The sequence below is a fragment of the Prionailurus bengalensis genome, chromosome D3 (assembly GCF_016509475.1).
Source record: "Prionailurus bengalensis isolate Pbe53 chromosome D3, Fcat_Pben_1.1_paternal_pri, whole genome shotgun sequence".
In the NCBI taxonomy this organism is placed as follows: Eukaryota; Metazoa; Chordata; class Mammalia; order Carnivora; family Felidae; genus Prionailurus; species Prionailurus bengalensis.
This window is the reverse complement of record NC_057356.1, coordinates 45,713,183-45,838,910: the sequence shown is the minus strand read 5'-3', so window position 1 is coordinate 45,838,910 and position 125,728 is coordinate 45,713,183. Positions and strand designations below refer to the sequence as shown.

General features: G+C 47.9%; 1 protein-coding gene across 3 annotated transcripts; it reads right to left on the bottom strand.

Moving 5' to 3' along the window:
* Window positions 1–9,665: 9,665 nt before the first annotated feature.
* Window positions 9,666–124,164, bottom strand: CABLES1 (Cdk5 and Abl enzyme substrate 1). Of its 3 annotated transcripts, XM_043558448.1 has the most exons (10): window positions 122,638–124,163; window positions 75,601–75,672; window positions 70,096–70,188; window positions 51,560–51,637; window positions 32,721–32,817; window positions 31,271–31,427; window positions 30,025–30,128; window positions 15,635–15,741; window positions 14,229–14,436; window positions 9,666–11,020 (listed from the first exon to the last, which is right to left on the bottom strand). In XM_043558448.1, the coding sequence occupies exons 1-10, from the start codon at window positions 123,486–123,488 to the stop codon at window positions 10,880–10,882; spliced, it is 1,908 nt and encodes a 635-aa protein (XP_043414383.1). In that variant the 5' UTR covers window positions 123,489–124,163; the 3' UTR covers window positions 9,666–10,879. The 3 variants fall into 3 exon arrangements, with proteins under 3 accessions (XP_043414383.1, XP_043414384.1, XP_043414386.1); XM_043558449.1 differs by lacking the exon at window positions 51,560–51,637 and having other exon boundaries at window positions 122,638–124,164; XM_043558451.1 differs by lacking the exons at window positions 75,601–75,672; window positions 122,638–124,163 and adding an exon at window positions 74,568–74,793.
* Between the last annotated feature and the right edge of the window lie 1,564 nt (window positions 124,165–125,728).

The following is a 125,728-nucleotide window of genomic DNA, read 5'->3' as shown; positions in this document are numbered from 1 at the left end:
GTGTGCTGCCTCCCGAGTGACTGCCTGAGAGAGCAGTGATTGTTTAAATAAGGTTTAGAATCATTATTACAGCAATAGCCTCATTATATTTCACTAGGGGAGATAAAGCACGTGAAAGTGCTATGCTATTAATTACTACTGTAATACGTACATGTGCACACACACACACACATGCATGGAGATAATGGAAGGGAGACATGCTTTCCAGATCCTTGCTACTAAAAGTACTAAAAATATGGCTTGTGCCCGGAAACATTGGTTCCCCAGAATCTCGAGTGCCCTCCTAGATGTGCCGACTCCATATCTGCTCTTCAACAAACCCACATGCTTGGTAAAGTTTGAGAAGCCCTTTCAGGATCAGAATCTTTGCCTTCCACCTATGACCCCACACTAACAGCTATGACCTGCAAACTTCTGGAGGTAGAAAAATCACTGGGGAACTTGTTGCAAATATGGATTCCTGGGTCTCACTCTCGGAGATTCTAGAATTCCCGGGCCTTTTCATTTCCAAAAGACATGCCAGGTGATTCTGATGCATCTGATCCTACTAGGACTCCGTACTTTGACAAGCGCTCATCAAATATTTCTTTGTTTTCCAGCAGAAAATACGTCCTTAATAGTAACTTAATAGTAAAAGCTCTGGAAACTGCTTTTGGCAACAACAAAAGTCCAGATCTTGTCTTCATTGGAATCAAGAGAACTGTTTTAGTTTGGGAAAGTCTATACAATAAACCTCTAATTCTCCTCCTTCTCTGCCTCTCCCTTCGCATCTGATTTCTATTCACTTCTCAGCAGCTGGGACTCATGCTTTGATTTAGAACGGTGGTAGAGACTTCCTGAGAATCATTTTAATCATTCTGCAAAAAATGAAAAGCTTGCACTGTCTTTTTTGAGATAGTTGAGTTAGCACACCTTTTTGGACCACTTGGGGCATATGAGCTCTGCGAATCCCACAGAGCAAACTAAGGTCTCTCAAAAGTGAGAACCTGGGGGTTTCAATGACCAGACAGCTACGGAAAATACCCATCCCCAAAAGGTGACTGGGAATTAAAGGGACTTCCCAAACTTGGAATGGCCCAAGAGCTTTCAGCGAAATTGACACTGTGGGCTGTTCTGTGTGCTTAGAGAGGCCATCCACGTTCAGTGACTGTGTGGTGGAAATGTGTGCTGAGATGTGGGGAAGCCTGGAAAGGACAAGGGGACTGTGTGACAAGTCGAGAAGCAGGAGGCCCTTTGCTGGGCCCGGAGGACAGGTGGCGGCCAAGGACCAGAGGGAGCTTTGAGGTTTGGATGGGGCAGGAGACCCCAGACGTGAAGCAGAGGTGCAGAGAGAGGGATTTCAGATGGACAGGAAGGAGGAAATGCAGGCTATGGGTTGACTGCAGGGGGTGGGACAGCCAGGAAAGCTTGTGACGAAGGCAGCTGGGAGATGAGCCAGTGAGGAAAGTGGTTGCATTGCACAGATGGAGAAGCAAAGGAGTGTCCTGGTAGAGAAGAGGAAAGCAACTTCCATCCTTCTTCCCTTCCTTCCCCTCCTGTCCCGTCCCCTCTCCTCCTGTTAGTGTATGTGCTGCCCAGAGAGCAACGCTTTCTCTCTTTTTTTTAATGTTTATTTTTGAACGAGAGAGAGACAGAGGGGGAGTGGGGAAGGGCAGAGAGAGAGAGGGAGACACAGTATCTGAAGTAGGCTCCAGGCCCTGAGCTGTCAGTGCAGGGCCTGATGTGGGGCTCGAACTCACGAACGGTGAGATTATGACCTGAGCCGAAGTCAGAAGCTTAACCGACTGAGCCACCAAGGCACCCCACAACCCTTTTTCTGAGAGCAGAAGATTGGGGGCTGGAGGTGGGGGCGGGGGTAGAAAGAACACAACCATCTAGGTCCTCGGGGCTGGGTAGAGGACAGGAAGCATCCCATCCAGAGCAGCCTGTTTGGATTCTGATCTGACATGTCTGTAGAGCCTGAGTGGACACGTGAACGGCCTTGACTTGGTGGGTAATGGACACTGAGTATTATGGGCTGAACTGTGTGCCCCCTAAAGTCATGTGTTGAAGCCCTAACCCCCAGAGCTCAGAACGTGACCCTGTCTGGAGACTGGGCCTTTAAGAGGTAGTTAAGGTTAAATGAGGCCGGCATGGGTGAGATCTCATCCAGTCTGACTGTTGTCTTTAGAAGAAAAGGAAAAAGCTGGGCCCCCGAAGAGACACCAGGGATGTGCAGGCACAGAAAAAAGGAAGAAGAGGCCGCAGGAGAGACCCCAGAGGAAGCCAACCAACCCTGCCAGCACCTCCGTCTCAGACTGCGAGCCTCCAAAACTGTGAGAAACTGAATTTCTGTTGCTGCCGGGACTGCGGGGCTGTGGCTACGCGGGAATGCACCTGTGATACGCGGTGTGGCCTGGGGCGTCTGCTGGGCGGTGAGGGTGAGGAGGCAGCCTCGTCCCAGCCCGGGGTGTTGTTGTGAGTGCGGGCTGCACAGCAGCTGGCTAGGCGGGGTCCGTCTCCCTGCTCGACTGCCCTGGTTCTTCGGGGTGAGCTGTGAAACGGGTGGCATTTCCACCTGGGCTCTGATGGAGACGCGGTGCCAGCGCCTTTGGCTTCTGAGACTCTGGTGTCGGGCTCGGTGCAGACGCGGTTGCAGGGCCAAGGGTCAGGGCCCCCCCCCCAACTCTCTAGGCTGTTTGTCACCACTCCCTCCCCTGAGTGGGGGACCCAGGCTACCAGGCCCGGCTGCCAGGCCCACTCTGCCCAGGCTTCCTGGTTCTGGGCACGGGAAACCTTTGGAAGGGAGGAGATTAGGGGGAGAGAAGCCACCGGGCGGCTCCACCTGGCAGGGTGACACCTGGGGCTGTGGAGGGAGGGAGCTCTAGTGACACAAGGACTTGGGGTTGCTGCCGTCAGCAAGTGGCGGGTAAGGAGCTAAAGACAGCAGCAAGGCATCCAGGGCCCATTTGCTGGCCGACAGGTGTGGGAGCAGCCACCTTGTGGAGGCAGTCACTGCGCCTCACCCAGCTCGTGGGTCCCTGAGCCGCAGCCAGCACCCCTGTCCCCCCCAGCAGTGGGGACAAGAATGGAGAGGCGACTCTCGGGGGTGTGAGAACACGAGCGAAATACCGCTGTGCGCTGCCCGGCACCACGGCCCTCTGACTAGAAAGGTGGGATGTGGGATGGGGACATCCGAGTCCTCAGGGCCAGCTCTGGCTGACGGCTGGTGTAACCATGCTGTGAACGGGGCGGGGCATACACCGTCACCGACTCTGCTCCACGCCTCCACGCCTCCGTGCTCTGCCGCTGGTGACCTGGTGACCGTGCGGGAGGGGCTTGTTCCTGGGTCGTGAGAAAATGACATCCAATGCCCTGGGGGGCAGGGGGGCAGGTGTCTGTGAGTGTGTCCGTGTCTGAGTGTGTGGAGGCAGGAGGACCCGTCGGGCCTGGTTCACAGGATGAGCGGGCTCAGCTGTGGCCTTGGGTGGGCGCGCAGGTGGCTCAGGCTGGGCCCTGCAGCGCAGGCCACGCCCACAGGCCGTCCTCCGTGTCTCTCCCCCAAAGTGAGGGAGGTCGCTGAGGCTCCCGCTGGGCTGTGAGAGAGCTGGGTGCTCTTCAGCGTCAGCCAGGCAGCTGCACAGTGCTCGCCATCCCAGCCGTCCTAGTGCTCGGGGGCCTCGGGCTGCTCACCACCACTGTCTTTATACCTTTACACACCTGCCTGCCTCTTTGGCCTGCGGGAGTTCTCCTCTAAAAACTTAGGGCTAGAGGGGTCTCTGGGTGGCTCGGTAGGTTAAGTGTCTGACTTCAGCCCAGGTCGCGACCTGAAGATTTGTGGGTTCGAGCCCCATGCTGGGCTCTGTGCTGACAGCTCAGAGCCTGGAGCCTGCTTTGGATTCTGTGTCTCCTCTCTGCTCCTCCCCTGCTCACTTGCTCATGCGCGCGTGTGTGTGCGCGCGCGCGCTCTCTCTCTCTCTCTCAAAAATAAATACTAAAAAAAAAAAAAAAAATTAAGGCTGAAATCCCTAGCAGCCTGAATGCATCAATGTCCCATCAGGCCTGAGGGGTACCTTTTGGGAGGACTGACACAGTGACCCCCACCTCACCTACTGCACCCCAGTAGGACTAGGACTGAGCTGGTGGGTGGGGTCTGGAACTCAAGAGTTTGTTTGTTTTTTTTTTTAATTTTTTTTTTTTAACGTTTATTTATTTTTGAGACAGAGGCAGAGCATGAACAAGGGAGGGTCAGAGAGAGGGAGACACAGAATCTGAAACAGGCTCCAGGCTCTGAGCTGTCAACACAGAGCCCGACGCGGGGCTCGAACTCACGGACTGTGAGATCATGACCTGAGCCGAAGTCGGCCACTTAACCGACTGAGCCACCCAGGCGCCCCTCAAGAGTTTTTAAAAAATAATTGATAGTAGTTCTGCCAGAAGATGCCATCAGCCTCCCTCCTATGGACCCACTGATTTTTTTTTTTTTTTTTTTTTTGGTTTGGTTTGGTTTTATCATCTTTGATGATCAGCTCCTGTTCAAAGCCCCTCATGAAGGAATGACCAAGAACCCTGAGGTTTCAAAGGAAGGCCCATTTGGTGGAGAGGGGGCCTGGATACCACCCTGAGGAGGGCCGTTTTCAGAATCAGGTTCATTGTAGCCAAACTGTCTTTTTTTTTTTTTTTTTTAATGTTTATTTTGAGAGAGAGAACATGTGCAAGTAGGGGAGGGGCAGAGAAAGAGAGAGAGTGTCCCAAGCAGGCTCAGTGCTGTCAGCACAGAGCCTGATGTGGGGCTTGAACCCACCAACCCTGAGATCATGACCTGAGCCAAAACAGAGTCAGACGCTTAACTGACTGAGCCACCCAAGCGCCGCACCCCCCACCCCCCGCCGCCCTGCCTTTTTAAGGCACATGATTTTTTTGACTGTTCTCACTTCTTAATGGTTCAGTGGGACAGTTTTCACTGTTTCTTTCCAGAATGATTTGGAAGTATAGAATGCTTGTTTTCCCAATTGCTCCTGGTTGATGAAACACGGTGTCACTAGCCTGTCAACTGGGTGTGCCAGGTGGGGTTGGCACTTGCAATAGGGAGGCAAGTAAAGTGAGTTCAGTGAGCAAACTGTTTATGGACGTGTGGATGGGTTAAGGGACCATGAAGGCCAAGAGGCCCCAGGACTAGCAGGGCCCTTTGGGTGAGGTGGGGGTTGGGCTGTGGAGCCAGAGAGCTGGACCTCCTTCTCCTCCTTCTCTTTTTTTATCCTCGGCAGAGCCAAATCAGCAGCCAGAGGGCGAGGGCACTTGGGTGCTGTGGTCTGTGGGGTCAGAGCTGAGCAAGACCTGAGCAGAGAACCGACTGATAATTCGCCCGATGAAGGGATTGTTTTGTGACGATGGCTCGTTAGACTTGACCAACATTTATTTGGTGAATTCTGCGCACCACGCACTGCGCTGAGTGCTTGGGGATGTGGCAGCGAGTACTGTTCCTGTCCTCCTGAACCCTGTGGTCTAGAGTAACAGTTAATGACCGTGAAATGGTCTCTGTGCACATCTGACGAGGCCTGTGTTCTGCAAGTAACATTTGAGGGTGGAGGGGTGAAGTCTCAAGCAGCTCATAACCCCTAAGCCGTTCTCTGGACTCCACTGCAGTGTGGCCTTTCCTGCCAGCTGACTGCCTGCCCAGGTTGTACTTGGCCTCATCTTAGAGAAAAACAAATATGCGTTTCCTAGTCATCTACGGTACGGATAGGAGGGATAGCAGCCAGGGAACATGCAGAGTCAAGAGGCAAAGAGAATTTGTGATAATTATAACACACAGTGGAAAACCCATACATAAACAATGGGAAACTGGTCGGATGTTGGTGGCCACCGACGTTGGCACGTTACACTGTGATCTTCCACTTAGATGCAAAAGCCCCTTGGCTCACCTGTTGCAGAAGCATGTTTTCTACAAAGCCCCTGTTCTCCCAGGGCCCGGAAGCGTGTCCCACATCAGCCGCGAAGCCTGCTCGTATCCCAGAGGACAGTGCTCTGGACTTAGCAGCTCCAGATCCCTTCTTCTTTCTGCACAGAAAGGGCTGGTGGCTGCTGTGTGGGTGGGGGGAAGGCCCCCCTCCCCTGAGGGGCCATCAGGGCAGCAGTTCAAGGGGGACATCTGAGGGCAGCTGAGCAATGGCCTCCCGCTTTCTTAGCTTCTCTGTTTTGACCCAGCTTGAGGCAGGACAGCTGGTTGGGCTTTGGAATGAGACAGACCTGGATTTGAATCCTGCCTTTACCATTTCATAACCGTGTGCTCTTGGGAAAGTGACTTTCAGAGCCTGTCTCTCCATCTGTGAAACGGGAGCATGACCCCTAATTTTATAGTTTAAGGGTTGACTAAGAACATGTGCTCTAAGTGCCTAGCACAGGTCTGGCGTGTGGAATCTGCTTGGTGAGTATGAAGTCCTCCCCGGCTCTGCCCCACCAGCCATCAGTGCACAACGTCCAACCGCCTATCACAGTTCGTGACTCTGGCTTCTCATCAGCCCGCCCAGGCACCCTGGTAAGGAGTCCCCAGTTTCATCCTGCCTGTCTTTGTGGGCTCCACTCCTAGGACCAAACAATGGCTCTAACTTGGCCTGCCTTGTCACCCAGGTACCAGGCTGACCCCTGGGCAGCAATTATTACCAGCCTGCTGCCTTGGACTCCTCCACTCCAGGCCTGCCCTGGAGCTTGGCTTTTGAGCGTCTGCATTCAGGGGTCCCTCTGGAGATTAGAATCATGGCTCCTGGTAGAGGTGCCTTCTACCCACCCCCAGTAGTCCTTCCTTAACCTCTGGGAGCCCCTCGGGGGCAGGCTCTTGGGGTCCTCTTGTCACCCACAGAGCCCAATGTATTTAAAAATTGTAGGTGGACCCCAGTGAAAAAGCAAAATGGAGGTGTGCTCACCCGTGATGTCCCCAAGGTCATGACTATCCAGCCCCCACAGCAGCCCTGGGGAGTTGCGTTTAGTACCAAACTCTTCAGCCATAGGCCCAAGAGCCCGGGACACAGACCTTGTCTGAGCAGCAACACCAATCAACATTAGATGAGGCAATCTCCTGTGAGCCAGCTCCGATTTACAGTAAATAAGCTGTCGCTCTGTCCAGTTGAGATCTTTCTGGCCATGTGCATCCAGAGAATGTTAGAGGCAGTGGCTTAGGGAATCCAATGTCAAAAGTACCTTTCAGCGAGAGATTGGTGGTATGTTACTGTTGTTGAATTAACCATCTCCAGTGTCTGCCTCTTTTTCTAGCTTAGATAACTCTGTATGATAGGTGGTTATTTTTTTTTTTAGACAAAAAGGTTTTCTGTGCTTATTTGGAACAGTGACTCTAAGACATTAATGTCTGTGGATCTTCATGAAATCTCGGGAAGCTGCAGATTCTGCCTTTGGAACAAGCCCCCAGGTGATGCCGATGCTGTGGTCCTTGGACCACACTTTGAGTAGCCGGACAGTAGTGGCGATGGTATGTAGCCAAGCACCTTACTTGCCAGGGGCGTTTGCATGCTTCAGCCCTGTGTTGCAGACTTTCTGGAGTCTGTCCCTTTATGGGGTGGGGGCTCTGAGCTAGCACTCTAGCATTCTGCAGGGAGGTCCTTTGGCAGTAAGAAGATCATTTCTTTCACCGATTCTTGGTGTTAACGACATGTGACTCCGGATTTATAGCCTTGATGTTTCCTCTCTTCCCCGGCTGCCAGCGCTCTCCTACCTGGCCCTGTCGTGACGTGGCCGGTGTGGTCCTTAACAGCCCTGACAGCCTTCGGAAGAGAAACTCAAGACTACCCCTAGGATGCTCCCCTCATACACCCCATTCTTTGAAGGACTTCCCCCTCCACCCCATCACTGGACATGACTAACAGGTAACAAAACTACCTGGCTCAAATGTTCTCCAGCAGATTGCAAGGTGAGGGTGGGGGGCATGGCAGCTTCAGGCTCTGAGTTGTGGAGGTGGCCAGAGGGAGAGGCCTGCCGCCCTGAACCAGAGACGTCTGAAACAAGTCAGCAGCAGGGGCTGTAAGTTTTATTGTTTGCTGTTGGGGCAGGAAGGGGACAGGACAGAGTAACAAGGAGATGGGAAGGGATATCCAATGTCACCTGCTGCCACATCAGGAGGGTAGGTAGGGGCTGTGGTATGGAGTGGTTTATGTGCAGTAAGGGACCACCCCGAAACGGGCCTGCTGGGTGAAGACCATAGAAACGGGAGTAGGGGGGAGGTTTAAGTTAAAAACAAGGAAAAACCCACAAAACGATCAGCTTTGCATTTGGCGTGTTTCCTGTGTCCATCTAGGTTTGACTGGGGGAAATGGAGGGAAAGGAGTGACCTCTGCTGTCACTGGGCTGGCTCAGGCCCCCCTGGGGCAGCTGCTCTGGGAGGCGGGGGCCCCTCCTCCCCAGTGGCTGCCCTAGCCTGTCGGCTCGGTTGGGTTCCATCTCTTACCTAACAGTCCAGTCCGAGGAGAGGCCAGTCTGGGGGAACCATGTGAGGCAGAGCAGCTAGTGCTAGCCTGTGGGACATGTGGCCGGGTGTGGCTTCCCCACAGACATTTGTGCATGGGGAGAGCTGGAGAGGCATCGCAGCAAGTCTGAGGAAGCTGGGCTGGCAAGGGCTAAACCCGCCCCTTGTGGTGGAGGGTGAAAGGGCAGAAACTCACGGTCTTCTAGAACAGTCTGTGGAGTGGCCTCCTCTCCACACAGACTCAGGCTCCCTGACTCCTAGTCAAAGCCCTGGGATGTACCAGATTATGGGGGCTGCTCTGGCAATGACCATCCCTTACCTCGGTCTCATCCTCCTTTACCTTCAAAAAGCTCAGGTTAAGGACAAGCAAAAAGAAGCCTTTTGACAAAAATCTTTCCTTCTTAGCTCCCCTCCCAACTAAATTAAAACTCCCCACTCAACAAATCCACAGGCCAAAATAGTTTAAAACTGTCCTAAAAAAAACAGACCAAGTTCAGCTTGCTAACTTTGCTAAAAACTAAATGGCCCCCTATTCAAAAATACTAGCCTGATTTAAGACACAGGAAGGACCTCGGTGGCATGTGTTACCCTATCAGATGTACCTCTGAGCCTGGCAGGAGATTCAAGGCAGATGGACAGTGGGGAGCTCCGTGGGCAATTTTAGATGCTAGTGGCCTTGCTCCTCAGAAAGGCTTTCCATCTGCCAGGCACTCACCAGGGAGCCGAGCAGGTGGAGAGTCTGGGGTGGCTTATCAGAGAGCAAGTGACAGACACCAGGAGGCGAAGGTTAAGAGCATGTTTACTTCAGGTGACAGAGACGCTCCAAACACTATGCTTCCTTCCCAATTTGCTTCACGAACAGCGGGCGCCCCTTACATGTTGACTTAGAGATCACGTTCGTCTAGCCCCCACCTGTCTTACAACTGAATCCAGCCAAGGAAATTCGTTGGCAATTTAGTACGAAGTTCAGTTAACTCTAGGACCCTGGAGCAGGGGAGTATTCAATCTGTTCTCTCCCCAGCTGTTCCTTGAATTCCTGTCCTGTGTGGCGATTTTTTTTTTTTTTTTGGCTCCGCTAACCAAAGCTGTGCACGCTCAGCTTCCCTGTCACCCGTTCTCTGGGGTGACCGGAGAAGCTCCCACTCTGCAGATGGGGACAGGGGCAGGGCATGAGGTGACTGGTGACATATCTGCATCTACACATACACACATGTATATAGAAACAAAATATTTTAATTCTTTTTACATGGCCACAGGCTTTCTTGTCAGGTGAACTCCAGCAGGCACCTCTCGTGGCTGCGAGGGGATGGTGTGGTGACGTCATCCCAGCCAGTCCATATAAGCTACGGTCCCCATTCGGCACAGCCAGCCTTATGTGGCAGATATGTCGCTGCCTCTTCAGGTGACCGAACCGCAGCTCAAGAGCAGTTTATCCCAGAGGTCAGAAGCCTCGAAACACCCATCATGCGTCTTACCCCTATTCTGGAATCTTATAAAACATTTATATATATAGCACAATAAACGTGCTTATTACGCACTCTAACATAGAGTACAGGAACACACACCACGGAGCACAACCCCAGCCGTCTCCACGGTGGGAAAAGTGCGAAGGTCAAACGCATACACAAGGTGTGGCAGCAGAAAGGTATAGAGCACCACGCTCCATGCCTTTCCACACGACCTGACACCGCGAACTTGTCATCTTTGTCCCGTTGGTGGTAGGAGCATTAACAGAAACTACGTCACCTTCTAAGGGCAGGGGATGCCAGACAATCTGGGGTGGAGCGGAGAGTGATTACGATCCAGAGCTGATCTAGAACCAACTGCTGAAGGTCAGCCTGGCTCACGACCCCAGGTGGAGGTCTGCTCTCTGGCGGGCGGGACCGGCTTTGGGGGCCGAGGGCTGACGTGATATCTGTCAGACACACACATTCTCACACTCACACGCTCCGGGGAAAAGTGCATTTCCAAGAGCTGATACGAAAACAGATTGGCACACTCTTTTGACACAGGGTATGTTTTCAAAGCGTCCCCCCAGCTGCTGCAAATTCTCCTCCCCGCTCTGCTCTAGAACTTTGCACTGAGTTGGACCAGGTCTGGAGAGAAGGCCCTGCACCGCACTGGCGAGGTCTGTGCATGCCTGGGAAGAACAGCAGGGAGGGGACAGCTGCAGAGTGTCGCCAGGGGAAAGGCCCTGTGCCATCTTACGCACGGTTCTCCCCTTCCCCTGCTGAGTAATAAACTGCTCGTGGGTCATCCCAGCTAGCCAGACCAAGACTCCCTGAAAAGTTTCCGGTACTGCCCTACACGAAAACATGTGGAGAGGAAAAAAGGCTGGTATGTCGAGTTCTATTTTTGCATTTCCAGTAGTAAGTGCTGTTCTGCAAGCTCAGAGGAAGTGGTCCCTGGCCCTTCTTAGGGCCTGTGCTAGGAGCTCTGCACCAGGCGTCTGTAATGGGGCATGACCTCGTGCTCCGGCAGATGAAGAGCAAACTCCAAGGCCACTAACACTGGGAATTCAAAGGCAATCAGTTCTCGTCTATTCAGCCGGAACTTCTCTTCCAGTTTCTGCAACAGAATGAAAGGAAACCAAGAGCATATCAGCTCTGCAATCAAAGTCCTAGCCTTTCTCCACATGTAAGCTCCCTACCCACCAGCCCATGAGTGTTTCCAGAGAAACCCATTACAGGCAAGACTGTGGAGGAAGAAAGGGAGGCAGGCTTCAGCTGTACTTCCCGCTCTCAGTCCTGGTGAAAGAATCAAACGTCCCCGAGGACCCACGGTCCCACGACTTCATTTACTCTCTCAATAATCTTAGTACAAGATCAAGTACATCCCACAACTTCATTTACTCTCTCAATCTTATAAGTTCAATGTGACATTTATGCCCACTTTACAGAGGAGAGAAAACAGGGTCAAGAGGGTAAATAGTTGAGCCTAAGGTGAAATGGGACAGTAAATGGCTGAGATACCAACTCAATTGAGATTTCAACTCCACCTGTTACAAGTAGCTTATTCAGGCTTAGAGGGAAGACTAAAAAGATCGCACATCACCTACAACAGCAATGACTACCTGGGAAGTTCAGGATTGGGTGGGCGGACTCCATGTAGTTTGGTCCTTTCACACACGAAGACCCAAGACCTGTTGAGATCAGCTCCCTTCCAGGGTGTCATACAGCCTGAGTGTGTGCATGTGAACGGCCGGAGCACGCAGCTTTGTTTAGCTTGCACCCAGGGGCTCCCCGCTGGCACCAGAATACACACCATGAAGCACCTCAGCCATCTCCGTGGCTGGTGGGGGGGGGTGCGGGGGAGTGCGAAGGTCAAACACACACGGTTTGGCAGCAGAAAGCACCAAGCTCCATGCCTTTCCACACGACCCAACGCTGAGAATTGGTCATCTTTGTCCCATTGGTAGTAGGGGTAGAAACAAACTATGTCATCTAAGGGCAGAGGATGCCAGGCAATCTGGTGTGGGGCGGAGCTCAATCCACCCAGCTGTGGGCGCTGCTGGAGTAGAGATGAAGGAGAACGACCAGGGGAGGGTGGGCAGGGAAGGCCTTGTTTTTGCCAGGACACATTCTGCTCTGGCTTAGCTGGTTTGGGCTTAAAAAACAGAACAAAACTCCCCCGCAGAGCCATTGGTGGCCACTGATTATAACAGGGCTGGGACCCTGTGTCAAATTAACTGCTACTGCAAATGTGAAAACCACTGCCTGTATATCCTGCATGGACACACTGTCTGGTCTATTACTTGGCTACAACTAAATGTACACAACCTCACACTTGTCAAGATTATTAGTTCAGTTAGTATCTACGTAAACCTGTTGATTCTCAGATTTAGTAACCAAAGTTCCCCTCCATGTTCCTAAAAGTATATACTATACAAGCTAGAGGATTATGCACCATTTCTTAGAAGCAGCAAAGCACTGACCTAAAGAACATTCTTTCTTCCACTGATGGATGAACGGATAAACAAAATGGGCAATACACATACAGTGGAGTATTATTTAGTCTTAAAAAGGAAGGAAGTTCTAACACACGTTACAAAATGGATGAATCTTGAAGACCTAATGCAAGGAGATAAAGCCAGTCACAAAAGACAAACAGTGTGTGATTCCACTTCCGTGAGGTCCCTAGAACAGACTAGCTCAGAGAGGCAGAAAGCAGAATGCTGGTGGCCAGGGCCTGGGAGGCAGAGGGAGTGGAGAGTTATTGCTTAATGGGAAAAGAGTTTCAGTTTTGCAAGATGAAAAGGTTCTGGAGCTGGATGGTGGTGATGGCCACAACAATATGAGTGTACTTAATACCACTCAACTATAAACTTACGAATAATTAAAATGGTAAATTAAAGCAAAAAGAATGCTCTTTCTTATGTGGGGAATACCTACATTAGCTTCCTTTCTGCTCTCCTTTGCCACGGAGACAGCTGCACAACTAGACATAAAGGGCATCGTGTTAGGCATGTCTTGTGTTTTCTGTATTCTGAGGTTTGACATCTGGGGCCTTGTTGATCCTGGAGGCACGGCCACTTTCAGGGTCAGCCAATTCCTAGAGAGGGTGGACAACCTGCCTGGGGGCACACCTTTCATACCCAAAACAACCGATCCAAGGCCTGCACCCCAACCTTCTCTGGGCCTCTATCCACCCGCCCTAATGACGCAGGGCCAGGAGGTAAGTAGGGCGGCCCCCATGCCCTAAAGTCTACTGAAATTAGTCTAACTATCCAGTCCTAAGCCTAACTATCCAGTCCTTAGGCTGCCTTGCCTGTTCCTTCCTGTGGAAGCCAGAGTGAAGACTCCTGCCCCCAGTATCCCTTTCTCCCTCCGCCTCCTAACCAACCCTGGTACTTCCCCACATGCCCCCCCCCCAAGGTATGCTGCCTACCCCACCAAATGCATGTTGGCACCCTATCCTCTAGCATGATATTAACTGGGAGGCTTTAGGACATGGTCAGGTTGAGGAGCTGATACGTGGAGTCCTCACAATGTGATTGGTGCCCCTGTAAGAAGAGACCAGGGAGCCTGCTTGCTCTTTCTGTGCAAGGGGAGGACACTGCGAGGAAGAAGCCATCCACAAGCCAAGGAGATGACTCTCACCAGGAGATGAAGCAGCTGGCACCTTGGTTTTGAACTTCCCAGTCTCCAGAACTGGGAAAAACCAATATTTAAGCTGCCCTGTCCATGGTATTTTGTTATGGCAGATAGAGCTAAGAGACTTCTTTTGGGAACTGTGTAAGCTAACTTTTCAATGGCAACTGTCTCCTGATCTGTTGGCTTTACTATATCTCAAATTTTCTATGAATACACTGTATTTTAAAACGGGCATTCACATATCCATCTAAGATCAAGGTTGCTTTTCTTTGATGGGGCTATCCTTTAAAAGAAGCTACTACTGAATCAAACCCACACCTTTCCCCAAAGACGAGGCAACTAAGGCCACAGGAAGCCAAGGTCTGATGGACACGCTGTGGGTCACATTGCTCATAAGTCCACTTTCCATTACAGTGGCTTCTGTGGCTTTGAGAATAATTTCACCCCTCATGGTGTCCAAAAATTGATTTTTATGGCCAGACCCAATATGGGGGGGTGGATCTTGTCAAAGTGGATCATCCCTCTGTTCTAGGACAGCCTTAGATGTGGGGCCAGACATCTGCTGCAACATGACCTCACGGCCCTGGTCTCGCAGTGGCTACTAACAATCGGAATTCTGGGCAGGATCATCGACCAGGCTCTTCCCAGGTGCTCCCTCAGCCAACAGGACTCAGGTCACTTACGTCAATTAAATGCTTGACTTCGTGTTTTTTGAGGTCACTTCCGATTTTGGCTGCTAATAGTACACACGCTCCAGCACAAAGCTTCCGGTTCTGTTTGTTTAGCTTTCCCTTGAGGGCGAGCTTCTCAAAATAGACAAAGGCCATGGCTACCGTGGGCTCCTCAAAGCCGCAGTCCTCCTGGGCAAGCTTCCGCATCTCTCGCTTTAGACTAGAGAAAGACAGGAAGAAAGGAAGATTATTAGAACTTGGGAGTTTCAGAGGACCCCAAAGAAAAACATTAATCTATCCTGAAAGCATTTCCTTTTTCTCATTCCCAGAATGGTGACGTGGAATCGGACTAAATCCCTAGGAGTAAGAAAATTCCATTACATGTGGGCAACAGACTTAGACTGCTGGGGCTCTTCTCTGCTGGTGGAATTGTACAGACGATGTCAGTAAGGGACACAGAGGACCCCACTGAACCCAGGTGGCGTCTGAGAGTCTCTGGGAACTAGGAGTAGAGCTACCCAAAGGGAAAGAGGAAAACTATGATGGGGAACTATGATCATTCCAGAGAGGCACTTTCAGCAATAAATTAGGTGCTTGGTATCAACTCTGCTGAGTATCAGTCACGTTCAAGAACCATGACAGAAGAGGAGTTTAGGCTAACAGCACAACAGCCAGTGTGCTTAGGAACGCTGCCCAGCTAACGGACAAAGTGTGAAAACTTTTTTTTCTTACGTCTCTGGCTTGGAACATGCCAGAATCAAATCAGTATTGGGAGACACAGCATGTAAATATTGGCACATGCTCCAACACTGTGTTGGCGTATAGTCTAGCCCTCATCGCTACGCGCACTGAAAATCTGTCCTGGCACGCAGATACAACATCAGTCAGCTCCTCTCCAGCCTGGCAGATGGGGGTCACCACAAAGTCAATCCAATCAGCTGTAGGGGAAATACAGGCCTGATTTTACTTTAACTGCTTAAAGCTTAAAGGTAGGGCTTGGCTGTCAACTCTTGGGTGGACGACTGTGGGTGAAGCATTACCTCAAATGCTGTGATGCCTACTCTTTTCTGTTTTGTCTACATTGGAGAAAACAGGGAGTGGTAGGTTTCCTATTCTGAGTTTTCTGTAACATAACTCTTACTGAACTGATTGATTATTCTTTCACTTAAGGAAACCACTCTCAGATGCATGTCAAGAGCTCATGTCAAGAGCTCTGCCATCGGTCCTGCTTCCCTTGGCTCTCACTCATGGAGGCAGGGGTCAGCCAGCATCAGATGAGCTTCTTTTTGCTGAACATGCCTGTGTTTTATTTCCCCAGAACTACAGGAAGAACCATCATACAAAGCGTGAGCTTAACGCATGCCAAGTGAGAGTCGGAATGGAAAGGAAAGTTCAAGTGGATGTCGATCCTCACATACCTCCTTATTTTGCTGAGTGTTAGTTTAATGTGAGGAAATTTCTCCTTGAAGGTCTCATTCATGTCCTTCTTGAGATCTGAGGGCTTCACGTAGTCAATGACGGTGGTCTGTAACACATCAGACAACCCAGGTCACTCATTAAAATAAGGGTTCTGGGTGGCAGTTACGTATACGTTACAGCCACCTCACAACTTCTGACACCACCAAGCAATGGGGAAGCCAAGAGGAGAGCCACAGCATGGGCCCTGTTGAACCCGAGAGCCTGAATGGGACGTGGTCTCTGGAGATAGATGGAATCCCTGTGACAACAGGACCTGGTGACATCTGAAAACACCGGCCTTGAGCCAATCAGGAGTCAGTGTCTGGAAGGAGTGGAGCCCCTCCTTCAGTTCCTGTAGTTCAGCCTGTTATTCATACAGCATAGTGTTTACAGCATCGAGTGTGGACCCACACACGTGGGTTCAATCCACACTTAACTAGTCGTCTGGCTGTGGGGCACTTCCACAACCCCAAACATCAGGTTTCACATCTGTAAAATGAAAACAGTTAACAATGCCTACTTCATATGACTACAGGAGAAGTAAAGTGCTCTGTGCGGTGCATGGCATACAGCAAGCACTCGATAAATGTTAGCTATTATTTTTTTAACTGTGGCAAAATATACATCACGTAAAAGGTACCATCTTAAGCATTTAAAAGCATGCAGTTCAGTGGCATGAAGGACGCTCACATTGTTTTGCAGTCATCACTGCCATCCGTCTCTAGAAATTTCATCTTCTTGCAAAACCAAAATTGTGCACCCATTGAACAATGCCCTACCCCTCCACCCCCCACCCCAGCTCCTACTGGCAACCACCATTCTGCTTTGGACTGGATTTCTCCAGGCACCACATTCAAGTGCGATCACACAGCATTTGTCCTTTTGTGCCTGGCTTGTTTCACTCACTATCGTGTCCTCCAGGTTCAACTGCAGTGCAGGGGTCACAATCCCCTTCCTTTTTAAGGCTGAATCACATTCCATTGTGCGTACTTGGTGTCAGCTATAGTTAATAGTCCTTTAAACCTTGGGTTTCCTCCTCTCCCCCCACCCCACCCTTTTAGCAGGCTCCATGCCCAACGTGGGGATTGAACTTACAACCCCTAGATCAAGAGTGGCATGCTCTACCGACTGAGTCAGCCAGGTGCCCCTCCCCTCCCCCTTCCTCATCCTATCCGTCCTTAAGACAGGTTCCTCCAAGCCTCTTCTGAGTAGCCAGGTCTTCCCTGCTCATCTGTGCTCTACACTGTTAACTCTGAATCAGACACAGTCTCTGGCTCGGTCTCACCAGCGTAGCCTCATCCCCTCTCAGAAGCGTGCTTTCAAAGGGCAGCAACAACGCACGACGCCTCTTCTGGCTGGCCATAGCCAGAGGCAATAGCCCTCGCCAGGCAAAGCCAGAAAAAGAAGAAACAGATTCTGACAAGAAGGCCCGTTCCCATGGATGGCTGCTGCCAGCCTCTTCACGGGCAACAGCCTGGCCTTTTCCAGAAGATGCGTCAAAGGTTTCCTCAATGGTTCTAACAAAGGTTGGCAACTATCTGTAAACACCTCTATTCAGGAGATGCTTGGTTGGGCAGGATGTTCATTTTTATTTTCCTCAGGATTTTAATTTTTAAGCAATCTCTAAACTCAGTGTGGGGCTCAAACCCTCAACTCCAAGATCAAGAGCTGCACACTCTAGGACTGAGAGGGGCCAGCCAAGCACCCCTGGATGGACAGGATTTTAGCACGGGCACATGAAATGCCTCTGGTGTCAGTCAATAACCAAGAGGAAACAAAGAGCAAGCATGTCCAAATTCACACTGATCTGAATGGCACCTTCTGAACAGCAGCTTTGGGGACTAAAAGCAAACCAGAGCAACAGTAACTCAAACAGTTGCACTGAACTTGTTCGGAACTTTCTCAAATTCTGGGTGGAGGTAGACTTGGGGCAATGCCCGGAGTCCTTCCTTGGAGCCATGTCTTTCTGGCCCTATCAAGAAGGCTCTCCCTCAGCTGGCCCGGGACATGCCCGTCCTGGTAGCCACCGTGTGCACCTGCGACGTGCCAGCAAGGGGCAGGGGAGTGGTGATGCGGCAGCAGTGTGCAAACATACACATGCACACGCACTTGCATGTAGCGACGTTCTGCTGAGCAGCGAGGCAGAGTGCATGGGACTTCATGGAGGCCAATTACTGCCACGGTCTGGCAGAGAACGCTTCCCCTGTGGCAGCCCTCCAAGATGGCTTTGTCATCCCAAACAAACATCTCCTCTGGGCCGAACAGGATGTAAGAGTTCTCACTTAGGAAACAGGCAGAATGGGGAACTACGTCTGACATTCTTATCTCAAGCTGGACCCACCGGCCAATCAGCCAATCCTTCTGTTTCCTAAATACCCAGCCCCCCACCCCTCTCTTCTACCCCTCCCCAAGCATCCTGAACTCTGCGACAGCCTCTCCTACTCTTCCTTGGCGGATGAAAACTCAAGGTTTGCTGTGACATAAGCAGGCTCAAGCAAACACTCATGGGCCCTTGTTGGGGACTGAAGCCCTGTGAGCCCCAAGCAAGGATATCCTAGACTGGGAAGGGGTGGTCTGGATCTTTCTCTGTGGCAACCACAGCAGCCCTGCTTTCCTCGGTCTTCTATATAGATCACACAGCACTGCTTGCTTTCTCACCAGCAGAAAAGCAGCTTGTAGGTGCGTTCCAGCCACCTCATCTCACAGATGTGGAAGCAGAGGCTCAGAGGGGTGAAGGGGTGAAGGGGCAGGGCCAGCACTGGGAGCCGGGTCTCCCAGCTCGCCACAGGCACTGACTTCCTGTTTCCCTTCTCTATCGGGCCAAAATGAGAGCAGTGGACAGCCTGAGACTGCCAGCAGGTGGAAACGTCTGGGTGCTGGTCAATGGCTCTGCCTTCAGCAAGCTGGGCAACTCCGAGAAAGACGTTTGACCTCCTTGGGCCTCACCTTCCCTTCTCTGAAATGAGGGAAGAATACCTCCTGTGGCTGCTTCATAGGTTTGTTTACACTGAAGATCAAACAAAGAGAACAGAACGTACCTAAAGGACCCTGGAGAATTTTATCGAGAACACGGAAATGGGAGATGGCACAAAACAGGGTTCTGCTCCAGGCGCACAGAATCAGGGTGTGAGGGTGGGGCCCTGGATCCCCATCATGATGTCACCCAGGTGACTTTCCTACGCATCACAGTCTCCTCCCCTGGCTAGCATCCAGGCCACTGTCCCAGTGATTCATCTTCACATACGCTGTGGCCTAGATACCCAGCCCTCTCCTGGGAACACGCCTTTTGTCGTACTTTCTACCCCTTTACAGCTAGGATTCCAAATACAATTCTGGTGCTTCCTGTCCGGTGCTCCAGCACGAGGAGGCAGCACTGAAGCTGAGGCCATGCTTCTGTTGATTCTGCTGCCAAGAAAAGTCATGGCGGGAGTCCCGCTTTCCCACTCTACCGGTGTAGACCACAGCAGGGCAGCACGGATCTGAAGCCAGGGGCAGTGGCAGCTTCCTAGAGGTGGAAACACCACCATGCCTGAAACCAGCAGCTGGTGTAGCTTCCCAACCAGCAACTACGGGGTGTGTGTGGGGGTGCTGATCAAGGATGAGGCACAGCTCCCCTGCTGGCCTGGCTCTGCAGAGTGGGCTCAGGATCATTCCTGAAATCCCAGCTTAGGTTGTCTTGTCAGCCTCCACAGTGATTCTAGAAGCTGTTTAGTGTCCTGTGATAAATCCTTTTCTTTGTAAACTAGCTCACAAGGAGGCTCTTCTTCGTAGTTGAACCATAACTGATGCACACACTACATGGGGTAAGGGCAGAGCTGCTGAGTCCTCTAAAGGCCCCAATGTCCTCAGTTCCCTGGGGCACTGAGTCTTGCCCCGGGCCCTCACACACCACTTCCTGACCAGTCCTAACTTTAGAAGGACCCCATGAAGACCAAGAACCCCACTCAGCCTGCCTGGGCCCAGTCCTTTCAGGGGACACTCTTGTTTTCACAAGCAGCCCTGTCCTAGCTCTTAGGGTACAGAGCGGGGAACTACTTTTCCTGAGGGCAGGAGAAATAGACATGTGCATTTATTTCAAGGCTGGCCCTGGAGATGGGGGGGGGCAGGGGGAGGGCCAGTGAGCTGATGCTGTGAATCCCCCGACCAGTGCCTGTCCCCTAGTGAGGGCAGCACACGGCAGCCACAGGGATGGCCAAGCCCTCGAGTTCATCTCCTAGAGCTGTAGAAGCGGCACTCCGTCACCCTGGTGGAGTTTCCAGCCATATGGCTGTGCCCTTGCCACTGTTCCCCCAGCACGGAGTGGAAAGCCTACTGGCAGCCTGGTCCTCCGCTTATTATTTGGCTGTCACTGGGCTACTCTTTGGGTCTTTTCTAAAGTAGATATGGTGCATTTTGGGGTGGGGGATCTCTGCAAACCTCCACCTGTGTCATTTCCTGACCTCCAAGTGGTTGGCAGCCTCCAGGATAGTGTGGAGAGGGAAGGTACGGGATAGACATGAGAGAGCTGGGCCCAGCATTTCCAGGGTGGCTGCTCTGACAAGTCCAAGGGCATCTGGGGAAGGGGATGGGCATACGGACTCCTGGAGGCTTCCTGCTGCCACACCTGAAGCAGGTGCCCAATGACACCACCATTTCAGTTCACTTGCTTACATGGATGGCGGTGAGGCAGGCTGGCTTCAGGGGCGCTGAAATGCCTCCAAGACTCAAGACCGGTAGGATGGTGGTGGTAAATTGTGGACGTATCTGAGCACCTAGGAGGACTGAGAATGCAAAAGTGGTTGCATTAGTTTCCTGTGGCTGCTGTAACCAAGCACCATCAACTGCGAGGCTTAAATAACAGAAATTTATGGTCTCCGTTCTGGAGGCTAGAAATCTGACATTTAGGTGTCAGATGAGTTCTGTTCCTTCTAAGACTATGGCTAGAATCCTTCCTTGCTCCTTCCTAGCTTCTGGTAGTCCCAGGCATCCCCTGGCTTGTACATGCGTCACTGTAGTCTCTGCCGATCATCACATGGGGTCCTCCCCATGTGTCGGTGTTCACATGGCTGTCCTCTATCTCTGTTTATAAAGACACCAAGTCGTGTTGGATTAGGGCCCACCTTACTCCAGTACAACTTCATCTTAACTAGTTTATATCTGCAAACACTCGATTTCTAAATGAGGTCACAGTTTGAGGTACTAGGGGTTAGGACCTCAACCTGTTTTTCGGGGACACCATTCAAGCCAGCGCAGTGGCGCTTGCTCATAATGGTGCTGCTACACAGCCTCTCTGTTCTTCCCAGGCTGGACGTAGCTGCCCCCACTGGCCTTAGCTCTGACCCAGGCAGGAGGTGTTTGTTGGCCTTGGCCTCAGTCTGAGGGAGTACTTTCCATGGCTCTCTCTTCGGTCTTACTTTTGTCTCTTTTTCTGAGCTGTGTCTCTGTGGGAGAAGATTACAAACTCTGGAGCCAGAACCCCAGGATTCTGTGAAACTGCTAAGTGTTCTCTGCTTCAGTTTCTTCTTCTGGCTTCTCCATCATCTGCTTTATGTCAACAGCTGCAGGGCAACTGGCCATCTGTAGGGCTCAAATTCAACTGCTTGGGGTACACAATCAGGGCAGCTGAGTGGGAAGCCCCCAAAGCAACCATCTGCTTCCAGACCCTTACATACTGCACCCTTGAGCCCACTGCCCCATACTGGCCCCACATGGACCAGACTCTGTGTATTGGGCAAATCACCCTGAGCCCAGGGCCGCTATGTCAGGCAGTTTCCAGAGGAGATGACAGTCCTTGCTGTCTTCAGCTCCAGTTCCCACTGAGAACCACTCTCTGGAATACAGCAGCCACAGTTCCACTGCGTGGGCCTATCTGTCTTGGGGGGCCATAAGAGATTTTGATAGGCTGGACCTCCTGACCACCTGGAAAGCACCTCTCCTCCTTCCAGTGACAGAGGTGAGTGAAGGTGGCAGTACTGGAGGCTGAGATATGGACACGGGGTAGTTACTCATTCCTTCTGGCTTGAGAGACAATGAATTAAAAGTGAGGCCAGTGCTACGTACCAGCTCTCCTATGAGTCTAACTGTGTAAAGACTCCCAATGCCCAGGTTTTGCCAGCACACATCACTACAAATCAAAGTGCTAATAACCAGGCTGTGGTTCCTTCCTGGTCTGGGACAGACCAAGTGACCACTGTTTTCCATGCCACCTAATTCTAGACCATAGGATTTGCCAGACGTAGGGCTCCTTGTGGCCCACTGCAGAGGCTGACAGCTGGGACAGGCCGCATGGCAGGCAGACAGCTCCAGCCCTGTGGTGCCTGCAATTTTGCAGAGAGGGCCATTCCACTCTTGGGATAAGAGGTAGCTTCAGTGCACTTTCGTGCAGCTGCCTGGCTGCAAGGAAGCTGTGTGTGCACAGCCACATAAAAGGGAAGAGAGGAAGGTCAGCTGGGAGGAGACTATCCCAGACGCAGAATGTCCTGAGACGCAGTTTGGAAGGGGACTGGCCTGCTTGAGATAGGAGGCACAGTCAGGAAGGCTCAGTGGGGGGCTGACACCATGGCTCCCTTCTGAGATGACAAGAAAAGATGGTAAGACCAGAACTTAGTCATCTAGCTGGAAAAGTCTACCATATCTATTGTGGACATACTGAGACACCTTTTGCTTTTTAAAAAAAAAACAGAGATTGACTTATGTTAGGAGAGAGGGAAATGACCTTGACCCACACCTGGCCCATAGTACCAGTCACAGCGCTGTGCAGTGGGGGCCTCACAGTGGGGTTGGATGCAACGGGAGACAGTGGAGGCAGGCAAGGCAGGCAGGTGTGTGTGGGGGGTACATGTACCCCAGTGACAATGCCGGAGAACAAAGAGGGGCTCAGAGCTGGTCTGGTTTCAACAGAAACAATATAAAAGGTGCTTCCATTTTGAACCTGAGAACTTTCTCCTTCCTTCTCTATCCTCCTGCTGTGCACATCTCTCCAAGCATTCTTACAAGCAGCTCTGAACAGATGTGGGCTTGCTGTAGACTCTGCTAAGGTTCCCCTCTGGGTCACAGGATCCCCTGGGGGCAGAACATTCCAAAGGAAGGATGGGTATCGGGCAGTGATCTCTGCAAGCTCCTTCCAACACCAACAGCCACTGCACGGCCGGGGCTATCCTGCCTGACTGCACTTGTCCCCTGTCCATCGGCGCTCCGAGCTCAGCAGGGCACTGGGAAGCAGATGTTCTGTGCTCGCTAAGGTAATTAAGCAGAGTGGTGGCCCTCACCTAGATCAATCTAACCACGAACAGCTGTGCATTTCAGCTCTTCTACGCATTTTTCCTTTTCCCTAAGAGGACAGTAAATCACAAGGAAAACTATGGGAATGAGCAGAGGGCCTTCGCAGCCCCGGGCAGCATTTGTTGCTATTTCTACCCATCGGATTCCAAATACATAATCCCGGATTTACTCTCCCTCCCTTCCCCTTAGGGGAGCAGCTCTTCAATTTCCCTCGCCAAAATGAAACCGTTTGCAAATCAAGGAGAGAAACCACAGGAAAAACTGCTTTTGCTTCAGGGTTACACTCTTACATGGATTTACCAGGAAGGGCAAGGTAGGCACAGAGCTTCAGGTATTTGTCAAATACTTATATGGTCCTACAGAAACTTCTAGAGTCCACTCACCTGAGAGGACACTGGGTAGGTGTGGCTTTAAGTTCACACACATACATAATGTATTTGGATGCACTTTTACTATTTTTTAAAATGTTTTATTTATTTTGAGAGTGAGCGAGAGTGTCTGCGGGGCAGAAACATAGGGAGAGAGAACTCCCAGCAGGCTCCATGCTGGAGATTAGGATTCTCTCTCTCCCCCTTCCCTGCTCATACTCACTCTCTCAAAATAAATAAACCTTAGGAAAAAAGAGATCACAAAATGGGCACTAAACCTGAAATAAACACATAGAAAGGAAGCAGATGCTACAACATCTTGGTAAAATGTAAAGCTAGTATTTCATTTTGCATTATTTTTGTAAGAAAAAAAAAGATTAAAAGAAAACCACAATACTGATGCATGCTACAGCATGGATACATGCTGAAAACATTATCCAAGTAAAAGCCAGACATAAAAGGCCACATGGTATATGATTCCATTTTTATGAAATGTCCAGAATAGACAAGTGTCCAGAGACAGAAAGTAGATTAGTGGTTGCCCAGGGCTCAGGGGGTGGAGGGTTAAGGGTACAGGGGCTTCTTTTGAGGATGATGAAAATGTCCTGAAACTGATTATGGTGATGGCTACACAACTTTGTGAATATTCTAAAAACCACTTAATTGTACACTTTATTTAATTTTTATATTTTAGTAGGCTCTACGCCCAACATGGGGCTTGAATTTACCATCCCAAGGTCAAGAGTAGCATGTTCCACAGACTGAGCCAGACACCCCTGGACACTTAAAAAAAAGTGAATCGTAAGATATGTGAATTACATCCAATAAAGCTGTCACACACAACCCCTTCCTCCCAAAAAAAACCCTAAAACCAAAACACAAATGCACCACATAATGCAATAGGGCATTTAAAAAGGCATTTTATTTTGGGGCACCTGGGTGACTCAGTCGGGTGGAGCCTGCTTAAGATTCTCTCCAACCCCCCATTCTGCCCCTCTTCCCACCTCATGTGTGGGCTTTCTCAAAATAAAAAAAAAATAATTGTATTTTAACACTTGCATCAAAAGCTGTGGGACAAAGAGCCCACTGCTCAGCTTCTGTGCAGGTGCCTGACAGATTTTCCCTGGAGCTGGGGAAGCTCTAAAGCCCTTCCAAGTCTCCAGAAAGGACTAGCACTTTGGTTATTGTAATGACACATTACTTTTCCTAATGAGGGTCTCCTGAATTGAAGGAGCTTTTAAAGCACCTTGAAACCTGAGGGCCTTACAGGGAGGAGCCCCTGGGGCTCAAGCTACTTCATCTTCTCTATAAACCCACACTGCAGACAGGTAAGTAGGAAATCAAGACAGCTTGCGGTGAAGAAGACATACAGTGAGGGAAAGCTGGGCCAACTGCCGGCCACACAGAAGGCTGAATTCGTCTTCCTTTGGTTGAGTCTTTATTATCCACTGCTCAGCATTTCCTACTGTGTGGAAAAAGTTCTAGGACACATTCCCACAACACTGGGGAGGTCTGGGGGTAGGAAGGAGGGGTTTTTCTAGGAGTATTTAGACTGTAATATTAAGTAAATACAAGCATAGGCACTTTATCAAGAAGATCAATCCAAGAGGTGTCCTCTCAAGATTGATATAGATATCGTAAAGGTTATTAGTCGGTTTTTTTTTTCTGCTGTCAGAACAGGTCGAGAGGGACTTCTTCCTGAGAAAGGAAAAGGATCCAGAAATCCATTCAAATAACCTTAACTCTGTTGGCACTAGCTCAGTCAGCTCTTTTGCCTACTTTCTCCTCTTAATTGCTCTCCACACCCATAAAGGGAAGAAAAAACAAAACCACTACTGACTTCAGCTGCCAGGTTCTAATGATAAACAACCACTCTCTGGTGAAACTTTAATGACAGGCCAGGCGGCGCACAAGGCAGGAAGCCCCCGCTTCTGACTCGAGGCCTCACGGCTGCCCTCACCACACTGAGAAACACCATCATTAAGCTAAGGCCCTGTGAGAACCCACATGCAGCCAGGAGGCTCAACATACTTTCCTATTCTGTGGTCACCGTCTACAAACTTTAGGGCCAAAACCACAGGCCCTACTTGTAGCTGAGACTTGGTTTCCAGACCTGCCCTAGGAATCTTTTTTTCTTTACTTCAAAATTTTCCCTTTGCCCTTTCACGGTGGCTAATAGTGGAAGTGACTTGCGTACATCAAGGTTAAAAACCAACCTAAGTCTATGTGTAAGGCCAGTTTTAAAGAGGTGCCACTTAAACTTTATATGTAACAGGCTTCTTTCTAGGCCTCAGGGAATTGTTTGCCTCTGGAACGCTTCCACTTTAAGACATGTCCCAACTGTGGCAACACAAGCGGCCTTTTTATATCACACTTAGAACACACAGGAATGAAAATATATGTCCAACTACATCCCGGCTCGTTAACATCACCTACATAATGACTCAGAAAGCCTACTCTTAGGTATTTATCTGTCCAAGAGAAATGAAAATATATGTCCACCAAAGACCTGTAGAAGAATGCTCATAGCTGCAATATTCATAGTGCCTCCAAACTGGAAACTATGGTATACCTATACAATAGAATCCTACTCAGCAATTAAAAAAAAACAAACTACTGACACCTGCAACATGAATGAATCTCACCTATTAAATCGTATGAAAGAAGATGAGCCAAAAAAAAAAAAAAAGCACATAGTATATGATTCCACTTATTTAAAGTGCCAGAGTAGGCAAACTAGTTTATGGTGACAGAAGTCAAAAGAGCAGTTGCCTAGGGGCACTTGGGTGGCTCAGTCGGTTGAGCTTCCGACTTCAGCTCAGGTCATGGTCTCGCAGTTTGTGAGTTTGAGCCCCGTGTCAGGCTCTGTGCTAACCAACAGCTCAGAGCCTAGAGCCTGCTTTGGTTTCTGTATCTCTGTCTCTCTCTCTCTCCCCCCCTCCTCTGCTCATGCTCTGCCTCTCTGTGTCTCTCAAAAGTAAATAAACGTTTAAAAAAAAAAAAAAAAAGCAGCTGCCTTGCCAGGAACAGGTGGGAGGGAGAACAGGATGGACAGGAGGGAACTAAGGGGAAAGAAATGTTCTATCTCCATTAAAGTAGAGGTTACAAAAATCATGGAACTGTACATTTAAAATGTGTACATTTGATCACATGTAAATTACACCTCCATATGAAAAGAAAAAAAAAGTTAATGGATGCCACTGGATGTGATGGGGTGAAAGGTTTAGCTCATCACTTTCAAGGCTGCCTGATTCTGCAGAGGCCACACGAACATCTCAGACCCTGAATTTCCACAGAAACAGAACACTCCAAAACACTGGACAACAGTCCCTGGCTCTCCTGAGGCCTCTGCTGGGCTGGCCTCACCTGAGCTGCCCTGGGGACCTCAGGGAGATAAGCATAGGCAGCAGGACCCCACAGGCCTTGGGAGTATTAAGGGAGATGGGCATCTTCCAGCAAAGGCCACTACAGGAAGCCCCAGAGAGGGGAGAGAGGAGCCGGGGTGCACAGACTTTGTACAGGTCTGACGTCCACCCGCCGGGGGTGCCCTGCCAATGATGAGGGTTCACATCCCAAGAGGAAAGCTCCAAGGCTGGGTTTGTCTACACAGAGGGCCTCACACCCACCTACAGGCCAAGATGTGCCTCAGACCCTCAAAGAAGGTTTTCAACAGCCTGGGTCAAGTAACCCTATACCTCTGTCTACCCTGGTAGCCAGAGCCTATTACAAGCACAGTTCCCTGTGCCCGGGGTCGAGTAGGTATGGAACGTCTGTCAGGATCATCATTCTATGGGCCTGCCTTCTCCACCTGTGCGTGTGTGGGAGTGTACATGTATGTGCATGTGTGTAGAGGGAAGGACAGTGACTTTTACTGTTAAAAATCTTGATTTTATACACTCGCTCTCTTCCACCCCTTCACATGACAGTCTTGTGCATGGGCCCCTCCCACCAAGGCCTGGCAAGGCTGCTCCTTCTTACCCCTCACCCCTTCAATGCTATGTCCTCAGGGGAGCCTTCCTGCAGGCCATCCTCCAACCTCCACCCCCCCAACCCTGCCCCCATCATCTCCTAACCACTTTTCTTCACCCTCTTCCTGACTGCAATGACTTGTCTACTTGTTCACTGTCTGACTTCCCCACCTACTAGAAGGTTGACGAAAACACTATGTAAGGGAGCACCTGCCTGACACATAGTAGGGCCTCAGTCAGTATTGGCTGAATGGACAAATTCTATGAGTTCAAGCAAACCAACACGAATCAAAAACAAAACCCTCGCACTTACTCGTTCAAGTTCGCTGCATGTGAAACAGCTCTATTCCATGCCTGCTTCTAAACAGGAAGTTTCCTGGGAGCCAGTCTGAGGCTCTTTGTAACACATGACATGCATATCAGTGATAGAGGACTATGTTGGAAAGCAAATGCCCCACATTTTATCAAAGTACCAATATCTGTGGCCAGAGTAGGAGACGTACATCTTATGGAGCTGACTAGGAAATGCGGCTCACAAGCAATTTCGTTCTCTAAAACGTGTACTGTTACAGGAAGCACAGGCTGTAGATTCAACGTGGTGAAATGAAAAATGAGCCAGTTGGGAACATAAAACAAGGAGGATAGGACGTATATGCTGACTTGGCGAATCATCTGGCACACCGTCCGAGGACGAAAAATCATCTGTGTGCACAGGCACGCAAATGTAGACTGTGGCCCAGAACCTTAAAGCTCACAGTGAAATCATTTAAAGAAAAGAAGATGTAGTACCCAGCCTGACACCAGGCCTGTAGAAGGAAAGGTCAATGTTATCACCAGACAGAACATGATCTAGAGAAGAGCTTCCTACCAAACCCCAAGGTCAATCAAAAATAGCGCCCCCCCCCTCTTATTCTCTTGGTTACCTAGAAATCTGGTAACCTGTTGGCCCAAAGAACTATTTTCATGCCCTACCCCAAGGTCAGCAGTTCTGCCACTGACTGCTGAGGGACATGGGGGTCACGGGCCAAGTGAGAAGAGGACCAAGCCAGGAGTTCTAGCCTCGGCCCCCACTTCCTGTCTGGCAACTATGACAGCCTCACTCAAACTCCCCGAACCACAGTTTCCAGCCCCGTCACTTAGTGAATAAAAAGCAGTGAACATAAAGCATCTTAGTCTTACACAAGCCATGACGTTTCAGTTGCTCCCTCCTTAACATTAGGGCAGTGATTCTGATAATTTATTACACACTTGTGGGCTAGCTTACATGAATAAACTCTGGCTTTGTGAAAGAAGTAAATAATCTTTTTTTTTTTTTAAGTTTATTTTTAGAAAGAAAGAGTGTGAGCATGGGGGAGGAGCACAAATAGAGAAGAGAGAATCCCAAGGAGGCTCTGCGCTCTAAGCACAGAGCCAACATGGGGCTCTATCCCATGAACCGTGAGATCGTGATCTGGGCCGAAATCAAGAGTCAGATGCTCAACCAACTGAACATCCAGGTGCCCCAAGTAGTATATAATCTTAACAGGTCATAGAGTGGAATAAAAATTACACATGGCTCTGGTCTTGCTTTCTGTGTTTAGGAGGTGGGGGAAGAGGATGGGAGAGTAAGAAACGGGCAATTTTAAACTAAGTACCTCTGGTAATTCATTCAGACTCAGCACAGCGTATTAGAATAGGATATATGCTGGAAAGCCACCGGCAAGGTCCCGAGTTCTGCCTGCTGTTCCTCTGATGTCAGCCACTTGCCAAATGTTCAGGGGAGAAGGAGAGGCTGGAGCGTGGAATGCCACTGCTGAGAACTCTCAGCTCAGAGCGCGTGTGCAGGGGCTCGTTCAGTAAATGGGCTCCCGGCCCTTGCTTTTACAGACACATGAGCCCAAAACAGAAGGACCCTCTGCTTGCTCCCAAAGTTAAGGCCGTGGAGAGTGACAAGGGTGGTGGAGGAACAAGGGAACCAGAGCCAGGTGTTGTGAACTGTGCCCGCCCCATCTGGGCCCATCAGGGAGGCAGCAGGGGCATTCCGGGTCAGTGCTCTCCCACCCGATGTGTGTGGCAGGCCTGGCGTGGCAGGTTTCCCACAAGCTCAGCTCTCTCCTCCTCCCACAGCTGCCCAGGATCTGCCGGCCGCTGAGCTGGGGCAAGTCCGCCCCAAGAAAGGACACACGACCCCATCAGGCCCCACTGGTGTCTGGAGAAACGGCAGCCCAAGTGGTGGGAAATGGTGGTCAGCCAAAAGCAGAAACCGAAATTACACAAAGGGAAAAACAGGAAGAGTCCATGAAGTAAAAATGGCAAGGGAAGATTTTGCATTTAACGCCCACATCGTCCTACCTTCACTCTCCCAGGAGATAATTCTGTCATCGGGAGCCCAGTGCCAAACGCTTGCTCGGAGTGCACATGGAGGCCTCCAGTCACCATGGATCTCCAGACAAAGCTGAGCTTGATGGGCCCGGTCCTCCCCTAGCAGGGCCTACCAATGTATAAGCTCAGTTGTGTCCCCTCAGAGGTGAGGTCCCCAGCACCGAGCTGGGGGCCAAAGTGGTGTACACAGGCCAGGTGACCAGCCCGTGCTGGTCCTTCCATAAGCAGCTCACACTGGGGAGACCTCAAGAAGCTTCCCTGGCCAACCAGCGTTTGAACAAGCCCCCGTACCCGAGAGAGCAGCCATCTGTTAGGGTGAGAATACAACCTCCAAGCTACTCCTCAGAGGCAGAGGGGGTGAGCAAAACGGACTGTTTCTCCCCCGCTACTCACCATGTATGAAGGAAAGATCAGAACTCGCTTGTGCTTGCCACAAGGCCACTGGGGGTCATCCAGGAGATTTGGGTCATAGTCCGTGAAGTCTCCCAGGTCACTACCTAAGGATCACACACAAAATGATCAATAGGGGCCCCAGATTCTCAGAAGCAGAGGCGGGGTACAGGGGGAATGCAAACGCCCAGTACAAAGTTACACCGATGCAAGGCTGGCCTCAGGCCATTTAGCCCAGAGTCACATCGCACACTCTGACCCGCAGGAGACGTCTCTACATGCCAATGAACTGTATCCTCTGCAAAAGGGTTCACCAAATACTTAACATTCCATTGTGACAGGTTTTCCACCTTAGAAAATTATGTATGAATCTCCCTGACCTGGGAGAGCACAAAACCTCAATGGGCGTGAAAGATACAGCAAACAATGAGATCACAAAATGTGGCACTAAAAAAATGCATTTGCTAAACCTGCAGATCAAACTGGTAACTCCAGTGGTGCCATGTGAGCAGCACATTTGTGGTGTGAGCACCTCCAGGCAGGCCACCATGTCTGTACAAACACAGACAAGAGCAGGCGCCAGTGCAAACAGCCGTACGTGGCCAGAGTCGGTGGATACACCAGGACAGTATGGCCAAGCTCAGCACCTGGGCAGGCCTGAGGAACTTCTGGCTCACCTGGAGTTTCTCCAAGAGTGGAAATAATACTGCCTCATACAGTTTTCTCCCTTGTTCACTTCTTACGGAGGTATGGAGGCCAAGCTGGAAGCAAGCAAGCCTTCCTTCACAGGCCATGTTAGTTCACCCACCACGAGACTCACAAAGTTCTCACACCTGATCCTGTGTTTCTGGCCCATTAATTGAAAAAGCCAAATCTGAACACTGTGAAAATATAGGCAAGAACCAGGTTGGGATAAGTTGGTAGATTATCTCTGAGTGGTAGAGAGAAGCTGAAGGGAGCGGGGTGGGTCCAGCCATATCTGCACGATACAGCATATGGCATTTCTCCTTGTGGGAGCTTGAGAGTCAGTGGCTGAAATATCTCAATGGTGGGGTCCCCCTATGGCCTGGCTGCATGGCCACACGCATGGCCTAAAATCGGGCTTGCCCAAAAGTCATGTCACCCATGGGATGAGCTCACGCTCCAGAGGCATGCTTCCTCCAGTCTGCACACAGAGAGACCCACGCACACTGCGCACCGAGGCACCTTCCACCACGCGCTGCCCAGGGCCAGCCCGGCCCAAGGTTACCTGTGTCGAGGCTCCCCTGGGTGCTGCTTGCGCGTCCTATGGAGAGGCTGCGGTGGCTCAGGTTACGGAACTGGGAGAAGGAGGAGGTGGAGTCTATGGTATTTCTCCGGGCTCCGAAGGCATTTGTGGGTAACAGAAACTGGGTGTAAGAAACAGTCTAAAAGGTGAAGATAAAAATGGACAAAATGGATTATTTCCAGACAATGTTAGGTTTGCATCCTGACCAAGCTAAGTTATCACACCAAGTTCACATCCATATTCTTAGCTCTGCCCAAGGAGACCTGAAATCTGTTTTTGGCATTTATTGGTGCCAAAACCTAAACTCAACTGACTTAAGGCTAGGTAAAAGTCTAAATTTATTGTACTTTGGGTGAATGCTCATGTCCTATAACAGAAATATTAGTGTTTGGTAACCATCCCAGAAGCTGTTGGGATGTTGTGTAATACAGGAGGCACATACCACACATGGCTGTTTTTTTCTGAACAGCACACGAGTTTTAATGACCCACCAAGTACGGAATTCCAAAACACGTCAGGCTCCAAGAGTCTCTGATAAAAGGGCTGTGGCCTCCTGCATGTTCTTTTGGCAGACGCGATCTCTGATGCTTGTCTCTAGCTCACCTCTCTCATTCCCAGGTGAGCACTCAAACTTCAGGAATGGAGATGGAACAAGTGTTTTTTTGTTTCACCTGCTTGGAAAAGTGCACCTCATGCACGCCTACTTGTGGCTCGGGGCTGATGCCGTCTGGGCACAGTGGGGACCAGTTGTTCCGGGAGAGGGGCTGTGGGAGGTCATGTGCTGCCCCAGCAGCTTCAGCTACCCTGAGATAGCTTCCCCAAATACTTGCACTGTCTCCACAAACAGGCTTTTGAAGCGCTTACAAAGACCACCTGGATCGAGCACCAAAAGGTCAACTTCATCTTTCAACCTTCACTCCTCAGGCTTCCACCCAGCAGCTCACTCACTGGGTCGTGGACAGGGAGGAATGTGACAGCCTTCCTGTTAGGTGCTCACTATGGTTGACAGACTCAGCTTCTCAGGACCACAGGAAGCCCTCTTTCCACCCCCCCCCCCCCGCAAACTTTCTAGTAGCAAGAATGCTGCTGGCTGACAGCATCAGTTAATGCATGTTCAAACCACCCGTCACTCCATTCCAGAAGAGGCACAGGTGTGCTTGTCTGAGACAGTGGTCAGTATCATGGATTCCATCATAAACTGTGCTGGAGGAGAAATACATGTGCTATTTCATCACTGGCTCGGGGGTGGGGGGAGGCAGGGTTCCACATGCACACTAGGGGAACAGGGATGGGCTGGCATCACCCACCAGGAAGGGGCCCCAGACTCGGCTCCTCCACCACGAGCAAGGGTCCCGGTCTGTCACGCTGCCTCTGCTTCCCAACCCTGGGGGTGTCGGCACAAACCTGCTGGGTGGAAGCCAGAAAGCCTTACCTTCCCATCAGCTCCCAGCTCCACGCCTTCAAGGCCAATGATCTCTTTCAAGCTCACGGCACCTGTTGACTGTTTCCCTCCATCCAACTTCAAATCCCTGGGGAGGACAAGCCCAAGAAAAAATGCTTTGGTGTGTACCCAAAAGAGCCATGATGATGTTTACTATACACGACACCACAGTCACACTGACAAAAATGACCAAGCAGTCCCTGGCCAACAGCATGTCCCTTTGTCCTGCCTCTGAGGCCCATTAGCAATACTGAGGACAGTTCTACCTTGGTTCATCCACTTTGACATAAATGAAATCCAATCAAACAGAAAGCCTGAAGATAAAAGTCAGTTTCAGAAGCTGATGGACCACTGATGTCCCTCTCTGCTGCACAAGGCCCCTTTGCTGAGAGTCATCTTACCGGATGCTAGACAGCAATCTGGGTATGGTGGGACAATGGTTCTCTTGGGCTCCCGCTGCTGGATTCATTTTAAAGCTGGGGGAGACCTCCTCTCCTTGCCACCCCCTTTTTTAGATGGGAGTTAATAAATTCGTGTCTAAACAGTTCTCATTATTACTGCATTAATGAAGGAATTAATGCCACCATAGTCACCCTAGCTATCTCACCAAGGGACCTAGGAAGTGAGTATTTTTCTGTAAAAGAATAATCTCCAGTATTAACAACAAGCATTTATACAGCACTTCACAATTTACCAAGACTTCCACACACCATCTTTCATTCTTTAAAATGATATTATAAGGTATTGTTACGATCTTATTTTATAGATGAGAAAGACGAAGCCCACAGTAGGTTAAGTAGCTTGCCAAGACACAAGATAGTATGTTGTAGAGACTGGTTTTGCATCCAGTGTTGTTTCCAGTACATCACATTGCCTAAAAGATGTGAGACAAGCTGGCTGTGGTTATGCTCAGGCGTTAACTGCTCACATTGTCAAGGTCAGTCCCCCTCCTTACAGTAGTCCTCAGACTTGGCTGCAGATTAGAATCACCTGGAGTTCTCTGACCAACTACCACTGCCTGGCTCCCGTCCACAGACATTCTGTTTCAGTTGGAATGGGGTGCAACCTGGGTATCAGTTTTAAACACTTCCCACGGGATTCTAAAACACAGCCACATTTGGGAAGGACTTCCAGTTTCTGTGTCTATGGTGCTTGTTATACACAGCCACCTCAGGCTGGTAGTGTTCTTGCTGTGTGGCCTGGAGAGAAGCACCATATTCAGGGGCTGTCTTCTGCAAACTAAGCAAGAGAAAAATGTTAAAGGCAAGACTCTCCAGGCCAAAGATCAAGAAATCAAAGAAAAAGAGAGGGAGCCGGGTGAGTGAGGGGAAGAGAGACAAGTGACATCCCCTTCTGTGAAGGAAAACAGGCATTTTCTGATTTAGCTGAGCAATCACTAGCTCTAAAACCCTACCTTATAATGAAAGCGTGATTAACAGCTGTAAAAGAAAGAGCCCAAATTTGCATCAAATATTGCATTTTTTAAATATTGCGGGGTACCTGGGTGGCTCAGTCAGTTGGGTGTCTGACTTCGGCTCAGGTCGTGATCTCACGGTTCGTGCATTCGAGCCCCACATCGGTCTCTGTGCTGACAGCTCAGAGCGTGGAGCCTGCTTTGGATTCTCTCTGACCCTCCCCTGCTCGTGTTCTGTCTCTCTCTCTCTCAGAAATAAACACTGGGGGAAAAAATTAATATATATAGGAATAAAAGGTACTCTCCTTGGGATGCCATGGTATTGCCATGTTCAAAACTCTCTGGAGCCCCTTTGGAAATTGATAAAGTCTTACAAAAAAAAAAAAAGGCAAATAACCAACCTTCCCAATCTTCAAGCTTTATACTTATATATATATTTGCTCTGAACACTGTTACTTGAATCAGAATGCCCCCTCCACCCTCATACCCTACTAACCAGATTTGACTGTAAATCACTTCGGGTAATTTCAGACCTCAAACTCACCCCTTAGGGATGGTGCAGAATTAGGACATTAACATACAGAACTGTAAACACTTTGTCAGAAGGTGCACATCATCCCGTCCTGAGCTCCAAAAATATTCTGAGCAATGGGAGTCCTTTCGGGATGTGCCTGCCTTTTCCCAGGGGCACCTTCTCTGCGGGGGGGGGGGGGGGGGACATGCTCACTGAGGGCCAAGGCATCCAGGATGATTTAAGTCACATCACTTTATAAACATGCCGAGAGAACAGTGACCTGCATTCTAGTCTCTGACCTCAAATCGGCAGCTGGAAGGACCAAGCAAGCAGGTGGAAGCAGAGTGGGGCTCAGCGAGGCCACCAGGACCTTGGGATGGCACATGCCAGAGACCACCTGCCCTTCCGCCCTGCCTCCTACGTGAGCCATCCAGGCTCTCGGGCTTCCTGAAGCGATGGACAGAGATGATGCCTACACTAACAAAAGGAAACGCCTACAGAGCAAGAACCTGAACCAGGCAACAAGGCAAAAGTAGCCATGGTGGGCAAGGAGAAGGGATGGCTGCGGCAGCCCAGGAGGCAAGTGGGTACAAAGACAGCAGCGCCTTGTGTCTTATTAAAGGACCTACAGCTCGCTTCCGGGACTTCCTTCTTGCCCAAAGCACAACCCAGCAAGCACGTGCCTCAAATTCCCAACTCCCAAACAACTGTTTCCTTGTTTCTATTTTGCCAGACAGAGAATGTTATTTAGGGCTGAAACTAATTTAAAAGCAGGGCCTATCTTTATGGGGTGAGAAAACAGAAAGAAATGAGGATGACAAAACATGCCCATTTTAAGAGTGCTCTGGCTGCAGGCAGGGACAGAGGCTCATTCCATGATTGTATCCTGTCTACACCATGTCTGATGTGTAGTACTGACTTAAGAAGCCAGGCAGTCTGGCTCTTTGCTGTCTTACCAGTGCTCATTTATACAGATGGCATGGGACATGGGTGTCTATCATGTCCCTTAACATCAGTCTCAATTTGCTCACAGGCTCCTGATTCCCTGGACAGCCTTGCCTTTGCCAGCGGGCCCCCTCCTTGCTGTACGTACACATCCCAGTTCACAGAATCAAACCAGCCACACCCAAACCGCACTCCCCTTGCTGATGCCACCCCCAAGGGAAATGGAGCTATAACACACATTAAACTTGATGTGCTCACATAAAATCCAAGATTCCTCTTAGGAGATAAATCCCAAAACCCATTTAAAGATTTAAACAGGGGTTCTTAGACCCGGTGATTATTCCAATACCTCAGGACACTCTGGACAACATGGGAGAGAGAGGGCAACAGGCAAAGCCCCACCACACCTAACCACAGGAACCCATCTCTAGAGAGTGTGTGAGTCTGCTCACCATAGCCATCCCTGCCCACCACCCTTTGCTTGTTACCATTCTCCTTTGTCAATAACCAAAGCCAAGCAGAGTCGGAAAACAAGTCAGGAGAGTAGTAGATCCAACCTCAACTGTTCCTAGAAAAAACACACATTACTCACTGTAGACCAGCTCTGCCCAATAGCACTTCCCACAGTGAGGGAAACATCCTGTCTGCGTGGTCTGATGCGGTAGCCACTAGCTCTCTGTGGCAACTGGGTGCTTGAAGTGTGATGAGTTGACTGAGGAACTGAACTGTTTATTTTAGTTAATTTAAATTCAAATAGCTAGCTAGCAAGGGAACATGGCTAGCAGCTCCAGTACTGGACCAAGTAAGCCTTCCCACAAGTGGCCTGGCCACTGCCTCAGGATGTTTACTTCCCAGGCCCCAGCTCACTGAGGAGAGATGGTGTCAGGTGTCCCAGAAGGGGTGGGAAAGAGGCGGGACCCTGCAGATGGGAGCCAGCACAGGATTACCCTCAGTGGGGAGGGAAAGGATTATGGGACCCAAGTTCAAAGGGGACCCACACCCTGCACTCCAGCACCTTGGGAACTGGGCTCCTGGCTGTGATCAGATGCACATTATATGTGGGGCACACAGCAGCACATCCTTTTGCCTCGAAGGCCACGGGGATGGGGTGATAAGGGTTTCAGCAACACCAAGCACATTTGTGAACAATGAGCAGCGGTGCTCCCCAAATCCGAGGCATTACAAAAGACTCTAGGTCCTTTGCACATCCTGGTGGGGAGAAAGGAGGATGCCCAGTGATAATTATGTTTTAATTTCCTTTCAGCCTTGGGGTGTGGGGGATGGGCTAATTGTTCATATTAAGATTTTTTTTTTTTTTTTAAAGAAGAAATGAGGCATTTCCTGCACACCACATCTGGTACACTCCTATCTGCTCCATTTGAACTTCAAAACTTCACCCACATGGTAATAAATATCACAACCGCTCCAGAAAATTGATAGCTTCACGGCAGCGGTTGAGGGCATGCTTTCCCATTTTTTCTGGCTCAGGTTCAAGATGAGGTTGTCGCTAACTTCAGGACTGCCACTTTGGTGGAACTGAATTAGAAGCACACTTGTGCACACATCTGCTTGCATAGTGGCATGTCCATGGAACATGACATCCACATCTCGTGTAAGCGATTTCAATATGTTGGTTTCTTTTACTGGCTTTTGAATTTCTATATAGTAAGACTCGTGGCAACTGAAAAGACGGCTTTCACAAAGAGGCTGACAAACTTCTCTAGGTTCCTTAGCTAAGTGCTCTTGTAAGAGTTGCTGAAATCTTGTATTAACATGAGCCATACAAAAATGCTGTTGCTTGCCCGTTTCGACCCACGTACATAGCGATTTCACATCGTGCCACCTAATTTACAGACAAAGTAACTGCTCAGGACTCACATGTGAGCGTGAAGCAAATGAGAGACCTATGACCCAGGAAGCCCCACTGTTTGGGGAGCCAGGAAGAGTTGCCTTTCTGTAAAAGGAACTCTGAACAGTGTTGCTGGTTCATCCAAAAAAAAATCTGTAAAAAACTCCAGTGAAAAAGAATTAGGCAAAAGTCCTAGGGGAGTAGTGATAAAATCTTGATGTTTTCTAAGATCATTGTTCTAAATTCTCATTAAAATGGTGTATGAAAACAGTCTGGCTCAAAAGCCAGCATGAACCCTCCAGTACCAGGAGACAGAACTGAATTAACACGGAGCTGCAGCTGTAAGTAATTAAAAGCAAACTGAAGTTGGACTTTCCAGTTTCTTTGAAAAGCCTAGAAGATTATTTTTCCCAGATACATCCAGAGTCCAAATATTAATTTACTTATGTTCCACCTCCTTCTAAAAATGGAATAGAGACAAGTTCAAATACCCTATATGGATACTATCCAAAATTGTGTGCATTAAGGTTTAAATGCTGTAGCTTGCATTCAGAGATGAACATGGTTAGGTCATAGGAAAGGATCTCATTTGGACAGACGCACTAACAGAGCCAGCGGTGAGGAACCACGGACAATGCAAGGGTCTGTTTTCTTCTCTTCCACAGGCCTGGGTGACGCTACAGCTCAGACCTACTTAGCTGTAAGAGCTCATTTCTCATCCATTCAAGTTTCTTTTGCAGAGGCTGTAGGCAACAGACAACACTTTGAAAACCCAGCACAAAGGTTTTCTTACAAAGTCTGGCCACTGGGGGTGGATGGGAGGTGGTTTAAGGGGGGACAGGGCAGGGGCTCACAGAAGATGGGGGAGGGGATGAAAACAGAAGATGAAAATGCATTTGGGGAGACAGCCAGGCAACAGTTCTACCCTTCAGCAAGGGGTAGAAATATAGGTTGGTTCTTTGTGGAGTGGAGCCCTATTCTTCACAGGATGGCCCCATAATTCTTTTAATGTAGCTCTCCTTGAAAGCCTATGACTTCGTGGTTGGAAACCCCCTGGACCTGTCTCTGTTTTGGCTCCCACAGCAAAGAGTGGATGAGTGTGATTTTGCAGTTGTGGAATCATCTGGTCAGAGCAGATGGCCAAATTAGATATCCTGGTGCCCAAAGGGGATTACCTAGGTTGTTATTAACCTCACAATGTCCCAAGTCCTGATTTCATCCCGTGTAACAGGTAAAATGATCTCCCATTACCGATGCTCACGAAGCAGTAATGCACGCAACTGATCAAACAAGATTCCTTGTTAGGTAACAAAAAGTTCAAGGTTAAGGCCCTTTCCTAAAGGAGCATGTGATTAGCAAACCAATATTACTCCTAATAAAAAAAGATATGATTTAAATACTTAACACCTGGGAAGTGGAAATGTGTGCGTAATCCAATTAACTAGCTTCCAGGGCTTCCAGCTTCCAAGATGGCCCAACCTCCACTTGTGATCGTTTCTCTAATGGCGCTCTAAACTCGAGACCTTGTAATGCCAGACAGAAGCACCACTGGGCACTCGCTCTTTAAGGAACAACAACAGGTTGAACACTTTGATGCATAAATAATTTAAAAACCAATTAAATATTAATAGGATTTCCAGATCCTTTTAAAAAAGAGAGAGATTTGCTGCAGAGAGTAAAGCTTGAAAGCTGGATTAAGAAATACCACTTGTGAGCTAATTTTCATTAAGAGATTATGCATCCGCTGGAACCCTCTGATATAAAAACATTTATCATCTTTTAAGAAATCCTATTTCTCACCTCTTCAGATAAAATACAGCTGCCATCTTGGATTGAGTCTGCTTACTTGTAGCAGAGCTGAACGTTACACCACCATAGTTCAGAGTCAATGGAACAAAGCCCAGGGCTGACAGGAAAAAGTGAAATCAAAGCAGCTTTTAGTCTACAAGTCCTGCCCCTCACACTCAGCACTTCACCGATAAGCCATCCCCCAAGGGTAACTGGCAGACAATGAAGGGGCCTTAATGTAGCTTACACCAAAATCTTTGTCTAATGGCAGCTCCTATAAACAGCCGGATAACGGCATGATTCATCCATGAGCTCATTCCAGAATATGTCTCTGTGTGGGAATATGGTTGGTGTGAGCAAAGAAACACAATTTGTGAGTGTGTAATTTTCCACAATGAAAAGAGATGTTCTGGGGGAAACTGGGTAGGGAGGAAGGAGGGGGATAGGCCAGAGCCAGGGAGGAGGCTTTTAGGCTTGGAGGCCCTCTCTCAGAAGAAGTGGTTTTGTATGTCACAAAACAATCAACGCTCAGGAAACAGACCCAAGAAGATGACCTCATCTGAAATGTCCCCATGACAAAAGCTAAGGACATAAGCAAATATCACGTGGGCACTGCTATTTTAAAACATGCTCCCAGAGATACCTTGTGCTCCACTGGGAAGCCATTTGCTTTATCACATGGTCTCAGATACATCTGTAGGAGAATCCAGAGATTATCATTCAATCAGGTCTGGTTATATGAATGGGTCCGTTCCTACACACATCATCATCAAGCTGGAATCATCTATTTTGATTATTTTACATAACCCTGAGTCACAAGTTAACTGGATTCACTGCTACCTCCTGATCAGATCTGTACATACAGAAATACCTAATGATGTCTGTATGTTTCAGGAAATAAAGTGCATCTGGGCATTTGTGTCAGTCCTCATATACAGAGATAGTCCTGGCACTGGCCCCCAATACAATGCCTGTAGTCTCTCACTCACCAATGGATTGTGTTCCAAAGCCTTTGAGTTGGCCGTCTGGAACTTGGAATGTATTTTCCCACGGACATGATGTTACAAATGGAGATTGCCCACACAATGCTCTTTTAGCCTCTAATGTCACCAAACTAGCCCCATAGTAAGAGCAAGAACTCTGGTTGTAGGAGCAACAGGTCAGAGGGTGAAAGAGGGTGAAGAAATACGAAAAAGCTGTCTCCCTCTTGGTTTCCTCATTTGGGACTAACCTTCAGTGACATTGTAAAGGGGGTCAAGTTTCATTCTTTCTACCTCTCTCTGTGAACCTCCTTTTCCTTCTCAGGACCCCAGGATCCTTACTCCTAAGCTGTTCCAGTCTTTCACAGTCTCTCCTGCTTTCTACTTCATTTAAAAAAAATTTTTTTTTTTAATGTTTATTTTGTGTGAGAGCAGGGGCAGAGAGAGAGAGAGAGAGAGAGAGAGAGAGAGAGAGAGAGAGAGAGACAGAATCCAAAGCAGGCTCCAAGCTCTGAGCTGTCAGCACAGAGCCCGATGCGGGGCTCGAACTCACCAACCGCAAGATCATGACCTGAGCCAAAGTTGGAAGCTTAACCTACTGAGCCGCCCAGGCACCCCTCCTGCTTTCTACTTCTGAACCCATAAATTCCTTTGCAGCTCCTGGCCCCATGGTGATGGCAAAGCAGTCCAGGGGACAGGGCTGGTGGCACAAATGGAGGGGCAGTGGTCTTAGGTAGAGATATGGACGAGTGGTTTATCAAGTGGGGTCTGCCTGCTTGAGAGTCGGGAAACTTGCTTGCAATTCATTTTGTAAGCAAAAGGTTGCCAAGCCAAACCACAGATCCACACGAAAAGAGAAGGCAGTGACTCATGTGGATAAAAGGCAGAAAGACTCAGTCGGGCCTTGGCAAACTGTTGATTCAAAGAAGAAGAGCTGGTTTAGGGCTGGGACTCTTCCCAGAAAATAGTATAATTTACAAGCTTAATCTGAGAAGGGTGTTTACAGCTATGGGAAGGTTTGATGTTACAGTTATAGTGAAAAAGACGCGCAACATCTGTTCCTCTTCTCAGTGACCAGCTTCTGATAGCTTGTTCTGAAAGGTGGGATGTGGCAAAGCTTCTTCCCACCGGGAAGATCAGAACAAAACAATCAGCTCTTCATATTCCATACAAGCACATGCACTAGGGGATAAGAAAGAAAGAAAAAAAAAAGACTGGAAGGAAATAAACCAAAATGTTAATGAAGGTTTTGTTTAGGAGCTAAGGCTCAATAATTTTTACCTTCCTTTTATTTTTACATACATTCTAGATTTTTAAAAAATAAGCAGTTAACCACCGAGGAAAACAATTTAAAGACCAAATGAAAGCAGATCTGAAGATGAATCCCTTATGTTCGTAGAAACAAAGCGCTGATGAACTCATCATGAATCGGACTGAGATTTGCTGTGTTGGGGCAGATTTAGGAAGAACAATGAAATAGCTCTGTGACTGGACAGAACAGAACCAAAGTGAACATTTAATGAGTATCTACTACAGCCTGGCAGGGTGCTCAGAGCTTTCATATGTAATATTTCATTTAATACTCTCAAAACTCTAAAGCTGACATCATAGCCACTTTTACAGATCAGGAAGCCTGGGATCAGCAAAGCAAGTTAATTTGCAGGGACCGAGGATTCCGCCTGACCGCATCTCCATCAAACACAACCTATGCTCCCTGGCTTCAGATGCCCACCGGCACCAAAGGCAGGGATGTTAGATAAGGACTGTGGTTTTCCTAATGGGACCTTGAAGCACAGAGTAAAAGTGAGTGGGATTCTCATTCTCACCCACTCTTCTGGAGTAACTCTGTGGTTAGCTATTTATTGGCATTTTGTGTAAACTTGTATTGGAGGAGCGGTTTCTTCAGCAAAATGTCTGAAAACCACAGGACTGAACAGTCTCCAAGTTCCTTCTAGCTCTGAAGGTACATCTTTGGAGTTTAAGGGTGCTCCTTGCCATTGAATTCGGAGAAAAGGCATTACCTGGTGTCAGGTATCCTTTGGTGAGTTAGCCTGGGGACACCCAGAGAAGAGGCAACACCCTTATGACCAGAAAGGGCTTCTACACCCTTACAAGTGGTTTTTGCTCACCAAACTCAGCCTGTAGGCCTGCTGTTATGAGTAAAAATCCACCCCTATTCATGATTAATGGAACTCAAATGCAGTTTACCTGAAAGGAGTTAGTGCAGCCTGTAACCAGTCTTCAATCTAAGCATGCCAGCAAATCCTGACATCTTCCTAACGCGTGCACTTGATTAGACATGGCCATGCTGGTCCCCAGAAAAGGCCGGACAGTGAGGACCAGAGTGTGTGTGTGTGTGTGTGTGTGTGTGTGTGTGTGTGCACGTGCGAAAGTGTGGGTGGGTGGTGGGGAGAAGGACCAAGGCAAGAGCTTCACTTTACCTGACATGGAAAGGGGCTCCAGAGACAAGAGGAAGCTCCCCACTGCCTGGGAGTACTGGGCCAGGGAAAACCACCTCCTTCTAACTCTATGCAAAAGTCAAACCAAAGATGTCCTTGGTTTAAGCTTTAAGCAAGAGCAGTAAACACAAAAGGAAAATCACATGTTGATCACGGGCTAGATAAGCAAGCCAGCTAAAAGCCAGGGAACTCTGATGGGGCTTGGGCAGACCAGGTGGGACATCAGCAAAAGGCCCTTGGCATTCTTGAGTTTAATATTCAGAGTGTTGAGTATTTGTGAGCAACTCAAGCAGCACAGCAGGAGTGATCCATGGTGTTGGTGAAGCCAATAAGAACTGCCCAAACTGCGAGGCTACCATGTGGAGGAGTCACCTGGCCGGGTAGGTCAGGTGAGGGAACCTAGTTGGGGCTTAGCACCTGTATCCTGACACCTCTTTTGTCACTGTAGGCTTAGCAACTTTCATTGTGGATGTGATCATCACCTGCAGAAAAGCAGGGCCCAGAGGTCCATGACAGATCATCCTTGTTGGCACCTTCCAGGCCCCTCCTTCTCCTTGCCCATCCAGCACCAACCACCATTTCTATCAAGTTGCCAACAGGGATGGGGTGCCAGGGTGAGGACTCCAGGGAGTACTTGCTCCTGTTGAAGCAGCCAATCTGGCCATCGTTTTTTGGCACAACGATACATTCATAAAATTAGCCATTCTCAAAAGCCCAGAGACACAGTCCTCAGACATACTGTTTTTACTTATTCATTCAACAATTACAGAGTGTCTACTATGCACACTGAAGTGCTAGAGAGGCCTTGAGAACTAAGACACAACCCACACCTTCAAGCAGGATGAGGACAAATTACAAAAGAGTTAAAATATATTTGTTAAGTGCTATGACAGGCCTATAGGTACCATGGAACACAAGTGGGCTCTCAGCAGGGCTTTGAGATGGGGCATTAGGAAGACCGTGAGGGTGGCCTGAGAAAGCTGCCCGGAGGGGAGATCTGAGTTCCATCTCAGTAAGAAGCTTAAATGGGGTGAGGGGCAGGAAGTCTTTCGAACTTTGCACCAAATATATAAAAGCCCCAAAAGCAAGAAGAACCTGACACGCAGCCAGGCACATCTCGCTACGGCCAAGAGAGGCCATGGGAAGAAGGGTTAGACAGGAGAACTGAGGCCAGCCCAAGGCCCTCTATCTGCCGACTAGTCTATAAAATCCTGAGAGGCTTTTAAGCAGGGGTGATAAGCTTTGAGTCAGAAAAATGACAAGTAGACAAGAGTAGAACCGTCCAGGGTGCAAGGGCTCCCACATATCTATGGTTGGGTTTTTCTCAGCTGAATGATAATCACAGATGAAGGCTGGGGTCAGGAGCCAGCAGCGGTGATGGCGAGAACTGAAGGGGTGGGGAAGGGAATGGGAGGCTGGGGCCCAGGGCTGGGAGGCTGCTTCCACCTGCGGGGTGGACATGTATGGAGTCTGATTAGACATGGTCTTCTCATTAAATTGAAAAAAAAAAAACAAAAAACAAAATGAAGGTGAAAGAGACATCTTCAGATAAAAGAAAACTGGAAGCAATGGATCTGTACTACAAGAAATAGTACAGGAAGAGCAATTTCTTCAAGATGAAATGAAAAGATATCCAATGGAAAGTTTAGAACTTTGGGAAAGAAGGAACGCTGGAATGGGTTAAGTATCTGGGTAAATGCAAAAGTCTTTTTGGTCCTTTTGCCATTTTCCTCTATCTCTTTACAAATTACATGCCTGTTTGAAAACACTGAGAACATCTTCTTTCAGTGAAGCATGTTTGAGTGAGGGGGAGGGACCCCTTACTTCCCCGAGGGTTCCCTCCTGGGGCTGAGACCGGGTTAGGGCTGGAGTCCTTTGGTGGCCTCCACAGGTTCAGTTTGGCCACAGGTGGTTCTTCAGTGAGCCACTACGGCAGAGATCACCAACTGGCCCGCAGTACCCAGGAAGGCCAAACACTCCATTTCCCAGACTCTCGCAGGCAGCAGAGGCTCTACGGAGCAGAAGCCCTCATGTGGAGGCTGGAGGCGGAAATAACATTGAGTGGGGGTGGGGATCAGAACTTCTGGCAAGTGTAGGTGGAGGCATAAACAGCAGGGTTTTTACAGAAAGAAGCCCAGAGTGTGGCTGCATGTCTGTCCCAGCCGCACTGCCTCCTACTGGGCTGCTCTTGGGTGTTGTTACTGGTTTCTCTGTCTTTCCGGAACATTCTCTGAATGCCCCCTCCCCCCAATCCACGGCCTTCCCACAACAGTCAGTGAGGATCCTGTTGTCAGAGTGTACCCCGCCCTGCACTCCACCCCTCCGTGCCCATCAGAGCCACTGTGAGTTGATGAGACAGGCAAGACTCTGAATTCTTAAACTAGAAGAGCAGGAACAAAGGACAGTTATTAGGAGCGCTTTGTTTATCTAACAGAGGATTTCCTCAAGTGTTGTACGTGAACAAACTCTGTAAATCAAATGGTATTTTAAGCAATAAAAGAGATTAGTAAGAAAGCAAAACGCTTTGCATTTTTTTTTTTTAAATTTTTTTTTTTCTTTTCAACGTTTTTATTTATTTTTGGGACAGAGAGAGACAGAGCATGAACGGGGGAGGGGCAGAGAGAGAGGGTGACACAGACTCGGAAACAGGCTCCAGGCTCCGAGCCATCAGCCCAGAGCCTGACGCGGGGCTTGAACTCACGGACCGTGAGATCGTGACCTGGCTGAAGTCGGACGCTTAACCGACTGCGCCACCCAGGCGCCCCAAAACGCTTTGCATTTTTAAAAAGCGTCGTCACCAACCCTTTTGCAAGGACATGTTTGGTGCTGTGATACAGTCCTCGACTGTAACTACTTAGCATACTTTCTCAAAGAGAGGCATTTTCCACACAGGATATAGACAGGAGGAAGACCCTCACCAGCCCCTAAATTGCTTCGGCGGTGGTGTTTGTGGGGTGACCTGGCCGTGGCTGGGTAGCTACTGGGGAGATATAAGCAAGTAGCACTCAGGGTCATGACCTAGTGATGCCCACAGACAGCCAGGGCGTCCGCACCATGTCAACACCTGCATTACGTGACCCCCCCCCCACTCTCCACGGGCATTCCTACTCTACAGTGGACGAACACTCAGATGAGGGGAATTATACAGATTATTTTCACCCAAGGCTCCACCCAAAGATGCTGGGGGCTTGGCCTTGGAGGAGCCAGGCTGCGGCGTAAACTGGCAACCTCTAAAGCCTTCGGAAGGTCACCACCCACCAGCACGAAGACCACTGCGTCCCCAGGAGGTGGCTCTCCTGTGGCACATACACAGACCTCCACCATCACCCAGATACACACTAGACAGCCAGTGTCGCCCACTTGTCACTAGTTCCGGGCCAGCAAGTGCGGCCCCAAGCCACAACAGTGAAGAAAAACACACTTGGCTCTCAGCTGTGTGTCAGTGCTTTGGGACCTGCACCTATGGGGTCTGTTTGCCCCAAAGCAGAGAACACAGCACCTCACGGAGCCTGCAGCCTGTCTGCCCTCCCTCTTACCTCTTGGCACTGCTGCTCGGCCAATCTCTTCCCCAACCTTGTAACTGCAAACTGATAACCCCAGAACCCACCTGACGAGGCTGTCGCAAAGATTCAATGAGCAGATGTGTGATGGCACTCAGCACAGTGCCTGGGATACTGGAAGCATGACTTCTGCTTCAGCTCACATTACTTTCTCCATCTTGTTCACACAAATGCTTGACCTTATCAGCTCTTCCTAAGAAAATAGGCTCTTTTCTCAAATACCTTTAGCTATACATCAAAGCAGGGAAAACAGCTTGAAGAGTACGGCAGCTGCTAAATAACCAGGGCAGTCCGCGTTAAGCAGAAGCTCTAAAAATCACAGTGAGTGGTCCTATTGTCAGCTTGGAAGTATAAATCTGGTGGCACGCAAAGTGATCCTAAACATTTCACACCGTTCTCAACCCTGGGATGATTAAGCCCCTGTCCTTGTAGCCTACACCAGGAAACCATGTACCAAATAAAACCGCAAAGTCACCAGACCTGCACTTTTTTAAAAAAATCTCAAATTAAAAAAAAATTGAATGGAGAATTATTCAGAGGGGAACTCCAGAAGCACCTGATCACTAGTGGATGGGAAGTGTGAATGGCACACCTCATTCATAAACTCCTCGTTCGACCAGACTTCCAGCTTCCACATTAGCAAAATCGACAAGGATGACAACGTATGCAGGACCTTGGAAAGTCTGGTCAAACGTCCATGTTGTACTGAGACCTGGAGCGGCTGAGTGATGGGCCTGTGGCAGTGACATCCCAGGACAGCTCACTTCTGTCCCTATCCCCTTCCCCTTACTACCTAGGTCTAACCACTTAGCTGTTGGTCAGCAACAGGATTCCCACTTGGTTGGGGCTTTACCAAATTCTTTCAACAAGCCAAGCATCACAGAGACTCCCCACCACATCCCCCAAAGTTCCTAAGGGGCCAGACCATCTTCTAACATCCTCGGAAGTCAATGGTGAGGCTGGAATGTCCTTCCCCACTTCTCTAAGACCTCACGCTTCTATGTCTTGATGAAGAGCTGCCAACTCTGGGGAGCATTCCGTGATCCCTCCGTCTGAATTCACTGAACTCCCTCCTCTATGCTCCAGCTGCACACTGCTTAGGACTCATTTCGTTGTTTGCTCTTGTGTCTGATGGTCAGTGTCTTTACTACCTTGTGTCTCCTACCGTTAGAGGGTAACGAGGAAAGACACATTTTCCTGTGCACCACTGTATCCCTACTGCTTAGAACAGTGTGCTTGGCAAACAGCATGTTCTGTGAAGGAGTGAATTCTGCTATGCAGCAGGATTGCCTGAATCTCTACCCAGGAGACAGGCAGGGATGGTAATGTATTGGGAAGGGGAAGGAAACTCACATAACAAACTCTTGGCTTTTCACTGTTGATAGTAGACTCAATGTAAATGTGGATCTTGATAAAGATTTGGGGGAAGTTAAAGCACTCTGTAGCACCTCTTTGTGGCTCCCCAGCTGTCCTGGATTGGTTGTTTACATGTCTGGCTTCCTGGCTCAATAATAAGCTCCTAGAGAGTGGGTCTTCCTCATCCTACACCCTCCCAGCCTCGATCAAGGCCTTGCACCCGCAAGGGGTAGAAAAAATGCATGAGTGAACAAATAAGTAAATGAATAAATGGTAAAACCTCTCCTAAGACTGGCCTGTCTGCTTTGATCAACTGATGTCAAGACCCAAAGTTAAGTGCTCAGTTCAGCTGAAAACCAAGAACAAAGCTTTGGGGTCAGGGTGGGAGGCAGGGCGAGCCAAGATATGAGAGCCAGACTTGGGAAGCTCCAGTGCAGCATGAGAAGCCAGAAAGCAAAACCAGAAAGAGGTAAGGCCATCCTGATAGATGCTTTCCTTGTAAAAGAGGTTCAAGTACACACTGGATGAACTTCTGAGTTTCCTGTTTTTAAAACTTCCTTGTGATGAAGTCGGAGCTGAACATCATCCCTTTTAGCAGTGGGGGTTTACGCGTGTCTGGCATAATCATGCGCCTGTGGCTCAGTCCACGTGCAGAAGCACAAAAGAAATGTGGCGGCTAGAAACCACAAGGTCAGCAGGTTAAGATGGCTGGAGTACAGGGTTCTGGTGCTGCTGGTGCTGCTGGGCATCCACCCCCATACCCGAGGGGTCCCAGCTCTGAAGCAGCGAGGCCAGGCCAGGTCATCTCTGAAGTCCTTTCCAGCCCTGAAATTCTATGATTTGTGTCCCAGTCACACAGAGTTAACTCTTAGCATAAAAGGAATTTTCCACAGCAGAAAGGTATTAGTTACTACAGGCATGAACTAAAGCACTGTAAAAATATATATGCATATAATTTACTAGCATAAATACTTTTATTATTTGAGCACAGTGGTTTCCCAATAATTAGTGAAAAATAATCCTAAGTTTAAGTGGCATTCACTAATAAGATGTCTGCTCATCGAAAAATTTAAAAAGCAGAATCGCTTCTTCACCTTACCACTAAATTACAGTATTTTGAATGGTGTGCAGAGTTTCTCATGTGAGTATTTAAGTAGAATGTGCTGCAGAAAGAAACAGGCATGCTCTTTTCTGTTAGGTATTGTAATTGATCTGATTATGTGTTTTGTTATAGAAAATTAACCTTACTGCACTTTGATTTCCTCATCTATAAAGTTTGAAAGAGTTTATTCATATCTAAAATGTAAAAGGTTATGTCCTGTGACCCCACAAACTCACTCTGCTTCTTCATCTGGGCCAACCGGCAGAACAGCTGAATCTGCCAGTAACCCTATGACAGATCTTCCTGAAACATCCAGGGCCTTGTCAGCAGCAGCCAAGGAGACTGCGGCACTGACAGACACCTGTTTCCCAGCACACTAGCTGGGATTTCCTCCAGGTGTTAAAATTGGGGGGGGGGGGGCACATATTTCCAACAAGGACGTCAAACAGTTTGGGTGATCTCTTCCTGGGTAATTTAAATTTAAATGTGTTCCCACGAGTTCTGCATAAAATGCAATGATCTTCAAAGTAACGACACAGGTAGTAACTTGATATCCCCATTCTACAGAAGAACAAGCAGAGGCTCAGAGACAAGTAATTTGCCCAAGCAAAAAACTACAAGTCTCCCAAGTTCTCCATGCTGACCTCCCACATTCTGTTTAAGAATTTGGAGACCCTGACAAGCGGGCCCCACCTACCTCTTTGTGTGAGGTGCTGTGCTGGACCTTGTGTACTCAGTTGCCCCAGGAGCCTCAGTTAACCCCTGCGAGGCAGTTACCATAAAAGCTCCATTCCAGAGATGGGTTTCTGTGATTATGAAGCCTGTTTTGCCCATTGGCCAGAGTGAGTCAGGGAAAGTCCTAGAGCTGGTCAGAGTTGGGTTCAAATTCCCATTCTGGCCCAAAGTCGATGTTTGAGACTGTAACTCTTAAAGATCAGTGGTCCTATCTATAAAACAGGGTAAGTACTTCGGTACCCTAGTGAGGGGGCCCCAGAATTTGGAAATAAGATCACCATTCCAGAATGAAAACAGACATGAACAGTTCCAAGATGAAAGCACAGAGAAGCCAGATTATGTTAAAGACACTGAATGAGTTCTCAGCCAGGAAGACTTGGCAATCGTCTGACTATCTTTAGCCTTAATTAGAAGTAGTAATTATGTGTGAAATTTCAACGTGCCTTGGTTTAAGTTCCAGGGGGCAGGAACCAGGCACAAGTTTCACTACGTTTATCCCAGTACCTAGTCACATAGTAAGCGCTCAATAAATGAACGAATGCAACATAGCTGAGGGAAGAATACATCAATCAGAAAGGCTAGCAAGGGCAGCCCAGAGAAATAAGGCTAACTCCACAGTGACCATCTAAGCTCGCCATGAGGGGAAATATTTAGACAGCCTTCCACTGCTGATTCAGATCTCCCTGGAAATGTGCTCACAAGCTGGTCACACTGCAACAATCCGAGCCCTGGGGCCATTACTTGTATAATAAGTTTAACAAACTTGCCTTCTGGGTCACACATAGGTCCGTGAGCTGGTACAATCTAGTCTCCATGAGGAATAAGCCTGCTCTCAGGTGCAGCCGAACCTGGGACCACAGGTTGGTAAGGTAAAGCAGGCCTCCTCACAAGGTTTCCTGTGGGCAGCCCTGCTGGCCACACCCAGGTGGCCCCTGAACCTCTGAGCCGAAGGATTTGCTGTCTTTTCCATGAACATCTACTTTTGCAAGGTTGTTGTAAGGATGCAGGGAGTGAAAAGGACTGGCATAAGGTCCTCAATCAACAGTAAGATTACCATTGCTCTTTCAGACACATCTAATAAATGACTGAGTCATAATTCCACGAACAAAATGTGCCACTTTCTGTCCCACAAAGCTTATGGTGTAGAGTACAGATAGAAGTGAACTGAACGGATAGAAGTCTGACAAGTCTATGTAGGAAAGGGAAAGCCATGATGAGCAGGAGCAACCGGCAGAGCTCATGGAAGACAGACTACGGTGAATCTGCCCCAAGGCCACACTGCCCTCCCACAGGGTGGTGGTCATGAGCAGGTAGGGTGTGGTTGTCACAGTGTCTAGAGGGCACTTCCAGCATTTAGTTTATAGAGGCCAACATCCCACAAGGCTCCCGCATCCCATGCAGTAAACTGTCCTACCCTACATATCAGCATCTCCCTGACCTCAAACACAATATGCAGTGACAGGTGAGGGACAAAGCAGTCAAGACTCAGAGGAAATGAGCACAGAGTTCGGCATGGGGAATGAGGAGGAGAGGCTCTGCAAGGACAAAGCCTCACTTACCTACTTTTCTTCAGAGCGAAAGGAGGAACTGGTTGATCTAGAGAAGTAAGCGTTCCTTTGGCCTGTGGTGAATCGCATAGGGCTGTTCCTGGTACCATTTTGCTTTGGTATTTGCTCCGGCTTCCTGGTCAGTTCCCAGCCCCAAGCCCAAAATGCAAAGAGGCAGGATGTCCACATGGTTTGTATGATTCCTTACCTCACCTACCTTTCTCCGAAAGTTGACATGGCCCTGAGGAATGGGGTGGGTCCCCATGTTGCTCGTTTTACAGTATTGGAAGAGGTGACAAAATGCACATTTAGAAACAGCAGGCAATATGGAGAGGACTGGCACGGGCGCGCGCACGCGCGCGCACACACACACACACACACACGCATGCGTGCGCACAAATAACAAGGAAGCTTTCTGGCTGAAAAGAAAGTGGAGCTTTTTTTCTTTCAAGTTTACAAGTCCTGAATTTGCAGTGTCAAAGGCAAGGCAAGTTCTTTGAATGGGAAGGGTAGCCACATTATGCACAAGGTGTCACAACTTTTCACCCAGAGAACTATAAAGCAAGCATGCATATACATACCCTGCTTGGGCACTGTCACGATAGGGCAGCACTGAAAATATACTACAGAAGGATCTTCTGCCACTGATAAGGACTATTCTAAAAAATAAAAATAAAAAAAAGAACAAACAACAAACAAACAAACTAAATGCGAACACTCTTAAATTAAAAAAAAAAAACCATAGCAATTAAGCATTCATGGAATTCACAGCAATATTTGCACACTCCTGCCGCCTCCTCTGGCAGATGGTGTTCTGTGCTCCTTGCAAAATGCAACCTCAGCACAGCACAAGTACATGGCTTTCTCCTCATCCGAAGGTTAGTGCGTGTGACACAGGCGAGAGTCTCTAAGGCGCACACACGCATCATTTCTCTGCTGAGAGCTCCTGGCTGGGGGCTGCACGGCAAGACAGAGCAGACAGAGCCATGAGTCTGGGGGCCCAGTGCTGCCAACAGTCATGCCGCATTTAAACCACTCTTGTCTACTCTGCAGTGAACAATGCAAGAGCACTAGTGCCAGAAACCGTGCGCAAGAGAGACATTCAGATGCCATTACGATCGTCAGGTTTTTTATGTGCTGGCAGCATGTTAGGTTCTGAGAATAAATTAAGGGAACAATTACATAATCAGTCTTATCTTCCATTCCTGCTATAAAGAAACTACTGGAAACAGTTCTGCATTATGCTCTTATGCAATCAAAGGCCACTTAGGAAAATATTAGGAAAAAAACCTCAAAAAAGTACTTATCCTAGCATATGAAAATAACTTTAGCCAAAGACAACTACTCATTTAAAAAAATGAGAAACAAGTGGAGGATGTTAAAAAAAACTAACGTTCTTTAACACAATAGCAACAAACATCAGATACGGAACTTACTGACTTTTGTAATCTTTTCCTTCAATAATCATGATGATACAACCAGAGAAACGACTACTACTAACTGTATCACGGTTTGGAGATTCTGCCCTTGTTTTAAAACTGTGATATTAAACTGTCGACCTGCCTAGCATAAAGTCGGGTTCCCCAGCATGGCAGAGCAGGCCCTCTGTCTTCTGGCTCTTTCTGCCTCTCTGGTCTCAACAAACATGACATCCCTTTGGCACTTCATCATCCACCCATCCTAAAGGACTTGCTGTCCCCCACCTTTAAAAGACCGCTGCTGTTTCATACCCCTGTCCTTTGCATGCTATTTCTTCTGCCTGCTAAGCCGAACTTGGTAGGCTTAGTGAACTCCTACGTAGTCTTCAAAACCTAGCTCAGAAGTCACCGCCCCAGGAAGCATTTTCTCTCCCTTCACTGAGTTACTCATTCCCTTTTTGGTGCTGTTGCTGGCTCCGGATTTCCACTGCCAGGAGTGCACCGATCACAGAGGGCTGCTCACCACTGCCTCCCTCTTCTTCTACAAGGGGTGTCCAGAGGCTGAATACATGGCAGCCCCTCCATCAACAGTGTGGGCAGTGCTGTGCTTCAGAGCAGCACCTGAGTGTCCGTCCCCGGGAAGGCAGGACCACGGCTGTCTGTTCATCCCATGGGGATTCATCTGACATAGTTAAGGGGGTGGAAGCAACAGTCCCAGCTGCAAACAGCTGTGTCACCTTTGCGTGACTTCGGACCACTGACAAACTCTTCTGAGCCTCAGTTTCCTCAACTAAAACGACAGGATAAAACTGCTAACTAGCCTATTGGAACGCTGTAAAGAGTAAATGAGTCTATCCTGGGAAAGCCCTCAGAACAGTGCCTGGCAAATAATGCACATTCGATAAATATTAACTGATTTTACTGGGGACCACCTTCTTGGGTTGAGGAAGGTTTCACCCTGGATTCTGAATCTCTTCAGAGGTCTCTGCTAAAACACACAGGCCCGCAGGGCACCTGGGTGGCTCAGTCGGTTGAGCATCCGACTTTGGCTCAGGTCGTGATCTCACGGTTCGTGGGTTCGAGCCCCACGTCGGGCTCTGTGCTGACGGCTCAGAGCCTGGGGCGGGCTTTGGATTCTGTGTCTCCCTCTCTCTCTGCCCCTACCCCACTCATGCTCTGTCTCTGTCTCTCAAAAATAAACATAAAAAAAAAAAAACAAAAACACAGGCCCGCAAGATGTGAAAGGTGCACTCCCAGGACAGCTGAGGGATGACACATGTGGCCCGTCTAACAACCTACACGTAACACTCACATGGGGGGGGGGGGGTCTCTCTCCTCTCAAGGGAGAGGTTTCTCGTCAGATACCACGGACCCAAACCCTGTCACTGCTGCCAGAACAGAAGTGTCACAGACAGAGTGGACCACCAAGGCGTCAAGGGCCAAGAGGTAAATAAATTGTGAGCACACCACCTTGCGAAACAGCAACCAGGCTCCTTGGGCTCTTACTCAGAGAGACCAGAGACAGATCCTGATGCTGTAATGCCTGTGTCCATTTATTTAAGCAGACATAATATTTAAAACTTACTAAGTATCCATTAGATGCCCCATTCTAAATGCTTCAAATGAAGAGAGCAAGTAAATGACATGCCAACAGTGACACACTAGCAGGTGAGACCCATTGGGGATCTGAAGCCATGCTCTTTGCCACTACGTGCCTTGATGCTTTGCCCTTCTCTAAGACTTACTAGGAGAGTCTGCTCCTGTAGGTTTGACGGGGTATTCATGGACTTCCTAGACCCAAGAAGTCTGCCTTCATCCACATTTTCTAGGGTGGCTTTCCAGCCTGGCCTGCAGGTCACCAGGCTAGGAATGGGTGGGGCCAGAGGGTGACCCATCACAACAGCCCAGATATGAGTTGCCAGCACCACCGATGCCTCACTCTCCTGCTCTGCTCAGCCTGGGCCCTTTTCCAGACAGAAAGAGGTTCTTCACACAACCCCCACCATCCCCGGCCATCCACCCAAGAGAAAAGCCTGGAACTGCCCATTCCTGGTGGTGCTCAACATCCGTGTCTTCTGCAACACAGAGGAAGGAATGTGTTGAGCAAACTCAACTGGCTTAGTGTTAGTTCATTTTCTTCATTACTTTGTGCTAACGTACGGTTCCTTCCCACACACTGAATTTGTTTGGACATTTTTTTTTTTTTTCCCCAACGTTTATTTATTTTGGGGACAGAGAGAGACAGAGCATGAACGGGCAAGGGGCAGAGAGAGAGGGAGACACAGAATCGGAAACAGGCTCCAGGCTCCGAGCCATCAGCCCAGAGCCCGACGCGGGGCTCGAACTCACAGACCGCGAGATCGTGACCTGGCTGAAGTCGGACGCTTAACCGACTGCGCCACCCAGGCGCCCCTGTTTGGACATTTTTAATAGAACGAGAAAATGAGAGAACATAAATGCATGTGAAATTAAATATTCTTTCCAAAGTCCCAACCACAATGTGTCTATTAGCAAACAGGCAGCATTAGAGTTCTGCTAAATGAGTGCTCATCTGTGTGGTCCTCACCATTTAGGTCTAGGAGAAGCTGACAGCCTGAGTCTCATTCAGAAAAACATGTTATTCTAAGACATAGGTCAGGTTTAGCAACTATGAATATGGAACGTTTTCCAGCAATCCAGTAGGGTTGGTCCTTTCACAGTTGACCATTCTCAAGCAGCTGGAGTGGGGAGGAGAAAAATAAGGACCACTGAATCTTTGGGCACTTCCCTTCCTTTTTCGGGTTGAACCATCCTGTTGACTTCCACTTTATGCAGGGTTCAGAGGAGGAATACAGAGCAGAGACCCACACAGCAGCTCTGCACAAGTTTGTGGCTGTTCCTGGGGAGTTCCAAAGAGCTGACAGAGTTCCCAGGTACGCATCCAACGTGTTTCCTGAAGTAGCTCTGAATCCAGGAGGGGCTTCGGCCTTAGCCAGAGCAGGCAAATAACAACAAGTGGCAAGCTCTCGCCTTCTGTCTCCTCCAAGAGCAACTCTGAGCAGTGTAAACCTAAAGGCAGGCCCCTCGTAACCAAGTGCTATGCCCCAAAGCTGGAGTGTTCCTGTGAATTTGCAGCTTTCCTCTCTGTGAGTACTGGGGAAATCTCCATCATCATGGTGATGTCCAAGAAGAAAATCAGATTTATTTGCCTTCTTAAAGTCCTTCTGTATTTGTGGAAGAATTCAATCAGATGGCAGTTGTCAAGAATGACAGAAGACAGCCAAACTCCATTTCCAGTGGGCTTCGGAAATTGGCCACCTCCATGTCTTGGCCTCCAACCGATACAGTTATTTTCTTGGATGCCCAAATTGCATGCAGAAAGTCCACATAATTTTCCTTTCTGTAACATTTAACACTTTACTTGGAGTCAAAATGACCAGAAAGCATTACACAAAAGATTGTAACTTCAAAAGAGGAATTAACTCCAGAAGGATAGGTCTTTAAGGAATTAAAGATCACATTTCCATATAAACATCTGCCAAAGAAGAAAAAAAAAAAGACAAAAAAACAAAATAAAACAACAAAGGGAAAATCTCCTAGGGCTGCAGCCCACATGGCGAGAGCTGCTTCTGGATAGACAACATTTTCCAAACCCTTCCAGGAAGCATGAAGAGCACCGTCTTTCTTCTTCATAAAACTTCATTTCCTTGCTTAGGAAAGTGTTTCTGGTATGAGGAAACCAGGGCTTCAGGCCACAAAGCTTCCAAAGGCACACACTGCCTCTGAGATACTGGAGTGTTCCAAATAGCCAGGAGATACACAACGGGCCCCATGGCTAACAGAGCACCACAGACCACGGTCATTACATCCACTCTCGACCCTTTAGACCGGAGCCAGCAATGTCTGACCAGGGAATATTTCATGACATCCTGGACCCTCAAATGTCCCCTCTTATGCCAAAAACTGGCTTTTTGTTCTATTTCCAGAATCCTGGGGCATCTCTGTTGGCTGTAAGAAAGTTCACTCTCTCCCAGGTGGAATATTCCATTATAGCAGAAATATGCTCTTAAGGACATAAAACAAGCAACTAATGTTTACTCTAAAGTTAAAGAAAATCACACTTGCAACAATGGTGGATGAGCATGAACACAGCCCAGGGTGACACTTTAGGTACTGGGGACAAGTGAATACCGCATTCCCTAGTTCTGTAGCTCATGCCCTACACGAAAGAGAAAGAACACACTTTTAAATGCTGGGGTATGTTCCCTAAAAAGACACGCTGAAATCCTAACATGTTGAAGTCCGTGGCACCTTGAACTTTGCAGATGTCATCAAGTTGGGATGAGGTCATCCTGAACTAGGGTGGGCATTAGAACCAATGGCTGGATTTAATCAGGACAGACATTGGGGGACCCTCCCGTACACACAGAGGAGAGAAGGCCACGTGACAATGGAGGCAGGGACTGGAGTGGCGCAGCCAAAAGCCAAAGATGCCCCGCCTGGGATTGCCGGCCACCCTCAGGAGCCAGAATGGGCGAGAGGTGACACTTCCCTAAGAGCCTTCAGAGGGCACACGGCCCTGCAGACACCTTAATTGTGGACTCGTGGCCTCCGGAGCTGCGAGAGCACACATTTTTGTTGTTTTAAGCCACCCAGTCTGGCAGCCCTGGAAAGTGAACACAGCTGGCGTGCAGTCACTTTATTCCCATGGCTGCGCAGTGCCACCCATCTCCCGCTCGGCCATCTTCCCTGCGCTCGTGCACGGTTGCTGGTGCACAGAGAAGGTAAAGCTGTGAAGGCTGATGCCAGAAAACAAATGAGTTTTGTGAAATCAGAGAACTAGAGCCTGCCAGGCACTTTCTCTTCCCAGCCCCCGCTCCCCCCCCCCAGCTGCTTCCTCCTCCCACAGTGCTATGTTACAAGCTGGGGGGGGGGCTTGACACCCCTCTCTCTTTCCGAAGGGCTGATTACATACTTGAATGAAAATTAAAACAAAACCAAAACGTTCTGTTTCCTCTATTTAAACTCTCATTAGCCATGGGTGGGGCGATGCTTTTCCTCCTTAGGAACAGGCCCCTAACCGCGGCATGTGCCGAGCTTGGGAGGAGGGCAAAGAGCAGACAACCTGCAGAATTCCAAGCCCTTTCTTCACAAAGAGATCTGTCTCTTCCATCCTGAAATGTAAGAAAAGCAATCTCCCAATTCTGAGAGTCAGAGGAAGGAAGGAAGGAAGGAAGGAAGGAAGGAAGGGAGGGAGGGAGGGAGGGAGGGAGGGAGGGAGAGAGGGAGGGAGGGAGGGAGGGAGGGAGGGAGGGAGGGAGGGAGGAAGGAAGGAAGGAAGGAAGGAAGGAAGGAAGGAAGGAAGGAAGGAAGGAAGGAGCGAGCCTGTGGAGAGGAGGGACCTAGAAGCCCGAGCACGAGGCAGGGCTGAGGCCAGGGGCAGGGCAGGCCAAGGAGGAGCAGTGGGGTTCCAAGAGGTGAGAAGAGGGAATACAGAGCACCAGATGAAGGGAAACATGGTGGTCACAGTGATGTGTCAGGCCCCCAGCTGGTCGGGGTGAAGGAACTGGAGGCCCCAGGGCTGGCATGGATTAGACAGCAGAAAGCACCTGAGGGTCTCCGCTCAGTAGCCTGCAAATACAAGCTGGTGAGATTCTCATCAACGGATGTGTGCATCTCCTTCTCACGACTGCTCACAGCCGCCCCAATCTTCACAGCCCCCCGGGACTGCCAACACTGCTAGTACCCGAGCACAGCCCCTCACTGCTGGCTCAGGGGGCACACTTTATCCCACAGAGCAGGAGTGGTGGAGGGCTCCTGAAAAATAGCTGTGTGTGCTCTTCCGCTCCTCTCTCCCTTCCACAGATACTTTCTGAGCACTTACTCTGCCAGACCTTGGGGATCGGAACTGACAAAGCCAAGAGCTCCCTGCTCACAAAGCTTCCAGTTGGGTAGGAGGTACATTTACACAGGGGTGGGAGTGCCCTGACTGAGAAGTAGAGGTTGTTATCTGAGGGACCGGTAACCTGGCCTGAAGGAGGCAAAGTGGGCTTCCTGGAAGAAGTAACACCAAAGTTAAGACCTAAGGGATAAGGGGCAAGGAGAAGATAAACTGGCGGAGGGACTGCCTAAGTCAATGCTGGGAGGAGAAAGAGCAGAAGGCCTCTTGAGGAACGCAGTGTGCAAGAAAACTCTGCTGACCTCCATGTGCCTGAACCACCAGGGTGAGTCACTCTGACCAACACTCACCACACACTCAAAGCTCAGGTGGGGAGGCTTGTTCTCTAGAATATACACTCTGAGTTGTTTACTTATGAAGAGTTAATTATGCACATCCCCAACCTGTTTACTCCAGTTGTGCTTGCTACTTGTGTTTGTTCAACAAAAGCTACACAAACTGATCAAATGTGAAGGGGAAAAGGACATAATGCTGTAAAAACACCAAGTGCTTTAAAACATATTCAAGCAAGGCAAGTCACTGAAAAAACTGGCGGGGAGGGGGCGGTTACTAGAAAGATTAGGAAAACAGTGAATATCCAATTGGATTTTGCACTTAGATTCTTGGGTCACTTTATTTATTTATTTTTTATTTTTCTTAATGTTTTTATTTATTTTTGAGACAGAGAGAGACAGAGCCTGAGCAGGGGAGGGGCAGAGAGAAAGGGAGACACAGAATCCAAAGCAGGCTCCAGGCTCTGAGCCATCAGCACAGAGCCCGATGCGGGGCTCGAACTCACAGACTGTGAGATCATGACCTGAGCCAAAGTCGGAAGCTCAACCGACTGAGCCACCCAGGCTCCCCTCTTGGGTCACTTTAAAGAAGTCTAATCTGGGGGGTGCCTGGCTGGTTTTGTCGGAAGAGTATGTGACTCCTGATCTTGGGGTCAGGAGTTCAAGCCCCACATTGGGTGCAGAGATTGCTTAAAAACATAATAATCTTAAAAATAAATAAAATCTTTTAAATAATAAAATAAATCCAATCTGGACATGGCAGCAATAGGTGGGAATAACGATATGTGGCTTTGATGCCAGAGACAGAGTCTGATCCATGGGCCCAAAAGCAAAGAAAAACCTTTTTTTGGCATCAAAAAACCTGCTGAATGGGGCACCAGAGTGGCACAGTCAGTTAAGTATCCGACTCTTGATCTCAGCTCAGGTTATGATCTCACAGTTTTAGGAGTTCGAGCCCCACGTCGGTTGGGATTTTCTCTCCCCCTCTCTGCCCCTCCCCCCTCTTGCACTTTCTCTCAAAATAAAATAAAAATAAACTTCAAAAAATAAAATAAAATGTCCTCAATAAAACAAACAAACAAAACAAGAAACCTGCTGAACGGATGACCACCAATATGCTTTAAGTTAAAGCACAATATTTCAGCTCCATGTGTAATTTCTGTGGCTATTTCTTCCATGGATCACTAAACTCTTCTCATAACCATGCAACTACTGTAAATAATTCTGCATAGCTAGATGGTGGCTTGGCAGTAGAGAAGCAGAAACAGGTTAAGGCTGCAGGCCAGCTCCCGAAAGGCTTCCCAAACTGGGGAGGGAGTGGGTCCGAGGCACAAGAAGCCTGGGGGTGGTTAAGATGGTGACTGGTGACCATGACGGTGACAGTGACCATGACCGAAACTGTGGCTAGGTGAGCTCCCCACAACAGGACAGGCAGTGGAGCTCCTAACAGCCACGCGAGCAAGAAAGGGAGTGTGTCTGCAGGGGCTGCCGTAACAAGGGGCCACGTGCTGAATGGTTTACACACCAGAACCGGTGGTCTCTTGCTCCGGGCGGCCCAGAGTCCCAGTCCAAGGTGTCCACCAGGCCGTGCTCCCTCTGATGAAGGCATCAAAGAAGGGTCTGCTCCAGGCCTCTCTGCCAGCTTCTGGCAGTGCCTCAGCAGGCAGCAATATAACACACGGCATTCTCCTTGTGTGCAGGTCTGTCTCCAAATTTCCCCCTTTTAACAAGGGCACCAATATTAAGATTATAGGCCTACCTTGCTCTGGTACAATCTCAACTAATTACATCTGCAACAACTCTATTTCCAAATAAGATCACATTCTGAAGTACTGGGGTTGGGACTCAGCCTAAGAATTCACTAACAGGGAGATGGGAGGAAAACAAGCCAAGCGCCAGTTTAAGGGAGTCTCCTCTCGAGCCCTGGAGCCCTCTGCTACCTGCTCTCCTGCACTTCCAGGATAGCACTGGTAGCTGTGTCGCAGGCCCTGGCCCGAAGCCATGTGCATTATGGTTTTCTCCTCCAATTGTTGCATACCACTGGTGGGGACCACGATCTGGTCTCCCCTGGGGCCCCCAAGCCCTCTCACCAAGCAGAGAATTGAAGCAGAACCACCAAGAGAAGGTTCTGCCCAACTCCCAAACTCTTTCTCCGTGGCTCATTTTACTTCCTGTAAATCAAACCGGTTGAAAAGCAACAAGTGCTTGTACATTTTGAATACATCTGTGCGTGCGAAGCACTGACAGTAATCCCCGCAAAGCTTGGTGCAGAGTCCCGTATAACCTCCCTGTTTCTTAGACACAAATAATAGAAGCTAGCATGTGGTGCGCACCCCAAGGCACAAGCATCCCTGGCGGTGGTCTATGTGCCCAGCTCCTCCCTCGTTCCTGCCACTCGCAGCACCAGGGAAGGTGCAAAGGAAAGCCACTGGGTCAGCACACCAGGGAGTGATCCTGGGGGCCATTTCGGGCCGAATCTAAGTGAGGCTTAGGGATTGCCGAAGGCTTCTTCAGTCCGTCTGCTCGTAGCCCCCAGGCCTGAGGTTGTGCTGTCGGCTGGTTACAGACAGATGAATACAAATAAGGATGCCTCTGCGCCAGCCAGTGCTACTGGGGAATGGCGGGTTCTGGTTTTGTAAGGAGCAACAAGAGTTCTTTGATGGGAAAAGCCTGTTTGGGAAGGGCAGATGTTGCACGGAGCCTCACAGAAGAGGCTCACCATCTATCAAGTCAGATGCATTCATTTGAGGGAGAAAAGGCAATGCCATTTTTCCACTTTCAAGAAGGCCAGTCCACAACTTAACTAGGGGTTTTATTTTTTTTGAGATGTGCCATTTCCTCCAACTCATTTTTCAAACTAAACTAGGCTGACAGATTGGGACTGATGAGATCACAGGCAAGCTCTTAATTTAGTTATTACCCGTCCCCTGCCCTCCCTCCAAAATTTTCAGTATAAAAAGGAAAGGCTGCAACCTGACTTCAGTTACCATACTTTTACCAACTGACTTTGGAAAGCAGATAAAGGGCGCCGAAATCTTTTATATTTTTTCCTTCCTACTGAGTCCACACTTTAAAGACGCAATGGTCTAGCTCACTTCTTTGTCATTCTCAAACCCTTTTAAACCTCTTTGAAAATTCCTCCCAAAGGAGGAGACAGCCCAGTCAGTCACGGCAAAGAACATTTCTCTGCCTGTTCTGAGTGAAATGGTTCTCAAAGCAGACCCGGGAGGTGGGCACTTCCAGTGTACTTGGCAGCCAGACGTCTGAAAACCAGATGACTTCCAAACAGTGCCAAATAATGGCTATACGCCTGAGGGAGGGGGGGTCACCCATCTGAAATGACGGCTCTTGTCTCCTATCATTCTCAAAGACAAATGTTTGTGGCTCGGGAACTGGAAGCACCAGGAGAAAAGGTCCTTTCCTAATAGGACCATGAGGGTCACTAAGACGTTCCTGAAAGGTCACTAGGCCACCTGCTAGTCTTTGATCTTCAGGCTTAGAGGCTCCACTTTCCATTCCGATGGCCCAGTTCTACCTCACCAGCAATCAGCTCTCCACTCGTACTAGCTGGCCTTGTAATGTTGGTCATTTTCAAAGGTGTATCTTGTCCCTGAGGACGAGGTTTGTCTTCACTTGTGTTTAACCTCTTGTCGCCAGCAGACAGTGGGGCTCTTAGCACAGATGCAGAGGAAATCGAAGGGTACCTGGCTTTTCTCTACTCAGCAGCAGATCCCGCTTGCCAACCACCCTCCTTCACAGGATTTTCGGGGGGCCTGTTCCAGACACTCTGGCATGGGATCACTGTTGATCACTGGTCACCTCTCTTTTGTGACAGAGGGTTTTGCTCATATATTTGTAACAACTTTCTAGAGACCTCAAGTCATTTTTAGAAGTTTGTTTATTTTGAGACAGAATGAGTAGGGGAAGAGCAGAGAAAGGGGAAGAGAGAGAATCCCAAGCAGGCTTGATCCCGTGAGCCATGAGATCATGACCTGAGCTAAAATCAAGAGTTGCACGCCCAACCAAGGCACCCAGGCACCACTCAAGTCATTTTTAAACTTCATTATCAGGGGCACCTGGGTGGCTCGATTGGTTAAGCGTCTGACTTCGGCTCAGGTCATGATCTTGTGGTTTGAGCCCCACACAGGGCTCATTGCTGATAGCTTAGAGCCTGGAGCCTGCTTTGGGTTCTGTGTCTCCCTCTCTGCCCCTCCCCTGCTCATGCTATCAAAAATACATAAATCTTTAAAAAATCTTTCAAAAAACTTGTCTTTTTTAAAAGACAATACACAATATACACATCCCTTAATTTTCTGTAAGAATAAGGTTACCAAAAAGGTCCTGCAATGCTTGCCCTTGATGGTTGGTTAAGCTCCTGTTCAAATGCAAGTCAGACCACACTGGTCCTCTCTGCTCGGCACCCTCCATGGCTCTCATCTTGCTGACAATAAAAGCAGACATCATCACAATCTATCCTGCAGGACTTCTCAGGGTTCATCTCCTCCTCTCTCCCTCTCTCTACTCCACCGACACCAGCTTTCCTAAAGTTCCTCAGACACACTCGTCAGTGAATGTTCCAGCCTTAGTGACTCTGCAGTTGCCATCCCACCCACCTTCCATGTCCTTCCCCACTGGCAGGGACGGCACAGGGTTGGCTCCCTCACCTCCTTCAGACCTCTGCTTAAAAGTCTCCTCATCAGTGAAGCCTTGGCCCACCACATGCCCTGTCTCCACACCCCCAACCCCTCAGCTACTTCAGCTTTCCTCCACAGCACATCTGTCCCATCTCTGACAGGACAGGTTTTCTTGGCTGCCTCCCCAGCTAGCCAGTAAGTCCTTAAAGTGGGATCTTTGTCTGCTTCATTTACAGATACATCCCATCACTTGAAACAGTCCCAGCACAGGGCAGGCCAGTACCTCTACGGGTATCACTCCGCATTCTGTGTAGTTGAGGAACTACTCTATCGGCACCTTCTGTCTGGATGCACATGTCTCCTTCCCCCAAAACAGCTGTTTATATATAAGGCAGTTCACTGAAACGAGATGGACAACCTGGCTGTTCCCATTCGATACACATAATCATCCATCCTTCCGTAAAGAAGGGGCTTAGAAAATCCTAGTCCGCTGCAGTGAGGCCATCCCAATACAAATCCAGTGTTCTAAAACAGGGCACTCAGGCTGATCGCAACATGGCAGATGGGACTGACCCAGGCTGGGTGCGAAAGCGATACATTTCCCTCCATTAGGACAAGTTAATTAGCTCACTCTGTAGTTCCAACACACTGCTAGGCTCTCTGGAAATCACGGTCTATCTAAATTCCACACGATCTTTCACACAAACTTGTGAAAAGCCTTTATCCTGTACTGTAAATGATCATCTACCTCGACTGCATTTATTATCCCTGCTGAGTTTAATCTCGGTGAGCTGGGCCTAGCATTTCCAGCGATTGTGGGACTGAGTTGCATGGTCCTCATCTGTAACATATTCTCCTTCTCTTCCTGCCTTTGGTCTCCCGTTTGAGGCGGACTGGCCTTCCCTCTGCAGAGGAGGCAATACGCTCGAGGGAATACCATGTGCTATTCTTCTTCAACCTCCCTTCAGGCTGACTAGAGCCGGCTAACAACTTCCCACTGCCAGCAGGTTCTCCAGCTTCACAATCACCCAGCAAACGCTGGCATGTGTGATAATGACGAACAGTCTAACATTTCTCCGAGATCAAGAAATGTCATGTCTATGGCAGTCTTCTCATTTACTACCCTAGTTATTCCATCAATACAGAAATGAAGTTAACTTAGCATGACTTTTTCTCAGTGAAGTCATGCTGACTTCTGAAAACCATCTGCTTCCCAGTCCCTTCCAGAGCTTTGCTCGCAATCCGCTCTAGGCTTGCTTGCTAGCCTGTGATTATTAGAACTCACCCTCTGCTACCACCTTAGTCTCTTTTTGACTTTTTGAAGGCAACATCTGGCTGCCATTCGACTTAGAACTTCTTTTATTCTCCATGGCATTTTAAAGATCATCTGTGTGTCTGAATTCTTTCCATTTCCTGGGATCTAGTCCCAAAGACTAGAACTCACTTAAAATGTAAGGCTTCTCCATTTGCTTCTTCCACAATAAATGATATGTTTCCTGAGTGCCTCCAGTATGCTGAGAACACTGCTCCAAGAACACTGCTCTGTTTACAGTCTGTACTTCACAGTTGTACTTGAAGCTAAAACATCCAGCAGCAGACATTTGCTCTGTCCTTGTACCATTAGCCCCAAGAAGTTTACCATCCTTCCCCTCCCTCTTTTGAATATGGTTTTAAAAGGACCATAGCTATCGCTGGCATTTTCTTTCATTGGCACAAAATACATTATATTTATATGTAATATACATTTGACCATTTTTCGGTGTACAATCTAGCATCATTAAGTACATGCACAATACTGTGCCATCATCACCACTATTTCCAAAACCTTCCCATTGCCCCAAACAGCAACTCTGTGTCCCTTCACCCAGTCCCTGGTAACTGTTCATCTGCTACTGTCTATAAATTTACCTATTCTGGATATTCTGTATAAATGGAATCATACACTATTTACCTTTTGTGTCTTATTTCTGTCAGCATAATGTTTTCAGGGTTTATACATATCATAGCATGTATCAGCACTTCATTCCTTATTACGGCTGAATAATACTCCTTTGTATGAACATACCATATTTTGTTTATCCACTTATCTGTTCATGGACACTGAGGTTGTTTCCACCTTTGGGCTGTTGTAAATGATGTTGCTATGCTATGACCATGGGCATACAACTATGCGTTTGAGTTCCTCTTTTGAATTCTTTTAGGCATTAACCTGGTAGAAGAATTGCTGGGTCATAAGGTAATTTTATGTTTAACTTCTTGAGGAACTGCCAAACTGTCTTCTGTAGTGGCTTTTACATTCCCACCAGCTACGTATGAGGGTGCCAATTTTTCTTTCATCAGTCTTTCCTTCACTATGGACTTTAGGGCCCTTCACACTATTCTTATAAGTTTTCTTAAGCCATTCTTTTATTAGTCTTTAGTCTTTAGCTAATGGATTTTAAAAATTAGAATTCAGTAGTTTTCTCAAATTTCACCATGACATGCTGTCTTATATTTGGATTTTTATCGCCCACCTTTCCCTTATTAGGAGAATGAGTTTTAAAATCCGATGCCTGGATGTGGACTCCACCCCCTACTTTCTAGCCATGCACTCCAGCTTCCTCCCTTGTTAACTGGGATGATGAGTGTTTTCGTTTCCTATGGCTGCAGTAACAAATTATCACAAAGTCAGTGGCTTAAAACAAAGGAGTTATTATGACTCTGGTGGTAACAACTCTGAAACGGGTCTCGTGGTGCCAACACAGAGGGGTTAGAGCCAGTTCCCACTGAAGGAAGGCTCAAAAAAGTACCTGTTTTCTTGCCTTTTCCAGGTTCTAGGGGCCACCATATTCCTTGGCTTCTGGCCCCTTTCTCCATCTTCAAAGCCAGCCATGGCCAGTTAAGTCTTTCTCACATCACTCTGAGACTGACTCTCCTGCCTCCCTCTACTGCCTTTAAGAACCCAGTGATTACTTTGGGCAAACCCAGATAATCCAGGATAATCCTGTTATTTTAAGGGCAGCTGGTCAGAGACCTCAGCCCCCCCGCCCCTTGCCATGTAACCAGCATATTTACAGGGTTACGATATGGACATCTCTGGCAGGCATCATTCTACTTAACGCAACAGCAATACCTTCCTCATAAGACTGTTTCAAGGATTATCTGTGTTTCTAAATTCTTTCCATTCCTCAAGATACATAGTTCTGAAGACTGAAAGTCCTTTGAAACCTCTGTCCACTCACTCCACAAACACCTCCTGAGTTGAGTTAATGAAATAAAGTACTTAGAGCCCGGTACCCAGTAAACACTCCATATATGTTACCCATTATCACTTTACGATACTCATACTTTATAATCCCTTTGGACATGTGGTTGCAGCCACCAGAATCGACTTCGTAGTCTGAATTTTCTGAGATCTATCTTTCTAAAACCCAGCCAAGCACTGCTTCTTTTCACAAACATCAAGTCCGACACAACTTTCCCATCACCAACCTATCTTTGTGTTAGAACAGAAGTGAAACCAGAGCACAGCAGCTCCCTTCACCACTTCCCCTAGCTGCCAGGAGCTGAAGCACCATGCAGGGCTGGTAAAGAACTCATGATGGCATGTGGTCCCAAAGGCAGAGCTGAAGCTTCCATCACTGGGTCTGTAAACTATGCCTAGGCTCCATCCTTCGCAGCCCCACCTGGCTTAAGGGTCTGCAACATGACCCCCAAACACCCTGAGCTTGGTGCTCTGTGCTTTATCCGCACACAAAGCCTTCCAGCAGGCGCCCAAGGCCAGTCACACAGAATCCACTGATTCTGAAGGTGAAGGTAGTTTTTCATTAAAGCAGGTTCCATCCTCCATCAGAACATCTTCCATTGAAGGTGCTCACCTCTGCTTCACACATCAGTAGAGATTCCTCTAATGTCACAGAGAGAAGTGGGAGAACACGAGGCTGGCCGAGACTCCAAAGTTTGTTTCTAAGTGGTTACCTTTGATATTACTGATCATTTTATACCCACTTGGGCTGGATGCAAGTATGGTCTTTTATCATACTTGGTTCTCAGTTTTTCTGATTTTTTTCTCCTTCTCATCTTAAGTTGTGCTTCACACTCACAGGTTGGGCACTGAGTCTCACAACAGATGCTCTCCTCTCCCGGGGTCAGGCGCACTGGTCCTTGCTGAGCTTTGAGCCCAAACCCCCAATCGATACTGGTGCCTCAGTCTCATGGTCAGCGGGCTTGGGGACAGAGCAGCCTCAACACCGAGGTCTTCAGTTCCAGAGCAGCAAATGGGCCCCAGATGCGGGTGCAGTCTTGAGAGGCTGGTCTGTGCTAGTCAGTGGTCACAAGGTGACTTGGGAGCTGGCACAACCATGAGTGGGAACTGCTGCAGGACTGGGCCTGGGGACTCTGCAGGCCCCTTCTCAGTCTTTTTCCCCAGTTAAAGAGGAGTCAGGATACCAGTACTGAGGCCATTCCATTTTCTGTACAGCCCTCCAAGCTCTTTAATGAACACCTCCAGCCTTCTCCGTAAAGCCTCATTCCTCCCAACACAGGTAAGAAACCTGAGTTTGATCCTCACTGCAGGAATGCACCCTCTGGTGTGGTGTGTGCATGCGCCTCAGTACGTGGAAGGTGGGAGATTCAGAGACCCCTGCTGATGCAGTAGTCCTCTCTTCCAAGAGCATGACCAGGATCCCTCCTCTCCACCGCTGCTGGACCAGAGCTCATCCACATGTCCCTCTGCCAGGACGATCTCATGCCTGCTGCCCAAGGGTGGGGGTGGGGGGCAACTCTCCTTTCCTTTCTCAAAAGGCTGGTCACATCCTCCTATTCATCAGCTCTTGACCACAATTTCCTTCTGTCACCTCAGAAACCGTATTATCTTCCTGGTGTCCTCTCCAGTTCTTTCTTTCATCCATCTAAGGCTGATACACCCTTGCTAAAAACACAGAGGAAGGAAGGAGAGCACCTGCAGCCCTTTCATCTTCCTCTGGCACAGGAAAAGCAGCTCTTACCTGGGCAGATACAACCAGCCGTGGCACAGACCACAGCCTGTGGCCCCACAACAGCTCTCAGCTTGCTTTCCTGCCATCAATTCCAGTTCTCAGATCTTCAGATAAGCTAATAATCCTTCCTGGCTCCCTCTGAAAATTCCCCAGCAAAACTGCTAGCAACTGAATGCTTTCTGGACTGTTTATGTTGTTCCTGGGTCAAGGGTGTGCCGGGAAGGCCGGCTCTGTCATGTGCGCTGGCAGTCCCATCGGCCCACACATTTTATTAACTACGTCCTGTCACTACCCCACCAGGCCAGGTGATCGGGCTGCCTCTGTGACCTCAACAGCATCCCCACCTTGAGAGATGGGGAAGGCTATCCTATCCGTTTGGCACACTCCTTTGGCTTGGTCTTGACTGGATTTAGGAATTAAAGGCTATCTGTTTATTTTATGGTTAAAGAGATTATGAAAAGAACACAAATGTAAATAAACAATGAGCAATTATACTAAAAATGGCATGAGTGAGGTTTAAGAGCCTCAAAGGAAGAATAAAACGCTATGGTCAAAGGAATAAAGCCCAGTAAGCATGAGGGTGAGATGCAGTGAGAGAAATTCAGAGCAATCTCTGCAACAGAGGACAGCCGGGTATATTTTCACTAAAAGCTCTATTTAAAATAGGAATATACACTAACTACGTAAACATTATTTGATGAAAGAGCGCAGTTCTGCTATTCTGAAATCACGGAAGAGCTGTAAAATTATGTTCCCTATTTAAGTCGGTTTAAAAATCAGATATTAACTTCAAGAAAACAAGTCTTTAAAAACTGTAATCATCAGTGTTATTTTGGGGGTTATACAGTGTTTTTTATACCAAATAACAGGCAAGTATGCTGGGCCTTAGTCATTCCACGAGTCTAACTACAGACTTGTTTACCAATTTGCACTTGGTATGGATTAGAGATTAGCGGGGCCCATACAGTTTTCTGTATATCAGGAGGCAATAACACAAAATGGTCTTTGTGGCAGGACCTCTGCTGAGGCGATATCTCTAACTCTCCCATTCAAGAGAAACCACTCTCCAGGTCACGGGTCAGTGGGAGGGAGACATTCCTAAAAGGTACAGGGCATGAGGGACCCCGAGAGTTATGGGGCTCTGTCCCCATGCTGTTGTCAGGCTCCCATGAACGGACGTGGCTATTCAGTCATAAGCATGCCAGCAACAAGGATTCTGCTCTATTTCTTGCGGGAGTTTTAATACCAAGGTTATATGAATTTCAATTACGGTAATTTTCATTTAATAGTACTTTCCAAAAGAGCAATGGAAGAGCTGGAGAAACATGTGCTCCAGATGTCAGCAGGGCCAGGCATTCGAATCAGCGCCCAAAAAGAATCTGCTGGCAAAGTTGTCATTCTGCTTTCCTAAAGACAGTCAGCAAAGTTAGCACCAAAACCAAGTTCAGGCACAGATCTGATGGGATATTTACTGACCAGAGCATGTAGCCCTCATGGAAAAAAAAAAAAAAAAAAAAAAAAAAGAGAGAAAGAAAACAAAGCCCAACAAAGCAGAAAAAGAAAAAAAAGCAACTTTTTCCTCTTCAGTTTTCTATAAAAATATATTTGAGTACTATTTAATATTCCATTTGCGGTTAACCTAAAACTCTCACCAAGCTTTTGGGCTCTATCAAGCAGCATTATTTTTTATAGACTTCTGGTGGGAGGGGGTTAGAAAGAGTCTGGAAAGGTTCCATGAAGTCCTGTTCATCTTAACAGTGTGGGTTTCTCTTTGCGGAGCTCTGGCCATTTAAACGGCCCCCTCCTCCCATCCACACCAGACCCTCCCTCCCCTCCCACAACAGGGAGGCTGGTGGGGCAGCTTCTGTCACAGTGGTACCTGCCATTCCTGGTATCGTGCTGCCGCATGTTCTTGATAAAATGAATCTTCTTAAAGTTCTTTGGTCTGGGCGAACCTGAGAGAGTTCGACATCTGAAAAATAAAGTCATTTCAAAAACCCGGTCAGTTGCCTGCAGGACAGCTGAGACATCTCCACACAAAGACAGGAAGGAAGACCAGACAAATGGTTTGAATCATCCCTGAGGATAATGAGGCCAATACGGCTGGAAGCAAGGAAGCTTTAAAAAACAAACAAACAAAAAAAAAAACCATGAAAGACAACTTCCTTGATAATCCTGATGATAATTTATATGGGTCTCTGGAAAGCCAGCTAATGAAAACTATTGTCCTCAGTTACAATAACATAACCTACACGGATTCCAAAGTCATTATTCTTTCTTGTCACCTTAAAAAAATTCTCCTGTATCAACAACAGTAATGGGAACTGAAAATGGTAAATTTAAAGAATTTAGAGGGTGAAGAAAAACATTGGAAAATTCAGTTTAAAAACAACACCAAATCATTTTTCTTCTGTAGCAGGACTCTGCCCTGAGCCACCTGGACAGCTGCTTCAATGCTTAACTTGACTATGCCTGGAAGCAGAGGCCCAGCTAGTGGCCGTTTCCTTTCTTTCTTTCTGTTTTCAAGATAAATTGTAAATGAATATTTGTTGAACAAAATGACTTGAATTCCAATTACCTTTTTCCTGGAATATACGGCATTTGCTTGCACTACAGGACTAACAGAACTGACCCACAGGCTAAAAAGAGCTTATTTGTCTATTTTTCAAAGTTCACCTGGCAACTGCAAGAAGCAAAACAGCAATAAAAAAAAAAAAAATCAACAAACAGGAGTTTGAAATTTGGTCTTGTCTTGAGAAAGGGAGCTGTGATATTTCTATTTGGGTTTTTGCTACCAAAATTTTTGTCTTACTCAAGCCTTTCTGACCATGGGTCCCAAGGGCTGGCTCCTGCCATGGGGCCTGGGTACCTGGGACATTATGCTTCAAGAATGAGTTTTGGAGTAGCAGTGCCTGGCTTCCCAAAGCCACACTGAGGTCTGGGCTGGGGCCACCAGCTAAGTTTAGTCAGTTCTGAACTTTGAGGCTTCAGGTAAGACTAACAAGATAACCCAACAAGGATGTACAGTTGAGCGCAGGTGGGATGTGGGGACGGGCTAGGGTACAGGACTGGGGAGCGGGCAAGCTAGCAGACCTACATACCCACTCTAAGGGCCCAGCTCAAGGAAACTGGGTGTTGTCCCCAGTCCAGACCTCAGGTGTACATCCCTCCAAGCCCCCTTAGCCAGCCTCTAGTAAGGGCCAGTCTTCCTAGAAGCCATTCCCTGAGAGTGCTGAGAATGATTTTTTTTTTTTCCATTTAATTTGAAGGAAAAAAAAAATCATACTGAAGTGAATGCAGTACAGGCTAAAGCAGAGACATCAGATCAGATATCTGGTAGCTTTCACGAAGGAAAGCCTCCCTTCAAATCATGTCCACTACATCAAGGCAGGGTCCGTGGACCATGCTCAGAGCCTGTGTGGCCCTGCAAGACACTTCAGAAACCAGTCTTCCCTTCCCTTCAGCCCCAAACTCACTACCAATTCCGACACCCTGACCTATCACTAGTAATATTTCAGATCCTTCCTGGCGTTGTTGTGAGGATGAAATGTTAATAATACATAGGAGAGAGTCATAAACTGTCAAGTGACACATTCAAATACAAGCATTGACACATTCAAATACAAGCATTCACATTCATACGAGTGTATACACATGTAAATATTCATACACAAATTTCAGTGCTGTGATTAACCAACCATTAGCTACAAAGGATGCATATTTTGTTATTATTTGCTTCCTATATTCTTAAAATTGCAGCTGTGACTAAGGGTCCTGAATTCTTGGTTTAAGACAGATTCTTTTAAAGACCTGTATTTAGTAGATGCTTCCTGTGGCCTTCAGGCAGGGTTTGAATAGACGGTACCCATCAACCCCTTCCTAATCCAGGGTTCCAAAGTTAGATTTAGTCTTACTGATGTTCAAGGGCATGGAACCTCACTCTGCCTTCTTTGGGCGGCTTCCCGGAAGCAGACCCAGGACCCTAAACTGCCTCAGTTCTATCTCCAAAATGACTCTTTGAGGCTGCAGCTCACCCAAGGTCCCCAATTGTCTCTCACACACACTGCAGAAGATTCTAGAGACATAGCCCCTGGAGAGAGGAGAATCTCTGAAAGCAGAAGGTTATGCTTCCTTTGGTTTCTGGATAGGGCCTAAGTATCCAGGAGTGTCCTCACACCCTTACCCTGCTTCCTCCCAAAAAGGAGAGCCTCCTGAGCCACCCAGACGGAGGGCAGTGAGCCAAGAGCTAGACTGTGGTGGTAGTGGATAGGTACTCCTGCCCCCAGCAGCAGGAAGCTGGTACCCAGCCCAGCCCAGAAGACAGAAGACCTGAGCTTCTCTCTGCCTCCCATGCCTGCAAAAAGAAGAGCTGTTTGTTACCCTTCAGGCTGGAACACAAACTACCCCCCCCCCCATCTTCTGCTAGAACTGGAAGGTGGCAAAAGGGCCACAGGTGGTTTTGCCACTCACAGGGAAGGGAGGGGGCGTCAGTTAACATTTTATGGTGCAGTAGCCAACTGAGACAGGCTGAAAAATAGGAGCAGGTGGAGACAGCTGCCAAATTTGCCACCACTGAACTGAGGTTTTTCTGGGCACCTCGTAGCAATGTCCCAAGTCCTTAATACTAGGATACCAGGTAACCACCAGGCAGGCGGAAAACTCCTCAGTCTAAATACTCTGTGAATGCTTAATTCATTCTAGGTAGGTGCAGGACCCTAACTTACTAGCAAACTGTGATGTGCCAGAGACAAGCAAGCCTTTGAAAAAGATAACCTATCAGCACATGATTATAAGGGAATATGCTATTAATCCAGCCTCTCCTTCAGCAAGTTGTTTGTTGTCATGCATTTTTTTTTTTAAAGCATTCAACTCAACCACCAGAGAATCTAAGAAATGCTTTAAAAGAGAACTGTGGCATTAGCAACAATTGCCAAGGAAACTGGAAGACTAAGCACTCAGCTTGTGGCAGGTTAAGCAAAGAACGAATTAATTTCAGTACCCATTTAAAAACATACATTTTAAGTGATGCAAAATTAAATTAGGATAGAATTAAATTAAAAACTAATTTAATGAAAGATTAGCTCTTTCTTGTTAGCACTGATTACAGGATACACTTAATTATGCAAAAGGTTTTTAATAGATGCCTTGCAGCCATTTGTTCAATGTGCTGAGTTTAAAAGCAAGTTGGGCTAATAGCCTTCCACCCCCACAGTTCCCAAAACAGTTCAGTGTCATTGCTGGTACATTCATTTCACAAAACTGGGAGCTGGAGAGGACCTTAGAGATCAATTTCCCCTCCCCTCCCATTTTACAGATGGGAAAACTGAGGCCCCAGAGAAGCTAAATAAAATGTCCAAGGCCATAACCAGCTAGTAGAAAGATCAGACCAAGAATTCAGGCCCCCTGACTCCCAAACTAACATCCCTTCTATACCATGTCAATTTTACTTCCTAGGAATAAGTACATTTCTAAGGTAGTTATTATTTTTAATTCTAGTATAATTAACAGTGTTATATTAGTTTCAGGTGTACAATATACTGATTCAACAATTCCATACATCACCCAGTGTTCATCATTTCTAAGAAAATATTAGAACTTTTTTTAAGTTCAGAAAAGTCTAATAGGGAAAATAAAGCCTTCTCAAACTGCCCAAATTCCTTTGGTTTCAGACTTGTTTTTAAAATTTTATATTTACATGAGACTTTTTGGAATTCAAGTATAGTATTCTATAAGTAAGCATTGGATAAAGTTATAGTTAAGGCAGATAAGCCCTTTTCAGTATGCTCAAACGTGGTATGGTAGGGCTGAGGGGTAGAGGTCAGAGGATCGGCCTGAGAGATTCTGAGAGGAGGGTACAGAGGTGACCAAGCGGCATGTGACCAGAAACGTGACACGTGACCAGAAACAGCACGTAGTTCCTCCTCGCCCTCCCCCACCCCTGCTGTAACCACCTGGAATCCCCAAGGATGCAGTAACATTTTTTTTTTACCTGGTTTTCCTTGACTCACAGCTATCACACTGCTTTAACCGAGGCTTCTCACAGCCTCTAGAAATACCAGGAGCTTTTTAGTGCTATTCATTGATTTCCAGTTTGTGGCAGGAGTGACCTTACCTGCCCAAATGCCAAAGCCGCTCAGTGCCACCTGAGAACCTCTCTCCTCCACTCTCGAGGATTACTCTGGACCAGAGCCAGCTCCTTAAGTGGACTTTTCATGCAGCTTTTTGTATGGCTACTTCAGGAAAGAGCTTCTCTCAACATTTAATAGTAAGGGATAGAAGAACACTTGCACCCAAGCCACATTAATCCCACAGCCACACGCTCACCCTACGATGATCCCAGAGGTTACGTACGTTTTCAGAAAGACTTCAAAAGTGGCCCGGACTTTCTCTTTGGGATGACATCACCGGCGAGACTCACAGTCACCCAATACTTTCGATCAGATCCCCCCACCTGTCTATGCTCCACATTCCATCCAGGAGGTCTGTGGACAGGACTAACCCGGGAGTGAAACCTCCGGCGGGAAAGGGAACGGCTCCAGGGTGAGACCTATGCCGGCACCCTCCCAAATGCCCGCACTCCCCAGCCATAGCCAGGGCCTAAAGCACAAGGTACGCAGACATGGATTCCGGAAGCTGGTGAGAGCCAATGGGAACGCACGTTCTCCCGCGGGCCTCCCTCTGCGCCATCAGCCACGCATGCCCCGTGAAACCTTGGCGCATGCCCTGTGAAGCCGCCGTGTTCTAGGCTGCCTCACCTCCTTCGGGAGCAGGCCAACCTAGCTCCCCTGCCGCAAAGACTAAAGGAGAAGTCCTGTGTGAATACCGGCTCCTTCACTGACGGAGGGCCAGGGGGACCAAGGCACAGAAGGGGGTTGGTGGTAAGGTGCAGGATTAGAGGAAGGAAAGCTGCCAGAGGCCTGGCACAGCTCAGCAACTGCCGTCACCCAAACACAGATGCCTCGCAAGCACCTTTCTAATCCCAATGGAAAAATCACTTTCAGCCCCAAAGAAGCCCCCAGGGCGATCCTAATTGAGTTTCCCCAGCAACTACTGATGGCACTTGCTAATGAAGTCCAGGACTTGATTACTGTGTCACTGAACCTAAGAAAGCTGAGACAATAATGGGCTCGTCTTCATCAAGCAGCAGCTTTCAAATTGAAAAGCAAACAGCACCCAAATCCACATGCAAACTGCGCTTTTCCAATACATAACTGAGATTTAATAGTGCCCTAATGGTCCTCAGGGTTGGGATTTCCAAACTATGAGTCTGGAGATGAGGCCATTATTTTAAAATTTTAATTCTGTAGATTAAGGACAAAAAACAAAAAATCAAACTTTGCTGTATTGTAATGCAGGCCATTTACATGCAACAGTAAAAACTTACCTCCGTAGAGGGGCATTCTCCTCAATATCTTCCAGGGTTTCCAAGGATGATCTCTGGGAAATGAGGCGACGTCTGCAGAGAGAGGGAAAAACCTAGGAGTTAAAACCGCATTGTAAAATGGATCACACATTTCTGTAAATCTGAAACTGTTCTAAAAAATTAAAAAAAAAGACTTGACACGAGCTATCTTAAAGAAGCTGCCATGTTCCCAGCCTGCACCCTGAATGCCAAGCCCATCTTGCCTTGCTGAGTTCTGAGCATTCTCCCTGGTTAATAGGGCCGCTTTGTGGTGATCAGGGAAGGTGATCCTTTTATGCTAGGATTCCCTCAAAAAAGACAAGGTGCCTCTTACAGTATATAACTTGGATACTGTGTGCAGTTTTTCTAAAGCATTAGATAATACTGTTAAGTATTCAAATATCAGTGGTCTGAACCAGGTTAACTGATAAATACTAAATTTTAAAGTCATATTAAATAAAATCTGAAAATCATTAGGATGTGATAAAAAAAAAAAAAGTTGTGATCTCTGGAAGACATTACTCCTTTAGGAGAGTTTCTCACACACCAGTAAGAATAGATATCAGGGCACGATTAGGCAAGATATGGACTCTTCCGGGCTGCTAAAGAATTGCAAACCATCTGCTAAAACCTCCTTAATCTAGTTTCTTTTGCCAGATTAAAATAAGAACAGGTCCTAGTTAACAGAATATCTGGTATAGGGACCAGGGTTGCATGGTGGCTGGTAACTTTACAACCAATCCATTTGAACAAAGACCATCATTTCATAATAAATGGTTTGGCTGAGGAGGGTGGATAGAAAAAATCCGATTGGGTCTTTACTTTGAAAAAAAGGGACTAAAATGAGAAGGATAAGCCTATTTTATAATACATTTGATAAAATTAGGTTAAGAAAATGCAGTTATAACCATGTTCTAATTTGTCCTAAAGAACAAAAAATGAAACATGTTTTAACTTCTGTCTTGTGTGTACTTTTTCTGAACAACTACCTTTCGCTTTATGTTTTACTTTTAATAAGATAATCAGAAAGGTCATTTTTGCCAACTATTCAAGGGCTTCATCAATTTTTGAAGAACCTTTCTTAATGTTTTGGTATCAAATCCTTTCTAAAGCAGTCATCTAGAACAGTCTTTGCTCTTCAACAGTAAGCGGGCATTCTCTCAGACCTTCATTTGTCCGTGTGGGAGCACCAAGAGTTCTATAACGCTACCTTCAGTGTCTTCCTGACACACTGGACCTTTTGCAAGATCTGCAGTGTCACTCTGCAACTGACTTACAGTAAATTTCCATTTCCATCGTATTCCCAGATTTCTAACAGTCAGCCCAGACCTGAGGCAATGGTTGTGAGGAGACAATGGTCTTACCTGAGAGAGTCCACAGGTACTGAGGGGGACGGGAACGGATTTTATAGTTTATAAGTGGCCAATTCATTAGTAAGGGGGACTGTTGTGCACAGCCCCATAACTTCAGGGACTCAGCTATCCCAGGGCCCCTGTGACAACACCTTGCAGCTGTGGTTTTGACATATCTGGACCCTCAGTTGAAGCACAGCCCTTCTGGGTACTAAATCTGCTTGGTACAGAGTCCCAGGCTGGTATAGGGCAGATACCCAGTCAGTCATACCCCCCCACATCACAGCTCTCAGGGATCGGGCCCTCCGCATTCCCCATCCAGAGGCAGGTGGACTTCCACAAGGACCATGCACTCTGAGTCAGACAAACTCAGATTTCAGTCCTGGGGTTCAGGAGCTTTGGATATTTAGAAAAGTCCTTAATCTTTGAGCCTCAGTTTCCTCATCTATGAAATAGGAAAAGGAGAATAACTAAGAAACAGAGAGTCCCTGGCACAGGACAAAAAATGATCAGTAGCTACTTTTTTTTTTTTTTTTTTTGAGAAAGAGACAGTGCGAGTGGGGGAGAGGCAGAGAGACAGGGAGACACAGAAACCGAAACAGGCTCCAGACTCCGAGCTGACAGCACAGAGCCCGACACGGGGCTTGAACTTATGAACCCTGAGATCATGACCTGAGCCAAAGTTGGACACTCAACCAAAAGAACCACCCAGGCACCCCGCTACTGGGTTTTTCATGACACGCCAGTTCCCCCCCACTGAGGCTGCACTCTGACCTGGCACCTCCCCCACCATTCCCTCATCCCAGCCCAACTGTCTAGGATTAGGCTGGCTGTCCTAGCTCTGGCCCCTCCTCCAACCCCAGTCAGTAGCCGGGGCACTCAAAATGCCTTGTGCCTGAGCCCACGCGCAGCACATGCTCCTTCAACACCTACCTATACCCTCTAAGCATAACTACATGGCACCTTTGCTGATGCATTGGTCATCTATAAAATCAGCACCCCCAACCTTCTCACTTAACACCAGTATTCTCCTCCACAGCTAGAAGGGAGTCACTGAAATGTTTAGTCTGTTGATCTCTGGATAATGTTATGACTTTTTAAATCAAAAGTCAAATATTAACTTAAGTATGCACACCTAAATTGTCATTAGACCTAATTTACATCCACAGGCCTATAAAGTATAGGTTTCAGATCCTGGAAATCTCAACAAATTCTGTTACACTCTGAGCCTTCTTTTGTGGAACAGCATTTTCAGACGGCCAGTAAATAGACATTTTCATGTTCTGCACAATCTACAACCAGGGTGGGTGACAGAGCAACCTCAAAGCCTCCTCCCCTCCTACAATTATCCTAACAGAGGTCCACTGAGAAGTTCTGGGGTTGGCTCCTTGGGGAGCAAAGATACAACCCAAGGCCCCAGCAAAGGCCAGGCTTGTGCATTTTCTCAACACACCCTGTGCTGACCCACACAAACTATGAGCCTGACCTGTGGGGAACACAGAGCAGACCCAGGCTGGACTCCTGTCCTCAAGCAGCTCATATTCAAGGGGGAATCCATGGAACAACCTCCAAGGAATTTCATTAATAACCCTTCAATCTCCTCCAGCATTTGGGGCTGCCTCCCATGCTCTCCAAGAACGGCATGGCCAGCACTCCAGCTGCAAATGCCAAGTGAATCCCATGGTGAACACACGAGACCCTTGTGGGCAACTGGGACCCCACAGGCTCTCGTCCAACATTGAGACCAGGATGTTCACCCTGGAAAGATAGGTCCGTTCACAAAAGCACACAATCTGATAATTTCCCTATCAAAAAGCTGCCTGCAGCTCTTCCTATACCAGAAAAGAAAGGTGCTTATTTGAAAAATAACCAAATTCAAATATATCTTTCCATGCATTTATGAGGATTTTTAAAAAGTAATCTGTAGGGGCGCCTGGGTGGCGCAGTCGGTTAAGCGTCCGACTTCGGCCAGGTCACGATCTCACGGTCCGTGGGTTCGAGCCCCGCGTCAGGCTCTGGGCTGATGGCCCAGAGCCTGGAGCCTGTTTCCGATTCTGTGTCTCCCTCTCTCTCTGCCCCTCCCCCGTTCATGCTCTGTCTCTCTCTGTCCCAAAAATAAATAAACGTTGAAAAAAAAAATTAAAAAAAAAAAAAAGTAATCTGTATGCCCAACATGGAGCTTGAATTCACAATCCTAAGATCAAGAGTCACATGCTCTACTGACTGAGCCAGCCATGTGCCCAGGATTTGTTTTTTAAAAGTCAATACATTTGATATTCTCTTCATGAACTGAACAGGTATAGTTTCTCTCTCTCTCTCTCTCTCTCTCTCTCTCTCTCACACACACACACACACACACACACACACACACACACACACAGAGGAATTTAAGGTCTGGATTCCTTAAAGGGGAAAAAAAAAATCCCCAAACCCAGATACGTACTTGTTCCTCTAAATTCAGTGGATGTGACTCCCTTCTTCATGAATGGGACCAAACAATCTGCACTTGACCCTTGAACACCACAGGACTGACTATGCAGGTCCACTTACATGTGAAGTTTCTTTGATAAACACCAAACGGTACTGTAAGTGTATTTTCTCTTCCTTATGGTTGTAACATTTTCTTGTCTCTAGCTTCCCTTATTATAATACAGTATATAATGCATATAGCATTCAAAATATGTGTTAGTCGACTATTTGTTATCAGTAAGGCTTCAGTCACCAATAGGCTATTAGTGGTTTGGGGGGAGTAAAAAATAACATAACAAATCTTCCACTGCGCACAGGGGCAGGGGAAGGGGGGGGCAGTGCCCCTAAACCCCCATGTTGTTTAGGGTCAACTGTTTGTTTGGTTTTGTTTTGTTTTTTTTTTTTTTAAGAGAGAGAACAGATAAGGACAAGGGCAGAAGGCCAGGGGAGGCAGCAGAAGGAGAGGGGGACAGAGAAAGAGAGAGCAAGAAAGAAAGAGAGAGAGAGAGAGAGAGAGAGAGAGAGAGAGAGAATGAGAATGAATCTTAAGCAGACTCTGCGCTGAGCATGGAACATAGGGCTCAATCCCATGACCCTGAGATCATGACCTGAGCAGAAATCAAGAGTTGACACTCAACCGACTGAGCCACCAGGCGCCCCTAGGGTCAACTGTATTCTTTGAGATGGACACACAGAGTCTGCAAAGAACATTATGGTCAAAAGGCACCATGAAAACAAAAATGCAGTGCCTGCCCTTCCCACATAAAATAAGCCTTTGTTCACTGCCACGAGGGCATGCCCTGTGGTGTTAACCCAGCAGTGCTCATCTCTGCCCCTTGTTAGATCCTTTCAAGGTATGTAATAACCTCCCCCTTTGCTTTCTATCTCCGAAAGCCTGAAATGGAAGAGAAAGCTTAGGGAAGGTGGCCAAGCTTCACCAGGCACTTTTCACCCTGCAATCTGCCTTATGAACTAAGTCCATTACCATGCAAACTCCTCCTCATCAGGCACAGTTAACAAGCAGGGGTCTTCGCAGGTTTTAATGACTGAAAAAGAATACTTGGCCTTCTTCTTAAGCAAGTAGACATTAAGTAAGAGCCCAAGCATTACGTGTGGACATGGTCGAATGGGAAGAGTCCATGACTGGTCCTCAGGGCGAGTCGTCAGAACTCAAGGTTCCCTGCCCAGTCTGACGGTCATGATTTGGGCCTTTCCACACTGTCCCTTAACACTTTTGAGGCCAACGTGGCTCACATTCAACGACTGTACATGCCAGCCTCCCTAAAGTCCCCAGTATCTTTCGAACGCTGGACTCTGTTTGGATAAGGAAATGCTAATTCATGACAAGACTGCCTATCTGGATACACCTACCTGGACCAAATTAACCCACTTTATCATTAGGGCTGATGGTTCACTGCAGAGGAAGTCACTGTGAGCTCCTGGGACCCAGGGCTGGTTATAATAAATCCACTTACACTGAAAACTTAAGGAAAGGTCACTAGGAGAAGAGAAAAATATCACACAGAAAAACAAGTGACCGGGCTAACAGGGGACTGGACAAGGGAAGACCCAGGGCCAGGATTCTGAAAGTGTCTTTTAGGCACCAAAATGTCAGCAGCTCCACTTTCAGGGCAAGAGCAATGACTACCCACACAAACTGATGGGGTGGGGCAAGTGGGCCCAGCCGCCTGGCCACCCTCAAAGTCTTGGCCATACCTATTGCCGGCCCAGTCAGCAGTGATTCTGGGGACCCCAGGAGAGTAAGGGGCAAGGTGGGAGCCGTGCCCGGGACATCTTCATCAGAGCTTCTGGAAAAAGGCCATCTCTTCTTAGCAGAGTAAGCAGAGTATCTCATAGAGAGAGAGAGAGAGAGAGAGAGAGAGAGAGAGAGAGAGAGAGAGAGAACGCTGATGTGGGCAGGGGGGCAACTGCCCAAAGAACCTCACCAGAGCTGGACTCTGGGCTCGCTGCTGTCCCTGCTGATCAGTGAGGCCAGGCAGGGTCATCCTGGGCCAGATGATCAAGGCCAATCCCCCTATGGGGTGACCTGAAGAAGCAGCTTGGCCCAAAAGCCAACATCAGGCAGAGGGCACCACAGGGGACAGCATGTGACACTGACAGGACCAGCATTTGACAAGGAAAGTGGCCCCTGGCCTTAGGCTCAGTGTCAAATGAGGGAGTAAGGCTGGATCAATGCTCTCTCCCTTGACTGCCCACCAGAACCCTGGGGCCCATTAAAAATCTGAGATCAAAACATGAGCTTTGAGAGCAAGAAGGGACGTACGCCATCTGGGCCAACCAATGCTATCCTAACAAAAAGGCAATTTCCTCTGTGGCTCCAGTTTTCCCCATGTAAGGAGCCCCCTTCCTGGCTATAAGATGGGCCACTGGCAGGCACAGTTATGTCTTCACACGTGTGAAGAAGTGAGGGCATCACGGATACCTGCTACACAGCTAATGGGCAAGCTGAGGTCATGGCTACCTCAGATCCGTTCAGACAGTTATTATGACCCAAAAAAGGAAAAACACAACAACCATAAAAATAACCTATTAACATGGTCACAAGACATGTGCACACTTGTAATTTATTTGCTTTGTTACCTATGTCTGTCTCTCTCTCCCTCAGACAAAACTGAACCACACTAGACAATAGGCTGGCTTAGGGAAGGGACCACTTTTGTGGCCTAGGGATGGAGCATGTTCAGCAAACAGTAGGTACGCAGTTCAGGCTGGCTGAATGCAACGACAAACTCCATCAACAGGCAGGTGGGTTCTTACAGACTTTTCCCAGAAAGCACCTGACCTTCCACTCAATGCTTTTCTATGCACAACTATTGGTAGGCTCTTCCTATTCAATATATGAATTCCCAGTCTGGTCAACAGAAGCCAGAAGTCACCCTCAGGAAGCTTCCCAATGCCTCACTGCAACAGGAAGTAGAGGGAGACAGCAGACGCTCATCTAGTGGGACGGTGGGAAGGGAGAAGGGACAGCTGGGCAGTTGGCAGGTAGAAGACGTGATGTTTAAAATGAGTTTCTTCTCTTTGAGCTTATTAAACATTCGTTTTCCCAAGTGGAATTTGTACTGCTTTTGTGACTATAAAAGTAATATATCTCACTGTAAAAAAAAAAAAAAAAAATCAAATCAGGAAATGTATGAAGTAGAAACTAAGAAATGAAAAGCAAACCCCAAGGGCCAGAGGACACTCTTTATACGTCTGGTGTATGTGGGGGCGCCTGGTGGCTCAGTCAGTTAAGCATCCGACTTTGGCTCAGGTCTTGATCTCACAGTTCATGAGTTCAAGCCCCGTGTCAGGCTCTGTGCTGACAGGTCAGAGCCTGGAGCCTGATTCACATTCTGTGCCTCCCTCTCTCTCTGCCTCTCCCCCACTCACTCACTCTCTCTCTCAAAAATAAACAAGCATTAAAAAAACAAAAACAAAAAAACCCAAGAGTCTGGTGTATATCCTCTCAGGCTCTTTGCTAGTTCCACATCTAATTATAAATGTAAATATAAAGATTTGTCAATGATTGAAACCACGGAAAGGAAAAGCAAGGGGTGGAAAGGAAAAGCAAGGGCAGTGGGAACAGCACTCCGCCTTGGGATAAAGCTGCAATTTGTCTCCATCACTGGGGACACTTGCAGCATCTGAGCAGGATAGAAGAATGGGAGCCAATAGGGAATCCAGGATTCTCTCCCAGGCTGGGCAGCTGTCCCTAGGGCTGGGTACCCTGTTCTCTGGCTATGGACCAGCAAGCAAGAAAGGCGGTGGTCAGCAGAGATGGGAGGAGAGGGATCAAGGGCCACCAGCGGAAGCAAGAAGCAGGGCTCCAACCTCACCTCGAGGCCTGATCCCAATGTCCACAGGTTCACAATGTCAACCTGCAGGTGTGGGAGCAGTGGTCTGAGATATTTCTGGGGTCTCAGAAAACTCTGAAGACTATCAGGATACAGACCCCCTTCCCCAGGTAAAGCTGGTGGTACCCTGCTGTGGGCAAGGAGACAGGGCTGGACATGAAGTCCCACTTCAACCAAGAGACTACGGGAGCCTTCATCTCCTAGTCTCCTTTTCGGACTTAGAGTTCAAAGCTTCCAAGGGGCCCAATTAGGGCCCAGCAAGAAAAGACAGGGAGCCCACTAGCCTAGAAACTAGCTGACCTTTTTAGCAGATAGAAAATCTCTGTAAAATGTCCTGAAATCCTACCCTGTTTTCTTGTATCTCCACATCACAGACATATTCTTTTGTTCTAAAAATAGCGCTCAGCTCATGCAGAAAAGGTGTTCTTGGAAAGCAGAGTCTAAATCTATAATTGGTAAACTTATTTACTATGGGAGCCTACTACTTAAAGGAACCCTAGGGAGAAGAACCTCCATATATCCAAGTATTACACTTTCATTGATATCTTTTGTGAAAATGCTGGTTTTCAAACAGTAGGCTCTCTGAAAGCCAAGTGCACCTCTAACATGCACTCCCTTCATTTCTCTAACATAGCTCTGAGTTGTTAACACCACGACATCATGAGCTTACTCTCCAGATTCAGCAACTAAGTTATGATAATTTCGTTCATGATTTGGCAAATGTCAAAGTCAAGATTCCAGATGCTCCTTTAGCAGAAGTCAAATTAGAGTGTGCTCAGTGAAGAAGCAAACTTCTTCTCCACCAATACGTATGCGTTCACAGATGAAGAAAGAAAAGTCAGCTGTCACCTCTTAAAAGAAGCTACATCCATAGTCTTAGAGCAAAATTGGCCTTAGCTTTAGCACAAAGACATGTTTCTTAGAGCCATGCTTAATTCTGCTTTCCATGGATCTAAAGCATTGTCCAGCAGCAAAGGTGGTGATGGACTCATCATGGCCCTTACGTGCTCACCTGGCAACGGCTGCCTGTCAGACTGTGGAGGAAATCCCAGAGGAGAGCCACGAAATCTGCCATCACGGTGGCAGACTAGCTGGGCCCGGACACCAGGCTGGGGTGATCCACCAACACCCTACTGGGCCAGTCAGTCCTTGCAATGCCTGTGAGCAAAAGGCACACAGTTGGCTTGCCTGTGCAAGGAAAAACCTCCTTTGCCCATAACAGCTTGTGTGCCTAAAAGCCAGATCCATACCCCATACCTGGGATACAGACCGAAACATGCAACCCCCTTCCCCTGGCAGATCATGGAAGTCTTCCTTGTAAAAGAAGGAAAACAGATTATCTTAAGAAAAGGAAGAATGGAAACGGACTTTCAAAGTGGCTATGTTGTTTTGTTTTTTTTTTTTTTTAATTTTTTTTTTCAACGTTTTATTTATTTTTGGGACAGAGAGAGACAGAGCATGAACGGGGGAGGGGCAGAGAGAGAGGGAGACACAGAATCGGAAACAGGCTCCAGGCTCTGAGCCATCAGCCCAGAGCCTGACGCAGGGCTCGAACTCACGGACCGCGAGATCGTGACCTGGCTGAAGTCGGACGCTTAACCGACTGCGCCACCCAGGCGCCCCCAAAGTGGCTATGTTTTAAAGCTTGTAGCTGATGAATCAGGCAAAAATCAAATTTTAAAATCCATCCACTAAGTGTTGCAATCAGCTTGTTCAAATAAGATCTGTTTCTACATTTTTATACGCAGGTCAAGAAAGCAACTTTAAATGTTTCCAGAGAATACAAAGGCACTGGGCTTGCCTGAGTTTACTTTTGCTTCAAAGCTCTCATCAAACTCAACAAATCCTGGAAAACCAAGGTGTGAGGTCATCTTGGTATTTAGGGCTGTTCGGAGACAGACCTGTTGGCAGGATTTAGTAACCGGCCAGGTATTCACTCCTCAGAGGCCTGGGTCCACCCTGCCCACCACCACCCTAATCTTACAAAACACCCTTTCCATCATGTCATTCCCCAGTATGAAGATCCACGATGATTCCCTCTGGGGACAAGTTCAAACTGCCCTGACAAAGACAGTGGAGGACAGGGAGGTCAGAAGACAGCAGTCTGACACAGCACACTGGCTACCGCAAGGCACCGGTCCAATCTCCTGGGACATCCTCCAGGTATCAGGAAATAAAGGGGCTGGCCAGGGCCACAGGCTCAGTGACAGTGCTGCATCCTAATCCGGGCCCAGCCTCATCCTGGAGGGAAGGGAGGGGACTTGCCCTGCAGCTGGAGGGAACAAGGTGGCCAAATGTGCAAAAGCAAAAACCAAAAGCAGGCTTATAGGTTGAAAAGAAAAAAAAAATTAGGATTCAGAGAGGTTTGGGGTTTGTGTGGCTGAGAGATAAGTGATGCTGTCCTTGCTATGAAACATGCTGGATACCAGTGAGGGGGTGGTGGGGAGACAAGTGGGGACCAAGCCCCGACAGGTTGAGGGTGGGAAAGAGACACGAGCAATGGAAAATGACTCAAAAATAAAAGGGTTGGCTTCAGCCTGGAAGAAAATAGCTCTGTCAATCTAATGTAACCAGTGCAAGAAGCACAGTGCCAACTCACATATGTTCTGGATAGCCTTCAGAATTCAAGCCCTCAAATCCAGGTGTTCTCTGCAGAAGGGATTCCCTGAGCCAGGTGGGAAGGGTGACTGGGAATCCAGCACCTGGTCCAGAGTTTAAGGCCAGCACAGACTAGGTACAGAATACGGGGGAGACAAGGGAGGGCATGAGTGAGCTCAAAGGAGAACTGAGATTTAACTGGGAAGAGGCAACCAGACTATTGTGGGAGAGTCAAAAGGTAAACTCAGAGTGGATTTCTCAGACACATGCCTTACCAGGGCTGAACAGGACGGGCCACCAGGTAAGTAAGCACAAGACATAGAGGGATCCTCTGAAGCAAAGTCAGGGAAGAACCTATAAAAGGAGCCAGGAAACAGGCCCCCGATAAGATGGACAGGGTCGGTTCCAGGAGGAGCTGGACCAGATGGGTGGGGCTGGGGTTGGCACCACACAAGTGTGTGTGCAAGCACACTCGTGCAGCATTTCCTTCTGACACCAGAAGAACAGAAGAGGTGCAGGAACACTGCAGGGCTTCGGATGGGAGAGGAGGGTGCAGATGCAGAGGCTGGGGTCGCTTCCTCAGAAAGAGGCTGACTGTAACCGTTTCCTGAGCCTTCTGAAGGCCCACGAGCACCGAATCGCGTATGATGGACGCGTGGCCTCCATCATCTCAAGCCTCTTCAGGAAGCGTGTTTCATCCCAGACCCTCTTCTCTGCACTCAGGACGGGGCCTTCTCTTAAATACTCCACGCTGACAATGGCCTGGGCATGGGTGACCGCACCTTTCTTTCCCAATCACTAGGAGGACTTACTGGTCCCTTTGCAAGAATGCCTACGCAGGCGAAAGACTTTCTAAGCCAGATACATACGTATTTTCCATTCAAAAGCAAAATAAGGGCTCTCTACGCCCGGCTCTGTGGGGTCTGCCGCACAAAGACTGGGGTGCACACACCCCAGGAGAAAGCCCAACTCTGCCGACAGGTGCACTCTTCTCCCAGGCGTCCCAGTTCCGGAAAGGTGAGAGGTCAACGGGAGCTAACTTAATTAGAACCAGCAGGAAGTCAGGCAGGCTGGTTACTTCCACATCAGTATTTAAGACCTTTAGGAAGCTGCCTTCCAGCATAATCGCTCCCCTGAGTTTCTCCCTTGGTTTCCAGCTTGACCTTTCCCTGTTCCAAAGGGCCTTCAGTAGAAATGGATTTTGACAGCTCAGAAACAGCATGCAATTATTTATAGCAAATTCAGGATTGATGGGGTTTCATCAATCTTTATTTTCTAGTTTTTCAGATTAACCTCAGCCCATGCTCAATAGCAGTTTATGGAAACAAAGATTGATGCTTCCTTGTCCACCCGGCTCCAAAGCAATTACGTCCTTTTTCCTAACAAGGGGCCCAAGTGATCTCATTCCTTTCTGGAAGGCTTTTTAAAAATGCCTGCTCCTCCTTCACCACGATGTTTACTCCCTTTATGGAAGCTGAGAGGAACCGGGGACTTCCGAATCGGCCTCATAACAGGTTTATCGGGCAAGGAATGCCTCAAGGGTCACCAAATCTTAGTTCAACAGAAAACTCAGAATCTGCTTCACCTGCTCTTCATCCTTCCAAATCCTACAGGTGTGGAACCACCTGCTCTGTGAAGCTGCCCCTGACTGTTTCGGAATTCCTACATTTGGTATCTTCACCGTATTAGGAAATACTCCTATCTAGACACTTGTAGAATGATTTCATTCTTATTTTACACCCTGTATCTCCAACCAGACTGCCAGTACCCTGAAGACACATAACTAGGTCTTCCCTTCTTTGAAACCCCTTTAATAACTGTGTTACTTTGTCATAGTAAGTACTCAATAAATGCTTAAGTACAGCAGGGGCAACTGTTTGCAGCTACAGGTGGCCCACGCGAGGAGACGATGGATCTTAACTGCTCCTGGGAGTCAGATTAACATCGCTCTGGGGGACTTTCCCTGAGACCCTTGGCAAGCCAACAGAAGCCAAAGCCATAATGGGAATGAGGTCCAAAACCAAAGCTGGGACCTCAGAGTTTGTCAGATCACTGAGGTTCAAACTTTTGAGCAGCACATTTTTTTTCAAACGAATCTATGTCAAATCCCAAAATACAAAACAAATTATAAATTTTATAAATTGACCACATAAAATGTACTTCTAACTCAACCACTATTAGAGCTATTTTGATGTACAAACAATATGAAACCAGGAATTATGGATGACATTTCTACTCTTAAGATCAATCTTAGCATCTAATTTGCTTCTTTGGTCTTGGTTGTACAGTACAGAGATAATCTCAATTGACACAGATAAGTATGTGCCTATGGTAACCATTTCTAAAAATCTCAGGACCCAATTCAATTAAAAAGATGTGGCAGGTGAAGCTTAGTTACAAAAAAAAAAATCAACTTACTCTGGCAGCAGAAATTAATTAATGCATAATTAATGTACAGATGGTCACCCATGTGATAGGGTTATAGAACACTATTAGTTTATGTTTTACTGCAATTTTTTTAATGTTTTATTATTTTTGAGAGAGAGAGATAGAGTGCAAGCGGGGAAGGGGCAGAGAGAGAGGAAGACACGGAATCAGAAGCAGGCGCCAGGCTCTGAGCTGTCAGCACAGAGTCTGATGCAGGGCTCGAACCCACGAACTGTGAGATCATGACCTGAGCCAAAATCAGACACTTAACAAACTGAGCCACCCAGGTGCTCTTACTGCAATTTTTAAAAACATTTTATATACAACTACTTATATTATACATTATTCATATATTAAATACATATTATATACAACTATATATATACATGCACTGTTTGTACATCTTTTATTGTGTATGTATATATTATACAACGTAAATTATACCTCAAAATGTTAAACACAGAATTACCCCATGTAAGTGGCAATTCCATTCCTAGATGTAATCCAAGAGAAACGAAAGCATACCCATGCAAAAAACTTGCACGTGAATGTTCAAAGCAGCATGATTTACAACAGCCAAGATGTGAAAACTACCCAAACGTCCAACAACGGATGAACGGATGAGTAAGATGCAATATTACACAGCCATAAAAAGGAATGAAGAACTGGAGCACCTGGGTGGCTCAGTCAGTTGAGCATCTGACTCTTGGTTTCGGCTCAGGTCGTGATTCCAGGGTCATGGGATCGAGCCCCATGTTTGTCTCCATGCTCAGGGTGGAGCCTGCTTAAGATTCATTCTCTCTCTCTCTCTCTTTCTCTCTCTCTCTCTCCCCCCCCCCCATTGCCCCTCTCCCCAGCTCTCGCTCTCTCCCTCTAAAATAAACTTAAAAAATTTTTTTAATAAAAAAAAATAGAAAGGAATGAAGTACTGACACATGCTACAAAATGGATGGACCTTGAAAACATGATGCTAAGTGAAAGAAGACACAAGAGACCACATATTGTGGGATTCCAATTTATATGGACTGCCCAGAACAGGCAAATTTTGTCCAGACAGTACATTAGTGGTTGTCTAGGGCTGGGTGTGGGAAGTAGGGGGAATTGGGAGTGGCTGTTAATGGCCACAGGGTTTCTTTTTTGGGGTGATGAAAATGTTCTAAAATTATACAATGGTGGGCACCTGGGTGGCTCAGCCAGCTAAGTGTCCGACTTTGGCTCAGTTAATGATCTCACAGTTTGTGGGTTCAAGCTCTGCATCGGGCTCTGTGCTCACAGCTTAGAGCCTGGAGCCTGCTTCAGATTCTGTATCTCCCTCTCTCTGCCCCTCCCCTGCTCATGCTCTGTCAAAAATAAATAAACATTAAAAAATTTTTTTAATTACACAATGGTGATAGTTGCACAACTTAGTGAATATGCTAAACCCACCGAACAGTATACTTTAAATGGATGGTGGTGTGAATTGCAACTTAATCACGCTGTTAAAATACTTACATATGATATATAAATGTTAAGATATGTAAGCTATCTAGGTAGAAAAATATGATTGGGGGAAAATAAATCAACCGCTTATGGAGCTGCTAGGGCTCTTGCTGAGATCCTTGAAGCTCTAGGGAACACAATGTTGAAAACTATTGATCCGGTTCAATTTCTCTCAACCAGGGCTACGGAGACGGAGAGCTTGATGGACTGCCCAGGCCAGAGCCAGACGGTAGGAGAGCCAGGGTGCAGACTACCTCACCCACCTCACTACAGGGCTGGTCCCTTTCCTTTTTAATGGGGGTTGAACTGCTCCTTTTGGTTTGTGTCCAGCCCACAGCAACAGGCAGCGGGTGGGAAGGGAAGGTGGACCCAGGCTGACCTGCTTCACCCACCACCTGCTGACTGCCCACCCCCCTCTTTCTCCCTGCAGGCCAAACAGGCAGCCTCCCTGATGTACACATCAAAGTGTTGTTTGTTTGGAGCTCTGAGACTTCAATTTCCCTAGCCTCTAAAGGAAGCCACGCTTGCAAAGAACTCTTTTTATTAAAGGCTGATCCTGTTTTCTAGGAGAGAACCAGAGAGCACTTTCAGGCATCCAAGAAGCAAGACGGAAGACAATACCCGCTCTAAGGTCCTTCTGTGTTCCTGTCAGCATCTGGGGAGGTAGTTTAATTTTTTAACAGCTCTTTCGGAGCCCTTTGAAAATATAATAGCACATCTGCCTCATCGTATAGGTAATTAGCAACCACAGTTCTAATTACCAGGCTGTTCAGGAAAGGTTTCCAAAGTGAATTTGTGGCACAAGAGCTGTGCCTAAAACCACATGAATATTCACTTAGATGTAACTGGGTTCAACAGCAGTTGAATTGCATTCTTTGCAAGAGCCTGTCCCAGGGGTCTGAATGGCCCCTCATCGGCAGGGCTTCCGCGTGATACCGCGTGGTTATTGTGGAAAATAAACTATTTGTAACAACCTGGAAGGTGGGGGATACACTGTTTGTAACCAATGTTTTCAGAAAGCAGTGGGCTAAAATAAATGCAATCAGCTACCATTTTATTTCCCTAAGGATGTTCAGTGGTGTCATTCTTTAGCACAAGATCCTTAAACCTGGGTGCCTGACCTCCTAGGGGTTCTGTGCACTTTTAAAACCAGAGGTGAAGTATGTATGTGTGTATGTCCATATGCCCATTTTCCACTCTTTTCTAAAAGAAAGTCTACGTGATCCCAAGAAAGATTAGAGACCACTGTTCTCAAGCAAAGGCTGGTGTTAATGGGGTGGCAGGGGAAACAGGCAGGGCTCCAGATCCAGCCGTCTCTATTATATGAATCTAAGCAAGATGGCATTGTCGGCATTATTAGTGTCACCATCACATACACACAAGTGTTCACAGTCCTAGGTGTCAGGGACAAAGAAGAGTGAAGAACCTTGGTCCCTGTTCTGGGTGGCTCCTGACATAGTATGGAGACAGGGCAAACATAGCTCTAAAACTTCCCAGATTACTCTCACAGGCCAGAGCTTGGAATGCAGGTGAGCTCTGAGCTGTGCCCATTCGGCAGGGACACAAGGCCAATGGAATCGTGGGGAACCAGAAGTTCAGGGAAGGTACGTGTGGTGGGTGGAGGTCTGGTGGGGGCCAGCCCCAGGTGGCTGGGGTCAGGGAGTGGCAGAAACTGAGGGATGACATCAGACTAGAAGTGAGAGGGCCTGGGTGGCTCAGTTAAGCATCCAACTCTTGATTTTGGCTCAGGTCATGGTCTCACAGTTCATGAGATCAAGGCCTGCATTGGGCTCTGCACTGACAGCATGGAGCATGCTTGGGATTTTCTTTCTGTCTCCCTGCTCTCTTTCTCAAAATAAATAAACATAAAAAAAAAAAAAAAAAAAGAAGTGAGAGCCCTCTCTGAAAGCTGGGTAGATTCCTAAAAATCACAAGGAAAAATAATAACACCTTGATCTGTCAAAAGTTAGATAATAACAAAACAGAAAAACTTCGTACAGCTTTACCAAGAAATAGAGGCACAAATAAAAAGACATGCAGGGCTGACAAGAAAAGCATATATACCATGGGAAGGTTCAATGCCACACCTTCTCCCACACCACCTGGGACAAAGCTCACCGGGATTATAAACCATCCTTTGGGTATGCATTCAACCATTCATTCATCACTTGTTACACACCTGAGACAAGGTGCTGGGGAATCCAGGATGAAAAGAGCATAGTGTTGCCTTCAAGAACAACCTGGCAGAGGGGCGCCTAGGTGGCTCAGTTGGTTAAGCATCCGACTTTGGCTCAGGTCATGATTTCACAGCTCGTGGGTTCGAGCCCCATGACAGGCTCTGTGCTGACAGCTCGGAGCCTGGAGCTTGCTTCCGTTTCTGTGTCTCCCCCTCTCTGCCCCTCCCCTGCCCATGCTGTCTCTAAAATACAAATAAACATTTAAAAAAAAAATTTTTTTTTTTTTAAAAAGAACAATCTGGTGGCGAGACACATTAGGAGAGAATTTAAAAAATGGAGAATGCCCCAACAGGTGTGTTCAAGGTGTCGTGGGAGCAAGAAGGAGGGAAGACCCTTGCTCAGGCTAGGTGGGGCCAAGGAGGAGCAAACCAGGGAAGTCTTGCTGGGTGTTAGCACTGAGAGGGACCTAATCCAGGTGAGGGGACTGCCCAGCTGCCCAGGTCACATGTTAGCAAAGCCCAGGAGACGCCCATCATGTGCAACACTATCTGATCATCCCTAAAGGGAAGTGCAAACTCTTGCCTTCTTTGCAGCCAACACATGTGAAAAAAGGTTTTAATCTTTGCTCTATAACCTGAAACAGCCCTGCTCAGTCTGAGACATTCTGTTCCTGGATTCGGACACGTGTCCTTCAAACCTGAAGCCCATCAAGATTCAGGACAAGTAAGGCTCACTCTGATGCTGGTCTGTGCCTATTAAATTGGCTCTAAGATTTAATGCCTCATAATCATCAAGAGCCCATTTCCCCAGGTTCATAAAAACCCAGCAGTTGGCTTCTGCATTTAGACTAATAAAAAGCATGGGGGGCATAAAGGGAACCAAGGCCCATCAACATGCTGCCTAAGGAGCCTTGGCTGAGTGGTCTTAGAACCCAGAAACATGGAGTAGAAGGCTTGGAAGCATCCCTGCCACCCAACCCTCCAGAGGCCAAAGCGAAGGTGTGGAAGAAAGGGGACAGTCACGCTGAGGGTGCTCAGACATTCCTTCCAACAGCACTAAGGCTCTCAGGAGGAATATCACACCAGATCAAAATGCTGACAGATCCTGGTTACACTTCTATTTCATCTCCTGAACATTACATACCAAGCACTCTGCCAAAGGCTTTATAGATATCTTGGTTTACTTTTTTTAATTAATGTTTATTTATTTTTGAGACAGTGTGCTGGCATGAGCAGGGGAAGGGCAGGGAGAGAGAAAGAGAATCCCAAGAAGGGTCCCAGCTGTCAGCTCAGAGCCCGATATGGGGCTGGAATTCAGGAACTGTGAGATCATGATCTGAGCCGAAATCAAGAGTCAGATGCTTAACCGACTGAGGCACCCAGGTGCCCCTCTGTGTGTGTGTGTTTGTGTATTTTAGGGTTTTATTTATTTATTTATTAAAAAAAATTTTTTTTTTCAACGTTTATTTATTTTTGGGACAGAGAGAGACAGAGCATGAATGGGGGAGGGGCAGAGAGAGAGGGAGACACAGAATCAGAAACAGGCTCCAGGCTCTGAGCCATCAGCCCAGAGCCTGACGCGGGGCTCGAACTCACGGACCGCGAGATCGTGACCTGGCTGAAGTCGGACGCTTAACCGACTGCGCCACCCAGGCGCCCCTAGGGTTTTATTTATTTTTGAGAGAGCACAATCAAGGGAGGGGCAGGTGCAGGGGATCTGAAGCAGGCTCTGTGCTGACAGCAGCAAGCCCAATTATCGGGCTTTGAACTCATGAACCACGAGATCATGACCTGAGCCACGCAGGTGCCCCCCTCTTTGTGTTACTTCTAACCACATCCCTGTAAGGTAGGTACTACTCTGACTTCCATTTTACAAATGGAGAAACTGAGGTCCCAACATGGTGTGTAATTTGCCCAAGGCCTCAGAGCCAGGAGGTGGTAGGTAAGGAACGGGGCAAGGTCTACACTACACAGTCTGAGGTGGCACTTTGGAAAGGCAGATTCATTCTCGTGTCTCGCCTCTTCCAGAACTACGGCTCACAAGAAGGAGTGGGGCTGTCTTCCAGAAGGGAGCCGGGAAGGATGGAAGGCTGCTCGGTGATCCCTCCCTCCCACAGGGCTGGATGACCCACTCAGGGCCACTGCCAAGCCAGGCAGGAGCCACCTGCCTTGAGGCCACCCGTGACCCCACAGTCGGCTGGCTCCAATTAGGGGAAACCAACAGAATTTCAAAGGAGTCTCGGGAGAATCTCTGCAGGTCACCTACACCACTTCAAACCCCCTCACTACTTATGTGAGCACTGGGACATCTGTCCCACAGTCCTTTCAAATTCTGATGAGTTCTCCAGAAGTTTATTTCAAAAGAAGTGAAGCTCTTTCTGTCTCTGCTACCTTTGAAAGTTCTTTTAGCTTCAAACAACTTCAAAGTTTACTTTCCAATGAGAGCTATTTTGCCAAAGAAATAAGAAAGTTTTACCCAACTGGGGAAGAATGATGGGTTTTCAAAAAATTAACTTTGGAACTTTGGACTGGGCCAAGGCAAGCTTTGCTCTTGGAACTCTAAGGCTCCATGAACAGAATAACTGTTTTCCTGACAGAGGCAGCTTCTTTGTAAAAGGTCTGGCATTATGGGTTTAATGTATTTAACCACCAGACCAGGGTTTTAGGCGGCTGGAGCCTAGTGGAGACCCTGTGTCACGGGTACCTGTTGTGGGGTCGGGGGGACCCTCCAGCACAGACGGGCTCGTGCAAACGTCTGACTGCTCTTTTGCCGCAGGACAGCCTAGTCCTTGTTGTCATCGGCAGGGATGTGGAGGGGGAGCTCCTCCTGAGGAAGCAAGCGGAGGGGCCAGGGACTCTTCCTCCAGGTTCGACAGGCAACCCCAGCCTGGAGCGCAGCTTTGCTCTCTGCCTTGCTTTTTTCTGCCATTAAAACGTTTTTTTATTGGGGCGCCTGTGTGGCTCAGGCAGATAAGAGTCCAACTCTTTGATTTAGGCTCAGGCCATGATCTTAAGGTTCATGGGATCAAACCCCACGTCGGACTCCAGGCTGACAGCGCAGAGCCTGCTTGGGGTTCTCTCAGCCCCTCCCCTGCTTGTGCACATAGACGTTCTCTCTTAAAAAAAACAAAACAAAACTTAAAGAAAAACTTTTTTTATTGTGATAAAATTTGCGTAACATAAAATTGCCATGTCAGCCATTTTTAAGTGCACAATTTAGTGGCATTAAGTACATTCACACTGTTATGCCACCATCAGCAGCATCTGTCTCTAGAAATTTTTCTTTCCAAACTGAAACACTGTGCTCTTATTAAACACAGACTCCCTAGTCGTCCCCCCACCCCCGCCCCCCCCTCCCTGCTGGCAACCCCCACCCTACTTCCGGTCTCTGATTTCTGACTAGGTCAGGTACTCCATGTAACTGGAATCACTCGGCATTTGTCCTTCTGTGTCTGGCCTATTTCACTTAGCACAATGTCCTCAAAGTTCATCCACTTCACGTATGTGTCAGAATTTCCTTCCTTCTTAAGGCTAAATAGTAGGTTCAGCCTTAGTAGTTTCAGCTATTTGGTTGAGATATGCATCCATTGATAGAGACTTGGGTTGCTTCCACTTTTTGATTTTTGTGAATAATGCCACAATGAATACGAGTGGGCAAATACCTGAGTTCCACGCCTGTTTTTTTTTTTTTTAATGCTTATTTTTGAGAGAGTACGCATGAGTGGGAGAGAAGCAGGGAGAGAGAGAGAGAGAGAGAGAGAGAGAGAGAATATCTGAAGTAGGCTCCATGCTGTCAGTGCAAAGCCCGACATGGGGCTTGAACCCACGAACCTTGAGATCATAACCTGAGAGGAAGTCTGATGCTCCACCAACTGAGCCACCTAGGCCCCTCCCCCCCCTTTTTTTTTTTTAACTCTTAAAGAGCAAATTGGCAACAGTCCCATCAGATACCTCAAGGGTTGCCCTTGGGTGACCCTGAGGGGCCTCAGGTGTGAAAGGGGCAGCAGTAGTCCCAGGAGCTGCCACCGTCTGTCCTGCCCACAGCCATGGCTGTCACCCAGAGAGCTGTCAGCTCAGCTCTACAGTGTTGATGAGAAACTGCCTGTTGCTTCTAAGCGTGAGAATGGACAGAAGGGCACAAGCCCTTGCATGCCCCGGTACCTTTGCACATCCTTCCACTCCCCCAGACACACCCTTCCTTCCAATGAGGGCAAACAACCTGCTGAGCTCCCCCAGGGCATAACTTAGGGTGCAGGGGCTCAGGTTTAGAATGGCCCCTTCCCTCCTCCCTCTTGCCTCTCTTTGCAGACAGAGCCCGGCCTTGCTCCCATTGTCTCCTGAGCATTGCTGTCACTGCAGCCCTGCACCTTCCCAGTGAATTTTCTTGACTAGCTCTCTAAGTGATTCACAGGTCCTTAAGTCCAGAACTAATTCATATTAGGTGTACAGTAAACCCCTGAAAAATGACTGAACAAAATAATCAGCACCTCACAAATCCCCAAGACAATCAGCACCAAATTAACACTCTACAGATTACAACCAGAATCTAACCAATATGATTTCCATAAGGATGGCACCTTGCTAACCTTTTAAAGAGGAGTATTTTGAATGAATGAGCTAATAAAACCGCCAAAAAAAGGAGGCATCTGGTAAATAAGACAGACTCTGAATTTCCAAACAGCTTTTGAAAAAACTAGGGGCGCCTGGGTGGCGCAGTCGGTTAAGCGTCCGACTTCAGCCAGGTCACGATCTCGCGGTCCGTGAGTTCGAGCCCCGCGTCGGGCTCTGGGCTGATGGCTCAGAGCCTGGAGCCTGTTTCCGATTCTGTGTCTCCCTCTCTCTCTGCCCCTCCCCTGTTCATGCTCTGTCTCTCTCTGTCCCCCAAAAAATAAATAAACGTTGAAAAAAAAAATGAAAAAACTGGCCTGCTGCTGGCCTGAGGATTCTCAGTGCGGGTGGTGAGGGGATGGTCCCAGGCTTATACAGGTTTCCAGCCACGTGAGAGGAAACATCCCCAAGTCTCCCAAAGAAGTCTGGAAAGTTTTTCATTTTTTTAAGTGAAAAAAAAAAAAAAAAACAGACATGGAATTGAAATTACCATTAAGCAAACAGAAAAATATTAAAGCATACTCCCGGGAGATTAGGGATAATAATTTCCGCTGATAGTGATCTTGAGATTAGCTTTATAGAGTGAATCAAGCACCAGGCAGTGAATGAACGATCTGGTTTCTATTTCCAGCTTCCCCCGTCCTGGTTAAGTCATTCAGACCTAACTTCTACTCCTTGTTTTTTCTACTGTAAAATGAGGGAAATGCCACTCTCTCTCCTCCATTAAGATCTTCAGCAGAGAAATCACGCTCCACACAGAACTCACAAGACACCTGACTCCCACGGTGTCACCTCCACCGAGAGAATTCAAGACATTTCTGAGAATGCACTGCTACCCAGGCACCAACAGTCACACTCAGGATATGATTTAATGACAAGGGAGGGTGTTCACAAAGGCTTCCTCAGTGAAAGAAGAGAAACTTACAAATCAGTACGTGCAGTTTAGGGGAGGGGCAGAGAGAGGGAGAGACAGACAGAGAACCCAAAGCAGGCTCCAGGCTCCAACTGTTGGCACAGAGCCCAACACAGGGCTTAAACTCAAGATTTTGGGCTTAAACTGTAAGATTGTGATGCTTAACTGACTAAGCCTCTCAGATGCCCCCCCTAGTATTTAATAAGAGAGGATACAGGGGCACCTGGGTGGCTCAGATGGTTAAGCATCTGACTCTTGATTTCAACTCAGGTCATGATCTCACAGTCTGTGGGATTGAGCCCAGGTCGGGCTCTGTGCTGACAGCAGGGAGCATGCTTCAGATTCTCTCTCTCCCCACCTCTATGTCCCTCCCATACACGTTCTCTCTCTCTCAAAATAAACATTAAAAAAAAATTTAATAAAAACAGAACACATACATATACCATAACAAACAATAACTGACAGATAATAACCCACCCACGTGTGTGCATGTCCTATACCAAAACATTAATTGTCATCTCTGGGTGATAGGTTTATGGGTAATTTGAATTTCTGTTTCTTCTAAATGTCTCAAACAGGTATTCCTTTTTATTAGGAAAAAAAAATACGTAGTTTTGAAAAATGATGTATTCGTATTACATAGAGATATAAATACATACTGTTATGGTATATCTAGGTAGTATTGAAGTATCGATTGACATCATTACTGAACAAAAAAAATAGGGGGAAGGGCAAGAAATAACAGTTTGATAAGACAGCCCATTATGATTAATTTCTTAACCAGTTGCTTGCACACACATGAAAAAAAAGTTCGCTAGAATTGCTTCTTTCCAGCAGACAGGAAATCAGTCATTTCCCTTGAAATGTGAACTTTCAGGCACCAAGTGTGATGAGAAATCATTGCATTCAAACCAACCAACCTTTGTAAGTCACCCCTAAGTGAGAGATCGTTTCTAGTTGGTGAGGGGAAAAAAGAGCAAAATCTTTAGTGTGATTTTTACCAACACTCATAGCACTATTTTCACAATAGCTGAAAAGTGAAAACAACCTGAATGTCCATCAACGGATGAATGCATAAACAAAATATGCAATATTCACACCACAGAATATTATTCAGCCTTAAAAAGGAAGGAGATTCTGACACATGCACAACATGGAAATACGTTATGCTGAGTGAAAAAGCCAATTATAAAAGGCAAATACTGTATGATTCCACTTATATGGGACACGTGGAGTAGGCAAATTCCAAGACAGAAAGCAGAATAGTGGCTTTTCAGGGTTGGGGGGAGAAGGGGCAATGGGAGTTACTGTTTAATGGGTACAGAGTTAGAGACTTGCAAGATGAAAAGAGTTCTGGTGATTAACTGCACAACAATGTGAGTGTTTAACATCACTGACCTGTATGCTTACAAATGGCTAAAATGATAAATTCTATGTTATGTAAAGCTTAAGCATGGTGGGCTTACACGCTCTGTTCAGTTTGGCTGACGGATGCAGGGAGCAATTTCTGACACACAGAAACCCATCTTTTCCCGACATCACACCCGTCTTTCAGCAGAGGCTGGCCTGTGGTTAAACCTCATGCAGGAAAAAAAAAAAAATCTCATTCCCACGTCTGCAATTGGCCACTCAGGTATAGATGCTTTAAAAAATACACTGGAAAACACAGCCCACAAGTGGCCCATGCACTGCCTACGCTGCTGGCTGATTTGGGGGCCCTGGGAGGTCAGGCCGCACACACTTGGGGCAGACCATTGCCATGACAACATTAGCCCGCATCAACTGGGAGGTGGGGGCACTGGCCGAGAACAACACACACAGTCATGGGCTAAAGGGAGACAGCCTCACCCTAACTTGCAAGGTGAAATTAACCATTCATATCCAGATTCATATTCATTTCCGAATCCAAGTAATCAGAGATGAAAGAGACGTGAGATACTTCTAGGGTAAGCAGCGTTCTAGACTACAGAAAGTTTCTGAAATGATTCAACTTCCTTATGATGTTGCCCCCTTCAAAGAGGAGCAATGACAGACCACCTGGGTGGCTGCAGAGCCCCCGTGGTGGCATGGCACACCAGAGGAGAGCCCTGACTCTAGAACCTGACTGTCTGGGTTCAAACGCCAGCTCCCTAACTGCTCAGCCCTGGGATCTTGGATGAACTAAACAATCACTCTATCATCTCTCTGTACCTCTTCCCTGGGTGAGTCCACCCTCTCCCTTGGCCTTGAACACCATCTACAGGCTGACGGTGCCTAAATCTGTTTCACCAACCCGCTCGTTTTGGAGCTCCAGGCCCCCATGTGCCCAACTGCCTTCCTTAAACCTCCATGAGGCATTCTCATGGGCAGCTCGAACTTCATGTGCCAAATTCAACCTCCTCCTCTCCCATTAAACCAATCCCCCCTTGGGCTGCTCTACCTCAGCTAGTGGTACCAGGAAGCCAAGTCACAAACCCAGGACTCATCTTTGACTCCCCAACACGTCCACGTGCAGTGGCAACAAGTACTGCCCAGACTACTTCTGAAACAAACCTTGAACCCTGGTTTCCCAGCCTGGTCACAGCTCATCTCCTGGGTAGCCAGTGTGAACTAACTGGACCTTGTTGCTCTGGGCTTCAAACCCACTGAATATCTCCCACTGCACTAAGAAGAAACTACAAACCCTTTAAAGAAGCCCACACAGCACGAAAAGTGTCCATATCTCCCCCGCTGACCCCATAATTCTCAGCCACACTGGCCGTCTTTCATTTCTTTCCCCAAATAGGATCTTCCTAGCCACATGGCCTTGGAACATGTCATCATTTCCTCTGCTGTCCGTATGTCTTTTCCACACACTCCTCACGTATCGGTGGCTTCTCTTCTGGCTGCTGAAGACACCTCTTTCAGGTAGCCTTCCTTGACTCCACCCCGTGGAAGCTGTTATGACTCCTCCACTAATCTCTTCCACAGCCCACATTCTCTTCTTCCAGGACACTTAGCAGAACTTATACCCATATTTGTACTTACTTGTTTACTTCTCTGATTGTCTGCATCCCATCCACTCTAGGTTCCCTGAGGGTGAGAACCAATGACATTTTGTTCAACCCTCTCTGCCCAGGCCCCAGCAAATGGTGTTTATCAATAGACGTTTCACTGAAAAAATGAGCCTAATGGAAACCAACATCAGGTACATGCCCCCCTATGCCGCCTAAGTTTCTGGAAGGACATCAGGACATTAAGGGTACTAGGACATTAAGTAGCTGGTTATCTAAACTAACAATATCTTGCTCTTGCTTAAAAAGAACACAACACACCCAGAAATCATTAGAGGTGATTATCTAGATTATAAAAACTTGCTTGCAAAGGATTTATCACAGTTTTATTTATTTACTTATTTTTGAGAGAGACAAAGCATGAGTGGGGTAGGAGCAGAAAGAGAGACAGAATCCCAAGCAGGCTCCACACGGTCAGTGTGGAACCCCCCCTCCCCCCCCGCGGGGCTCAAACCCATGAACCATGAGATCATGACCTACACCAAAGTCAGATGCTTTACTGACTAAGCCACCCAGGTGCCCCTATCACAATTTTTTTTTTAAAGAGTCTAGTTGATATGGGGGCATCTGGGTAGCTCAGTAGGTTGAGCATCTGACTTCAGCTCAGGTCATGATCTCACAGTTTGTGAGTTGGAGTCCCATGTTGGGGAGCCTGGAGCCTGCTTCGGATTCTGTGTCTCCCTCTCTCCCTGCCCCTCCCCCACTCACGCTCTCGTTCCCTCTCTCACAAAAATAAACATTAAAATTTTTTAATAAAAAAAGTCATGTTGCTACTTTACAAATGTGGTTCTTTTTTTGCCTTAGTGAAAAAGAAAAAAGCAATCCAAAACACACAAAGCACGATACCACTTACAAAATACAATACGCAGGCACACGCACATCTTCGAACTCTGAAAGCACAGTTCGTGCCCACGTCCTGTGCCTGGTCTAGTCCCGGTGGTCACGGGTCCGAGAAACGGGGGACGGAGGGTGGAAGAACGATGGAACCCCACCCCAGGAGTAACACCAGTGTTAGCAGTAATGGGGCTACAGCTGATTTTACTTAGATTCTGTCATTCGTTTTGAACACAACTGTAATTTAGATACAACTTTTCTGACACACAGATTCCCAAAAAGTATCAGCAAACTGTTTTATGAGAAAGTATGAAGGCAAAACGTAACAGATAAAGTGAGTGTTGGTTTCTGGGTTTTGTTTGTTTTCATTTTTCAAAGCAAGATTTTTATCCCAGTCCACAGGCCGGCTCATGTTTAGAAGGGCCCTTCACCTGAGCACCTGGCTGGCTCAACTGGTGACGCATGCAATTCTTGATGTAGGGGCTCTCAGCTCAAGGTCCATGCTGGGTGTAGAGATTACTTTAAAATAAAATCTTAGGGGCACTTGGGTGACTCAGTTGATTGAGTGTCCAACTTTGGCTCAGGTCATGATCTCATAGTTCATGAGTTCAAGCCCCAGGTTGGGCTCTGTGCTGACAGCTCAGAGCCTGGAGTCAGCTTCAGATTCTGGGTCTCCGTTTCTCTCTGTCCCTCCCCCACTCATGCTCTGTCTAGCTCTCAAAAATAAACAAACATTAAAAAACATTTAAAAAATTTAAATCTTAAAAGAAGAAGAAGGGGACCTTCAAGGACAAGGAAGTCTCAGGATGAAGACCAGCCAGGAACGTACGGCCCCTGCAAAGCATGTCTGGGAACCATTTGGAGAAACGCCTGGGACCACCACCTCCCACCCTGACATTGGGCCTTCTACGGACTTCGGACAGCAGATGGGCTGAGGTCCCTTCAAGAAGGGCCAGCTGGACAGACGCGCTAAGGCAAGGACAGCGCACGGCCATGTGGCATCCACTCTGCACACCGTGTGCCTGGCCCCAAACCTGGGCGCAGGGCTTACAAAAGAAAACTGGAAGAGGACTTTGCCTGTGACTTTTCCCATTTCTCAATTCAAGACTTTAGTAATCCATCACCAAAACACCTATTTGAAAGTCAACATATCTTTTTGAAAAGTCCTTGCTTGGAAGAATCTTATCTTACGCAGGCAATTTCAAAGGAGCCATAGATAAGAATTACCTTATAATTCTCCAGAGACTCGCAAGAGTCCAGGCACGATGTGAGGATGTTTTAACTTGACAGCGACTTTAAAAAAACAAAACAAAACTCAAACCTTTATCATTTTTTTCTACCTAGACCTTTCGATGAAATGAAAAAGAAAAAACCACCATGAATTCTTTTGAGAAAAATATAAAGAACCTCTATAATATAACAGACTAATTTTAATCTCACTAGGACCAACAACCTTTAGTCTGTGCATGTGTTTTAATTATTTATTTTTGAACTTAAACAGAGGTCTTTTATAAACTCACACAGCCAGGATCATCTGACTGGAATCTATTTAGCAGTGTTATCTCACACCGTTGCCTCGGGCTGAGCAAACGCAGCCTCTGAAGAAAGAATTACTTGTTCACTGATAAAAAGCGTATACTAGAAAAAACTATTCTAGTGTAAAAGGTCTACTTCAGATGTGTCACAAAACACTTGCTTATAGGAAAGGTGCCCTGTTCTCTTGCTAGGAGTTTTCAAACAAGACAACTTTATACTTTATTATGGGCTTAGACCATGAATCCAAGCAGGTTAGGCAAAGCAAAATTTACTATTAGATAATAGGACAATCATGACTTCAGGTCTGCATTTTTCTGTAAGCAAATAACAGAAAGCCTCCACCACCATCCTCCAGGGCTGGAAAGTTCCAAACCCTATTTCCAGGGAGTAAATAGGAATCTCCTGAGTTGCTCTCCTTGTCTACTGCCCTATGTCCTCGCTTCAGACTGAAGCATCTCCTCTAAAGAATTTTGTGAGACCTGGGTTCATGGGGGCAGGGACAGAGAAATGCAGAAAATTAACCTGACTGCCCCAAGTCAGGGCTTCGAGAGAAAAGAAAAAGAATCGATTTTCCAAATAACTACCGTACCAGAATTGTACAGATCTAGAAATATCTTTACGTTCTTTGCAATGGTCTTCTGCTCGTGACACCAAAGGTATTACCAAGGAAATGGGCTGGCTGCCAGAGGTCTGCTTAGAAAGATACAGGTCTGATGGGTCCAGGGATAGCTTCTGTTTGGGGACCTTCCACACGATATGGTGTCCCCATCCCTGTGGGGTACACAACTGCTTTTTACTGACATGGCTACCAGATGCTGACTAGCAGAAGGAAGGAAAGAAAAACTCTGGCAATTTTAAATACTTAGTAGCTGTAAAGATGGAGATCTCAGGGTGACATGAAAAGGTGCTCTTTATAGGTGTTAATCATGCTCTGCCTTGTGACATCTCATATTCTTGCCTTCTATCACTCGAATGTTCACTGTCAGGGACTATTAAACCCAGCAGGTGCCCACTCATATTTGCTCATCTGATTAGCTGTCCACTCACCAAAAATGACACAGACTTGACAAAAGTCTGTTTAATCTGCTGACTACTGACAGTCAAACTGGATAAGTAAATCCCTAAAACAGACTTTCCAGGTCTGAACCATGTCATCCAAACGGATCAAAAGGACTGGAAAATCGCAAAATCTCCTCTTAGCTCTGGGCTGTGAAATTACAACCAAACGTTACCATTTGCCTAATTTTTAGAGTCATCATTGATGGACTCAACATGAATCTCCTGAGTACCCATCCTGCTAAATGATAATCACGGCTAACACAGAGGGTTACAATGTGCCAGGCACAGATCAAAGCACTAAATAGGAATTAATTCACACAATTCTCACATGAACCCCACACATTGGGTGTCATTACTATTTTTATTTTACAAACCATGAAATCAAGAGTCACAAAGATTTTACTTTACTCATCAATTACCCAAAGTCATACAGGTAGTGAGTAGCAAAGTCAGGATTCAAGGTAAGGCTGGCGCCTAAATTTATGCTCTTAGTCACAACCCTATGCCACCTTTATCTCATGAGATCACTGAGAAATTGTTAGGAAGATAACTTCCTGGACAGTATTAAAATATGATGTCAGCCTTCAAATTCTATTGTTTAAAGCACTTGTCCTATGTTGCACCTACACCTCTCTGCACAGCATGGTGGGAAGAAAACAGTGTTCAGAACCAGAAACGCAGATTCGATTAAAATACTGGGACCCGGGGACAAGTCAGCTCTCCAGTTCTTGGTTTCCTCATCAATAAAGGGAAGACAATAAAGCCAGCCCTTCCCCTGTCAAGGGTGGTATCAGGAATAAATACGAGAAGGCATGGAGACAGGCCTTTGTAAAACAGAAAACACACTCCTTCCAAGACAGCCTCCAGCACATGGCAAGCACTTAATACCTGAATAAAGTCCAGTCGATTCTCATTATTTGCCGATTCTATACCTGTAAATTCACCTATTTGCTCAAATTTATCTGTAACTCCCAAATCGATACTTACAATGCTTTCACAGTCATTCGTGGACAGGTGCATAGGCAGAGCAGAGGAAATTGTTACAAGCTGAGGTGACGAGGCTCTGCCCTCCTGTCTCAGCTCCCATATTATAAACAAGTGTCCTTTTTGATGGACTTTCAGTGTCACATTTTTCACATTTTTGTTGGTGACTTTGCTGTTTAAAATGGCCCCCAGGCAAAAAAAACCTGAAGTGCTATTTGCCGTTCTGTGCAAGACGGCTGCAATCTGCCCAATGGAGAAACACGTGTCTAAGAGAAGCTTTGTTCGGGCATGAGTCACTGCTGGCTGGAAGTTCAATGTGAAGGACTTAATAGCTATGAAAAAAGGTATCTTCACACAGGACCACACATAAAACAAGGTTATGTATTGACTGGTTGATGAAAATGTGACCAGAGGCTCACAGGATCCCAACTCCGTCCCTCTCTTAGGAGCTCTCAGTGCTCAGTGTCTGCAGCTAATTCAGACTTTATGGAACAGGACTACCGGAACAAGAATAACTATACATGTAACCCCAGAAAAACGTGGGTTTGAATTTTGGGGGTCTATTTATACAAGGATTTTTTTTTTTTTTTACAGTACTGTGCTCTAAACTTGCTTTTCTCTTTCTTATGGTTTCCTTAGTAACATTTCCTTTCCTCTTCCTTACTTTAAGAATTTGGTATATAATACATATAACATACAAACTGCATGTTAATTGACTGTTTATGTTATTAGGAAGGCTTCCAGTCAACAGCAGGCTATTAGTCAAGATTTGGGGGAGTCAAAAGTTCTATGCAGATTTTTTTAAATGTTTATTTAAGAGAGAGAAAGAGCACTCATGTGCATGTGCATGGAGGAGAGGCAGAGAGAATTCCAAGCAGGCTCCACACAGAGCAGAGCCGGACACAGGGCTCGATCTCACGGCAGGGAAATCATGACCTGAGCCAAAATCAACACTTAACTAAGCCACCCAAGTGACCCAAGAATTTGGTATATGATACATATCACATACCAACTTTGTGTTTCTTGACTGCTTATGAGGAAGGCTTCTGGTCAACAGGCTATTAGTAGTTAGGATTTGGGGGAGTCAGAAGTTATACACAGATTTCTGACTACATGGGGGGTCAGCGCCCTTAACCCATGTTGTTAAAGGGTCAACCGTATAAGCCAAAAATGTTATAATAAAAATCCATTCCCTCAGAATAGATGCAGCTAACAGAGGAGGACAAAGTTGGGATGGGCTAAAGAGGAAATGCAAAAGTACTTGCATCACTCAGTCTTGGCACCCTCCAGGTCTCTGGCCACAGCTGAGAAGACTTTGACCAACATTAGCCCCAGTGAGCAAGGGCAAGGGCTCTCATCCTTTTGTTCCAACATACAGGGAGCTCAGGAGGGCATGGCAGCCTCACTTCTCTGGGCCTCTTGAAGGTCCCTTCTCGTCCATCTGAAAATCTGCAGCTTGGCCCCTGTAAGAAAAACCAAGGCCCATCCGGGGGCTGTGGAGTGACCTCACTCTATTCTTGCAGTCCTCCAACCGCTCAGATCTGATATTCCTGTTTTCCAGACTGATTCTCACCAAAGTCTGACAGCATCCAAGGTACAGAGCCAGAATTCAGACTCCGCTCTCCCAGCCATCCAGGCGACTTTGCAACAACTCAAACGGGAAAATCAGCACATACTCTCACACAGCAGCACCTTTTAGAAAGCATTCGGGGAACACAGCAGAGGCGTCAGGCCACTCAAAACTCATTTTATGAGTCATTCAAATGCCAGCAAGAAAAACAGCCTGTAGGGGAAGGGAACACTGTTGAGTCCAAACCGAAGGAAGACTCAAGACCAAAGGCCACGTTTTTGAAACCATAGGGGGAAATGGACAAGCCATCCCATGAGCCGGGGTCCTGCCACAGGGAGACCACACGAAGCCGGCTATCCCAGACAGAAGTGTTCTTGTGCTTCTCTTCTGACCTGAGCTTGAAGGAAAATGGAAACGAAACTACTAGCTCTGGGCATGGTTACACGGGGCTGAGCCAGCTCCCAGTGCAAGTGGGAGATGCCAATGTTAATAAAATGTCACCTCAACTGCTTTTGCCAGGGTTATAAAAAGAAACAGGAGACCTCCTCCCTTGGGGATCTTCTGTTAATTGCCATTTACAAAGTTCTGTTTGCTAGGCCTGGAATATGCATTATTTTCCCTTTGAAAACAAAAAAGAAACTTCTAAAATATCAATCAGCATTCCAAATGGCAAAGTGATTTGTTTTCCAACTCATACTCTCGGATCAGCTCGGTAGTCTGAAATGCAGGCATCTGGTAACAATTTGTGACAATATAAAATCAAAGCTAAACTCCCGTGTAAATATATATATTTTTAGCCCAGATTTCACCAGCCTGCACGTATCTTATCCATTTCCTTATATTCCAGCCTTGACTTTTATTTTCCTGGCTCCAAAAGAACTAGAGTCACACATAACGAATGTCACACCTCTTAATAAGCTCTACAGGCTAAATTCTTTCCAGCTCTGAGAAATACAGCTTGCAGAGAGGGTGTATCCAGCCTGGGCGACTGGATTGAAATATATCCTTCCCATCTCTTCCAATCAGCCTGGCCTCAACTGCAGCACTGCATTTGCAGCAAACAGGGCCGAATAAAAAAACCCGATTTAGTCCCTCTCTTTACACATAGCTGCTCCCCATGGACACATCCATACTCACGTATGGGCTCAACAGGTAAATGACACCAAACACCCGCGTATATTCTTAGACAGTGACAAGTGTTGGAATAGTACAAGCGCCAAAAAACACCACCTGGATCCTCAAACAAAACCCCTTTTGCTCGGGAAGGTCACAAAACTTGTTTGGATAAAACGATGCACGTGTCAAAGGCAATAAAGCACAGTGGCAGAAGTATGGTCTTACGCGTTAGACGGGATCCCTGCTCTGCCCAGCTCTACGTGACTTGGCGGGAAAAGTAAACTCCCTAGAGTTCAGTTCCCTCACTTACAGGGTGACGTCAGTCCCCACAAAATCTGCAGAGAACCAGCAGGGTACATGGGCTGTGATAATCACGTCAGATTTTTACTGAGAACTCACTATGTGCCAGGCCCTGTGCTAAGTGCTCTACAGAAATCATCTGGTTTCATCTCGGCAGCCATGGCATGAGGTATCTGATTATTAAATGCTATTTCCTCCTCTTTAGAGATGAGAGCTGAGTTCCACAGGGATTACGGAATCTGCTTAAGGTTGCACCCAGGAAGTGGCAGATCTGGGATGTGAAGCGGTTTCCGTATGGCTCCATCGCTCAGAATGCCAGTGTTCAGTAAGCATGCCGTGATTATGAGAAGTCACCGATAAAACCAGAAAAAGATGCGACTGTGGCTGGCATCCCGGCCGTACTGAGAATCACCGAGCAAGTATGAAATCACCCCGACACTGCGTCCTTGTCTAGTTCCTGCAGCCGACCATTGTGCAGATTCGCAAGCACATCTTTTTCTCGTGGAGATCGTATCTTTACCCTCCACGTTCCAGATCACCCAGACTTCAGCACCTGGTAATTAACTGCAACTATGTGCAAGCGGAATTAGGAACTGTTTGAAAAATCTTACGATCTCAAGGAGATTTTTGTTTTCTTTAAAAAAGAAATTGTATGTCTTTAACTGAAATTAAATGAATAAAAACTGACTTATGGTTTTTTTTTTTAAATTGAGATGCTCAACATTCACCTTAAAAGGTAATTATTAGAATTTTTAGGCCAAAAAACTTGGAAATGAGCATTAACTTGAGATCGTGTCTGTCTAAGCAGAAATATCATTTTCCCCTTTGAGAGAAAAAAGAAAATGTATGCAGGGTAAAAGCATAAGCTTGGTGGGGTGGGGTGGGCGATGGAGACAGTGAGAAGCGGGTTTTCAGGTCTGTAATTTTTCTTCAAGCTAGTGTTTCTTTAACCCCTTGGCATTGGATCATGCCTGTACCCCCCTCCCTATACCAGGGATAGCACTACCATCCTGTCAGTCCACACGCTAGAAACCTGGGGGTGTCCTGGATGCCCCAGTCTCTGGTCTCTCCCACCCTCCACGGCCAATCCATCTCCAAGACCATTCCACCGCATTGCAAGCCCTAAATCCCTGTGGAACCCACCCACTCCCATCACCACCAGGCTCATCCAAGCCATTTCCTTCCTGGACCACGGTGGTGGACCCTGGTTTCCTCCCTCCCACCTACAGCTCCCCGCATCTCATCCTCTTCCATGCTGCAACGGAACAATCATTTCCAAACAGAGGTCTCATTCTTTTTTTTTTTTTTTAATTTTTTTTTTTCCAACGTTTATTTATTTTTGGGACAGAGAGAGACAGAGCATGAACGGGGGAGGGGCAGAGAGAGAGGGAGACACAGAATCGGAAACAGGCTCCAGGCTCTGAGCCATTAGCCCAGAGCCTGACGCGGGGCTCGAACCCACGGACTGCGAGATCGTGACCTGGCTGAAGTCAGACGCTTAACCGACTGCGCCACCCAGGCGCCCCCAGAGGTCTCATTCTGATTCCACCCGGATGGAAATCCTCTGATGGCTTCCCAACCAATCTTATGATGACAATCAACATCCTCGGTGCAGCCCTGAGTTCACCTGCTCTCCTCATTCTCTGTGCTCTAGTCACGGCCCTTTGTCTGCTTCCTCCAGGGCCCTGAGGCTGGTCCTGTGGACTGCCCCAGTCCTCCCGGCCCCACTAACTACCCGCCCGACACCTGCTCACCCTTCGGACCTTAGTTCAGTGGAAACCCCTGGAAGCCAGCCTTCTCCACCACACCTGGGTTGGACCCACCATGGCACTTATGCCCACCTCCAACAGAACCGAGGACCTCCCCACTGCAAAACACACCAGAGCAGCCATCTTACACTTGCTGGGTGATTATCCAAGTCTGTCTCCAACTGGATGTAAGCCCCGTGACGATGGGGACCACCAAGTCCCCTAAATTTCTGTCAATTCTGTTCGATTTGCAGCCCGTCACCCCCTCACCATCTCCACCCTACACCAGGCCACCATGTCTCTTGGCAGGATACTCACCTGGAAGCAGGAGGCTCACAGATTTCTGCCCACATCCATGCCTGTCCTCCTTCGAGCCGTTTGCCACACAGCCATCAGTGGGCCCTTAAAACGTAAGCCAGGGAGCACGGCTCCCCTATGTAACTCTCCAACCACTTCTAACTGCAGTTGTAAGACAGGGGGAACGCCCCACCATGTTCTATGAGGCTTTGCTGACTGTGGCCCTGCCCAGTTGTGGGGCCTCAGCTCCCTCTGGCTCCCCATTCACCAAGGTCCAACTACCCTGGCCTTTTTCTTCCTTAAACATACCATGTTTCCATCTCAGGGCCCTAGGACACATTGACCCCAGTGCCTGAAACCCATGTTCCACCCTAAGTGGCTAACTGCTTTCTCATCTTAGAAAAATCTTTCTTGGCCACTATGTTTAAGAGATGCTTACAGACCTCAATGATTCCCTCCACAGCATTCTTCAGAATTTGCTTTATGTAGTTTTTTATGGTTGCTCCTTCTTTGCCCACCTCCCACACTAGAGACTAAGACCGATCTCTGATGGCAGGGACCCCCAGCTCGCTGGTGCCCCACAGTATCCCCAGGCCTTGGCACAGGGCAGAATGCTTTCAACAAACCTGTTGGAATACTTGGACAAACAGCTAACACCTTCAAGTAGAGGTCAATAGGAAATGCTTTAGGACACATAAAAAAGAGAAGAGATACTATCACCAGAGAGAAGAGGCAGGGAAAGTTAGTGTGAAAGGTACCCCTCAGAGCCGCGTCTAGAAGTTCACCAGATGGATGGAAGGGAAGGTACAGAAAAGGAGGGATGAGCCTATGGCAGTTGTGCGGAGCCTCAAACCCGAATTATCTGGACTTTCGGCAGACCCCCACATCAGGAGAGAGCTTCCACTGATTTGCACCAGGATAAATGTGATGAAGCAAAATAAAAATGCTTCACCTAACACCAGACACTGTTTACATCTTCCAGGAGGTACAACAGAGCTCGAGACACACACAACTTTGTCTACGGCGTTGTTCCCAGACCTTGCATGGGCCCTAGATGCACTTCAGCGGCCTTCAGAGACAGACTGCTGGGCCCCACCTCCAGAACTGCTGATTCAGGATGGCTGAGGTGTGGCCTGGGAAACTGTATTTCTAAGTTCCTAGGTGATGCTTGGGCTCCTGGTCCAGGGACCACATTTGAGAACAAATGGTTTACGGCCAAAGAACTGAACAAAAACACAACTGCTCACCACAGAGTTGAGGTTTCCCCCCACCGCCAAATAAATCCCACAGAGCCCCAGCCACCCACAGACATTACCTTCAGGCTGTGCTTTGGGACTTGGGTCCTTTCCCACAGCCAGGGAGAGAAGGCTGGTCCATACGGACAGAGAGCCAAATCCAAGTCTAACTCTGAGACCCCACCATGCCCATTTCCTAGGGCTGCCATAACAAATTAGCACAAACTAGGCACCTTCAAAACACAGAAATTTAATCTCTCACAGTTCGGGAGACTAGATGTCCAAACTCTGGTGTTCCCAGGTTGGGTTCCCCTGGAAGCTCTAAGGAATAGCCCTTCCTTGCTTTTTCCCCCGCTTCCGGTGCTTGCTGGCAATTCTCTGGCTTATATCTCTGTCTCCATCTTCCCTGGGTCTCTCTGTCTCTCATGCGTTCACTTAGCCTTTTGAGGACACTGGTCACTGGCTTTAGGACCTATCCTACTCCAGGAGGGCCTTATCTTAACTCATTACAGCTGCAAAGATTCTATTTCCAAATAAGGTCACCTTCTGAGGCTCCAAGAGGACATGAATGTTAGGGGACACTATTCAACCCACTCCACACCTCAAGAGCTGCACAGGTGGGTGACCCAAGGGACTTCAGAGATTATAGGTAAAGCTGAGACCGGGGCCGTGCCCTGAATCCATGTCACTACAATGACAAGCTAGGGTCCCATGTCTGTGATGGTCAGAGGCCCTGGCACTGCTTCCACATTCAGACCCCCATCTTCCTCTGGGACCCCTAAACCAGCTTCATCACTGAGATTCCCTCCCCACAGGGAGAAATTTCTAAGCCTCCATGAACCCCCTAATACTCTTCCTAAAATTCTGCATGTGTAAAAAAGTAAATGAACTCTTTAAAAATGAGAGGTCGTGAGGGCTATAGCATCTTCAAGGGAAGAGAGCAAAGGTACACCTTCTAGAATTGTCTGTGGAGGTAGCAGTCCTCCACGTGTGCCCTGGGGCAGCATCTTCCACATGCCTGCGTGTGGGCCAGACCAGCTGTTGCCCTTAACCTCACCACTTTGCTGTTCCAAGCGGACAATGCTGAACATGTGAATTCAGCCCTCCTTGATTCTCTGTCCCTGAGACCTTTATTTTGGCAACGGAAATTGTCAAGACTCCAGTGTAAATAGAGGCGAAATGCAGTGCCTAATGGAAGGGGTATTATTTTCCTTCACTGCTCTGATTTTACTTTACTACTATTTACGAAGTTAAGACTGCAGCAAATTATCTGTTCAGTGTACCATAGCGTAAGCTCCACCAAAGCAAACACCTCCACTCCGGATGATCTTAGCAGACCTTGTCAGGTGTCTCAACTGCTTCTCGACAGACCACATAAGGCACTAGGTAATTGTGAGTGGAATTGACAGCTACTATTTTACTGATCAAACCACCAAGGGTCAAAACTCTGCAAGGTGCTTCACGGTACATTCTCATTTCAGTGCTTGCAGTACCCCAAAAAGGCAGGAATTCTTATCCCCCTTCTACAGAGGAGGACACTGAGGTTCAGAGGGATTAAATGAGAGAGCTAACTCCAAAGCTGGTCTTTCCAGTCTTGAATCTGTTCGCCCAATTTGCTGAGAAGTAAGCCAAGCAGTGAGCGGTGAGAAGCAGGAACAGGCAACAAACTTATTTGGAGCAAGATGTTGTTACTGGGGAAATTTTCCACAACCAGGCTTCTTTGGCCCGCCCCAGAGGTTATCACGTGAAAATCAGCATCCACGCCTGCTGAGAGGCGCTGGCTAGCCAAAACCGTGGCACAGAATTTTTTTGTACTTTAACACACTGAATACAAAATTCCTGCTCTGCCATATACACAGTTCATGTTCTTCATGGTCTTGATTTGCTAATCTATAAAATGGCTACCACACTGCCTTTTTGAAATGACTTCATGAAATTATATGAAAATATTCTGCACACTGTAAAGCCCCAAACAAGCATGTAGAGCTTCCATCATCAGATGTTTTGTCTTGTGATGGAGAAATCGAGTCCCTCAAGTACCCACACATTACTTTGGACATCTGTAATCTTATCTTCCTTCTTCACTATTCCCCCTCCAAAAGCATACTTGATTCAATTCATTAAATGTAATACTTACTGAGAACTACCTTTCAACATCAGATCAACCATTTGTCCCCTAACACGCCAATGTTTGTCCTTAAGCAGAACTATAGACTTTACTTGTCCTCCAGCTACTGACATTCTTCTCTTCCTAAGACAAAGTAGACATTTTGTTCTCATAAATCATTGGGTTAATGAGTAAAATGCTTTAAAATTAAAAAAAAAAAATCAATGTGCTATGCATATATAAATCTTTGGTATTCTCAGGATTTTAGTATTTTCTTCTTGAACGGTTTGTTATCTGCCATGGAATTGAACTTAGGCATAAGTACATGCTGGCCTTTAAATCAAGCACAAGACCGGCCCTTTCTTTCATGCATACACATTTTATCACAATATTCCAAGTCCTAAACTTCTAGCACTTGCATGTTCCGCTTTACAAGCTTTTGTCTTTGTAACTAAGCGTGCAGCAATAAACTCCAAACTACGTTAATGATAACCCTGTTAAATATAAACTAGCATGCAATTATCCAAAATGCTAACACAAACAAAAAAGGGGGAAAAAAACACAAGGAAACTCCGACTGGTTTTTAAAAGCCTCCAAGAACATATAATCAAACAAAAATAAAAATATAATATCACATAGTTTGTAAAAGAGAATAATAGCTAATACTTTTGTGATTCCCACACATAATATTAAACAGTGTGTTTGAGCCCCGTGGTTGTCTGTGAAAAGCTTGCTTTTTAAATTGCATGTAGGCTGAAACTTTTTTTTTTTTTTTTTTGAGATGAAAAGTAAGTGGTGGTGACCCTTGGGGAAATTCACAAAATTATGTCAAGTAACTGATTCTTATAAAAACCTCTGGTTTTCAACACTCTTTCCCCTGATGGTGACATTTTGTACAGCACTCCCAAAGGGAGAATGGAACCAGAAGATATGTAGTGTGGCCTTGGTACATGTGCGGATAAACCAGCTCTCTGGAAGAAAGGGAAAAAAAAGAATCCCTGATTCCCTGAATCATAAAGCTGACTGATTCCCACAGTGTAAATACTCCTATTAAGACTGATTTGAGACTATCAACCACCTCAGATTCCCCAGTTGGTTGTTTCTGCCATGTCCGTAGGAGCCAACTATCACACACCAGGTCTAGCAGAAACCAGCTTAGAATCCAGAGAAACCGGAGTTCAAATCCCAGCTCTAGATCCCAGTTAGGCCTTAGGCAAGTTTCCTTAACCCCTCCAAACCTCAGCCTCCATAGCTCTAAAATGGATAGAATCCCTGTTCCTCAGGATTGATGAATAAATGAAACAAAACAATGCATGTAAACCACACAGGTCGTTGAGAGGCACTCAGAACTCCATAAGTGTTCCTCCCCTCCCCGGGGAAGGGGAGAGGCAGACATGGATGCAGTGGGTGGGATGGGGCTACAACTTAGATGACCTGTCTCACCCCCACGACGGGGACAGAAACACTCAAGTGGGGAGGTTCCTTATTGTAAGATTGAGGAAGGAGGTGGTAGGGAGACTGTGACCAGTGCATGAAAATACAAGACCTAAAAGGTTGGAGGGGGTTACCAGGATTATCAGGGGGACTTTGAGGACAACGTTTTAAGAGGTTTTGCCAAATTTCCCTACTAACAGGCTCAGAATGTGGGTTTTGTTTGGTTCTGTGGTTGCTCTATAGAGGCAGCTGCTCCATTTTGCTGAGAGCCAGCCCTAGGTCATCACCAGCAAGCCTCTAAGGGGCCGGCAACGAAGGAGGGGCCTGGCAGGTATGCAAAAACCCACAGGGAAGGGAGAAAGTCTATGCTTCTAGGAGAGTGTGCTCAGTGCCAAACGTGAGGGCTCTGCTGGGTGACGGGTCAGAAAGGAAAGGGGCATCCGATGGGAGTAGAGCCGGGACCCTTCCCATGGAGAAGCGTGTGAGTACCTGACCCTGCGGGCCCCGTGGAAAGCCAGCACAGCATGGAAATGGAGGGTAGCGTGGGGTGGGGGGATGAGGGGGTGCGGTGGTTGTCAGAGGTGGCCACACGTGAAATATACAGAATTCAAAACTGACAAGGTCAGATGTGGGTTTCAGAAAGTTCCTTCTATCAGCCAGGGGGAGAAGGAGTAGGTCTAAACAGGAGCCAGGAGGCTCCAAAGGCAGAGACAGTGAGGGCAGGCAGGGAGGGACAGGGGGCCAGTGCACACCTCGGCGGTACAGAGTGCGGCTGGGGCGGGGGGTTGCACACTTCTGTGAGGACTCAGAGAATAAATAGTTTAGGCTTTGTGGACCATGTGGTCTCCACCATAACTACTCAATTCTGTTCGCGGAGCACAAGGGCAGCCAAAGACAATACAGAAATGAACGGGTGTGGCTGTTTCCCAGAAAATGTTATTTATAAACAGCCCGTGGGCCACAGTCAACCGACCCCTGAGTTAGGGGAAAGGGTACGGAGGGAGAAGATTCAGAGGGTCCAAACAAAGGAAACACACCCAGAAAGGAGGTAGGATTACTCCCATTTCATGGATGAGAGCCTCATGACAAGGTAAGGGGCAGGGCCAGGGCCACAAACAATTCTAGGAGTGCCAGGCTCACGCTCCTGTGCCGCTCCTATTCTGTAAACTACGGAAGGCACTTCGTAAAGCACGAGATGCATAAAAAGCAGCAAGAAAAGTGAGAAGGATCTAGATGTGGCTGAAGAGAGTTCTGGAAGCAGGGCAGGCACTGGGCAAGGCTGGATTACTGGAGTCCCAGGAATCCTTGTCCACCTTGGACCGTCCTCTGGGCCCTCACCCACAGAGGTCCTCCCTGAATGACAGAAAGGCAGAAACCTAAATAAGGAAACCACAGGGTTAGCAAATGCCCTTGGGTCACTTAGGCCACCTTCTGCCCAGTTCAGCTGGAGCCAACTGAACAAGCATTTACAAGCCTGACTCAAACCGCAGCACAGAGTGGAGCGAGCGGGTGAGGGCATGGACTCCGGAGCCGGACTGCCTGCGTTTGAACCCGGCCCCCGTGTACGGGCTCCGGGACCGTGGGCAAATAATTCAACCTCTGCTTCAGAACGGGGGTGACGCAGGGGCACCTGGGTGGCTCTGTCGGTTAAGCATCCAACTCTTGATTTCGGCTCAGGTCACCATCTCACAGTTTTGTGAGTTCAGGCCCAGTATGGGCTCTGTGCTGACAGTGTGGAGCCTGCTTGAGAGTCTCCCTCTTTCTCTGCCCCTCCCCCACTCACACTGTCTCTCTCAAAATAAATAAATAAATAAACTTAAAAAAAAAAAAAAGAATGAGTGTAATCCGGTAGTGCTGTCATCTCAGGGCAGTTATAAATATGAACTTGCTTAATCCTCATGTAGTGCCTGGGACGTGTTTGGTAAATAAAAATACTGTGTCAGGGCCCTGAGCCAGGTCCCACAGGGGAGGGCATTTAATGCTCCTGCCTTGGTAGGGGCTCAAACAAGTGCACCTCTAACCAAGCCCTCATCAGTGGAAAAATTGGCCTGTTTCTGTGATTCATGTCTCCCAACAGACAGGGACCACCTTTTTTGTCTGTATCTCTCATGACTAGCACACCAACAGCTCATAATCGATAGTCATCATGTTCACTGTTTGTTGAATGAATGACACAAGGCAGTATTCCCTCTACTACATACCTGACAGATAACAAAGCACCTAAGGTCACCCTTTGCCCACTCTGTGACCTTGGATTCCTGCCCCTCCATGGTGTCAGGGGCCTGGAATCGATGTCCACAAAGTGCTTTGTAAACCCGTAGGCCCGTGAGCAAGGGAGGTGGTAACTCCAGTTGGCTTCCTCAATGGGGTGGTGTTGGTTGGGGACTGACCAACTCATGAGGGAGTGGTTTCCAGCTTGGATGGCTTCCTAAAATGGCCATTCCAGTTATGACACCTTCACTGCCAGAGGGAACATAGCTGAAGGTGTTTCGTAAAGTTCTCCCTTACACCAGGGGAAACCCATTCATTTCTTCGTTCCTCACTACGTGTCCTGCCAACCGGAGCCACGTGAAACCAACTCAATGCCACTTCTACATCCGATGCTAAGGTTAGGTTATCTACACATCCCAAGCTAAACACGCCCCAGCCTCGGCAGCAGGCCCAGGACTGAGCCGCCCAGAGCCCTAGACCAGGAAGAACGGCAGCTCACCTAACCCAGCCCTTTAAATCCATAAGGAAACTGAGGCCAAGGGTGTAAAGTGACTTGTCCAGGGTCACCGGGCATGGCAGGGGCTGGCCCAGCATCCAGGTTTGCCAAGTGCCGATTGGCATTCCTGATCCACAACATGTCACCTCACCTGGCCTCACCTATCTTTCCCTCCCAGTGTGCTTTAAAGGCCACCTGCCCTATACCCCTCTCCCCACCTTAACAGCTCTCCTTCCCATGGGAAAAAGTCCATGCAGGCGAGGCTCCCCAGGACAGGTGTGGGGACATGGTACAGAGCCATGCTGAGGCTTCCCCACCCCCTTTCCAAAGGGCAAAAGGTCACACTTGAACTAGCTGCCCTTTCTGGGCACACGCCAGGGGAGAGCAGGCTTCCGATTTATTTCCCCTTCTGTGTTCACCCACATTACAGGCTTTGTGAGTGCAAAGGGGAGGGCAGCAGGTGCGCCTCGGGCCACTGACCTCAGTCCACAGCAGGGCATGGCCTCCGCCGCGTCTTGGGGAAGCGTCCTGACCAGGGCCTGGCCAGCCTGGGACTGCAGCTTTGGCCTCTGTCATTCATGGTGCCAGAAAGATGGCTTAACAGTAACCTGGGTTTGCCTACTGCTGGAGGAGATCAAAGTCCTTCACAGGTTTCTAAAATCCAGTCAGGTCAGGTGGCTTACAACAGGAAAATGGAGTGGGAACTTGCCTGAAATCACAAAGCAAGGAAGCTACAAAGCCTGGGGGAAAACGTCCATCTCCTTTCTCTTACTCTGGTGGTCGGTCACCTAGTTAGCCCACATCTTTCTTTTCAGTGAAGACAGGGGTCACGGATACAGAACCCGGACATTCACCCCAATAGCGGCAATACAGAGGGAGGAGTACTTAGAAGTTCCAAAGCAGTGTGAGCTCTGCCCCAACAAGCTGAGTGACCTTGAGCACTGTTACTTAACATCTCTGAGACCTCGCTTCCTCAATCTTACAATTGGAACAATCCTAGTACCCAGCCAAGCCTTCCTTCTTAAAAGGCTACCCATTAGCATCCCACACAGCTGTGAGGAATTGAGGCCCTCCCAGACCTGCAGGATCAAAATCTTTGCTTTTTCCAAGGTCCTAGGGAATTCTAAAGACATTTACATTTGAGAAGCCCAGATATAAAGCATTTGGGGCATGCCCACGCAGAGTCAGCCCTCAATTATATAAGCCCAATTCACACTTGACAAACCCAAGACACAGGCCAAGGCTCTCTAGAGGAAACAGAACCAGAAAGGCTGATTAACTTGCCCAGGGTCATGCAGTGGCATCATAATTTGAACCCAAGACTTGGGAATTCTTTTGCACCATACGCCCTCTTTCCATGTACGAACTAACTCTCCATCCATAAGGCATAATGCTAACGCAGGTGCTCTAAGAAGCAAAACCCTCATGCTTTTTAAAATTAATTCCCTGGTCAACTTGCAGGGTCCTCAATCAGGCCTGATGGCACACACTGGTTCACCTGGGCTTGACTTTGCTTCTGGGCGGCTGTCTGCCATTCAGAAGCTCAAGGAAGTGGAGTAACCCAGGACTGCCGCCAGCTGCTGCCAGAGATGAAATTTTTAAAGTGGAAGTAAGCCTTAAAACACACCTTATAAATTTACACTCCTTTCCACCTACTAACACTTTCCCTGTGCGGCTGGCACTGCCTAAGCAGAGCGCACGACAGGGTGTCAAGCTAGAAGGCATCTTTTTGGCTTCCCACCTCTGACACCTAGCCAGAGAGCAACCCCCAGTGTGTTGGCTTCCCAGGGGAGGAGCCCTGCCCACCAGGCTGGGAAGATACCCAGGCCTACAGGACTGGGTTTCCTAGGTGCTCTAATGGAGATGTGAGCAGAAGCTGGGGGCTCAAAGGTCAAATGGCAGGGGAGGGGAGACTAAAGAGTACAGAATCACATCAGTATGACTAGCCTGCTGTATCCCAAACATTTGCACTCAATAGCTCCAAAATTCTTCTTGGGCCTACCACATGCAAAGCATAATGATACAGTTGAGTGGCAGAGGAAAAGATGCCAGGCTTGGATGTCAAAGATCCGGGCTCGTATCTGGACTAAACTAGGTCTGTCAATCTACACATGGGGTGGCTGTGAAGCTTCAACCTGGGCAACCAGAAATGGTGCCTAGGCCTGGGCTGAGGAATTTTCCCCGAGTCGTATTTCAAAGTTTGGAAGTCCAAGCAATTACTGTGATTGGTTATACAAGTGTCCAGACGGAAATAACGAAAAAGAAAGCATTTCACGATTTCAGACTGAGAAATTCTGATTTTTATATATTCATAACAAACCCAATATATCTCAAGTTGATTATAAAAGGCAGATGATTTCAGATTAACTACGGCAATGCTTTCCAAACTTTCACATGTATATGAATCATCTGGGGATCCTGTAATCTGGAGTGGGACCTGAGAGTTTGCATTTCTTTTTTAAAGATTTATTTTTGAGAGAGCGCAGAAGGGGGGGGGGTGGCAGGGGACGGACAGAAGATACGAAGCGGGGCTCTGCGATGACAGCAGCAAGCCCAATGCGGGGCTTGAACTCAGGAACCGTGAGATCATGACCTGAGCTGTGAAATCATGAGGCTCAACCGACTGAGCCCACCCAGGCCCCCCTGAGAGTTTGCATTTCTAAGAGCTCTGGTAAATCTGCAGGTCCCAGAGCCCAACTTTTGAGTAGCAAGGCTCTATGGAATTCCTTAAATAGTAAGAGACACATCCGAGGCAAGTATAATTTGATTTGAAAAGGATATCCCAAGAGAACATCCATGAAGTAGGATCTAGAACTACCCTGGCTAGCATAGTTTCTTAAAGGGAGGCACAGCAGGGAAAGCTAATAGCATTTTTCTAAGTTAGTCTTGGGCCCAATTCAAATGAGTTTGTACTCTACATCACACTGTCTAGGCAGGTGAAAGTACTCTTTAGTGGTCATAAAAACAGCATGCTTCTGACAAAATTCTCAAAAGCAGGATGGTGTAAGAAACAAAGCATCCTAGAATATTTGAAGTTCATGACCACTGCAACAGCTATAGCCAAGCTAGGCTTTTTAAGGCCTTTCTTAAATCTCTGTTTCACCCATTTACCTCTTCTCTGTACATGACATTTCAAGCTGTTACTGTTGACAGCTGTAATAAAAAAAAAAAAATGCCTCTATCAGGTTGCCAGATATGGATAATTCCTAAGTAGGAAGATGAATGGGACTATCAGGAAGCATCTTATACTGACTCATCTTACTTAAAGCATGTGCTGGGGAGTAGGGGGATCAATAAAACAACCAAGGGGTTCATATTTATGGGACTGGAAATTAAATTCTGGCTATTCTTTGGATCAGAAATACTAACACAGGGGCGCCTGGCTGGCTCAGCTGGTGGAGCGTGCTACTCTCAATCTTGGGGTTCTAAGTCCAAGCCCCATGTTGGATGTACAGAGTACTTAAAAATAAAATCTTAAACAAAAAAGAAATGCTAAGACAGAAGATCCTCCATATCCCCTGAAATGAGATTCTTGGAGACAAAGTGTGAGGTAATCTGATCTCCAGCTGCTTTTAGCACAGGAACACATCTGTCTAACATGAGACACAGGCCAGCCTTGCATACTGGCTTAAAATAACATGTATGTTTATTACAATTCCTGTCATGACCCTCAGGCCTGGCTGGGCTTACGCTCAAACTATAGAGTCATTATGAGCCAGAGTGTGATGTCAAGCGCTAACACCAAGCTGCCCAGAAACTGCTGAGTACGCACCACTCACCCAGAAAGGAAGGGATTCCCCTCCTGTGCACTGGCCCGCTAATGGAGAGATGCATGCTCTGACAAGAAATGCCAGAGCCAGACTGTCACCTGTGCCCAGCATCACTAATTCACCCATGCAATCACAAGGCTGCTTCTCTGTTCCACACCCCTCCCCGCAGCCCCTGTGCACTCACAACGTGAGGCTACACACCAGACAGGGTCATGATTTCACCCATTTGGGAAGAAGGAGACTCAGGCAAATTTCTGGATGAGACTGGCTTGTTTTTCCCCATTTGCCTGTTGGGGGAGGAAGTTAAGTTTTCCAGTAGGCCACCTTCTTAACTTAGGCCAGCAAAAGCCTGAGCTTTCCCAAGAGCAGTACAGGAAAGAGACTAACAGAAAAGGTTCTCCCTTCTCATCTTGAGGCCTGCAAAATGTTTCCATTTAGGAAGGGAAAAACTGAGGCCCCAGGAGGTTAAAATAACTGACCCAAGGTAGAGACCAAGCTATAACTGACTTCACAGGAGGCCTTATTAAACTAACAAGGGAGAATACTCCCTCCCAGGAAGGAAAGAGGCCTGCATTTCTCCACTGCTCCCCACTCAGATTCTTTTCCAAACTCCGGCCTTACTGCTGACACAGACCTAACTCCCACCTGTCCTTTCAACATATGGTGACAAACTCCAGCTATTTCCTTCACAATAAGCAAATGTCCAACATTTCATTTTTTGCTAAGATGCCTAAAACCAGCAGATGACATAAGCTGGCAAATATAACAAGCTTGTAACTAACTCTAGCAAATTCATCTTGGAATGGAAAAAAAAAAAAATCATCAAGCCCTATTTCCTCTCTGTGTCCAACCTCCAAGGCCCATTGCAAAGAAATGCAAGGATTTTCCATTTCTTAGGAAAGCAAAAGGAAAACCCCAAGGTTTCCCGGGACACCGGACTACTATGAGCACAAGCAGGAACTTTTCTCAGGAGGGATTCACCGCGAGTCTGCAAGAAGTTCAGGCTTACACGCGCCACTCAGCCACCAGCTGAACCTTTGCGCCCCGCCAAGTCTTGCCTGGCGTGGGGAGAGCGCGCCTCTGGGTCTGAACCCGGTTTCTGAAAGTTGGTGATCTCCTTACAATGGGAGGTTTGGGTGAGGCTTTTTAATGGACTCCCGCAACTCCCAACTCCGGACTCACAACGTGAGCGTGATGCTTCTGCTCTTTGAGTGCCGGGCTCATGCACACACCTGTGAACACAAGTCCCTGGGGCCCCTCTCTCTTTACGGGCCCTCGTGGTTTGGAATTTGGGCCAGAAGCTCAGGGTTCCGGCAGGGCGCGAGAAGGTGGGAGCGATCCGTGTTCCGCGGCCAAGAGCCGGCTGGGAGGGACGCGGGGGCGAGGCGCGCGTCGCATCCTGGATACTCACCGGGACCTCTGCAGCTGTTCCAAGGCGCTGGTGCTGGCCCCCTGGCCCGGCTGCTCCAAAGAGCAGTAGTTCTGCGAGGTCTGCCTGGAGAAGGCGATGGGCAGGATTCCCTGAGTGAACGAGTTGAGGCGACCTCGACTGCCGCTCCCACTCCCGGGGGTCCCGGAGGCCAAGAAGGCGGCCGTCGGCACCTGCACGCTGGAAAAGGCATCGTCCTCCTCCAACTCCTCCTGCCCGCCGTCCCCGGACCCGTCGGGCAGCTGCGGCGAAGCACAGGAGACGAAAGGCGCAGACCGGGGCGGCTGTAGCTGCTCCCCCGACGCCCGGCCAGCGCCCAGAGGGCTCACGAAGCCCCGTGCCGCCCCGGGACCGGACCCCGGAGCGTGGCCGCCGGGGGCCGGCAGCGGCGAAGGCTGCGGGAGGCAGGGGCCCCATCCAGCTGCTACCGCCGCCGCCGTGCCCGCTGCAGCGAGCGCGTTGCAGCCGCCCCGCTCGGCGGCGGCGAGCAGGCTGAGCCGAGTCCTCGCGCCGCAGGCGCTGCCGGCGCCGGGCTTGGCCGCGCCACTCTCCTCGCCGCCGCCCCACTCCTCGTCTTGCAGCGGCGGCCGTCCGTCTAGCGAGATGTTGGTGAGGAAGGAAAGGGCAGCCTGGCGGCGCCGCGGGTCCATGCGCGGCTTCCTGGGGGGCTCGGGCGGCGGTGGTTGGGCCGGCGGGGCGGCCGCGGGCTGGGGCTGCTGCGGCGGCTGCTGCAATCTGCTGGTGCCCGCGGCGTCGGTGCCGGTGCTGCTGCTGTTGCTGCTGCAGGCGGCCGTGCCGGCGGTGGCGGCCGTGGTGGCGGCAGTCGCCGCCATTGTGTCCGTCTGCGGCGGTATTTCCGCGATGCCCGGAGAAGCGAGAGGCGCCCGAGTGCTAAGCAGCGAGCGCGAGCGCCGGTGACCCGGGCTGGGCAGGGCGCGGGGCGCAGGCGGCGTGCGCGGCGGCCCGGCCCCCCCGCGGGCGGGCCATGCTCGCCCCTTGGTGCTGCGGCCGGGGACGCCGCCGCCCGGGCCCACGCGCGCGGCTGTGTAGCTCGCCCGCTCGGTCGCTTGCTTCCTTGCTGGCTGGTCGCTGATCGCCAAGCCCCAGGCCCTCCCCACCCCTGCGGTCTTCGGCTTCCCAGACCCGGTGTCCGTATTTATAGGTGCGCGCGCCCTGCGCTCGCGCTCCGAAGCGCTCTTTGCAATAACACAGTATCACGTGTGGGGAATGAAACCTGGGAGGAAAACAAAGCCGCAGGCGGCGGCCGCGGAGGCAGGCGGCGGGAGGCGAGGGGCCAGAGGAGGAGGAGGAAGAGAAAGCCGAGCGGGTGACGGGGCGGGGGTTATCTGCGGCGGGTCCAGGTACTCCGAGCTTTCTGCGGGGAGTTCTTGGCTCCCGGGGTGCGCGGGCGCCAGTTAAGGGAGGCGAGCACGTTTTGCCGCCGCGCCCGCACAAGGAATCGGGAATCGCGGGCGGGGGTGCAAGCAGAACCCTGGAGTCCCGGCTTGAGAAAGTGGTCCCGGGAGAGTTATGGGTCTGCAGGACAGTTACTCGGAGGGAAGCTGAGATCTGGCCCACGAGCTTGTTAACTGGACCCCGCGCTGCCGTTGGGCCCTGAGAAGTAGGTCCTTATTAATAGTTATACGAGTAGGTTCACAACCCCTTACGTGGTCAGTCCCACCGTAAAGCTGTCGCTTAACGACTAAGGTTATGTCTCATTCATTCGCAGGCCCCTGAGATAATTGCGCACCCCTGGGTGCATACAGAGCCCAGGCACAGGTGAACATCTTCTGTACGGGCTAATTTATACATCCCCACTTGATGGTGCTGTCACTTTTCATCTCTTTCTTAGCAAAAGCCAACATCAATTTTTACTCTATGAAGACCAAGATAAGCTAAAAAGGCCTCACGCCCTTTTCCTCTAGTCACCCTGCAAATGTTGTGGATTATGATCTCTTTTTATCCCATATAAACTGGAACAATATGCACAGTTACTTTCTGACATTTAGTTCATAAACATTCGTTTGGCATCTACCATGTCTTCTTTTAAGATGGGTTCCTGCCCAAGGATTCAATGACTGGACAGCAAGTCTGGACCTGGGAGGAGACACAGAATGCTGTACCTTGGCCCCAGCCCCAACAAATGCCTGTGCTGGCTGAGGGGGGTGGGAGGCCAGAGGGCACCAGGAGCTCTCTACAAACGTGTACCGGTTTCCCTATGCGGTAAGGAACAATTGTCACACTTTATTAAGCTCTGTGATGTATAAGACACCTCTATACACTTTTCCGAGGGAGAAGCAATGCATTTAAGATCAAGGGATTAATTTAATTAAAGGTTTAAATTTAGCCCTGGAACTAATGGGTAACTCTACATTGAAATTCCACTCCACTTCAAGTTCAGGAAAGTAAATTGAGTAATGGAGAGCAAATACAGCCTGTCCAGAGATGGGCAGCCAACCTGGAGTATATGAGATATGGGTGAGTTTCAGGTTACATTTGCTTAGGACAAACAGGCACGTGGCCCTTCGCATGAAAAATTGCTCATATTTTATTTTATGCCATTTTTAGGCCTTTTGAAACAGTGGAGAGTGAGATCCATTTATAGCAGCCTTACAGCAGCTAAGCCAAAGCTGGGTGACCAGCTCTGTGAAATTTAATTAGTTTAATTATTTTGTTTAACTAACTACCTTGAAACTTCCAAGAGGCTTTATTACCATTAACTTAATTTGCATGACCACTGGCCTGGTTGTGCTGGTAGGTAGCGTTAAATGAAAGACACCCAATGAACTATTTTTTATTACAAACGTGATAAATGTTAATCGCACAACATTTAGAGAATAAGGTAAGTAAAGAAGCTTGGGTTTTTTTTTTTAAGTTTATTTATTTATTTTGAGAGAGAGACAGCACATGTGTGGGAGGGGGAGAGAGAGAGAGAGAGAGAGAGAGAGAGAGAGAGAGAGACTCCCAAGCAGGCTCCAAGCTGTTGGCACAGAGCCCCACTCTGGGCATGAGCTGAAATTAAGAGTCAGGGGCTTAACCAACTGAATCACCCAGGTGCTCCAGTGAAGAGAAG

What these genes read in the sequence shown, in the direction of transcription:
- CABLES1 (XM_043558448.1), bottom strand. Translation starts at nt 123,488, where the DNA reads ATGGCGGCGACTGCCGCCACCACGGCCGCCACCGCCGGCACGGCCGCC. An exon ending in CGTGACAGTGCCCAAGCAGG is followed by an intron (nt 32,818 to 51,559) that starts GTATGTATATGC and finishes TGTCCTCCCCAG; the next exon opens with GGATTTGAAGTTGGATGGAG. An exon ending in ACACTCAGCAAAATAAGGAG is followed by an intron (nt 14,437 to 15,634) that starts GTATGTGAGGAT and finishes GTCTTTCTCTAG; the next exon opens with TCTAAAGCGAGAGATGCGGA.